The 114,435-nt window shown below is 36.4% G+C and overlaps 10 protein-coding genes and 1 pseudogene across 22 annotated transcripts; 6 read left to right on the forward strand and 5 right to left on the reverse strand.

The window, feature by feature from the left end:
* On the forward strand, window positions 878-6,479 carry LOC18782250 (nuclear transcription factor Y subunit A-3). 7 transcript variants are annotated; one of them, XM_020560641.1, is made up of 7 exons: window positions 878-1,698; window positions 3,037-3,098; window positions 3,178-3,481; window positions 3,903-4,012; window positions 4,085-4,159; window positions 5,329-5,499; window positions 5,626-6,479. In XM_020560641.1, the coding sequence occupies exons 3-7, from the start codon at window positions 3,181-3,183 to the stop codon at window positions 5,998-6,000; spliced, it is 1,032 nt and encodes a 343-aa protein (XP_020416230.1). In that variant the 5' UTR covers window positions 878-1,698; window positions 3,037-3,098; window positions 3,178-3,180; the 3' UTR covers window positions 6,001-6,479. The 7 variants fall into 7 exon arrangements, with proteins under 7 accessions (XP_020416230.1, XP_020416232.1, XP_020416233.1 ...); XM_020560643.1 differs by having other exon boundaries at window positions 911-1,698; window positions 2,989-3,098; XM_020560644.1 differs by having other exon boundaries at window positions 911-1,698; window positions 3,040-3,098.
* LOC18783522 (PHD finger protein ALFIN-LIKE 4) lies at window positions 7,628-11,608 on the forward strand. Of its 2 annotated transcripts, none has more exons than XM_007217688.2 (5): window positions 7,628-7,806; window positions 9,271-9,303; window positions 10,307-10,535; window positions 10,680-10,812; window positions 11,121-11,608. In XM_007217688.2, exons 1-5 carry the CDS (start codon window positions 7,704-7,706, stop codon window positions 11,391-11,393), a joined length of 771 nt encoding a protein of 256 aa, XP_007217750.1. In that variant the 5' UTR covers window positions 7,628-7,703; the 3' UTR covers window positions 11,394-11,608. The 2 variants fall into 2 exon arrangements, with proteins under 2 accessions (XP_007217750.1, XP_007217751.1); XM_007217689.2 differs by having other exon boundaries at window positions 7,642-7,806; window positions 11,118-11,608.
* Window positions 14,042-16,265, reverse strand: LOC18784381 (solute carrier family 25 member 44). The gene has a single exon (XM_007215566.2). The coding sequence runs from the start codon at window positions 15,381-15,383 to the stop codon at window positions 14,337-14,339; it is 1,047 nt and encodes a 348-aa protein (XP_007215628.1). The 5' UTR covers window positions 15,384-16,265; the 3' UTR covers window positions 14,042-14,336.
* On the reverse strand, window positions 17,116-55,245 carry LOC18782305 (midasin). Of its 3 annotated transcripts, XM_020559105.1 has the most exons (72): window positions 53,491-55,245; window positions 52,934-53,253; window positions 52,077-52,161; window positions 50,949-51,226; window positions 50,678-50,848; window positions 50,259-50,428; window positions 48,941-49,050; window positions 48,744-48,863; window positions 47,700-47,778; window positions 47,189-47,311; window positions 47,007-47,106; window positions 46,834-46,930; window positions 46,602-46,736; window positions 46,454-46,510; window positions 46,187-46,375; window positions 45,947-46,072; window positions 44,095-45,861; window positions 43,566-43,618; window positions 43,284-43,473; window positions 43,029-43,133; window positions 41,181-41,960; window positions 40,816-40,963; window positions 40,524-40,622; window positions 40,311-40,411; window positions 40,088-40,177; window positions 39,928-39,993; window positions 39,622-39,786; window positions 39,306-39,513; window positions 38,310-39,205; window positions 36,691-38,173; window positions 36,553-36,606; window positions 36,371-36,459; window positions 36,026-36,274; window positions 34,500-34,635; window positions 34,340-34,425; window positions 34,158-34,243; window positions 33,562-33,703; window positions 33,415-33,480; window positions 32,924-33,044; window positions 32,513-32,667; window positions 31,333-31,446; window positions 30,028-30,231; window positions 29,721-29,903; window positions 29,445-29,630; window positions 29,208-29,309; window positions 28,888-29,112; window positions 28,614-28,736; window positions 27,743-27,824; window positions 27,529-27,659; window positions 27,280-27,444; window positions 26,983-27,058; window positions 26,785-26,897; window positions 25,440-25,519; window positions 25,245-25,333; window positions 25,019-25,043; window positions 24,682-24,750; window positions 24,415-24,565; window positions 23,744-23,907; window positions 23,306-23,651; window positions 22,941-23,135; window positions 22,625-22,837; window positions 22,375-22,533; window positions 22,061-22,285; window positions 21,628-21,897; window positions 21,399-21,545; window positions 20,501-20,704; window positions 18,685-20,394; window positions 18,317-18,598; window positions 18,015-18,194; window positions 17,822-17,920; window positions 17,463-17,588; window positions 17,116-17,344 (listed from the first exon to the last, which is right to left on the reverse strand). In XM_020559105.1, the coding sequence occupies exons 1-72, from the start codon at window positions 53,593-53,595 to the stop codon at window positions 17,306-17,308; spliced, it is 16,077 nt and encodes a 5,358-aa protein (XP_020414694.1). In that variant the 5' UTR covers window positions 53,596-55,245; the 3' UTR covers window positions 17,116-17,305. The 3 variants fall into 3 exon arrangements, with proteins under 3 accessions (XP_020414694.1, XP_020414695.1, XP_020414693.1); XM_020559106.1 differs by lacking the exon at window positions 25,019-25,043 and having other exon boundaries at window positions 25,220-25,333; window positions 47,189-47,308; XM_020559104.1 differs by lacking the exon at window positions 25,019-25,043 and having other exon boundaries at window positions 25,220-25,333.
* On the forward strand, window positions 64,767-66,953 carry LOC18783736 (threonine synthase 2, chloroplastic). Its single transcript, XM_007215618.2, has one exon. It carries the CDS (start codon window positions 65,141-65,143, stop codon window positions 66,740-66,742), a length of 1,602 nt encoding a protein of 533 aa, XP_007215680.1. The 5' UTR covers window positions 64,767-65,140; the 3' UTR covers window positions 66,743-66,953.
* On the forward strand, window positions 67,053-70,990 carry LOC109948328 (annotated as a pseudogene).
* On the forward strand, window positions 73,962-80,289 carry LOC18782354 (aminopeptidase M1). 3 transcript variants are annotated; one of them, XM_007214862.2, is made up of 19 exons: window positions 73,966-74,339; window positions 74,427-74,572; window positions 74,958-75,060; window positions 75,271-75,457; window positions 75,534-75,627; window positions 76,074-76,227; window positions 76,393-76,497; window positions 76,598-76,714; window positions 76,935-77,048; window positions 77,559-77,741; window positions 77,805-78,084; window positions 78,268-78,389; window positions 78,480-78,577; window positions 78,810-78,987; window positions 79,080-79,194; window positions 79,308-79,375; window positions 79,467-79,544; window positions 79,712-79,789; window positions 79,908-80,289. In XM_007214862.2, exons 1-19 carry the CDS (start codon window positions 74,115-74,117, stop codon window positions 80,088-80,090), a joined length of 2,628 nt encoding a protein of 875 aa, XP_007214924.1. In that variant the 5' UTR covers window positions 73,966-74,114; the 3' UTR covers window positions 80,091-80,289. The 3 variants fall into 3 exon arrangements, with proteins under 3 accessions (XP_020416638.1, XP_007214924.1, XP_020416637.1); XM_020561048.1 differs by having other exon boundaries at window positions 74,430-74,572; XM_020561049.1 differs by lacking the exons at window positions 79,712-79,789; window positions 79,908-80,289 and having other exon boundaries at window positions 73,962-74,339; window positions 79,080-79,196; window positions 79,309-79,375; window positions 79,467-79,537.
* LOC18781650 (probable LIM domain-containing serine/threonine-protein kinase DDB_G0286997) lies at window positions 81,495-84,164 on the reverse strand. The gene has a single exon (XM_020560906.1). It carries the CDS (start codon window positions 83,895-83,897, stop codon window positions 81,843-81,845), a length of 2,055 nt encoding a protein of 684 aa, XP_020416495.1. The 5' UTR covers window positions 83,898-84,164; the 3' UTR covers window positions 81,495-81,842.
* LOC18781733 (60S ribosomal protein L18a-like protein) lies at window positions 85,930-89,712 on the reverse strand. The gene is made up of 5 exons (XM_020558764.1): window positions 89,479-89,712; window positions 87,721-87,793; window positions 86,855-86,963; window positions 86,658-86,775; window positions 85,930-86,316 (listed from the first exon to the last, which is right to left on the reverse strand). Exons 2-5 carry the CDS (start codon window positions 87,728-87,730, stop codon window positions 86,248-86,250), a joined length of 306 nt encoding a protein of 101 aa, XP_020414353.1. The 5' UTR covers window positions 87,731-87,793; window positions 89,479-89,712; the 3' UTR covers window positions 85,930-86,247.
* On the forward strand, window positions 106,042-109,552 carry LOC18783495 (DNA-directed RNA polymerase I subunit rpa49). Its single transcript, XM_007215364.2, has 4 exons — window positions 106,042-106,847; window positions 107,245-107,394; window positions 108,011-108,325; window positions 108,891-109,552. Exons 1-4 carry the CDS (start codon window positions 106,443-106,445, stop codon window positions 109,302-109,304), a joined length of 1,284 nt encoding a protein of 427 aa, XP_007215426.1. The 5' UTR covers window positions 106,042-106,442; the 3' UTR covers window positions 109,305-109,552.
* On the reverse strand, window positions 109,791-113,185 carry LOC18782125 (protein phosphatase 2C 16). Of its 2 annotated transcripts, XM_020560215.1 has the most exons (5): window positions 113,057-113,185; window positions 111,365-112,683; window positions 110,766-111,125; window positions 110,540-110,645; window positions 109,791-110,394 (listed from the first exon to the last, which is right to left on the reverse strand). In XM_020560215.1, exons 2-5 carry the CDS (start codon window positions 112,229-112,231, stop codon window positions 110,060-110,062), a joined length of 1,668 nt encoding a protein of 555 aa, XP_020415804.1. In that variant the 5' UTR covers window positions 112,232-112,683; window positions 113,057-113,185; the 3' UTR covers window positions 109,791-110,059. The 2 variants fall into 2 exon arrangements, with proteins under 2 accessions (XP_020415804.1, XP_020415803.1); XM_020560214.1 differs by having other exon boundaries at window positions 111,365-113,185.

Consider the following 114,435-nt stretch of genomic DNA (forward strand, 5'->3'; position numbering starts at 1 on the left):
GAACACACATAAGAAGAGAAAAACTTCTCTCTCTCTCCATCTAAATTCTCTCTCAATTTCCTCTCCAAATTCTCTAGTTTATAACACTTCCATAGCAAGTAGGGAATTATGGCAGAATATTCCTCAAATGATACTAATACTGGTGATACTTGTTTGGCAACTTTTCTTGGGGACCATTTTGATGTTAATTTTGAGGTTAGATACGGAAAGTCTCTTGAAATTCATTTGTCCCTATGGTAGAGGTATATTACATACTCTTGTAGATATATTATCCTATGGTGTATGTATATTGTTCTATTGCCTATTGCATAGGTATATGTGTTTTTCATATTTTTGACAATGCATAATAGTATTTTGTGTACATTTATTTATTTATAGATAACATATAATTTTTATTTGTCTATTTTTGTATCTAACTTATAGGTAGTCTTCTAATTTATGTTCCTAATTTGTAGTCTTTTAATTTATGTTCCTGACTTATAGGTAACACGATTTATCACTAAATTTTTTCTATTGCTAATAATAACCTGAATAATTGGTATAATATGTGGATCTTTATTTTTCATTGATTAAATTATATCCATATATAGGAAAATATTATCAAGGAAAGAATTCAAAATTTAAATTCTAAAATTCAATTACAAGAAAATAATGTATTAAATTTAGATTTTCAATGTGTTTTTCTTATTTACCTCGAAGGTAAAATCGACAGCAAAAAAAGTAATAAAGGTCAAAGGACCTACATCAAAAACTAAAAATATGTGAATTAAATTCAATAACAGCTAATCATTTTGGACCTAGATCTAAAAAACCCTAACTATTAAGCAACTGTTCCCAGCACGGTAACACTAGGAATGGTAGGAAACATGTTACCAGAAGGACGGCGATGGGATTCTCCAACGCATGAGAATTATGAGGAAGAGATGACCGTTGGATGGTGGGGACAGCAGGCGTTACGTGATCCAACGGTTCCTCGATAGCCGGAGCATTTGGACATGCGAAGAAGTCCCGTCGTTGACTAAGAATACGGTCTACCTTCCAAGCGCACCAGGATCGCGTGGTTCAGAACCAGCTGAAGATCCAAGGGCGGCTAGTCGTCTACCTGGCCAAGTAGTGAATGCGTACGTATTTATGTATTTTATTTATTTATTTGGTTTTATTTTTAATTTAATTTTTGTTTTTCTGGGTGTAAATGAATTTTCTTTTTGTATGAAAATGAAAATTCAGAGTATTTATTTATTTTTTGAGGAGCAGAAGACGACAAAAAGCGAACTGCGAAGGAAAGAGACGAAGTACCAAACGAGAAAAATTTATCCAAAGAAAATGTTGGCAATAAATAATCACAAGTTAAATTAAATGACACGTAGAACAATATTAGTTTATATGAGAGGGAGAGAGAGAGAGATGGGAAGGTGGTGAAAGGAGGGAGGTGAGGTGGTGGGGTGAGGAGATTGAATTGTGACTTTGTGAGTGCGTTTAATGCAAGGAAATCTGTCGTTTAAGGAAATGAAAGATGGAGCCCTTGCACCAAATAAGCCAAACCAAATGAGAGTAAGTTTTTGAGAGAGAGAGAGAGAGAGAGAGAGAGAGAGAGAGAGTCTGCTTTGTGGGTTTAAGGAAGAAGAAGACATGCACAATTCAGAGCTTACAACAAAACCCATTTCTTAATTCCAATCACTTTACCATATTATCCCAAAGGTGTCCCTTCTCTCACTACTCACTCACTCTTTTTGCTTAAATTTCATGCCTTTTTTCTTGACCTGGGTTTGTTTTGTTTTTCTTTCTTTCCTTTTAGTTTGTCTGAACTTCACTGGTAAATATATATTTTTTCTTTAAAAAAAGTGAATTCTGTTATTCAAATTTTTCTGCTTGGTAGCGAGCCTGTGGTTTGTTTGCATGTGGAGCTTAAGATGGTGAGGTTGGTTTTCTACTGTTTTTTTTGGTTTGAGATGATGGGTTTCTTATTTTGGGTATGACTTTTGTTTTGTTTTTGGTTTTGATAATTATTTTGGGTAAGACTTCAGAGTCATATGTTTTCCTGATTTGGGAGGAGTTATTGTTGTTGGGCGCAATTGTCATTATTTTGTCCTTGTTTGGGATTTTAATTCTTGGTATTGCATGTTTAAAATGGTTTCCAATTTGAGAATGGGCTTTCTGATAAAGTATGGAGTTTTGTTGTGTGAGAGTTTTTCAACATTTTCAGCCCTGCCTTTTCCTTCTTTTGTGTTTTTTTCATTTCGTAATTGAAGTATATGTTTAAAAAAAAAAAAAAACTAAATTAATATTCATTTGCTTTACACATTCTGATATTTAACAAAATTCATAGTTGATTACCTAATTTGGTATTTTTGTTGTGGAGCATAATATATGCTTGTCTTTTCCCCCTTGATATAGAAAACAGTAGCGCTGTGTATATCTAGTGATTTGATTGGAGCTGTCTTCCATGCCTTTTAAGTACTTCAATGTTTTGTTGATATTAGGATTGAGGGAAAGAAGGGTGTTTGCATGTGTTTTGGGTTTCTGCATTTTATCAATATCCAAATTAGTACTATATATGGTTTAGAAATCATCACTACACCCAGTGACCGAGATTATAGCTTGGTACTTGTATCGAATTCTAACAGATGGAAGAGATGGAGGTCTGCCTTGCTGATATGCAATGCGGAGGATAAGTTGATCTGAATCCTATTTGGTCCCAGATATGTTTGAATATCTTTTTATCATCCCCTAGATAGTTTTCCCTCCACCTATGGTTCTTACTGGAGTTTTATATCCACCACTTAGGATCCTGTGTATGTGGCATGCCGTATAGTATACTAGTATATCTGCTGCATCAACTCTTGTTGGTGTGCCCTTTTGGGTACAGTGGATGTGATATATCTTCTGTTATGCATTATGTTTACTATCAGTACCGTAGTTCACTCAAGCAATGTTATATTGTTCTTTCCTCTTAAATTGATTTATTAATTTCGGTATTGCAATTTGCAGTGCATATGAAAAGTTAATTTACCAACGTTCTTTATGACTTGAATGTAGTAGCATTGTCGCAGTTTGCATTCCTGGTTGCTGATGAGTGGACAATTGAAGTAAAAGTTCAGGTTTTTCTCTTTTAACATATTTGAAGATCTATAAATTTTCAACGCCACAATTTGTAGACAACCTGAATCATTGTTTTAGACAATGCAGAATTTGTATAAGCAAAACTCTGATATTGGTTCTGCACATTCGACATTTCCATTCATTGTTGGATCATCATCATGGGAGTATTCTACTGATACACATGTCCAACAGTCTACCTCCAAAAGTTTAATCTTCAGGATGGGCGCACCTCTACAAAATTGTCATAACAGAAAGCAATCTGGAATTCACTTTCAAGATCAAGATTCGTCGTCAACTCAATCAACTGGTCAATCTCATTCTGAAGTGGATAGTATGAAAGAAGGCAACCCATGTGGGGAAGGCATAGTTTCAGCACAATCAGGTTCGTTAATCTCTATGTTTTCGTTCCCTTATTTTTCCTTTTACCTCCCTTCAAACCTATGCTTGTGGAAACTGGCTTCTCATTGATGCTTCTACGGATTTTTTGTTCCTTATATGTAGATATGTTCTGTATATATGGGGTTATTAGTGCTTTTTTTGTTTGTTTGACAAGAAACAGAATAATTGTGAAAGAGATAATCGATTCTACATTTATGTACCACTTGGAGTAATGTTCAGCAACAATGATCTGGAGATTAATGCTCCTTATTCCATTTGCCAAAACTTGTATCAATGTGGTCTGAGTTGGCTTACCACTGTACTTATCAGAGAACTTCCCCCAATAAAGTAATGGGATCTTCACATTGATTTCCTTTGTTACGACGCATGAACAATATCTAATTTGGTTAGTCTTGGTCATGCAGGATATAATGAAAGACAAGGGAAGCCTGTTGGTGGTCACCTGAAATCACTCTCGTCAATGGCAAGTCAGGGCTTTGTCTTCCCGTCACAACTTGATTTTAGCCACCCAATGGTAAGTTGAGATCTGCTTGTGTTTTGTCTTGCCGAAAGCTGGGAATCTTATACTTTTTCTGATTACATTCAGGGTCACATTCCATTCCACTATGCTGAACCATACTTTGGTAGCTTACTTGCTGCTGCTTGTGGGCCACAAGCTACGGTGAGTGCTTGAAAGTGAATACTAATAGAACCTCTTTTCTAATTTGTGTTAGCTTGCTTTCAATAGTATGTTGGGAACCTAAAAATTATGCTTTTCAATATTTTCCACATCAAATTATATCAATAGAGTTCAAATTATATTAGAACTTGAAAATTCTGAGTAGTAAAATGAGGCTTTGTCATTCCCTTCAATGTGATTGCGCAAAATCTTGAACAATATATGGTGCCTTTGGCATTAAACTATGTTTCTATGTTGTTAATAGAAGTAATCATGAAGGGCATGCCTTCACCCAGAGAGCACATAATAGATTCTTTCAATTTGCAGGATTTTCAAAACATGAAAATCAATCTTGGAGGAAGTTTTAAATGGCTGTTTTTTCCAATTATTCTGCAGATGCTACAACATTAGGTCCAGCTTTGAGGATGCATTAATTAAATTTTCTTCATTATGACAATTGCAACCTCAATACTGTCAAAATGAGCATAAAAGGAAATTTTGGAATCTTGTGTAGGACAGTGTTCATGCATGTTGCACTTCAAACTGTTCATTCTCTTTTTACAGTGCCAAGGCTATATGCCTGTCTTCATTATCAACTCATCATAAGAATTTTCAAGGTTTAGACCCTAAATATTTTTAGCCATGTAGCACCTTCCTAGGCATCTTTTCTTGCAAATTGTTTAAAGTCAATGTACAACAGAGAGTTTGATATTCTTAAAGTAGGTTTGCTAATGTGTTTTCTTGCTATCTTATAAATTTTGATTCTATTTTGCTTTGCATCTCCTTTGCTCTTATTCTTTTCTGTTCTCCTTTATTAATAATTATTTATAGTAATAAAGTTTCTTCTTGCGTATTTATTAACCCTAGACCAGTTCTTTATGAAGTTCAACCATCAAGGCATAGATGCAAAATGAGTGAGGAATCTTGAAGACCTATTATTGTTGGGATCAAAATACTAAAGTTTTATAAGATATTATATTATATCTCTTCTGTGGTTCTACCTTGTGGATTCTACAATTTAGTGGTTTTGATATAGATTCTGATTCTTTTGCCCTTTAATCGAACCATGACCTGAAGATTTATAAAAATAGACCACATCTGGTGGTTTTTGCATAAGAATGTGCCTCTTCTGTTTCCATTTTATGAGATATTCATCATTTAAATGTCTCCAGATTCATCATCCCCAGGTGATGGGGATTACTCCTGCTAGGGTTCCCTTGCCTCTTGATCTTACAGAAGATGAACCCATTTATGTAAATGCAAAACAGTATCGTGCAATCCTAAGGAGGAGACAATATCGTGCCAAGCTTGAAGCTCAGAACAAACTCGTCAAAATTCGTAAGGTATGTGAAGTGTTTTTTTATTGATTTGTAAATGTCTCTGTGCAGGGCTTTATGTTAAGGAGACTTGTACTGTTTTGACTGACAAAAGCATTTTCTCTAAGAAAGGCCATTCTGAAATATGTGCAGCCCTATCTTCACGAATCTCGGCATGTTCATGCATTAAAGAGGGCTAGAGGATCTGGTGGCCGCTTTCTCAACATGAAGAAGGTCCAAGATTCCAAGCCTAATACAACAAACAGAGTGGATGTTTCAGGCTCAGCTCAGCTACATTTGACCAGAAATATGTCCGAATCCGAAGTTCTTGAGCCTGACAACTATAGAGATGGTGCTTCCACTACTTCTTGCTCTGAAGTCACAAGCACTTCCAACAGTGATAATATCTTTCCACGGCAAGATTTCAGGTTCTCTGGCTACCCCTCTCACATTGGTGGGACCATGCAAGTTCCCTTTGTTGATGTGCGTGGTGGTGGGAACCAGCACCATATTTCCCTCCTCCGGTGAACAATCACCATAGCAGTCAGTGTTCAGTGTTCTGTTGGAGAATACGACTGCTATGTTCCCTCGGGAAGTCATCCTTGGCTCTGTTAAAGTTCCTTTCTATTGTTCCTTCGGGAAGTCATCCTTGGCTCTGTTGAAGTTTCCTTTCGAATTCCCACGGGAAGTCATCCTCGGCTCAGTTACGTTTCAAATTCCCTCGGGAAGTCATTCTCGGCTCAGTTACGTTTCGAATTCCTTTTGGAAGTCATCCTCCGCTCTGTTGAAGTTTCCTTTTTCTAGTTAACCTTTATATTTAGTTTTTGGGCAAACACAAGCATTCCTGATGAACTATGGTTAACTGATAGATGGTGACAAGAACATAATTACTCTTGGGTGTGATAAATAATCTGCGTATTTGTGCAGACAATTGACCATGGATTTAAAAGTTTTTGTAAGTGATGAAAAATTATGTTTGTGCAGAAAACTAACCTTGGTTTTGAAAATTCTATTGATTGCTCAAAGTAAAAGTGCTAGTTCCGGATTTCCAAGCAAATAATGCCAAAAAAGAAATTAAAAATAATAATTGATCTGATTAATTATTTAAGGTTCCTTCATGGCTTTAAAATGAACCTTGATGATGCGCTCTACCAGAACACAGTTCATACATGCAACTACATCCTGCCTGCAAGCCTGCAAGGCTGCAAGTTGCAATATCATATAACTGCTAGATGGTCAATCACATTCTTTCCATATGAACTATCAATTGCCTTCATTTATTAAGCGAATGACAAATGTTAGTCCTTTTAGTAAATTTAGGCTTTAGTCACAAAAAAACTTTCATTTTTGGAAAAAGTCAAAGCTTTTTCAAAAAAGACAGAAAAACTTCTTAACTTTCAAATCAAAGATATGCAAATGTAAATGATTCCTTAGAAAATCCAAAAATAAATAAGGGCAATTTTGTCCATTTTGGCTTCTTTTAAAAAATTTCTCTCTCCTTTGGTCTTTTCCAAAGTCTCCATAGTCTTTTTCTTTAATTAAATTATTTCCACTCCCATTTTCTCCTACTCTTATTTTTAAATTTTAATATTGTTATTACAGAACTTTAACTTATAGAAAGTTACTTTTAAAAAAAAAATCTCTGTTTGCCATGGAAAACCATGTCACGGTGTTCATGGATTAACCCCATAAACTAATTGCCAGGTAGGGATAGATAATGGGTACTCATCAATAATATTATTTATACTATATTTGTTGAACTTGTTCACCACCACTCTAATAGAGGTGGGCCTTATTAGCGTATATTTGATAGAGAGAGGTGATTAGCAATATGATCGGTAAATGGAGAAATTATAGAATACTACGATAGTATAGCCACTCGGATACTCATTAGTAGTTGTTAATGGATCAGATTTTGATCCGAATCCGATTAAGGGAGAGTTTTATTTTGTTAAGTGATAATTGGTCATTAGCTGGTTCGGTAGTGTCTCAATTTTGTTAGGAGATTCAAATTTCAGCATGAGTTGTCGAAAAAAAAGATAAAAGGTAAATATAGAACTATATAAGGATCTAACCGCAAATATCAAGAGGGAACAAAAATTAAAATTAAAACAAACCCCAGGACCAAAATTGTAATTCCCCTTTTAACACCTTCGTATACTCTCCCCCTCTCATTTTAGTTTTTGACTTGGTTTTCTCTGACACAGAGAAAGAGAGAGAGAGAGAGAGCAATGAAGGGAGCTGATGCCGCACTCTACAATCCTCGCACAGTCGAGGAGGTTTTCAGAGATTTTAAGGGCCGCAGAGCTGGCATGATCAAGGCTCTCACTTCTGGTCTTTTTCTCTGTCTTTTTCTTTTTTGCTTTTTTTCTTCATTTGTTACGAATTTAGGTTTACTTTGGTTTTTGAGGAAGCCCAGAAAGGAATTTGGTGTTTTTTCACTGATTAATGGGCTTATATTGATTTGATATTTGGAAATTGGTCTTGTGTTTTGGTCGTCGCTTTGTTTCTTTGTTGAATTGGATATTTTTGTACTTACTGGTTTTAGCTTCTGGGTTTGGTTTCAGAGAAAATCTAGAAAGAAAAAGGACAGGAAATTATGAATATTAGCGGTTAATGTTGTTTTGGGTTCGGAATAATTTCCCAGTAGGAAATGGTAGGGAATTCACCCTTGTTTCCCTTCGGAATAGGGTTCGGCTCATTTCTCTTTTCTGTTTGGATTCTGAGAAAGGAAATGGTAGAAGACTGGTAAATTGTGTGCTTAAAGTTCATTTATGAATGGAATTATGCCCTTTGCTTTCATATTTATTCTGCCCTTTTTGGTTTTTGAGCACGTTGAGGATTGTATAAAAAATTCTTTTGATTTTGGAATTCTAAGTTGTTTTATAGCTTTGGTGTTTGGTTTTCAGATAAATTACATGAGAAGAGAAGCTAAAATGATACTTCATGTAGGGTTGTTATATTCGTTTGTGATTTGGAAGAAAATTTCTGACGAGTTCGTTTTACGTTTTGTTTTCTCACAAATTTAGTTTCACTACCATGTATTTAGCGTTGAATTCCATTATTACGTTGAAAATTCTTTCATGTCTTTGTTTTGGGAGTAAATAAAGGTATACCGAAGAAAATGTTTCTCAATTAGATGTTTTTCTTTGTTTTGGAATGGGGAAAAGTGGTTTTATTTGATTAATCTTTAGCTTCTGCAAGAAAGCCGAAAAGGGGGCCTGTCTATAATTGTTTTGTTGTTCATGCAATCTCTGTTTAGAGCAGATTGAGGAGCAGAAGGGAAATGATTTTATTTTTGTAGTGCTTTGGCCCCAATTTTTGTAAACTGAGAAAAGTCAATTACAGTGCTTTTTAGTTAGTGTGAAAATGGAAGGTTTCTAAACTGGGGTAGATATTTGTTCCTTAATTATTTGGAGGATAATTTGCCATTAGCTGTTTTAAAAAAGAAAAACTTAATATTGGGAATTTTGAGTTTGATTATATGTTGCTCGTTTTCTCATGAATCAAGGAATGAATGAATATGTCCACTTATACTCTTTTTATTTTTGATTTAAAGAACCTCTATTTTGATGTGAAGAAAACTTAGGGATACAAAATAGATAAATTTAAAGACCTAGATTTGAATACTGTTGTACTAGATTAACATATTGAGATCAGTTGAATGGAGAGCCATGACATAAGTAAATTGTATGTGTTTTAGTTTTTTGTTGTGCCACTTTAGTTTTATTTTTGAGATGATTTTGAAAAGTTTGTTGGAGCTTTAGTTGTTGCTGATGTTTTAGATTTTTGTTGCAGATGTTGAAAAGTTCTTTCAGATGTGCGATCCTGGTAAGTCCTGTATGCTTTATAAGTTTATTTCATAAATGTGGCTTCCACTTTTAGAATAGCTTGTGTGCTATGTATAAATTATTCCTTTGGGGCTGTAAATGAGAGGTCTGTAACAAATTTGGAACTTAACTAGGTTGTCATTACATTCTTTCAGGAATCTAATATATTGGTCATCGACAATGGCTGTTTGCACTCTTATGTTATGAGAATGTTTAAGGTTCTATATAGGAGCCTCTGGTCAAATAAGTTAATGGAGATGCTTGTGATGTCACTTATCGACAAAAGACAAAAAGAACAGAAAAAAAGAAGCTAAAAATGACCATAGCTTAGTAAGAATTTCTTTGGTCAATTATTTGTTTTTGAAAATTGTGATTAAATCATGGTGTTATTGAGTTCATTCTAAATGATGAAATAATCTATTCTGGGAAACGGCTAAGTAATATGATTTTGAGAATTAAGAAGAAAAGCTAAATTGTCTTTTGTGCATGCTGTGTGTCCCAGGTTTGTCTAAATACAATGTTGCATGTATGCTTGTGTTGTGTTATGAATTATATAATTTTCTTTAGAGCTGTAGTCAAAGGAGAATAATCTATTTTTTGTTTAGCAATGTTGCCTCCTGGACAAGGTTGTTATGAAGTCAAGATGACAATGATGATCATTGTTGTTATTAAGATATAATGTTTGTGCATTATTGTTTTAATGAATTTAATGATTTCTCAGAGTCAATGATAATTATTTTCTTTGAATGGTTGAACCTTCATATAAATTCAAGGCCTCATAAAATCTTTTCAAAGCTTGATCTGTGATACTTTGATGTTCAGAGCTGTTTGACAATTAAAGCTGTATCTAATAGGGGTTTTCCCAGTCCTGGCAAAAAAAAAAAAAAAAAAAAAAAAAAAAAGGGTTTCCAGTCAGTTTTCATTTTTTGGTGTTACTTCCTATTTGTGGCTATGTTTTTGCTGTCTGTTTCAAGCAGTCTTTATGAGCTATTTTCTTCTTACAGAGAAGGAGAATCTTTCCTTATATGGATATCCTAGTGAGCAATGGGAAGTCAACCTACCTGCTGAAGAAGTGCCTCCAGAACTGCCAGAGCCTGCACTTGGTATCAACTTTGCAAGAGATGGTATGCAAGAAAAAGACTGGCTATCTTTGGTTGCTGTTCATAGCGATGCATGGCTAGTTTCTGTTGCCTTCTACTTTGGTGCCAGATTTGGGTTCGATAAGGCTGATAGGTAAGTTGCAACCAATCTGTAGAGTTTATCTTGATCAGACGCTGCATGGTTGCCAGTAAAGTTCATTTTTTGTGTTCTCATTGGTAGATAAACATGAGGTTGTGGGCTTCTGTTAAATATTTTGTTGTTTTTCTTTTGTTGCAGGAAGCGACTTTTTAACATGATTAATGAACTTCCAACAATATTTGAAGTTGTGACTGGTACTGCTAAAAAACAAGTAAAAGAGAAGTCATCTTCAAATCATGGTAGCAACAAATCCAAGTCGAACTCCAAAGCGGTAAAATTACTTTCCATGCGTACTTTTGTTTCAAGAAAATTACATAAAATGGGTAAATCTTGGCAATGCAAAAGATTACATGGAATTTGCAAATAATGGGTTCTATTGATATGTCACCTCAAATGAAAGAGGCATTGTCCCGCTATTGAAACGTGAAGATTCAATTTTTGGTGGTATTTTTTCATCATTAAAGTCTGAATCTGTTTGTGGCTCAGTGGAGTTACCAGGCACCCTGGATTTTAAATGAGTTCAATTCTAATATTTGATGGCAACAATTTGAGTTACTTATTTTTGTCACAAAAAAGCAGCGAGGATCAGAATCTCAGGGAAGACATTCAGAAGTGGTGCAGCCAAAGGACGAAGACGAGGGCTTGGACGAAGAGGAGGAAGATGAACGTGAAGAGACATGCGGGGCATGTGGTGGAGGCGGCCCATCCTCATTAGATGAACCCTGGATTTTTTGTGACTTCTGTGAGACATGGTTCCATATGAAGTGCGTGAAGATAACCCCCGCAAGAGCAAAACAGATTAAGCAGTACAAATGCCCTTCATGCAACAACAAGAGAGCTAGGCCTGATTAAAATTAAATACCCAATAGCTTGATAAATACTCTTATAAGTTTATTCTCTAAAATCTGATCTGTTTAAGACTATTTGTAACCTGCTTTTATAATTTGCTTCTAGTGGTTCTCTTCCAAGCGACGTTTAGTGACAGATTTTCTTCTTTTCTTTTTAGTCCTACGAAACATTTGCGACTTTTTTCATATATCTATCCAAGTAATTCTTAGTATTAAACATCCTCCATTTTTTTTAAGTGTCAATTAAAACTCCTTCATGAAAGGTGGACAATCTTCTTGTCACATGGAATTTTAATTGAATAGTTATTTATTATCTACAGTAAAAGGAACGAGGCATTATGTTACGATTGTTTCTTTTCTTGAAGCAAGTGATTCGGTAATGGCCTTGGATGCGGTTATTAATTCCTAGGGTCTTTTCCACCATGGCACTACTGATTCATGGTTATCCTGTTTAACTCAATTCATGCTTATCTCGATTTCTCGTTACTCTGATTCATGTTTTACTCCGATTTCTAATTAGTAAACATGCCCCAAGTGAATTGGCATATGACCTTAGATGTGGTTAATAGTTATCAGAAAAACCAAACCAACGGGGTCTTAAAAATTCTTGCATACAACGGATGTATTTAATCTAATTCTTGGAGATGCAAAATTATAGGGAGACTTTGGAAAAGCCCAAAGGAGAGAGAAAATTTTTAAAAGAAGCCGAAATGGACAAAATTGCCCTTATTTATTTTTTGATTTCCTAAGGAATCTTTTACATTTGCATGTCTTTGGTTTGAAAGTTGAGAGGTTTTTCTGTCTTTTTTGAAAAAGCTTTGGCTTTTTCCAAAAGTGAAAGTTTTTTTATGGGTAAAACCTAAATTTACTAAAATTTATATGCACATGTGTATTTTTTTTAATATCCTTTGCAAGTAGAACCCACAAGAAAAAAAAGGAAAGAGAAGGTTGGAATCACTCTTCAGAACCCATACAAAATTATGTTGAGAGCCCCACTTGACGTTAGCACACCACTTGGTGTGCTGCAATCCCCAACAGCTTTATGATGAATGACAGAGATGGATTGGAATTCAAAATGGAAGGCCCAGATTTCATGCAATTTGCGTTGCACTTCTAATTGTCTGAAATATTAAAAAAAATGCCTTAAAATGTTTAAAATAAATTATAATTTTTTACATAGATATTTTTATGGTAGTTAGTAGGTAAAATCATATATTCTTCAAATTCAACGCACAAAATTAATTTTAAAAAGTTTAAAAAAAAAGAAGAAGAGTTATAACAAACAAATCAAATATGTATCTTTGTATTTACATAGTTTTTCATTGGAGCAAAAAACACATCTACACCATAGACGTAAAAGGAATGTAAAAATGACTTTACACCCCTAAAAATACACCTCCCACACCCCTAAAAATACACCTCCCACTAGTGATGCTTTTATATAAGATGCCATAATTTTTTTTTAATATTACTATTTTTTCTTCCAAAGACTAGTGTTAAATGAATTTTTTTTCCCATTTTTTGTTTTGACCGAAACAATAAGATATTTATCTTTTGAAAAATGATTTGGCTCATTCAACAGTGTACAACAATGCATGAGCAAGTGTGTTGTGTCTCTTTTGTGCAATTCATGTGTGCTTTTTCATGCTGAGTTGTCGTTTCATGATTTGATTTTTACCTTGCAAAAAGATTATGACAGAAGATGGACCATATCACATGTTGCTTTTGGGCATCAACCTTAAATTCATGCTTAACGTGTCGTGTAAACAATGCATGATACGACTTGTCATCAAAATTCATACGACGTATCATTAAAATTTTACAACCAAATATCATTTTCTCATGTACTGTCATTTTGCATATTTCTAAAAATAAAAGCATTTATGAGCGTGCCCACAAAGTCAGAAACAGATCATCATCAGCATTCTAACTACAAATGATGGATGGATTGTGATATAAAACAACCACTTGCAGAAGTATATATCTCCAAAAAGATTATAAGAGCTTCACAAACCTCAGCAACTACTACAAAGTCCAGCACATGCGTTACATAATCATCCAAATCCGGATGCGCATACAAATATATTAATAATACAAGTTTTTAAAAAAAAACACAAGAACCAAGTTTGTCCCATTGGAAAAAGATTCGTCAAATAAATTATGAATCACAACTATAGAATCGAGAATATAAAAATCTATAAATTTTTGGATGAAAAGACGTGTTGGGTATAGTGTTTGTTTTTTCGAGCCAAAACTAGAAAAGGGAGGGGGAAAAGTCACACACTGGATATTATGAGAGCTTAAACCAATGACCACTTAAAAACACACCAAAGACCTAGGCCAATCTAACACACCCCAATTGATTACACATTAGGGTGTTAACCCCACCATTTTACATTATCCAAAACATATCACATCCAAACCAAATGCAATTGTTTGAGCTTTCCTCCACTAACTAGCATGTGCTCTTTAATTACAAATATTATGAAAAAGAAAAAAAGGAAGAGAGTGGGTATGTGTCACACTATCACTAGTGGATGTGGTTGAGATTTAAAACCAATCCAATTAACATATCAAAAGCAGAGGACTTAGGGTAGAGTCTAAGTTACACTAGAGTCCAGAATTTTCAATCCAAGCAATCTTTGAAAAATCTAAAGCTTCTACAGTAAATCTCATATATGTTACGTTACTGTATGTACAGTACTGCATAAACCAGAAGTTCAACTTCTGCATAAGATCTATATTGAAAACAACATATTTACGCCTGCATTGTATTACATTTGATCAACCAAGTGTGTGCAGGTTAATAAAAAGAAAGAACAAAAACAGAAACAACTTCTTGGTTGCAAATTGCAATGTAAGAAGAGAAAACAACAGAGACAACTTAACAGACAATAACACAGGAATAGACAAAGATCATACATCTGTTTTCTCTACTGTTTGTTTATCATGTCAAAACCTCTTGGTTCTTTGTGGAGAGCCGTTTGAGAAACTCATAGGTGGTGATCATTGTGGTTGCAGAAATCGACATTGAAGCCCACCGCGGCCCCAATCCTCTGTAACAAGCTGTCCATCCACCTTCCCTAACCAGATTCCGAACAGTCTGTCCGATTGTTGGTCCACGCCGGCCATTGTCCTCCCCATCCAAAACTTGCAACCTTGTCTTAACTGTATCGAGGGGCATTGTGATTAGGGCTGACATGCCGCCAGCCATGGCTGCACTGACTCCCTGAACTGCCATTATTGTTTTCGAATCTGGTGTATATGTGGTAACCCCATCCTCATTGCTTTCATCACTTTTCTTACAAAAATGATACCCAACTCCACCCCAAACCATTCTTTGAGCAACAGAGTAAGATGCCCACCAAACTGCATTGGATGGTGCATATGTCAAAATAGATATCCCAAACCCTCTATACAATCCTCTTGGTCCATCCGTCTTAATAATTTTCCTGAATGCATCGATCCCATTAACATATTTACAATCAGCTGCATTAGGATATTTGGAACTTGATTTCACACCACCTTGCACCATGAGTCTCTGACTCACAACATCAACTGGAGTCCACACAATCTGTGCAGCCATTGCCGCACTCAACCCTGCAGCTGCATTGGCAATGGCGGCTGCTGTGGACTCTGAAAACCCTAACCTAATCGTGGCAGTTCCGACTTTACTCTTAGTGACCTCAAGCGCTGCCATGTACAGCGCCCGGGCAGGTATTGTACCCATCAAAGAAGTCCCAAATCCTCTGTACAATGCCCTAAAACCCTCGTGCCTAACCATTGAAATCGCAGTTTTGAGGCAAGAAACTTGGGATTGAGCTACTTGTTGGCGGGTTTTCAACACCACAACAGGGTAAAGAGTCGCCGATACACCCGAAAAAAGAGCTGCTCCGAGGAAGAAGAACTTGGATTTATCAAGCATTTGCCAATCAATTTCAGCGGGAATATGGATTTCTTGCGCCGATTCTTCCTCGGCAGTGCTCAAATTCATCTTAGCCACCTTCTCAACGACTCAAATTTCCCAACTTTGACACAATTCGATTGAACCCAGACCCCAATTACCTCCAAATAACCTTTTAACCCCTCAAAACTTCACAAATTCCAACGTTCAAATCCAGAATCTCCTCCAGTCTCGCCCCAGTTCTATCTACAAACCCTATCTGTACAAAATTTACAAATCGAAAAATAAAAACTACTTGCGCGGGCTGTACAGTATTGAAGCCTTCAAATATGATACAGATTTGATAAGTTCCATAATTAAAAGGGGTCGATATCAACGAATCAGCGTCTTTTTCCTCCTGTGGAACCAGGTCTTGGATCGGACAAGAACCGCACCGAATGCATCTAACATTTTTAGATACAAGAACGAAGCGTATCGAAGAATCTTACCCGGAAAGAGATCATCGGTAGCCGGAGAAGCTCGCCGGGGCAAGCTAGGGTTCCGATGGACATCAAACAGAGAGAGAGAGAGAATTAGAGAGGAGAGAGAGGGGGAGGGAAATGGTGGGTAATATGGCGTGTCTTATTTTAGGCGGAGGCTAAACAAGGAGGAGGAACTGACACATGTCGGTTATGGATTAGGGTGGTGGCGATTTATAGCTGTTTGCTTTGTTTTGTTTTTGTTCGGTTGCAAACTTGCAGGTGGAGGCGGGTTGCCCGAGCGACAGTGGATGACGTGTCTGATCCTATCCATTTTGGAGAAAGAAAATAACTATTTAATGTACGTGGGTCCCTCGCTCCCTACAAATTTCTTTGCTAATTGCACTTTAGCAATTTGCTTCTAAATAAATCGTGTAATTATTCAACAAGCCAAATTCCTTTATTAAAAAAAAAATTAATAATAAAAAAATCAAATGTATCCAACAAGAGAAACCATGGCCCAGACAAATCCTCTAGATTTTGTTGCCAATAATAAAAAATCTAGTTTATCTTATCTTTTTATTTATTTTGTTTCATAATTTCACATGATAAGAAAGGTGAAGATATTTATCAAAGACCAAAAAAAGAGAGATTTATTTTGTCTCATAATTTCACATGATAAGAAAGATAATTTCACATGATAAGAAATGTGAAGATATTTATCAAAGACCAAAAAAAGAGAGATTTATTTTGTCTCATAATTTCGCATGATAAGAAAGGTGAAGATATTTATTGAAGACCGAAAAAAGAGAGATGGAGATGAAGAGAGTGTACATACGGATTAATCACGTAACTCATCAAGTGGTGAGAGAGATAAACTGTGCACTACTGAATTAGACACTTCAGCTGATTGGGGTTGTTTTGGCAAAAAGGGCTGCGGTTAAATCAAGATAGCCAGGCAAAACTTTATGAGTCATTGAAACAACAGTAACCTTCCTTTTATATTTCTGGGATTTAATGGCCTTTGATCCTGCCTTATATTCAATTCAGGGAGAAACCGTGCCGAAGTCAGTGGGGGTATAGCTCAGTTTTTAGGGAATTATAACCAGGTGCTTGACTGTTGAAAACAGCTGGTCACTTTGCCCATTATGAGACCAAGATAAGCATGAAATAATTCTATGGTCACTTACATTTGGTCAATTAGCATCCTCTGCTACAAATTCGACAAGTTATCTCCTAATGCCATACTTTAGACACGGAAGAAAAAACGTCGACAAAACCTGGCTGGTGAACATATCCTCCGCACAACAAAATAATAAAGAATGATTTTTATTTATTTATGCTGCTTAGAAAAAGGCCAAGAATGCAGAACTTGTAGATCTTCATTGATGAGGATTGTAATTGTTTCCTGTACAAGTTTTTCCCTTTGTTGGGTGTTTCCCTATACAAGTTTCTATACTTGGGATAACAAATCTACCTTTTATGGTTTTGGCTACCAATAAGCATCGTCTTCATTCTCCAGTTAACCTGCTATGATTCTATGGAAAATGACCTTTAAGCCACTCCAGTGTTTTTGCATGCCTGCTCAAACCACTGCAAACAGCAAGTTAAAGATTTCAGATAATAGAAAAGCAACAAGTTTTTATTTTATTCTCAAATTTTGGGGTCAAACAGATGCGGGCATGCAAAATTTAAACCATTATGTGCTTACCTGTCTTAGTAAATCAGCAAGAGTCCTAGGAAGTGCTTCAATGTTCCTTAGTACAATGTAGAATGGGAAAGGAAAAGAGTCCATGTACTTCGAAAATTTAATATTCCCACCCTCGAAAGATGCTTCCTACAAAGATGCATTGCACGAAAGAAAATCCTGGAATTAGATATCCACTTTTCCAACGAAACCAAAAAGAGGAAATTTACAGATGTTATACTTTAAAAGAAGGGTAAGCAGCCATTTTATATAGTTCAAGTCCTTAATATACCTTAAAAAATCATAGAGGGAAATTAACAGTTGCGTGATAGGTCAGGGAGTAAAATGGCTGTTAACCCTAAAAAGAAAGTATGGAGAATTACCATGAGATCCATTATGGACTCTTGTGGATTATCAAGAAGCAAAAATGCAACCATACGTTTCCTAGCTAAGGCATCCCTGACACACTGCTTCAAGTTCTCCTGCAAAGATGAAATTTAAATACAAAGAAAATAAAACTGAAGACAAGCAGCAACAACAGCCCCTTGGCCACTTAAAAAAGAAAAAGAAAGTTACTTTCTCATGGAAACGACCATCCGCAATAATCAAAACGAGCTGTTCTAGTGGGTTCCATCCAGAGGGAAGTCGTGCTCTTGCAACTGCTTCATCTAGCTTCTTGTTTAGATACTTCAAAAGATCAACAACTGGTTCATCAGCAATAGTATTCTCCTGCTTGAATGACAAACTCGAGATCATCTGCACAACAATCAGTAAGACACTTTAGATGCTATATACCATGGGACAGAATAACTACTGAATAGAAATATGAAAATAAGGATCTATGATGTTATTTATTTACTGATATTAAGTGCACTGACCTTGATTCCAGCCTCTCCAGTAAAAGGTTGATCGAAGTCATGTAGCAACCTTATGTTACCTTTCTTTCCAAAGCTTGCAACAGCCAGGTTGCCCATTTCTAGTTGGGACATTGCACGACATACCGTTACCAAAGCTTCAATAGCAACATCACCACAGCAGCTCTCAGACATACTACGGGAATCATCAACAGCAATGACAACTTGATAATCACGTTTGTTAGGACGGGTCCGTCTCAGCCATATTTTATCTTTCCGATAATGACTGGCCATGTATGGAATCACCTAAGAAATTTTACATCAGAAGGAAAACTTATTAAAATATGTTTACAAAAATTGAAGTGGTCACACTGGATTATCTTGCATCTTACCTTCTTCATGTTAATCCGCTTGCCAGTCTTATAATCCCCTTCAAGCTTACTGGCTCGATTAGGCTCCATGACAAGACGTAATTGTTCAGCCAATTCCTGGGACAATCTTGTTGTGGTCTGCTCATATCTTCTCCAGAGAACAGTAGCATTGCCCACAACATCATCAGAAAATTCGCCAGCAACTTGTGCTTTTCCCATGTCACTGTCATTTACAGAAAGTTTACTGAGCTGATGCATGTCATCACTGAAGTAGGACGTCTTCACAGAGACTACATCCTCTACTATGCTTTCGGGATCAACATCATGACGGCTATGAATATCTTGATACTCATCGCCTGGCAATTTTTCTATACCAGAAAGATGCATCTGATCCTCTATCTTATCTTGGAGCATTGAAGCACGACTCCTGCTAGGCTGTGCTTCATATTTTTTATTCTCAATTTCCATGTCAGCAAGGCCATCTTTATGCGTTGTACGATCATCTTCACCCGCATTGGACTTATTATCATCTACATTTCTGTCAATCTGCTCAGATGTTGCAGGTCCCAAAGCCTGAGCTGTCCCCTTTTCATACTCAGAAACGTATCCAAACTCATCTGCATTTTCATTCTTGATCTCATCTTGTGGCTCCACGTCACCTTCCTGAAGATCAACAGACACTCTAACTCTTTCCTCCCACTCCTTGAGTGCATCCCCAACACTACGGTAAGGGTTTGGTTTGGTTTTCCTCTCAGATGAAGATTCTTGCCTAGGAAGTTGACTTTTTGGTTGCTCAGCAACATTTTTACCATTATCTGATGCCTCAGAAATCATCATATCCAGCTCTGAGGTATTTGTGGAAGGTAAACCTCTCATAGGAGTAAGCTCATTATGAATATCATTGCTATTTGCCCAGTTTGATTCTGGTGCTACATCTCTTGGATCTGATGCCTTCAAGTCACTCTTAGGTTGTGTCGAAGGTTCTGTGTTGGGCACATCATCACGCATTGAGTCAGACTCTCCCAGTTCGAATACATCCTTACTTAATCCTGAATTTATCTCAGGATTATCTTCATGATCCTTACTTGCATCATCCCTTTCAGGAGTTGCATCTATTTGTTCTGTCTCTGCCTCTCCCATGGTTTCATCAGTTGAAAATGCTTGTTCTTCTTCATGGTCTTCATTCTTCGCATGCTCATCATGCATTTCAGGATCATCCAACTCCATAGTTTCATCAGAATTTTGATTCAAATCATCGGGATTTAATCCTGTAGGATCTACAACTGCTTCTTGTTTGTCCAGGTTCATGTCCTCAACACTCTCGACATCATTGAGATCATCCTGGCTTCCAATCTCACCATTATCTTCATCAATTTCATTTAAATCAAGCTCTCCAGGCTCGTTGGTGGCAGCAGCAGAGTCATCCTTGGCTCTAAGCTCCCTAGAACTTGCATCCCTATCGTTAACTGAATTCCCAGATTCATACTTCTCATTTGAATTATTGAGATTTTCATCTTCATCCTTATTCCATAGTTTCTCATCAACAGTTTCACCATCAACTCCTGTTTCTCCCATTGCAGATTCTAAATGCTCATCTGCATCATCTTCATTTGCATCATCTTCAGAGTCTTCACTGACACTAAATGTATCAGCTGCAAAATCCTCCTCCATCTCTATCCCTTTATCATTTTTACTTGGGACTTCACCTGAGGCATCTTGTTCTTCGCTGGCCTGCAGATACATGCAAAAGAAAATTTAGTGACATCTTGTGACAAATTGCCACATGATATAACGCATGATAAGTTGGTTGGAAATTTCAATGTGCTCATATCAATACCTTCTCAGATATTCCAAGAAGTTGATCTTCATCGGTAATCTGATCACTGACATCATTCAGTCCAACACCCTCCCCCATACCTGTTCCTTTTTTATCTTGAGATATATCACCAGTAGCATCATCCTCTTTGTCTTCAGAAGAAATCCCAGATCCCTTTGAATATAAAGCTAAAACGTTTGCAAGCTTATGAATTATTAAAGATACCTGCACACAAATATACATCAATGAAGACATAATGTTATACAAATTTCAAGAATCACTGACAAGAATATTTAATTTCCTATACATAACCAAGTGAATGTTCAACACTCTGAATTTGAAACTGGCAACTTCAGTTCAATATTGCATAATTATAACAGCTGGAATGGCCTATAAGTTCCACCTCTGTAGCTTATACATAATGGCATGCAAGTCTTGTTGCTCAGTTAAAATGGTCAGTAATAAATTCAGCCTCCATGGCAGAGTGGAGGCAGGAAGGTGAAGATGTAAGGAAGGGCAAAAGAACCAAGAGCGGCATGGTGGATTATTTCTGTTTGGAAGTAGCACTACTGGTAGTAAAGTGATGAAAAACTCACTTGGAGAAGAATTAGATTACCACGTCCATGTCAAATCTCAGTACAGAAAGACTGGTAAATAGAAGGATCACAGAAAAAAAGAAAGGAGAATTCACAGACACACAGATATCCTTGAGACATAAGAATCACCAGAGAAAACCTTTCAAACCCAATTTTCGGATAATGAAAATAAGGTTTGATGGGAATGGGGGCAACTGGATGAAACTTTAGTTCCTCATTCCCATTCCCTGCCCCACCAACCCACGAAAAGAAAAAGGAATGAGAGATGACAAAGATGCACCTAAGGATATACCCATGATTGAAATGGAGAGAAAACGACTTACAGTTTTGCACATAGCTAACAGTTCTTTCATCAGAGCATGACCAAAGTTCAATAAGATGTCCAAACACCTACATAGATGTTTAAAATGTGCTTCAATTCTGAGTAAAAGACTCAGACAATTTCCACCGCAATGATTCACCAGTTCTCCCTGAGCACAGAACAATAGCTAATTTATTGTGTATTCATACACAAGTGAAAAATCAAAAATATATAAATATGACAAAACTCACAGCATTAAAGATTGTCCTCAGAAGCTTATCGCGTAAATCGTCCAAGCTCAGATTTTTCAAAAATGAGTCAAATACTTTTTCCCAGGACGTAATTTGCCCCAATTTGTCTGGATGAACATGGTCATTACTTGGTGAACCTAATTTTTGCATTGCCCCCACGATATGTTCAAATGTACTTCTTAGGGCTTCCCAAAATGCATTTTCGAGTTCGCCAACTGACACATTTTTCTCATCCATCACTGAATTGAACTCCACTTCCATTGACCTCCCCTGGAAAATCCAGAAAGAAAAATATTCAACTTAAGTCAACCAAAAAGCCTAAAAACATTTGCCAAGAAATCTCCATCATATTTCAATAATACACTCCACGACAGCTACAGAATCATTTGCACACTACTATACTAACAATATTAAAGTACAAAGCCAGAGATACCTTCTCAAGTATATCTACAAAATGACCGAGCAAAATATCTTCAACAGAGCTTTTATCCACATCTTTCGCATGGAAAGCAAGAAGATGCTCCTCAAACTCCTTTAAAACCTCGAAGTTTTGAGACACCAATTGTTCCATGTCTTTTGAAATAAGAACGCGTTGTGAGGAGCCAGCAAGAGTAACTATAGCTCTATCAGGACCAAGAAGGTAATTGTCCAATGATTCCTGTTATAGAGTCGGGCATAAATGTAGTGTGAGAGCTTACCTAATCCAGGGTAGAAATGTAGAACACACAAGGAACAAAAAACACAAACCTTAGATTTCTGTAGAACTGGAATAAATTTCTCGATGGAAGCAAGAAACTCATTTCCTTCATTCTTGACAGTTTGACAACCCTTTAAATGGGTATTATCAAATGTCTTTAACAACAACAATTCTTCATGCGAAGTGGCACACAAACTATCAAATAGTTGCTGCAACAACAAAAAAATCATCATTACCACTAACTGTGAGGAAAAGCCAGGTAATTCAAATAAAAAGTGAAATTCCAACGTTAAAAATTACCTTCTGCTGCCACATGTATTTGAAGGTGGCATGTTGCTTTTGACCAATAGAGCAATTGCCACTTTTATCCTCAGAATCAGTGGAATCCAAATTCTCCAAAGTAGAAATGCATTCCTTCAAGTCCCTCAACTGCTCTGCAAATTTATTGGCAGCTTTATGTTGATTTTTTTGTATTTTGATGAGCTGGTGAAGAAAAGGGTCTGGCTTGCCAATCTGCAAAGCATATAACATTAACACAAACTCTCAGTGGTCACGGCAAAATGACAAGATTCAGTTGACAAGTAAAGGTTGCTTCTGAAATCTAGCTATTATTAACCTGTTTGTGAGTAAAGAGCACAGATGCTATGCTACTGAAGTAGTATTCATTGGTTGTTTTCCATTCAGTAACAAGATCTTGATGGGGCAAAGGAAGAGCAGCATCAGAATCTCCGTAGGGAAGTCTACTCTGTGTCAGCAGAAGATGCTGAACATCATATGATGGATGAACGAACCACCAAGATTTAACTTCATCCTATTAGAAGCCATTTGGTATAAGATCAGCAATTAGCTTATATGTGATTGTAATTTGTATAGCTATAGAATAGACAATAGAACCATTGGATCTATTTGTAGCCACTCAGTTGAGCAGCTATATATGGTGATATATGAAGAATATGTTCTAAAGAAGAAGCATGTTCATACCTCAGTAAATATGTCCCTCGACAACCCACTGCTTTTTAAAAGATTTAGAAGGTAAGAAAAAGCCCGCCCTTTCTTTTGACTCTTGCTTGCATCCTTCCACAGATCACAGCAATCCACAGCACCATCAAAGATATTTTGAAGTGTGTGCCACACAGCATGCCATTCGTCTGTGTATAGAGGATAAGCTGACAGAGAAGCTGAGCATTGCCTTAATATTCCTGCAACGTCTGAGCAAAGACTGTTGGCACCTTTAGACTCTGAATATCCAAATTCAAGTGTTCTGTCACGCCGTAACTTCTTCAGAGCAGCATCTGCTTCTTTTATCCAACCAGTGTACCACATACACCTATATCAGATAGATCATGCCAAGTTTTTCATTTAGAACTCTTACAAAAGAATGAAGCAAAACGAATATTTTTAGTAGATAAAGAGACTTACCTGTCTTCATCATTAAACACTGTCAAATCAAAAGGAGCATCCATCGTCCCTATTTTTCGGTTCACATCATCCACGAAGAACTTTTGACCTTGTTGAGGTTGGGATTCAGCCCCTTTCACGATATGTTGGCCAAGGAAAACAATTACAGGTTGTTCCAGAACCACCTATATGAACAAGAACAGAGGCATATTATTACTTCCCCCAAGCAAATGTGGACTAAACACATAACTGACAACCATGCATGTTATAGTCACAACCAGGCATGCTATAGTAAAAAACTGTCTGTTTAGATACAAAGAAGACTTGAAAATGGTGGGATATTAAAATTTTAGAAACACAAATCTTGAGGAAAGCATCAGAGACAAAGGTTGTGACCTTGAACTGAAAGGTCAACCAAAAATATGATATTGGAATTTTATATCTTAAATATTCTCAAAATCAGAAGTTAGTTAACATTGTTGTGACCTTGAACTACACAAATAACCTATGTGGCATCACCTCTCAGATTCAGTGCCAAACCAATATAGGTTGACTTGCACAGAATATATTAGGATAGTTTCAATATTTGTAGCATTCAAGAACATTACCAGAATGACTAGTAGGCAGTCTGGATATTTATTTGATTGCTTTTTTTCTGATTTGTGAAGTAAAATAGATACTACATTACTTACTGTGTACTTCTTTATAATTTTCCTCAGCTTCTGCCTTGTACTTGTGAAGTTTTCAATGGCACTCTCACGATGATCCCACTGACACAGTTTGAGTACTCTTTTGAGTTCCATCTCAATATCTCTTCTAGAGGAATCCATGTGCGCCAAAATTCTAGAATGAAAGCATTACAATATCTCAATGTTCGTGAACGGAAAAAACAGAGAGAAGAGGGGGGTAAGGGGATGGGGGGAAAGAAAAACAAAGCATTATGAGCTGACTGAACTCACGCCGGTAAGAATTGCGCGTAATATCCAAACGCATTGTACAAAATCTTCACATTTTTCTTCTCACAACCACTGCATGAGTTGTTGACAGTTAGTATCCCTTGACACACACACACACACACACACACACACACACACACAATAAATAAAATATATATATTTAAATGGAAACAATTACAGCTAAGAACTACATCATGTCATCGCCGTGTGGATGAAACCATTGTGAGGATTTTATGCCAGTAAGATTGAGCAGGTAAAAGTAGGAAAGATGTGCAAACTTTCTATTAAACTTTATTAAGTGGTTGGAATGTTCAAGTATATCATGGTTTTAAGATCATACCTTGAATAAACCTGTAGGCTTATACCAGTATTTATTTGGCCAAGGAAAGCAAAAAGAAGTTGAAGGCGTTTTCTAAATTCATTGTGAGGATTTTATGCCAGTAAGATTGAGCAGGTAAAAGTAGGAAAGATGTGCAAACTTTCTATTAAACTTTATTAAGTGGTTGGAATGTTCAAGTATATCATGGTTTTAAGATCATACCTTGAATAAACCTGTAGGCTTATACCAGTATTTATTTGGCCAAGGAAAGCAAAAAGAAGTTGAAGGCGTTTTCTAAATTCACCAATGCTGGATGAATGAATGAACTCCTCCAAACTGCAAAGTTGTATTTGTGTCACACAACTTTAAACACTAATAAACCACAAAGTTCCACATAAACCAGCACTAAATTTTATTCAAGAAAAAGGGTTTTTGAACATGCCTTTCGGTAGTAGAATTTTTGTATTCAACAACATCAGAAGAAAGCCTGTGTCGTAGAACTGAATAAAGAGAAAACCATAACTGCAATAAGACAATAACAGTAAGCACCACAGTTTATCATATGAAAGAAAAGAACTAAAATATCAATGCATTAATCAATTATGCTAAGGGTGCTTTATTTGAACTCAGTTTTTTCATAAGTTAATCCATCATTCTATCTACACCCACCATTTTGTTTAGAAATACCACATTCCATAAGTAAACTGTACCATCTTTCCAAAATAACGTCCTTGAAACCGAACCCAACTGACACATATATGCTTAACCACATCATATCCCTACATTCCCAAATCTGTTTGACATCAATGTTTAAAACTCGGACCCCACATTTCCACCGCCGAAAAACACCTCACAGCCAAGATCACTCACCGCCAAAGCACCATTCAAGTAATGTTCAACACTTAACCAAATACCCATGTGTTTACTTTAAGTGCTGGGTCTTGAAAAGATGGTTAAAAAATTGAACTTTTCAGCACTGTATTAGGCACTGGTTCATTGAACTCGAAGGAAGTTAGTTCCACAGTAAGCCACCAAACTCAAAGAAAGCCTCTTGGCAAACAATGAACAAACCGAGATTATTTTGATTTATGTTGTTTGGTTATTGACTATTGAAGGTTGTATAGGGGATGCAGAACACCACGTGATTCCAGTTTCAGGAGGTACGAAAAATCTATGGTTGAACTCAAAAAAATTTATTTTATAGCCCATTTTTAGACTCCCAAACTAGGATCTGGCATCTGAGCATCCATTTGTTAATAACCGATTAATGTGTAGGGTTTTTACTGGGAGGAATGATACAAGTTGCTGGGCGGGTATAGAGAGACATGAGAGGAGTTGTGTTTAGGGTTCTTATTAGGAGGAGACGAATGACAAGTGATGTAGGTGGGTATAAAGAGTATTTGTTTTAAGTACTTATTTTTTTATTAATGTAATTAGGCTTGTAATGGGAATTTATAATTCACTCAAGGGTTGGGTTTACTTATGAGAAGGTTGGGTCCACCCTGAAGCTAAAGACATCCATCTTTCCTAACTAGAATGTGTACACTTCATAATTAAATCAAAAGGTGATATGATGAAAACAGGAATTGAATAAGCCAGGTTTCTTCAATGTAGACTTTCTTTGCCTATTCTTCAATGTTATTGTTGTTAATTAAGTTTTGTATTGTTATTTTATTGTTGCTATTTCCCAGTCCTACACATACAGTCTGAACTTTGAACACTGCCCCCAGTCAATCCAATTTGTATTGATAGTACAAATTTCACAAAGACAAATAACCTAGTTTTACCTTTTCAGCATTAATCTCATAACGATCCTGAACCTCATCAAGCAAGGCAGGCCAGGACTCCAACTCCATCCTTTGCCACAAGAGCACAAGATCGCAAATAGGCTTCACTTGATCTATAAGAAGACATAGAAAAAGTAAGCACAGAAAAATGCACCTACCCCACCACGAGAGAAAGGCTCGTTGAATGAGAACTCTTACCAGAGAAGGCGAAGCGCGAGCCATTTTCTTGTAATAAACGGAGTTTGTTAATTAGAAACTGCAATCCCGACAGAGCCTTCGCAGGGGAAATAAAATAAATAGATGAATATTGGAGTCTTCACAATAAGATAACTTTTAACAACAAAAATTGTGCATGCAAGTTTGTAGATGCATGTACTTTCGTGCCCATGCACACATACATGCACGCTGCTAGAAGCTCCATGACAAGAAGCATTTGGAGAGCAACAATAAACCCAGATAAACAGTGAATTGATTTTTTACAGACAACCAGTTTACCTTAGCTAGGGACGTGCTCATTGGAATATTCAAAAGCATTTCAACTGAATCTAAGATTCTCTGAAGTTCATGATGTTCTTCGTACTCATTTAAAAGGGAATGAATTTGCTGCTTAAGAGCAGTAAGCAAGTTCACCATTTCATACATCTTCGGAGCATTTGGGTCCTACAAAATAAGGATGGAAGTCAATTTAATAATATTATGCGATTAAAGATAAATTTTCATACTAGGGTGCGGGTGTTTCCAAACCTTGTAAATATTGTATTTACGGGCTGACGTGTCAGAAGAAACAAACTTCCACTCATGCTCCACGCAAATACGAAACAAATTCTCCGGTACAAGTATAGCATCCAAACTGGAAAGAAATGAACCCCCTAAACCTGGACATAAAAGGAATATAAACATACAAAAAGGGTATAGTAAAAAAGAATCAATCCAAAAAGAATCTTCAAAAGAAAATTACCTCTGACCATCCCTACTCCAATTGTATGCGAATCAGTGAATGAAAGAATTCTGTCAAGATCATTGACATGGAAAGCACCCGGCTGAATGAAAAAGAAACAATATCTAAGGAAATATACAAGGTCCAAATACCAAAAACAAAAAAAACAAAAAAAAAAAACAAAAGAAAAGAAGAAGAAGTAGGGATATAAAAAAAGAATAATAATAATCCACATCCTCCCCCTAACACCTTCCAAAACCCTCCTATTTCTCTCCACACAACAAACCCAAAATTTGGCAACACAGTAATGCATTGCAAGATTCTTGGACTGCTCAACAAAATCTGGACTCCTGAACAGCCTCATCCACAACGAATACACAACTGAACAATGGAGCATCCAATCATTCAAGCATTCAACTTCTCTTTAGCACATACACCAATAAAGGTTCCTCCTCTGTACTGTGTCATAGGTATCACACACCAAGTACGCGCAACTTAATTAGAAAACAAAGAATCAAATGGGTCCATATATGGCTCACCAAAAACAGGTATATCTTAGGCTTTGAATTGACGAAGTTAATATTTGGCTTCAATAGAGAATTTAACAGATAATGACGAGGCCATTACTCCAATGATAATCAATCAGTTGAAAGATTAAACATAGGGCTAACACTCCAGGAAAAATTAGGGGTGAAACAGAAGTGGCTGAGAGCTTTTGTTTTTCTCTTTTGGATTTTATTTATGGCTTAATTACGCCTATGCCCCCCAAACGACTACACAAGCCAAGAAATTGGCATCAAACAAATTTCTTTGCATAGAGCCACCCAAAAAAAGCCCTACATGTCAGCAGTAAACATACGTTGTTGACCATTAAGTTTCACAAACAACTTACAGCTAGAACAAGATTATTTGACCCAAATAACTGATTGTGAGTCTTGACCACGTCCTTCACAATGGAATCCTCCATGAACTTCAATTCCCCGTCCAAATCTTCTTGTTCCTCCGGAGCTTCCTCCTGAATGAAAAAATTTCTTTATGATGAAAGCAGGAAAAAGTACAGAAGTATAAACTACACAGGAAGCATATGCATACATGAAATTTGCAACCAGAACACAGGAAAATGTACAAATCCATAAACTTTGGGCTAATAAAAGAAAAAACAGTACCCTCTCAATATGTTGATCCACAGAAATAAATTCCTTCCAATCTAAAAAACTTTGATTTGCTAATGTCTTCCCAAGAGCCGATATATCAAGGTCAATGATACTCTCAAGTTTAAACGCACGAGGCTTAAACTTGAATTGCAAGGAAGCATAGTCCTGTTTGTTTCTAGATTGAATCTTCATACTCATCCAATGATCTGTAATCTCGCTATATGTCTTATCCAGGAGCTGATTCAGAACAAAAAAATGTATTATCAGACATCAATAACTCCAAAAATAAACTCCACTCATATGGTTTCAAAGACCATGGGAAAGAAACAGACCATAAAGGATGCATAATCCATCAGCCGTGCATTAGCAACAGAATGTGAAACACGGACAAGAATGTTTCGGTGCAGAGTAGTTTTAAGTTGTGTAACAGAGACCTGTAGCAAAACAGGTACGAGTCTTAGTCTTGATTATTATGCCAAAAACTGGAGTAAAATTTCTAGAACTAAACTGAGAAACTGCAACACTTGAGCGGGATTACCCTGCAGGGAATAAAATTTAAAAGACTATACCATTTTATTACTCAGAACGCCACTGGAAAAAGTAATCAACTTCTCGAGAAGACTTATATCCTCAGCATTGAAGATTGTAGGAATTTCTAAATTGTAGGGAAATTTGCTTGAGCCAGTGTTTAAGTTAACAGAAATGCTCTTGGAAGCAGATACTCGAGGGAATCTCATAAATGAACAAATAGACCCCTGCCACATTCTACTAGTCAGCCATTTAAAGCAACAAGACAGCACTAGAAAGCCCAAAAATAAAAGTACATTAAAAATATAAAGAAATACCATAATCATATTTGCATTGTCCAGCTCAACTTTAGTCAGGATCATTTTTTGCACGATACTTGCCAGAATCAGCCCCAAACCCAATTTTATTTCATATAATGCAACCAGAACTGGTTGAACAATATCAGTGTACTCACGGTACTCATCTGATAATAGTTGTTCAATAAAACCGGTTGCCATTTTCTAAGATATACATAAGAAGCACATAACAAACAATTAGTAAGCCAAGAACAACACAAGATCTTAAAACAAGAATGAAAAGAATGATTATTATCAGCATCACATTACAAGCCAAGTAGAAGTATACCTGCCAGTTAGAGCCTTGGTCAAGAATCTGTTGTAAGTTAACGGCATCAACACTACCAACTAAAATTTCTGAGCATGTGATGTATTTGTAAAACGTATCAGACGCAACATGTTGAAAAAACTCATCAGATGTAACACGTTCAAGAAACTCATCACATTCATGTTTTAAGCCCTTAAATTTCCGGTAGTCAGAGCGGAAGACGATCTAGGCACCAATGAGAAAAAGTTATCATCAGAAAAAAGAAAAAAAGATAGCTAAAAGGAGAAACAGCTACTTGAACGGTATCCTATTCAGTCAAGCAAGTCAATAAAAGGTAACCAATGCATTCAAAAGAAGGCTGCACAAAACAAGAATTACAGGGAGACAGCTGAAGTACAACAAGAAAGGCAACGGAGGATAGTAGCTAGAAAAAATCTTCAAAAGAAGTTATAAAAAGTTAAAAACAAACCTAAAAGTATTATGAACCATAGGAATGAACATAATATGAAACAACACGACCATCTAAACAAAGAAAGAACATAAACATGAAAGTGAGATCTTCCTCCATACAATTAAAACTAAAAAATTAAAATTCTATAGCAAGCCTGCATTACAATTCTGTATAATAAAATCACATAATTACAAGAGGAGATGGACAAGTAGTCCACCCGTACGAGATCCATTAAAACATAACACAAGTGCAGCCACATACAGTTGGGTGAATTACTCTAATGTGAACTCCTAAAATGCTTAGTTTGGAATAAAAATCATATCAACTCCCCTGTAAGCTCGAATGAGTAGAGGAACTGTGAGCAAAGTCAGATTTGAAGGGAGTTGACCTTTTTTTTTTTCTCTGATATTTGTTTAGAAGGGAGTTGTAATTTAATTTCAGGTAGGATACCCAGCATTGTGTCTTGGGGTCTTTTTTCCTTTTCAAGTTGGCAGACATTTTCACATGGACTTCCGGTTGACCCTCACCCCTCACCAATGCAAAACCCCAAAGAGTGGCAGATTTCTTGTATGCCCCACACCCAAAAAGACCTCAGCAAGCAAGAAATAGTGGTACAACAGCTAGTATGATTGGAAGGTTCGCTTTTAGACATAAAGAAAACCCATGAATCCTGAACAATAAGTTCACCATTCATCTATCTCAACAGGCAACATTCGAATTGCAGTAAACTTCACTAATTATGCACAGCATAATTTTTGCACTGGAGAACGTAACTACCAGAGTGACGCATTTCAGACAAATAGTTACTCTACCAAAGTATACGAATTATCAAAATATAATGATCTAGTAACGGAACAAAAGTAAAATTGTTAGACCTTTCTCTGCAGCCTTTTGTGCTCAGCTTCAAGCTTGTTCAATGCCTGAGCCCTTTTTTCATGAGAATATCTTGTAGAAATCTGCCCTGCCAAGTATTCGCATTTTTGCCGAACCTACCAGGAAAACAAAAATTCATTCAAGAGATATTCAGCTTTACTCTCCTTAAATCATCAAACAAAATTCATCTTGCAGTACAAAGAAGTTCAGAGTTCATTTGACATCAACCATAAATTGGCACATGCTTCATGCACGTTGATAAAGTACAGGGTAGAAAATTGAATGTTCAGGAACATATATTTATAACTAATATACAAATGTTAATAATGATTAGTACATTGCAAACCAAAGTTTCGAATGTTAAATATAATGATTTATTTAGTAGAATAGGCCCATAAATAAAACCCTCTTGTAGCATTGCGGTGGCTTCAAATATGTTCAGGAACATATATTTATAACTAATATACAAATGTTAATAATGATTAGTACATTGCAAACCAAAGTTTCGAATGTTAAATATAATGATTTATTTAGTAGAATAGGCCCATAAATAAAACCCTCTTGTAGCATTGCGGTGGCTTCAAATCACTTTGATAATAGCTTCTGAGAATTTTCACAGATTTTCCAACTACAGAGAGGGCTTATCTACATTCCATAGATTTCTCTTATTTGGGGTTTAACTGCTTCCGCCGCATTCTTTTAATAAGAAACACAACTCTTCCTTAAAAAATGAAACACAAAATGAAACAGTACCACATAAGTGAACAAGAAGTCTACTCGTACAAGAGAACTAAACACAAAATCTGAATTGCTTCCGCCACATTATATGTGCTGCTGCACACACATAAGCACTATCTACAATTTTCTTCACAAGTGACAAACTTTCATTGGAATAATACAAAAGATTAAAAAACACAAATATCTAGATGTGCATGCCAACCAATATGTGCTTGCACATACAAAGCAATTTGTAAGAAACAAAACAATTAGGTCCATGAACACACATATCTAGATGTATATGCCAACCAATATGTCAGCAAAGATAGCAACAATAGCAGTACATCTTCACATAAATTTTTGTAACGACAACAATGCGCGATATTGAGATTATTGAGAAGCATTACAAAAACTTGAATACTTTGAAACTAGTCATCAATAGAAGAATATATTCAAGGAAGAAACCTGAATTTCAAGTTTTAGCAAAGATATCTTCTCTGCTAACAGTGAATTCTTGCAATGGTATTTCATGGCGGGATCCATATCATCACCGCAGAGCAATAGTTTAAGACGTAATATCCCAAGCCGCAGCCAAGCACACCCATGATTAAATCCAGGCTCTGAAATGTCCAGTCAACATTTAAATAGTAAATAAAAAATTGGAAATAATTTATAAACCAATATATAGTCCTACAAGGAAATAGAGAATTCTCATATTGAAAATGAATAAAATCAAAACCATAATCTGGATATGAGTGGATACATTCAGTATGAATTTTTTTTAAAAAAAGTATTAGATTAGATTCCAACAGCATGAAACAGATAGGGTCACACGCCCCAAAAATGTATGCACAAAATAATTCATAAAGAAATTACCTTTAGATGAGCAATGAGGATAGAGGTTTTGAAGCAGTGGTTTGATAAACAAATCCACCGAGTCTTTCAGCCCATGATGACTTGACTTCGAAATATGAGATACCACAAGACCGCTTCCTTGCTGTCACAATAGCAAGGTACAATAGTGCATCAATATCTTATTATTTTTGGAAAATCATTGTGATCAGAAAACGTAGAAGAAATGGTATGATTAGACTATTATGTCTTCAGCACATATTGAGTAGCCATGCCAAGTAATCTGTCATCATCTCATGGTATACCACTTACAAACCACAATGTTTTATGACCCATTTCCAAGTAATGGCATTCTGAAAAGTAAATCATAACCTTACAGGAGAGGACCGACTATCAACAATATTCTGAATCTGACAAGTAACCCAATGTTATAATAGAGTGCCATGACCAATTTCCAAGAAGCACACAATAGTTCAGCATATTATTCACTACTTAGACAACTTAAAACAACATACCTCTAAAACTGACTTGATTTTAGCGAATTGATCAGCATCAAAAGATTTCTCATGTGCATATATGATCTGCAAGCAGAGTATCATGTGAATAAATTTGTATTATACTTACCAAAAAACTTAGTCAACAACGCACATAAGTTACTCTACCTGCTGGAACAGAGAGCGAGCAGCGGAAAGTAGAAAAAAAGGTAAATTTGCTCCTGGCAGAGAGCCGCGCCAAAGATTACTTGATGCAACTCTAAGCTTCAGAGAGCTCACAAAATAATCCTTGATGGCAGGTGTGCTTTGCCTAATTTGATGGAAAGAGAAAGAAGGAGGAACATCATACATGAAAGACACATCTATGGGGACAGGAAACATAGCAATCGACACAAAAAACAAACATAAATGTAAAACCCTATACAACAATAACATTCAATTGCACCAAATTCAAACTTTACACTATTTCATTTATATTTTTTTTCTTTTCATAAGAAGAAATACCTTACGCCTATAAATGTTGCAGTTACTCTTTAGTAATCAAACTGACAAAACCTACAAGTTCTATGGAATGATGACCAAACTTATGAACCAACATTAAGACCATAAATATAGATGATCGTCAAGAAGAAATTCTACCAAAGATCCATTACAACAGACCAGGTGCCAAGAAGAAAACATTCAGTACTCATCTATGTTTTTTATCTTCAACTTCTTAAATTTTTTAGAATCATTAATACTTTGAAAAGAAACCAATGTCTTACAGTATCTGGAATACGGTTGCTGTTACCACCGGCTGAATCAGAACATCAGGTACTGGAATATCATAAACAGCAGTGCTTGAGAAGCTCTGTATGCAATTAGAGTAACATGAAAAAGGAAGTTCGTCAATGAAAACGTAATTTGAAATGGCAGAAAGACCACAACACAAGATAAAAATAGATACCTTGACAGAAACAGGGCAATACATCCACAATGATTGATGCCACCTGAACCACATCTCAAGTACGAAGCTGGAAACTTTTTCATTGACTGCAACACAAGGAAAGACATAAGCATACTGATAACAGAACAGGTAGAAGAATTTAACAGAAAGTTTCATTGACCTGCATCAACTGAACTCCACACATCCAGTATCCACAGAATCTTTTGATGGGGAGAAAACATTTGAGGTGGTCTAGATGAATTGCTCAATGAGAATTTCAACGCATACTTCATATGGCTAGATACTTTGGCTAAATCCTGTCATTCAAAGAAAAGTGAAAAATATATATCAATTGTTCTTTTGGAAAGAAACATACTTTCATTAATAAGGAAAACATCAGTACAATACAGGGAAAAAGACGTCTACTAAAATACAAAACATAACAATAACAAGCACCAAACAGTAAAACAATACAGGGAAAAAGACATCTACTGAAATACAACAAATAAAATAACAAGCATCAAACAGTAAAACAACAGAAATGAATAAGGCAAAGCACAGCTAAATGTCAATCACAAAAAAAAGCCCACAACTCTGAAGATAGTGATGACCAATTACAACCCACAAGTCACTTGTGACAAGTAGAACAACCCAGCTTGGGTCTCCCCAAACAACCTCTGCCACTGTGAGAGAGTGATTCAACATTTTCACACATCAAGCAACAATGAAGTGAAAGGTACCAAAAAAATAGTCTCCTGTAAATCAAATATAAATTATTCTGTGGCCTTCCGAAAATGACCGAGAGGGTCCACAAGGAGTGAGAAGAATCGGCCATTGATTGCATATAGTAAGATTCACATGAGAAGACTCCTAATGACTCTAACTTCCATAATCTTCTAACCAACCTAGATGGAACCAACAAAAATTCTATAAGAACTGTTAAATTTCATAGAGACGGGCTAGTGCCCCACTAATAACAACACCAATATTGTCCCCAACTTAACCACCTACAAAGCCCAATAGGTGTGGGGTTCTATCACAAAAGGCCTCGGTATTATTAGTAGTAGAACCATTCATTATATTTTGTATATTATTTACTCAAGTTTCCGATGTGGGACTCATATTCTTCAACAATGACCAACAACTACTTTTAACTCCCCCACCACTTGATCGTTTAGGTTCCTTCAAAATCAAAACCCAATATCCCAACTGAAGGAAAAGAAGGATTTGCACAAAAATCCCAAAACTTTTCCCAAAACCTAAACCCTTTGATCCATTTCGAATGCCAACCCGACCTCAAGAGACATCTTTCCCAGAACATCAACTTGAACCTTCGGTCAGAATACTTGAAAATCCCACCCAATTGCATGCAACCTAAATTGGTTAGATAAGTGACACCCAACCGAGATATCAAATGTTGGAACCTTAAGTCACAAAGATGGAACTCTTAAGTCACCAAACCATTAACAAAAATTACCAAAGCAAAACATTCAGCTGAATGATGGAAAATCAGTGATTTGTAAGCAAATTCCTCTTAAGCTCAGAATTATATCATATATAGTTGATGTATATAGAATTCAGCAGATGTCAACTGTTTAGATGATCTTACCAGCTGTAATCTTTTACTAAAGACCAGAATGAAAGATGTCATACATATAGTTTATGGTTATAGATTTCAGCAGAGTACAACAATTTAGATGGTCTTACCAGACGTAATCTTTTGTTATTGACCAGAATGACAGATGATAGTTCCTGAAGTAGCTTCATATCCAGGGCAAAGCTTGTACTATCCATCAAGGGAAATACGTCCTGCCAACAGCCGTACCCATATGCCTGACCTAATGCCACAATGCACAAAGAACAACAAAAAGATCCATTCGCTCCGCAAAAAATCTTGTTCGACCATGAAGTCTCCTCAATTTTGATTCTTTCCTTTACAAACAATTGCAAAAGCTTCTGCAGAAAATTTATATAACATATATATATGTATTTCATCAACATGTGATAGGAAGATTCAAAATAATGATTCTGAAAAACATAAAGGCCTCCCACCTGATAAATGCGATCCAACTGTTGAACAACATGGTCCTCATCCTCGCAAGAATCCGATTTCCCAGTGATACATGATGACATGGAAACACCTACGTCAATTATAAATACCATAAGAATTTGTAACGACACGTCCTCAAACCATTTCAAATTATAGAAATCAAAGAAGTATTTTAATATTCTACCTTCCAAGACAAAGGAGCGAAGATCAGAAACTACTCCAATCAGAGGATCATTCACTGTAACAGCCACCAAACGAAGACAGTGTTATATCAGCTTTAAAATCAAAGAAACGGAAGAAACAGATAACGACAATATCATACCATGGACAAATAATCCTGTTCTAGTTGGCCAAACCGACTCACAAAGTTCCAAAATCTGAAGCTGCTTTTCAAACAGTTTAGAAGAAGATGGCAAAATTGGGTGACCACCATGAACCCACAGCAAGGACTTTCCTGAGTGGAAGCGCGAAGAACTGTCCAGATTATTGCTCTCTTTCCGCAAACATTTTAAGACTTCTTCAAAGTAACAAGCTTCCTTTGACGCATAGCTGTCCTCATTATTCCACTCTTGATAAGTGAGCCTCAGTTGCTTGACATACTTCACAGCACTGTGGAGAAACTCACTGGATATTTTGAACTTCTCATTTGATTCAATCACATCAACCAACCCTAATGAGAGCAGTGGTATCAGCTGCTTTTCAAATTCTACTTTGTGAAGAGATGCAAGGTCATGGCATCGAATGGATGTATATTCCCAAACAGGATGATCCATACTTAGTGCAACTGACTTTACAAAAGAATCAAAGAACTGACAGAAAGGCTGTAATCGAGAATGAAACCAGCTGAACCACAGAAGGTACAGCTTGAGATCACTTTCAGTAGCTTGTTCAATGGCCCATTTGGCAGCAAACAATAGCTTTTTCTCAACCTTGGCCAATACCTTATCAACTTCAGTATTCTCAATGGAGATTAAAGTCAAAAAAGTGGAAGCCCTGTGAACCATAGTTTCATTTAACACCCCCATACCCCTCAAGTAAGTCACTACATAGCGACAAGCAGTTGAATCCAGGGACATATTGCACCTGCTCCTCGCGTGTTGAAATTTGTATGACGCATACTTAGCCCCCAGAAACTCAAGGTACATGCAATTAGTCTTCACAAGAGCTTGTTTCGAGTGCCACACGAGTTCCCTCAGCTTCAATGGTGTCGGCCATCCTCCAGGCAAACACAAAGATGGACGCAGTGACGAGTCAGATTCACACAATTCAGTTCCCGATAAATATGTGCATTTCACATGACTAATAACATTTCCTCCGACAGCCTCACCGAACGTACTAAGGTATATATGCTTCCAACTTGTTTGAAGGCTCCACAAAGGCTGGCTTCCGTTCATGAGAAATTGTTTGAACAACTGAACCCAGCGAGCAAGCTCAAGATACGTGATGGAAACACCAAAACGTAATCCTTCTCCTCTAGCATATATATGTGATTTGGCCATAGAATGCACCAATTTAGCAAAGGGAACACCTGAGAGAACAAGAAATCTTTTCACATCATTTAGCTCAGTCTCCTCACAAGTGTATCTGCTGCTCTCATCTAGTAGCCAATTTGGCTGCATCATAAATATTTCAACTCCTCTGTTCCTCATTGCTCGGGATACTTCACCATAACTTGGGTTAACAGTGAGGAACATCCGAAAATCAGGATGCGGTTGGATGACAACTGGTTTTCCGTCAACAACCCCACGCTCATTAATTGTAATTGATCCAGACGGCTCCACTAAAGAGTTGATCCTATCAAGTACCTAGATTCAACAATCAAATTAGAAACTAGGTGACAAGATAAATAAACATGGGGCATATTAACTTCACTGGAAAGCAGCATGAGAACATGAATGTTAGAGGATAATAAAGGTCATGAGCATAGCAAAGTTTACATACCGTGGGATTACAACAATTCGCATTCTCTAGAACAATCCATTCTCCACGTTCTACAGCCTTTATCAATACTCCCGTAACCCATTCAAACTTTACTGAAAATGGTCCTTTCTCATAACCTTCTTGCAACTTGATAATTGTCCTCATAACGCTATCAAGTTCTTTGCTTGACCAAGATATGGATGGAACATTTTTTTCCACGACCAACTTTAGATGTTCAACAATCTCCATTAACAAAGTAAGAGAATTGGAAAATCTCACTCTATCTTCCAAAAAATTAGAACTAAAACAAGAAATAGAATCACAATTTACGTTTGATACAAAAGAAAACCATCTTGTAATAAGAACCTTGCTATCATGTAAAAATGCCTCCTTCGAAAATTCCAATCGCAAACTGCAACACTCCTTCACATAGGAGTCAACCTCAGCAACAACTGAGCGGAAGTTTCGGAAGGCATTATATTGCTCAAAGCATCCAAGTATTTCAGATATATCAGTCCCAGATGAAAGATGTAATTCATTTAGCACGTTTCCAGTGAGCTGAGCCAGTAACCTGACCAATGAAGTCTTACCACAGGATGCTGGACCAATCAGGATACACATCCATTGATGCTCTACACATTGTGTGGTAGCTTCCAAGCTTTGACGAATTCCAGGCAAAATTTTAAGTGTGCTGCAAGGAAGTCTAGATGACTGGACACAATTCCTTCTTACGGCAGTATTTCCAACCATTAAGTATTCAGAATTGAGGTGAACTCGTGGATAAGGATTTATATATGGCTTTATCTCAAAAACCTGCTCATATAGCTGTAGGACTTTTCTTCGGTCTGATTCAGTACGCATCCGTTGAACATAGACGATGTCCAGGAAGCAATAATCTTTGGACTCAGAGGGTGCATCTAAATTGAAAACAAAATATTAGAAACCGGCATTATCCAACAATACATTGTTCACAAGAATTAACAATGGAAAGGAAAAAAAAAAAAAAGTGGTTCAAACCTTGTATGATTTGACATGATCGAATCACATCTCGTAGATTAAACTCCCAAGGAGAACCTTCCAGAGCAAATTTGTGATACACCATAGTGTCTTCATACAACCGTTTATTAAACAAAATCAGTTTTGAAAGAAGAGGTATAGGAATCGATGGAAAAAGTGAACTACAGATAAAATGATAGTCATCCTCAACCAACTCATCCACATACACCTGAAACAAAGAGAGAGATCAGATTTATACTGTCACCTGGTGTGACCATTTCATAATAAACATCAGTTTCACACAAGTCTAAAATTCCTACGACAATTGGACAAATACCTTAGTGAAACGGTTGAGAAAAGATTTTGGAAGGCCTTTTCTGCCACCACCTTGATAGGAAGGGTTTTGACAAGCAAATATTCTGAAGGATGAGGGACACTTAAAAGTATAACCCAGCTCTGGAATGAACACTTCAGCTCGATGATCCAGAATAGCATTCAAACCCTAAAATGATTCAATTCTCCATTAATCATAATTGACATAAAAATAAAATAACTTACTAAAAAGTGCAGGAGCACCATTTTATAAACAAGAAACTGTCCGAATATAATTGCATAAAATAACAAACAGGGATCATGGAAATGCCTCCAATACAGACTGTGGAGCAAGATTAAGTTCATCAAGCAAAACCCAAGAGCCTTCTTTCAAAGCCTGCAAGAGTTAATACATAAGACAAGAAAATGAGTGGAAGGTAAATTCAAGCCACAGGTAAAGACATTAAACTTTCAAGATATGGTATTTTAACCTGCAAAAAGATCCCATCGGACCAGGCAAACTTCATTCCTTCATCACTTTCAACCGGTAAGTCAGAACCCAACAAGTCCATCATATCAGTCTGCAGCAGAATCATATGAACCATCCCCAGATGCATAGAGATTTTTTTTAAAAAAAAAGTGAGGAAACGTTGCATATCTATATATATATATATATGTTATATGAGAATAGGATAGCCCAAAAAAATTACTGACCTGCTCAGACAAGTTTATCCTGACAACATTGTGACCAGAAAACTTGCCCAATGCAACAATCAAACTAGTTTTCCCAACACCTGGACTACCTTCTAATAGAACTGGAATGCATAAAATCAATTAAGAATGTTAGAGAAGTAATTAGGATATAAAAACAAAAACTCCGGACAAAGAAAACATTTGGAAGAATCGCTTGTACTGAAAGGGGCATACCAGGTTTGGGAAGCTGCATAGCTCGAAGTACCCGCAATACATTTCTCCTGGTGGTTGGTGCCAAAATCTCAAACCCTTCAGCATCAAAACTTACAGAACCTATAGCACACCATAGAAGAAGACAAAATCTAAATTGAATACTAAACATCAAGAAATTTAAGGACAAACATTTAAGATTCAGTGCCATGAAACAGAGAGAGGGGAGAGAGAAGGAAAGAGTTCATACAGTGCCTAAGAAAAACCTCTTCAAAACAATTAAGCAGAGGGAAAGCATGATGCATAATGTAGTTACCTTTTTCTATATAGAACGGATCCACACCAAAAATATTGTCACACTGCATGCTATCACTGCATGAATCACCTTCAGTTGTATCAGGATCGCCCCAACCATAGTTTTGAATTCTTGCAAGTTTTGAGTACTCCAATTCAGTAACGTTTCCCTGTGTTACCAAATGTACGCAAGAATGGCTTTAGATTGACAACCAAACCACTCGAACTCATGTTTCACACTCAAAGCCAATATATGTACAGGTGAAGCAAAAGATAACAGAATTGAAAGCATATGCACTTGTGCGAGGAATCCAAGAAGATTACAAATAAGATAACAAATTCAAGTACTCAACAAACAAGGAATGGTATAAAGGAAACCAAACAGACCTTCAGTTGCTTTAAAAGGATTTTGAAGCATTCATTCCTCAGATCTATGACGTTCCCTTTTGAAATTTCACTCCCTAAACTCAGTCCATCAAGCAAAACAAGGAATGCCCCATGAAGGAATGCAGACTCAGATCCTAAGTTGTTTTCAGTCACATTAATAAAATCAATCCAAGACAGCAGATCCCTCACAGTAAGTGTTCTCCCTGGTTTTAGATTGTTGAACTGCTCCCAAAAATTCAGCAAAGGATCCAAAATGGATGAGAGCTTCGGGGAGGTCATCCTTGCAAGACCAATACTTTCAAGCTCACCTCTATCACCAATAGTGGGAACCCATATCTCTGTGAACCGATTACGAAGAGCGGGAGACAGTTCTTTCTTACCAAAATCACCACCAGGATTCATTGTCGCAAGCAAAAAGAATCTCTCGTGAGCCACAACTTTCTCCAGATCAGGACCTCCTTTCTCAGCTAAAGACAGTGTTCTTTCTGGCTCCAAGACACTGTTCAACCTCTCAAGTACACTATCATCAGCCAAGGAAATTTCATCCACCAGAAAGAGATCACCACTCCTCATTGCCTGAACAAGGGGCCCATCCAGCCATACAAACATTTTCTGCCACTCTTGGTGCATCTCAGAAAGTTTCAGCATTATCCCTTCCAAAGTCATCAGATTGTGCTTGGTGACATCAGGATTTAAAATCTGACCTTGTTTGTAATCTTTTATCATTTTGTTCAGATTGCACAATGTTGTAGAGGCTTGACCAATGTCCGAAGAGACAGTCTACAAAGAAAGAGATGCATGAGAAAGTTACAAATATAATACAAATAAAGCAACCCATATCTCCTCTTGACCTAAGTCATGAAGCATTGCCAACTATTGTTCAAAAATAAATAAATTGTTTTGTAGGAAAACAATACATTGAACATTTGCAAATAAATGCAGAGGAGTTTTTAACAAGAAACATTAAAGTTCATAAAAACGTGAAAGCGCCTTAGAATTGCTCAATTTTTATCTTCAAAAATACACTACTCTTCAAATTGACTTTTGCTAAAACATATTTTACTTCAAAATAAATATATAGATACAATGGGAGCTTCTTAAGAGGGATCCCTTTCAAGGGAAAAGTAAGGGATAGCATCTGCAGACTTTAGATGTGATCCAAGAATCTGAACTACCTACTTTAAAGATCTACGCATTCTCCATACAAAACATCAGCCAAATTCGAAATCATTTAGCCATTTGATTATCATCATTTTTTTAAGTGTGTCAGAAAAATTTGTGTTCGTCTATTTGTTTATAACCAACTTGTTTCTGATTTAGGTATTTTTTTTGCAAGGATGATCCTCATTTTTTTCTTGGGAATCCCTTGTGGGGCCAACTTTGCATTCTAGTTCAATGAACCAAACCGTCTATTTTTAAAGTCTTTATTCAAAGATCATCCATGCAAAAAGTTAGCTAAACTAGAAATCATTGACATAAAATACATAGATGAACAACTTCAATAACCACTGAAATTTCATGATGATAATCAAATGGATAAACAACTTCCAATTTGATTGATCTTTCGCAAGATAATCCTTGCAGTAAAATCAAAGAAATATACGGTTCGGATCATTTAACTAGAATGTGGAGTAGGCCCAACAAGGGATAACCCACTTCTAGCAGAAAAAAATAGGGACCCCATACCTGAAGCTGCTATTTTATATGTATCTAAGCATCCTACACTCCAGAGTAAATCCCACAAAAATAAGAAAAGTAATCTCACATGTGCTTGAGCCCATGAGTGGTAGTATTTCAAAACGGAATAAGGAACACAATTGAAAATATAGACAAATAAAATATTCTTACATAGTCCAGATGAAACTGGTTAAAGGCCTCTGTCATCAACAATTCTTCAATTGTTCTTTTAAAATCTGATGTTAATCTCGATCTCTCCCGAATAGGATAAAACCCCTGTAATGCATTTCATTAACTATCATTCCAATCTTGAATGGTATCAAAATAAAACTAACATTCCAAAAACATTAAGCATCCGCAGAGTACCTAGTAGTAGGAATTAAAAGCACAACTACAAATGCAATAAATAAATAAAACATAACCAACCCCAAGAAAATCAGAGGTTTCGGTGTACTGATGACAGTTCAGGATGTGCAATTTTGAACCCAAAAGAATACTCAGCAACTGACAGACAGTTGTCTTCCCAACCCCTGTTTCACCAACAAGAAGTACAGGTTCCCGCACTTTATAGCAACGCTCCACTAGGAAGTACAATCTTCGCATACTTTTAGTCCAACTACCACCGAATTGAACAGAAATTAGTTTCAGTATTTAGAAAAATAATGAAAACTTACTAGCACCCAACCAAAACTACAGTCTAACCCATACTTTTGAAGACTCTTCGGAACTTCAGCACCATCAGGCAAGTTGGGAACAGGTTCCTATTAAAAGTACAAAAAAGAAGTCAGAACACATTCACTATAAAACCAATTTGGTTGCTCATTTTCATGCACTGTAGAGAGTATTGGAAAGCAATCAGGTTCCCCCTGGCGTAATTGATAATTTTTTCCCCCAATTTCTGAATGAACACCACCAATACAAAAGGAGACAAATCTATAAAGTTTACAGGACACAATTGACTAACTACATAGGAAATGAGTACAACACATGTGGTATTCAAATAATCCTTCTACTAACAGATGACGACAACAAATCCAATAATTATAAGTATTCTTTTTTTTACTGAATCCATGTTGGCAAAATTTTATTAAGCAGAAGAAATTTCCAGGCCATGCAACTTCAAAAGAAATCACAAATGCAACCCTAGCCCAACCAGAACACATGAGGAACCAAGAAAGCAAAAAAGCAGGATGTTCCAGACACCCCAACGCAGGGAGGGGGAGGAGAGAGAGAGAACCTGAAAGTACAAGTTGTCTTCATCAAGTTTAACATGGAAATTTTTTTCCAAAACTTCTCGAACAACACATTTCTCGCCTTCATCCCGAAGCCTCTCTGCCAAAAGATAATAACCATCTCGGGCCAAATCCACATCAGAACCACCCCCAAGTTCTATGAAACGATCAGCCCACCGGAACAAGTCTCGCGGAGTAATGAACCCATGTTTCCCAGCAAAAACTTTGCTCATCTGCCTTTTCAATTGCAATTCCTTCATCACAGTAATCATTTGCTTAGCCATCTTTTTAGAAATTCCAGGGCGCCGCTCTAATAAGATTGTACTCAACTCAGTTTCAGGAATTTCATCAACATGAATTTCTACAAAACGATTGCGGAAAGCTCGAGAAAGCATTTTACGCCCACCATAAAAACCAGGAGGATTCTGAGTGGCAAAAAGCATAAAATTTTCATCTGCATGAATAGTCTCCTGCAACTCAGGCACAAAAAGCTCCCTATTATCATCTAGTAATCGGTTTAATGCTTCCAACACATCAGATGGAGCTAAGTTAAGCTCATCCAGAACTATCCAATACCCATTTCGTACAGCCTTCACCAGTACACCTTCATGGAAGACGAGCTTCCCAGAAGCATCCGTTATATAGGAACCAAGATATTCTTGCAAATCGGTATGTTCATGATTATTTATTCTTACAAATTCATGACCTGTTATTGCAGCAAGATGCTGAACAAGGCTAGTTTTGCCACTGGATGTAGGTCCCTGCAATAGAACAGGGTATTTCTTTATCCAAATAGCACGAGCCAAATTCCTAAGACGTTCCTCAACACTTTCAGTTACAGTATACTTTATAATGTTATCAGAGCTCCCGTTAATAGTTGAGTCACTTAAGTACTTAAAATAAGGTACTTCCTTAGGAACTTTTCCACCTAACAAATACTTCAAGATTGTTTCTTCCATAACCAAAGCACTGCTTTTATCCAATAAAGTGAGAAAAAACATACAGAACCCATCATATATTGCTTTTGGAAATCCAAATTCCAACTCTCTTTCAGCCTTTGTTGTATATTCTAGTGCACGGTAGAGAGACCTCAAACTATATTGTGGTTTTTGATTAGCTCCATCCTGCAGCTTTTCTTCAGATAGTTTCTTGGCAATTTTATAAAAGGACACAATGTTATATACTAATTGCAAATCTGATTTTCGGTCGCCCAAAAATTGACCAACAAATAGTGTTAGATCTTCAGCATCCAACACATCATCAACAAAATACTCTGTAAATCTGCTCCTCAAAGAGAAGGGCAAATCTCGCTTGCCAGCATCAGTTGCAGGATTCATACAAGCAAATAAACGGAAGCTGGGATGCCTATCTATATAATGAATATCCCCCCTTTCCGCTAAACAAAGTGATCCATGCTCCCCTTCAAGCACACTGATTACCCTCTGCAACGTCTCGGGAGGGGCCAAATTCACCTCATCAAGCAAAATCCACTCTCCATTTCTCAGTGCAGTTACAAAAGCTCCTTCCACAAACGAAAATATCATTCCATGTGCACTGGCATTCTCTACTTTCAGTGTGAAATTTTCCCAGGCTTTGATTTGTTCCTCAACTGGAGCTTTCTTGCGCTTTTTTCCAGACTCTTCAACTAACGATCTCGCCTCTTCAACTTTCTGGAAAAACTTTTTAACACCAACCTCAAATCCCTTTAGTAACCTTTCCCAATCCTCCTTCTTAAGAGCATCTTCTAATTTCCCAATAAATTTAGGATTAAGCTGCATATGAGCATATAACAGAACAGGTTATTGCCACAATTTATAAATCCACAATCAAGCAAATAACATTTGATATAAACCATACCTGCACATGAAATGATTTAGAGAATAGATCACAAAACTCATTATACAGCGGAAGGTAAATAAACTTTGCGTCCATGGGCTTATATCCCCCTAACAAGTCAGCAACATCACTTTGCTGACTTAAGTTCTGGAACAAAACAGAAATTAACATTAGATCAACCTTTAAAAGAGACACCCGTAAATTAGTTAGAACCCAGACAGTGAGAGTAAGAAAGAGAATAAGAGGCATAAGCAGTATTACCAATACTGTTAGCTTATGACCAAGCCTCATTGCCAGATCCTGTACAAGTGTAGTCTTTCCAGTCCCAGTTTCACCAACCAAAAGAACAGGCTCATTCCACTTAACAGATGAAGCAATTCTTTCAAGCAAGTGAATCGAACTGCGAATCTCAACAAAAGGTTTCTTCTTGTAATGTTTCTTTCCACGCTTCTGCAAGGGTAATGAATATCACTAAGTCTGTATTGAAGATATCTTACATTAAGACAATGTTAGAAGCCTTGAGCTCACAGTGGTATGAGTGCGAGGGAGGGAAACTCGTCCAACTCTTAAATCTGAGAGTAAATCCTGCAATATAGCTCCAATTATGAGAAATTCTTTATTCTACCTAACCAAGCACATAGTTTGTTGCAATCTGAATTCTGAAATTAACTTAGACCTGGACTACAGGCTTATTAGGAGGATACAAGGTATCTGAAACAGTTGATGGCACATCCCACAACCTGGCGATGTATTGCATTAAAGTTAACCGGTTCTTCGTAGACGTTGAGAAGGCTGCAAATATGTCAACCGCCTACGTTGCAACACAATGTTCCAAAATTTTAATACAGAAACCTAGTCATTCAAAACAAAACAAACGATACGATAAAAGGAAGGCCATTGATTAAGACCTCCTGATAGATACAATCACGTGCATAAGGTGACAAATCATCTCCCTCAAAGCTAAAACCCAGGCCTGTTATACGCTTGCACCATTTGAGGAGATCCCTGCCATCAAATGGAATAGAACAAATATTGAAATCCAAACAAACCAATAGGAAATCCAGTAACTAACTTTACTTACCTTAAGGAGAATCTACTTGGGTAACTAACAGAAGCAGAATTTCCAGCTTGAAATCCACCAGTTTGATGTAATGTGGCAGAGTTAATGCTTTCAAATGTTTCTGGAAGCAGTCACTAGTTAGCATTCTGTAAAAATAATCAATTATGAACCATTCTTAATATGCTGTATGAGTCATGACACACCTGTGAGTTTCACAGCAAGAGGCTCTAAACTTGGATACCACGCTTTCACTATGCTTTGCAAGTCCTCATTAGTTGAGGGTGAAACATACACTTTAAAAAAAATGGAAAGTGAATTCCCACCTGCTGCAAATAAATTCATTTGTAATATGTCCTGGAATTTATATAAAATAGCACATTTGTTCCAATTTACAGATGAACTATCGACACTATTCCATCTATGACAACAATGGTTAACAGCATAAAAAAACTTGTATAAATCAATTCAATACGTTTTTATTGGCTCCTACAATGATAGAATTGAAAATCTGCAGAATCCCAACCAATCCCCTAAGAAGCCAGAAATCTCTCCTGAAACAGGATATACTCTAGTTTCAAAGAAATTAACCAATGGCAATTGAGCAACCAAAGAAATAATGAACAGACAAACGAATGACATTATACAGTGCTATGTACCATCATTATGCCTAAGGACAAAGAGAAACCAGGAATGGCTCAATGGGGGGTCACAAACCTTCTGCAATGCAAGACGGATCAAGCTTAGAGGTTGAAATTGTGGAAAAAATTCGAAAACTTTCTGGCACCCTAATTTCCTGCACATATCCCAAAATGATTCAAGCACGTTTAAAAACTACAATAGAAATGCAAGTACACCAAAGATACACAAAGAAAGCCCATACATGGCAGAGCAACAAAAATAATCATCAAAATTCAAAACAAAACAGGAAGGACACGCCAGACACAATACAAATTGGAATTGAAAATCATGAATAGCTAGTTAACAAATAAGAAAAGGAACATACCTTGCTGAAAAGCAAATAATAAAAGTAACTGTTTCCTTTGGTTTTTTTTCTTTTTTTTTTGGTGGGGGAATCAAGAATTTCTAGGTTAAATCCGGCCCATATAGATCTTAAAAAATAAGAAACTTCCAAACACAAAAAGATAGGAACTCGTAATGTTAAAGGTTTTCTTCAAATCAAGATTCAAATTCAACCTCAACAATATGGAGGGAAATGGTACCTATTTACAATTTAGTCCAGTAAATTCCACAAACTACAGAGAACACAAGGGGGAAAGGTAATGGGCAGAAACTATTACCAACGTCCAAAAAAATCAAAAGGAAAGCTAGTCCATGCAATATGCCTGATGGTTTGTAACATTCTTGGGAGCTTTCTTAGCCAACCTGGGGTAGGTGTTTAAACCTTATTATTGTGTTTCGTGGCAGCTAGAAAAGATTGGTTAACGTTAAATCGAGTCCTCAAAAGTGCTTATGGGTTATAAAAGCACTTTGTAGTGCTTCCTGAAGAAGCAGCTCTTCCATGTGCTTTTCAGAGCACTTCCTCCCAAATTCCCAATCATTGTTTGAAAACAACAGTAGATTTTTCCTTTTTTAAGTGGAGTCAACAACAGTAGCAAAAAAGCTCTTGAAAAAAAAGGGTAGCAAAAAAGCATATCAGAGTACTCAAGTAGAAGTAAGATTGACAGATCAAAAAGTAAGCAGGAAAGCATATTTAAATGTCTATTTGTAGGGTAAGGAGAATAACTAAGAACCGGTTACCTGTCCATGCCCAGTTGCAAATAGGTTTACACCCTCCAGTAAAGGTAATATAACAGAACGCACATCAGAGGGTGCTTTGTCAATATCCTCGAAAACAACCCAATAGCCATTAGAAACAGCCTGCCACAAGGAGAAATTGGGGTTAAAGAGCAAACGATAGTACATGTACATTTTCATTTGACAAAATGATTGCAAACCTGCGTAAGTGACCCTGGCTGCCATTTAAATTCACCAGGCTTTTCCGTACATACATAACTCCCAATTAATGTTCTACCATCAATTTGATCATCCATGTGAATTGATAGAACTGTGAAATAGAGAGAGAGGAGATATTAGTTGTATGAAAGACCCAATGGAACAGCTAGGTAAAGTACTCAGAAAGCAGAGGATATGTAAATACTTAGATAATTCACTAAACTATTAGTAAAGCATGTTCACCACTCCCCCCAGGACGTATAAGGCCTATATAAGAATTTCTCTAGAAGAGAAGACCAGTTTTCCCATAATGCTCTTGCACTACAAATACCTAACATTTGCAAATGTTAAACGTTTTTACATAAAGCATTTATTTTCAGACCAAACATCGGCGTACAATCTATCTGAATATGATGCCTAATGTTATTTTAATTGTGTAACAGTTAATCAAAATACAAAATTTCTTCATGGACTGTGTTTTCATTTTCTGCTTCATCCAGCACCTGTATTGTGCGATAGCAAGCCCAAGTCGTCATGCATGTACCCAAATTCTCAATTATCTCTATTCACTAAGAAAAAGTTCAAACAATAAGAAGAACCCAATCTTGTTCCCTAAGCCAATAATTTTCTATCATGTAAGTGGGAATATTAGGAAACAGAAACTTGAGGGGTATTATATTTCCAAAATGTAGCTGCACAGAAGAGTTAAGTTACTCTTTTTGATGGTTCTGTAAGGTGCAAGTCTCATGCATTAATCAATGGCAACCAGAATTTAAAGGGTTTCCCATGTCAATGAACTGAACAAGTTATAAAATAAAAAAACTAAAAATTCTGGATTCATCTAGTAATATGGACTACATTGGAAACCACCATAATATGGAAGTGCTCACACCTAAGGAAATACTCCTAAGATGAGAATTTCAAAGAAACCATGCATAAGCATTAAAACTGCCGCTCATGTAAGGCACCACAGCATGCACATTAGGTATGCATAATCAGTACATTTTAAAAAATAAAAAATCAACACTACGTCCTACATGAATCTAAAGTTACGTCATATTGTTTGAACACACTGTCGATTTAATTATTTTTCTGCAAGACTATGTCAATCTATTTTTTTGGCAAGACTATGTCGATTTATTTTGAATCCAATATCAAATTGCATATGCCTCAAATGCAGGTAGTAAGAAACACTGTTTGCCAATCCTATATCCCACCCTATATTTAAAAGGTTAACAGTTTGTTGCAAGTATAAAGCACCAGAAACAAAAGACCACATGAGAGGAGAGATTTTCAACTAGTATGAAGAACAATATATACCTTGATTTCCACTGTCCTGGGACAATTTGCTAATGAGAGCAGATTTCCCACAGCCAGTGGGACCATACAGAAGAACAGGCCACTTTTCCTTCACAGCTGAGAGCATCATCTTAAAACTTTCCTTCACTGCTGAAGTTACAACAAATGGATCGCCAGCTGATCTCTCATCCCTAAAGATATCAACAAAGTTAAGTGGCAACGTAAGAAAACAAAAGAATAGTTGCTAATGCAGACAGGCAGAAGAGAAAAGAGGTTGCTCCATAGGAAGACACAGATTTCATCATGGAGAGAGAGAGAGAGATATATATATATATATATATAGAGAGAGAGAGAGAGAGAGAGGATAGTTCATAAATTTGCATAGTGATAATATACCATGTTCTTATCAAAAACAAAAGATAATATACCACGTAGCGCACCTTTGACGCTTAGTTTGTGGCTCCATGTCATAACATTGTGATGAAGACTGCAAACAGCTTTTCTGACAATAAACATTCCTTCCATCCAGGGACACCAAGCCCTTTAGTCTGGAAGATTCAACATACCAGCCACCGCTCTCAAATGATACGTCCTGACAGAACTCCTCCCATCTGAAATAACAATATCAACATAAATATTGCCATAACTACCTTAGAAACTTTATATTTGTAATCCAGAAATAACTTTCTAAAAGGAGCAAACAAGACCAACCGTAATAAACATGAAAATGCGTCTTCATCTGTGATGCCCAAGTTTTCGGTTGCTTTACAACTTAACTTAAGAATGAGGGAAATTATCTGTAGCCCACACCATCTTATGTCTGCAATGACCTCCACAGTATCCGAAGTACTATTGTGCATGTCAAAATTTGCAGACTGCTCGACAAGGTCCAAGAAACATGACCAATTCTGAAGTTTAGAGAAAAAATCATATTTCACTAAGAGGAGGCGGTAGGACACCCCTACCACAAGCAATACACGCGTTCCAATCTACAAAAGCAAAAATATGACATAAAGCCAATTATCAATAAGGGAAACCAATAGAAAAATGTGGAACTCTAAACTCACAAATGCAAGGGGTCAACAAGAATCGAAATTCATTTTGATTTCACATAAGAACTCACAGCACTACCACTTCATTGACAACCATTTGAAGTTCAAGAGTAAACACTCACAAAACAAAATTCCAGCTCATGAGAAAGCACAAGGCAAGGCTAGCAATTGCAGATAAAAAACACAGATTGCATATTGCATATCCAAATGGAAAGTGACCAAAGTGTGTTGGGGTATGTTTTGAACCATTTGTTCGCAACATTACATCAAGTTTCAAGTTTCAACCACTAACTTTATTATGTGCTTTGTTTATTACCAATGAGAATATGCTTCCGCTATTTCCTGCTTTCATTTAAACCTAAAGCAAATACTAAACACAAAAATAAAATAGTGGCCGAAAAATAGCAAAACCAAAAAGGTAATGTGAGACTGTTAGTGTTTGTTAGATTTCAGTGAAAAAACATCGATTCTTGGGACAAGGAATGGTAAAACTACACCATTGGCCAATATATGAAGAAACTGTAAATCTAAATGAAGGCAAATCACTTTCTTTCTACTTGTTCAACTCCGTTAACAACAATCATTAAAAAAAGAAGTAACAAAAAAAAAAACATATATGATTGATGCAAATAAGTATTCTAAATAAATGCTGAATCTTTTTTTTTCTTTTTTTTTTGTGGGGGGTGGGGGGGGGGCGGCGAAAAAAAGGGCCGCTGGGGAGGGGAGAGGATGGGGAGGAGAGAGATTTTCCATATTTACACAGATATGTGCTACAAAACTTACAAACCTCAACACCGAGATTAGACACTTTTGGTCCCATCAAAATGCGTTCAAATGGAGGTGGAGCAAATTCAAAGTAACCTACTATAGACCTGCCAAAAGGGGAAAAGGAAAGTCAAAAACGAACAATGATACAGCTTCTACAATTAAATTTCCAATTATCAACCACATAGCGCATCTAACAGTATCTCAACTAGGTGAATCCTTACAGAGGAAAAATGAATTTTTTTTTAATCACACAGGAAGGGAGAGTGTTTTGGAGAACAGGGTCGACTTTTTATATTATCACTATCATCAGCTTCATCTTAGACTGCTGACAGAGGGCATATTGCCAAATGAACAATCAGAACTTTTTATATTGCCAACTGCTGCGTGCTTCATTTATAAAGCTTGAGTATCAAAGAAAATAACTAGTGAAATAATCTCACTTCACTTGATCCTAGGATTCATTTGATATTTATAATATCTGAGTTAGTATACTTTAGTTGTCTTCCATGACTAAAACAAAAAACTGCAAACAAATTACTTACGAAACAGAAAAGATAAGAACGCAAAAACCTCAAAAGCAAGTAAACACGATAACAAAACTACTCTGGAATGCAAAGTCTCCAAAATACCCTCAACTTTGTCTGTCTCTAGTAAGTCACCAGAACACTCATAAAGGGAGAAACAAAATTAATGAGGAAAATAAAGTAATACAAATACACATTTAAACATTGGTTCATTAGGCTCTCTCATACACAATTACACACAACTCGAATATATAATACATATATATATGAATACATACAAGACATATACATACACATATTATATACATGGAAATTTATATATCACCCTATTCACATAAAGAAATTAACCTACCCCCAAAAAAAAGGTGCCAACTCAAGGGCGCGACAGAAGGCTAAACAAACAAGCTCGTGAAGATCCAGACCCCTCCCAGTTCCACTATAGAACTCAATCACATTTTCAACTTCATTTAAATCTCTATCTTTCCCAACTTCTACAACTCCCCTGTCAGAATTAGACCGCAAATTGGGCACAAGCCGAAGCAATTTGACAGCTTTGTCCACGATTTTTTGAGCTATTGGACGAAAACATCCCATCAAGGGAATAGTATAATTTGGATGCACAAACAACTCAACTAGAGCTTTCACCACTTCATCTTGAGTCAATGCATTTCCCTGCACAAACCCAAATGACCCAAGAAAAAATAAAGTAAATTTAATAGGAACATTATTAAACCCTTCAATATCAATTTGTGGAAAAGATATTCCCAATTTTTTATTAAAAAGAACTAAATCAATGCAAATCCTTAGTTTCATGTCTTCTAATTTTGTAACACCTTAAAAACGAATATCTCTTATTGAATTTTTTCAACAACCAAATAAAGCTGGACAAAATGAGGGTGAACACGGTACCTTTTTCGTCAGCAAAACAAACTTTGGAGAAGATTGGAGCTTTGGACAACGGGCAAGAAACCTCTCCAGTGCAGATTCCAGGCTGAAGCTACCATCCATAGCCATTTGAAAACTCAAATATAACGATTAAAAACCTGTACTAGTAATATATATTATATACGTTTGAAAATATATATTTTAGGTAATTTTAGTAACAAAAATTCACAACACAGAAGCAATTCAACTTAGACGGACTGGTCCAACCTCTGTATATGTAACGCAAACCAAAATTTTATATATATATATATCGTTCAAAAATGAATTGCCAAAATTCTTTTCAAAACTCTAGGCTTTCAGGGCCCTTTTTGTTTTCAGTAGAAAATTGAATTTGACGAAAGGGATTCCCCAGAATTTGAAAATGCAAAACACTACACCAATTTTCCAGGAAACAGATAGAAATTAGGGTTTGACAAAGGATGTGCCCTAAAGCTCGAAGTTGGGGTTTTTTCGTTTACTGGTTTATCAGCCTCGGAGGTTTTAGCTCTGGTTCAGGGTTTAGGGTTTTAAGGCGTAAAGGTTATATATATAACCAAATTCAGGGTTTTGAACTTTTGGAGGGCGCCGCGACACCGCCTTGGCAGGTGACCTTTTTACTGTGTGTCATTTGAATTTGGGTTAATTACATAAAAGTACCCAACCTTTGTGTGTCATTTCAAATTAGTATCCAACCTTTTAAATATTTTACAATATACCCGACCACATGGAAAATATACAAATCAGTGCCTATGTTAGTCATACGGTTAATAAGTCTGTTAAATGATGATGTGGCTGCTCCGACGTGGATTTTTTTGCTTAAATAAATGGCTACAACATGGACTTAAAATTTAATAAAAACTCTTTATTTTTAAAATCAAATACTAAAAGAATAAAATAACAAAAATTAACCCCCAAAAAAAACCCAGCCCACCCCCCGTCTCATCCTCCCCGACCCCTATCCCAACATCACCGTCCCCATCCCCCATCCCGATCGTCACCCCAAACAAAACTGAATCGACCACCACCACCAAACCCAGCCCACCGTACATCGATCCCATCCTCAGCCAACCTCTCTCTCTCTCTCTTTCTCTCTCTCTCTCTCTCAAAACTTGTCAAGAATCAAGATACCCATTCCCTAGTCGCAGCACCACCCTCGTCGCCAAACCCAGTCGCATGACCACCCCAGATCTGACAACTTCTGTGTTGGCGTTGCAGCGGCCGAAGAATTTGGCGACGAAGACGGTGGCGTGGCCTCGGGCTTCGGGGGTTGGATCTGGTTTAATCAATTGTTCAAATGAGTTGCTGGTTCGGCTTTCTAAGGTTGGAATGGTAGAAAATGCAGCTATGGCTTTTGTTTAAATTAGTGGAGATGGGATTCAATCCACATCCTAATCGTGGGGTGTTTTGGTGTAATCAATCTGCAGAGAAAGAAAGCTGTTGTCTGCATTTGAACATGATTAAGCCCATAGATGGACTTCAGATGCAACAGAAACTCTAGGTTCTTGGCTTGAAAACTCAACGGATGAAGATGCTATTCATATTTGTTGATATTATTCAAGATAAATGAAAAAATAAATAAATTGTATTCATGTTGTATCCACCTCATTTTTTTTTAAGCCACGTTGGAAGGAGCCATGTCATCATTTAACGTCTTAATTGACAATCTGATTAATAAAGAGACTAATTTGTATGTTTTTCATGAGTTTGGTATCTACGTCTAAAATTTAAAAGGTTAGACAGTAATTTAAAAGGACCCAAAAATATGGATACTTTTATGTAGTTTAACCCTTTTAATTTCTATGAAGACAAATGAAATTTTTACATATTGTTGAATAAAAATTAAATATTTTGTCCAAAAAGAATTTATGTATGTAAATGATCAAGAATATTATTTAATGGCCAAATGTTTCATTGTTTATATACAAGTTTGTGGAATAATCTAGTTTTTTTGAAAATTAGCGATAAATAATATACATAGTTAAGACCAGTTTGGTATTACTATGTAAATAATCGTTGTCAGATTTAATGTAAGAGAAATCAGCTGTGAAAAAATGCAATTTGATGTTTAATAAACTTTTTTTGTCAAAAGTGGTGTTGGTACAATAATCAGTTTTGAGTGTTTAGTACATTTTTGTGTCAAAGTGCTGTGACCCATGTATAATGACTATAAATGATATTATGTTTAAATGATTTTTATGTTCAAGTTTTTGGTAAAAGAAAAACACTTTCATGTTCACTTTATATATTTTTTTAAATATGTTTTCATCATACACTAATATTATTAAATAAAGTATCAAGTAGTACATAACTCATTTTTCTAATTTCAATATAGAACCAGTTGACCAACAATTTAGAAAGCAAAACGGAATTCAAGCTGCTAAAATTTATTTTATAGTTTAGTTCAGTTTGAGTTGTAAGATAAACTCAAATCAATCAGAAGCTTTATCAACCCTAATTGAGAAGAATGAAATTGACAATAAAAATTAACATAATATGTCTATTACCTGATTCTTGTGGCGTCTAGAGAGTGCTTCAACGATCCAATAAGGAAAATTGAAGGAAGAACATGAGAAGAGTAGATATGGCCTAAGGAAGATGGAAGAGAATGAGTGAAGATGAACTATGGGAAGTAGAAGAACGAGGATAAATAGACACGATCATGAAAACATATGGAGTTATTTTTGGAATTATGAAATTTTCATTAAATTATAGCGCCTCTCAAACCTGATTGCCGCATAATCAAAAAATGAAAACATTTATATACCAGTTTTCCCTAATTGCTTTCCCTCACACCAATTATTCACAATAAGTGATTTTTTTTTCTTACCAAATATGATAGGCTTTCAAATTTTTTTTTAAAATCACTTATGACGCCAAATAAGTAATGCCAAACTGGCATTTAGTAACGACCCAAGATGATTTTTCTTTTTAATAATTGAAGTTTGAAATTCCCCTACTCAAAATAAGCAATTACATCATTTTCTAACAATGATGAGAGTGAAGATGGTTCCTCATCAATATAAACTTGAAAAATAACATGAATTTGCTACTTAGCAATGGACTGTGTACTTATGGATTTGTGCTTTGTGATATTTAGCTCATTATTAGGGCCTCTTAAAACTAGTCTTCAACGAAAATATTATTAAAAAAAATAATCCACATAATGATAAATTTACAACGAAAACTGATCACCAATGTTTTTTTGGGTAACAAGGGGGCTAACGCCCACCCCCCAAGATCACAATTTTGTCTGTAACAAAAACAAAGATCACAATTTTTTTAATACTATTAAACAAATAATTCAACGGGAACATGAAACCAAAATAATTTGATCATCGTATTACTAATTATCCTTATATAAATATATTATTATATTATTATATTAAATCATAGGTGGCTGGTGGCCCTTATTCACTATGAAAAGAATTAAAGTATTTAAAAATATAATATATATATATATAGCAAAAGACAGAAAATGGTGAAATATTTAAAATACCAGAAAATGTAATTGGTTAATACAAATATAAATAATTGAAATTATTAATTAAATGAGGATAATATGGTAAATTCATACCTTTTTTATATTACAAAAATTAAAATTAAAAGAAAAATCCGATAATATATCCTATTTTTATGGAACACAACTACCGATTGTCTTTTTTAATTCTAAAATAAATTTTAAATTTTTTTATAAATATAATTATTAATTAAAATAATTAAAGTATTTAAAAATATATTTATTAATTAAAATAATTAAATAAAGCTAAGATGTTACTTAATTGTAAATATAAAACTAAATAAACTAATTAGTACTCGTTTGACATTGCTTATTTTGAGTTATAATCACTTTCTTTCAAGGTCTAAAATATCGAGAGTTTCGTAAATATCAATGGTCCAAAAACACGGATATATTGATGGAAATATCAAGAAAATATCGATATTGATGGAAATATCAAGAAAATATCAATATCAATAAAAAATTGAATAAAAATCACAGAATTTGTGAGAAAAACTTGGAAATTTTTATTGAAACTTTAGAGGATGTTTATTTAGTCAATTGTCTATTATTTTATCACAAAAAATTAGAATAAAATGCATGGCATGGTGGGTTAGAGTGATTTAAGTTGATTATGCAGCGACCTAATGAACACCGTGTCTTTAGAAAATATGTAGTAATTAGTGAAAGAAAATTAAACGCCCCATAATTTTTTAGTTATAATAATTTACTACAATATATTGCATATGATAAGATATATGAGCTTGACCAAAATATATATATATATATATGAGTAACTTAGTACACATAAAAAAATTTCCTATTAAAGTTAAAACTTAGTATCACATATAATGAACAATATTAAAACTCAATAGTGAATAATAATACAACTCCATAATATATAACCAAAAAATTAAAAAACTCCATAATAAAATAATAAATAAAATTAAACATATGCCTAAATTTATCATTAAATATTTTTTTTTAAATAGAAATTTATCCTACATAATATTAGCTTGCATAAATTTTTAAGACCATATAAATATTACACGTTGTAACATTATTAACAAACTCATTCGGAGCGTGTTGGATAAGGCTCAATAGATGGATGGGAAAGAGAGTGGTTTGCGGATCCCCTTGTTGGCAAAAGCGTCATTTCTTAACAAATTTCATTTATTTTTCTGTTTCTAATTTGGATAACACTTATCCTGTGTTTGGTGTATGCTTGGACTAAGACTAGATTTTTGTATTTTTTTCAAAAATATATATATGTATATATGTATTTTATAATATATATACATAATATATATGCATATATACATACACAGAGAGCTTCCATTGAGGGATCCCTCAAATAAGCTTATTTGAGGGACACCCCTTGTAGGCCCCACTCCGGATTGTATTTCACTAATCCAAACTTTCTATTTTGTAGATACTCATTCAAAGATCATCTCTACAAAAACTCACTTGAATCCGATATCATTTGACCACTCAATTAAGTTATTGAAATTTTAGCATTTTCTTGAAGCACCGTGTTCATTGATTTTGTAAGACACAATTGGATGTCGAAATGGTTTCCGATTTGTCTAATTTTTTGTAAGGATGATCTATGAATGAATACCTAAAAAATAAATAGTTTGGATCATTGGGAAAAAAATTGTAGGGTACCCTAAAAGGCGTCCCTCAAATAAAATTATTTGAGGGATCCCTCAATAGAAGGGGACTGTATACATACATAATATATATATGTGTGTGTGTGTCTAGGTGTATATATATATATATATATTATAATATAATATAATATATATATACATATATAATGTATACATAGGTGTATCTATATATTATAATATATACATGGGTATAATACATATACATATATATATATATGTATATTATTATAAATAATACTAGCCTCTTAGCACATGCTCACGCATGTGCCAATTGGTTTTATTTTTATTTATTTATTTTATTTTTAGAATTAAGAAAAGATAACATGGATAGTTATGTTCCATACAAGTAGGACCTATTATTTGATTTTGTTTTTAATATGAAAAAAATGTAAATTTACCATATTATCATCATTTAATTAATAATTTCAATTCTTAATAATTTCATTAACCAAGGGCATTTTCTGGCATTTTGAATGTTTCACCATTCTCTGCCTTTTGCTTTATATATATAGATATATATATATATATATGAGTTTGTTATAATAATAATATACGTGTATATATGTGTATATATGTATATTATAATATATATACATATATTATACATATATAATGTATTTGTGTATATAAGTATATTATAATACATACATGGGTATATATACATATATATGTATATATATGTATAGATATGTGTATTATAATATATATATATTACATACATACATGTATGCTATTTTTATAATATTAATATGTATATGTGTATATGGATATATTATAATAATAATATACGTGTATATATCTATATGTATATTATATATATATATATTATATATGTATATATGTGTTTATATATACATATATATACGTGCATATATGTACATTATAATATATGTGTACATAAGTATAATATAATATAATAATAATATTGTTAGTATTACAATACAATATATACATCTTATACATTGGTGAACATTGGACTAGTTAATCCTCTATTTCTATATGAGCTTAGTAGCCCCCTCATAAAGAGATGTTTTTGGTGGGCCCGGTATTAGCAATTCCATCTAAGACTAGAATTAAATGAAATAAACATGGTACTAAATTTAGTTCAAGCCAGATCAAGACAAGCCTGTGTATCAAACGGAAATCGGATGTGGAATTGGTGTGGGTTAATGAATATACATATACCATCCTTATGTCTTTTTACAATTACTTAAGAAATAGTAACTAATTATTTGAAATTATTTTGTGAACTTTTTTATATAAAAATTAATTTGTTTAGTTTAATATTTATAATTAAATAATATCTTATCTTTATTTAATTATTTTAATTAGTAATTATATTTTAAATAGTAATTTATTTAGTAAATAATTAATGTTTTAATTAATTTCATAAGTTTTATTTAGAACTCTTATTAGTCGAAAATAAAAAATAGGGCTAAATTGTTGCAATGGTCTTGGACTAAGACCAAATTTTACTTTTCGTCTCTCGTATTGCTAAATTGTTACAATGGTACTTTAATTATACCTCAACTTTCAGAAATCGTCCTTTTTGTCAGCTCAGTCAATTTTTTCATTAAAAATAATGACATGGTATGAGCAAAAATGTCTTTTCACACAAAAATTTAAAAAATAAATCTCATCTCTCATCTCTCTCTCCATCCCAATTTTTTCTTCCCCCCCTCCCATTTTTTCTTCCCCCCGACCCCACCAATTTCTTCTCCCACCCAAAAACCCACATCAGACCCTAAGAGCAACTCCACCCCTTAGGGCAAAATCTAAGGCAAGGGCAAACAAGGGCTGACACTATTCATGTGAATAGTGTCAGCCTTGCCATTTGTGGTTCCACCCACAAGGGCAAAGTCTAGGGCAAGTCTAGGGCAATTACTATTCATTGTACTTTATTTCCTATTTTTTTAATACTTTAAATCATTAATTTTGATAATTTTTTGTAATTAAATTTTCGGATAAGATTTTCGGATGTGAATCTCGGTTGCCACGTGTCTTATTCCAGATAAAATTTTCGGATATTCATTAATAAAAATTATAATCTCAGATTTCCGATAAAATTTTCACCCTCTAAAATTGTGCCGCGTGTCCCATGTCAGATAAGATTTTCAGATAATTTTAAAAAATTATAATGTCATATTTCAGATAAGATTTTCACCCTCTAAAATTGTGCCACGTGTCCCATGTCTGATAAGATTTTCAGATATTTTTTTACAAATAGTGATCTCAGATTTCAGATAAGATTTTCACCCTCTAAAATTGTGCCACGTGTCATCTCTATCTTCTAAATCCCTCTATATAACTACATCATCAACACCACTCCTCTCACACCATCTCTGATATATTCCTTCATTTCTCAGATTTTACAATTTTCCATTATACTCTCAATGTCAAACTTCAGGAGGGTGTTGGAGAGGCAACATAAAGAATGGGAAGAAATCCGGCGTAGACGTGAGGAAGAAGATCGGGACGCCGATGAAGAAGAGGAAGAAATGCTTGAAGTAGCGGCGGTGTGTATGATGAATCAATCAAGCCAACACCATCGTCGTCGTGCCCCGAATGTGGACAGACGCAGAGAGTCTCGGGGTAAGAATTTCTTGGAGGATTACTTTATCCCAAATTCGTTATATCCTGCTCATAAGTTTCGAGAGAGATATAGAATGCAGCCACATTTGTTCCAAAAAATCATGCATGATATTTGTAATTACGACACATACTTCATTCAAAAGCATGATGCTGTTGGAGTTTTAGGTCTTATCCCGGAGCAAAAACTTACAGCTGCTTTGCGGATGCTTGCTTATGGGGCATCTGCAGAGCAGGTGGATGAGATTGCAAGGATGGGAAAATCTACTATCCTAGAGTGCTTGGTGAGATTCTGTGATGCAGTGGAAAATTTGTACACGAGGGAGTACCTTCGCAAACCCACTCCGAGGGACCTGCAAAGGCTTCTACAAAAAGGCGAGGCTCGAGGTTTCCCAGGAATGATCGGAAGCATTGATTGCATGCATTGGCAGTGGAAGAATTGTCCTACTGCGTGGCAAGGAGAGTATGGGAATCGGAAGGGCCAAAAAAGTATCATTTTGGAGGCCGTAGCTTCATTCGACACTTGGGTTTGGCATGCCTTTTTTGGGGTTGCCGGATCTCAGAATGACCTCAATGTCCTTGGTCAATCCCCGGTGTTCGATGAGGTATTGCGAGGTCATTCCCCTCAGGTCACATACCAAATCAACAATACCATATACTCTGGGGCCTACTACCTTGCCGACGGAATTTATCCTAGGTGGACGACATTCGTGAAAACAATTCCGAATCCCCAATCCGAGAAGGAAAGAAGCTTTGCTTCCTTTCAAGAAGGTTACAGGAAAGACGTGGAAAGGTGTTTCGGTATCTTGCAAGCTCGTTGGGCAATTATCAGGGGTGCTGCTCGGATGCTAGACGAGGAGGTGCTGAGGAGTATTATGATGACTTGCATCATCCTCCACAACATGATTGTGGAGGATGAGTATGACTACGATGCTCCAGAGGTGTTTGAACCCGATCCTATGAACACGACGTTGACAAGAATATATGAAAGGCCGATAGGACCAAATGGACTACCATTGGAGCCCGAACCGTTACTTCAGGATGGTCGATTCAACAACCCCATGATTGATCGTTATCAAGAAATGCAATCTTCATATGTTCACGAAAGACGTCAAGTTGACTTGATCGAGCACTTGTGGCAGATGAAAGGCAATCACAATGGATGAAGGCTAGATTTGTGCTTTGTTTGGATTTATGCTTTTTTTTTTAATCATGCTTTGTTTTTGTGTGTTGTGTTTTGTGGAATTATTGCGAGGTCTTTTTTATTATTATGCTTTTATGTATGGTTTGTTTTGTGTGTTGTTTGCAATAAATGAAGGTTTGTTTTTAATTAATCTTTGTGAGGAATGCTCAAATGTTTTTAATAAGTAGTCCAATTATAGAATGCTTTTTTGATTGAATAAAAAAGAAACAATACAACAAATTAAAGGATAATACAACAATTTAAAAAAAATACAACAATTATAAAAAAATACAACAATACAATCTAATGGTTTTCATCATTTAGCCAATCCGTATTGCTAGGTCCGTCGTCATGGAAAAGTTTTCTTCTCATCACATCCCTTCGTTTATGCTTCCAATAGGCCTTTGTTTCAGGAGACATATGGCTCGTATCCATGGCCATGATTTTCATCTCTTTTTCATCGTCGTCTTTTTCTTTTGCATGTTGCTTTTCAATTGCAAAGGCTTCCAATCGTGCCTTGTCCGCTTCATCTCTCCTCAAGTCTTTTTCCAATCTTAGAGAGTTGTTCTTAGCTATTTGCTCGAATATTTGAACACAATCAATGTTCGAAGTGCCCCCTCTCTTGGCCTTTGCCGCCTTTCTCCCAATAGGTCTCGGCGGACGTGGGAGTGGTGACTCCGTTTCCATTGGGGAGTCCAATGGTGAATCGGTTAATGGCGATTCGTGGAGCGGCGTCTCATGCAACACAACCGGGGGTGCGGTAAGAATAATTTTGAATCTGGAACAATCCTTGACAATTTCCCAACATTGGGAATGCACAAAACTTTTTTTCCCTTGTCCCATGGCACCGAACCACATTTGTGCTTGTATGATCTATTCAAAATAAATAATTGGAAGTGCATTAAAAAAATATACAATGCAAGAAATTATAAACTATTTTGAAATGCAAGAATAAAATTGATTATGTAAATAAATATAGACAAATTGAAAATGCAAAAACAAAAAATAAAGATTATGCATGAAATTATAAACATATTTGAAATGCAAGAATAAAATTGATTATGTAAATAAATAAAGCCAATTAGGAAATGCAAAAATAAAATAAACATTGTGCAACAAAAAGAAATAGAATATGCAATAAAAAAAAGTTACATTAAATTGATTAAAATGACAATTAAAAATATTTTACCTCATCGGAAAGATTCGCACCGCTCCGAATGTTGTCCTTTGCTTTTGTCAAGGCATTTCTCCATTTCCCTAACTCTTTGTTTAGAAGTTTCCATCTACTAGACAAAGCCATTTCGGTCCGAATGGAACCCGATCTTTGACAAAATTCTCCATGAATTTTGCTCCACATATGATGGAACTTCATCTCATTGCCCGTGATAGGGTCATGACTAACGTTCACCCAAGACTCGCACAACGCAATATCTTCCTGGGTTGACCACGAGCCTCCGATTTCGACAGAAGATGCCATTTGTTTATTTTCTACAAATGGAAAGTAGTACAAAAATGTGAGTGGATAGTAAAAAATATTGGAAGGAGAAAAGTTTGTATGGAATTGGTGTGGAAAGTGGAAAATATGAGTAGAGAGTAAAAAATATTGGAAGGAGATGAGTTTGTATGGAGAATTGGTGTGGAAAATGAATAATGTGAGTGGAGAGTAGAAAATATTGTATGGAGAAGAAATTGTATGAAGATTTGGTGTTGAAAGTAGATAAAATGGTTAGGTATTTATAGGGAAAAAATACATACTTTTTTGGTATTTTTTTTAAAAAAATTTCAGAATTTTTTCGGATTTTTTAGGATTTTTTTAAAATTTTTTTGGCCAAAAAAATGAGAACCGTAGGATTTCTGGAAAAAAAACCAATCGGAGCCACCCAGTGTTGACACGTGGCAGGTTACCGTTGGACACTGAGTTGGATGACGTCATCGTGACGTCAGCGATGACGTCATCCAACTCGGGCTCAAGCCCAGTCTGATTTCGCTCTTGGGCCTGCCCGGGCTGGTGGGACCCACGCCTTGCCCGGGCTTCTCCTTCCGCGCTAGAGCTGGTCTTCCTTCTCTCGGGCTGCCTTTGGCCCGGTTTGTTGGGTGCGCTGGGCTTGCTCTAACAACTGCTCTTTTAGATGTGGAATCTTGGCTCCAAGTCTCTCTCCCCTACACCCATCTATTTGATGAGATAACACACATCAGACCCAAATCCTCCAACAAAACCATAAGAAAAGAAATATAAATTAAAAGAAGCCTTAGTGGATGAATTTTTTTCTCTTTCCTGTAGTTGTTGTGGTTCTGGGTTCATGGGGGCAGATGGTGGTCATGGGGAACGGGGGAGAAGAAATCAGTGGAAGAGTTTTTATTTATTTATTTTTATTTTTAACATTTTGATTTAAAATTAATAAAAAAATAAATATACCCTCATTTTAAACAGAAAAGTGACTATAATAACAGAAAAAACGATTTCTAAAAATGAAGACATAATTAAAGTACCATTATAACAATCTAGCAATATAAGAAACAAAAAAATAAAATTTGGTCTTAGTCAGAAACCATTCCTACAATTTGGTCTTCCTCCCAGATCTGCCCATTCAGTCCCTCACCCAGGTATATAAAAACAAACCGCCCACCAAGCTAGTCTCTCTCTCTCTCTCTCTCTCTCTCTCTCTCTCTTTCTCTCTCTCTCCAAGCTCCACCATGGCGTCTACCTCTCTCTTCCAATCTCCCCATCTCTTCCTCAAACCCCAAAACCCCAACCCCCCAACCAAACCCCATTTCCCCACCACCACCATCAAATGCTCCTCCTCCTCCTCCTCCTCCCCACCACCACAACCACTCGTCCCAAAGCCTCCTTCTCCTCCTCCTCCCTCCCACCACCCCCACCACAACATTCGCGACGAAGCTCGCCGCCACAACACAACCCACAACCACCATTTCTCCGCCCACTACGTCCCCTTCAACGCCGACCCTTCCTCTGCTGCAGCCGCCGACTCCGAGTCCTACTCCCTCGATGAGATCGTCTACCGATCCAACTCCGGCGGCCTCCTCGACGTCCAGCACGACATGGCCGCCCTCAAGAACTACGACGGCAAGTACTGGCGCGACCTCTTCGACTCCCGCGTCGGCAAGACCACCTGGCCCTACGGCTCCGGCGTCTGGAGCAAGAAGGAGTGGGTCTTACCCGAGATCGACAGCGACGATATCGTCTCCGCCTTTGAAGGTAACTCCAATCTATTCTGGGCTGAGCGTTATGGCAAACAGTTTCTCGGCATGAACGATTTGTGGGTCAAGCACTGTGGGATTAGCCACACCGGCAGTTTTAAGGACTTGGGCATGACTGTTTTGGTCAGCCAGGTGAACCGGCTGAGGAAAATGAACCGCCCTGTGGTCGGCGTCGGCTGTGCCTCCACCGGAGACACATCTGCTGCCCTATCGGCCTATTGCGCCGCCGCTGGGATCCCCTCGATTGTGTTTTTGCCGGCCAATCGGATTTCGCTGGCTCAGCTGGTTCAGCCGATTGCCAATGGGGCGTTTGTGTTGAGCATTGATACTGATTTTGATGGGTGTATGCAGTTGATTCGGGAAGTCACGTCGGAGCTGCCGATTTATTTGGCCAACTCTTTGAACAGTTTGAGATTAGAGGGTCAGAAAACCGCCGCTATAGAGATTTTGCAGCAGTTTGATTGGGAAGTGCCTGACTGGGTTATAGTTCCTGGGGGCAATTTGGGAAATATATATGCCTTCTATAAAGGGTTTCATATGTGCAAAGAGTTGGGGCTAGTTGATAGGATCCCTAGGCTTGTTTGTGCCCAAGCTGCAAATGCAAACCCATTGTACTTGCATTACAAGTCAGGGTGGGATCAAGAGTTCAAGCCTGTGAAGGCCAACACTACTTTTGCATCCGCCATCCAAATTGGTGACCCCGTTTCGATTGATAGAGCCGTGTATGCACTGAAGAACTCGAATGGGATTGTGGAGGAAGCCACTGAGGAGGAGCTGATGGATGCCATGGCTCAAGCTGACTCCACTGGCATGTTCATATGTCCTCACACTGGTGTGGCATTGACTGCATTGATTAAACTTCGGAAAAATGGGATCATAGGAGTTAACGACCGGACCGTGGTGGTGAGCACGGCTCATGGGTTGAAATTTACGCAGTCGAAGATCGAATATCATTCGAATGATATTAAGGATTTGGCTTGCCGGTTTGCTAACCCCCCGGTGCAAGTGAGGGCGGATTTCGGTTCTGTGATGGATGTTCTGAAGACGTATTTGTTGAGCAAGGCCCCGAAAAATTAGTTAGTTTTGTAAGGGGGCATTGTGTGTGTGTTCTGCTCAGGTGCTGCTTATGTGTACGGTTATGTTCTTGTTATTTGGTTTAAAATTAGGCATCTTCTATGTGCTTTTTGAGCAACTGTTTTAGTTTATAGCACTCAGGAATCAATTCGAATTTCATCAGTTTTCTTTATGGCGAGTTTCTTTAGCTCCCAAGTTTTTACCTTCATTCTCACTTGTTTCATTGTTGCATCACTTGCTTTGCTTGGTTAATTGTTTGTAAGTAGGTGGAAGTTTCTGGTTTTCTTTTGTCCTATTTGCTTTCTGGGTTTTAATTTAATATGATATGATATCTTATGGTTTGTAGTTAATAATGTAATATTCCTTCGATGCTTTTGCAATCTTTAATTCGTTCCCTTAAAGTCGTGGGGGCCCAAGTATTGCTCTTTTAATCGAGACCCTTGAAGAGATTCATCCATCTGTTGTCTCAATGAAGATATGGTCAAGTTTCTTGCCTTGTTTGCTCTCGAACTTGATGTTCATGAAGTTTGCTTCACCAACTCTCATGGACAAGTAACTGATTCTGATCACTGACTTGATCTGATTTGATTTTGTTTATAGGGTTTTCTTTTAACTGACAGTTTTATATTCTTTACTTGTAGCAGTACCACCCAAGTGATGTTGTTTTGGATGGTAATGAAGAATTTCTTGTTTTGGTGTTTGATCAAGCAGTTGGTGTTGGTGAAGGAGTTTTGGGGATTGGGTTTTCTGCAGTCCTTAATGCGCACTTGAAAGGCTTCTATAAATGGTAAGAAATATTGTATCATTTTGTAGGTAAATCATAAGTTGCAGTTGTGAAAAATTATTTTTCCAAAGGCAATGAAGTACTTTCAGGCGGGCTTTCTGTGGAAGAAGAAATCTGTAGGCTGTCAAGTTACACAAATTCTTCATCCTTACCTGTCTGTTTGGTTGCTAAGATAGAGACAAAATAAAAGAAAAACCTGAATTTAGAATTACCACTTGGCTAAACTTAAAACAAGTACAAGCTCCTGTAGTTTGGAAGGAAATAGAGGGAAAAAATTTCATTTACCAAAAAAAGTGGGCATTTAATTGTGTTTTATTTGCTTTTGCCCCTTGTAGTTTCTTTGCTACCAAATAAGGTTTTTAATGAAAGCATATGACAATTTGCACAGCACTTACTTGGATGGAGGAGGGAAAAATAATATGGCCGTCACTCAATTTGAACCTGTAGATGCAAGGCGATGCTTCCTATGTTGGGATGAACCTGCGCTCAAGGTATGTGTATTCGAGAAGTTCCCGTAATTGTTGAAACTCTTTTCGATGCAATCTCCGTGTTCATTTGCTAAAAAGCCCTGGGAAAGTTAAATCTTTTCTCCACCACATTGGTCAAACGGTTGTATAAATGTGTTTTTGGTTGTTCTAGATTTGCTTGAATCTGAGAGTTGCTCATTTCTGCTTTGACATTACTAGTACATTCTTGACAGGCCACCTTCAAGATTGCAGTCGATGTACCATCAGAGCTGACAGCTTTGTCCAATATGCCAATTATCAGTGAAAAGCTTGATGCAAATGTTAAGACTGTTTATTTTGAGGAATCTCCTATTATGTCAACTTATTTAGTAGCTGGTGTTGTTGGCCTATTTGAACATATTGAAGATACAACATCTGATGGTATGTACATAGGTGGGAGACTGTTCGATTATTTAACCGATTCGTCTTTAGAGACTACTGAAAAATTTGTTTGCAGGGGTAAAGGTTCGTGCATATTGCCCTGTTGGGAAGAGTGACAAAGGGGAGTTTGCTTTAAATCTTGCTGTTAAGACGCTTGATCTTTTCTCTAAGTAATCTACTTCATTCCTTAGATGGGGGAATTTTAAAGTTTATGTATTTCGATTCTTTGTTTATACAGAATGACATTAGATCCAGGACTCTGTAGTCTAACAAACATTCCCATGATTTTTGGCCTTCCCTTTTGTTCAAGGGGAGGTAAACTTTTAACTAATTTTCCCCCATATATCTTCCAAACTATACCACTGAACCCTAGCTAAATATCAATGCAAAATGCCGGAACAGCTTGAATTTCTTCCCTCCACCCTTTGCGGTTTCCAGTTTCCACCTCCAATCATTTCCCAAATAATTGAAGGATCTCTGGAGAACCTGGAGTCATTACCCATGGGGCATGGCTACCTCTGAAAATAAACAACGTAAATTTACAATCCAAATTATACATAATTTTCTTTCTGTTCTCTGTTGTGCTAATTCTAACCTGGTTATGGTTTCAACCAGATACTTCTCAACGCCTTACCCACTTCCCAAACTTGATATGGTTGCGGTTCCTGAATTTTCTGGTGGGGCCATGGAGAATTATGGTTTGATCCCATACCGTGAAAATGAAATGCTTTATGATCATTTGCATTCCACAACAGCAAGGAAGCAAAGAGTATATTTTCAGCTTTGTTACACTTTTGCAGTCATACGATACTCTACATAAATCAGAACTTTTGAAGGGGAAGCTTTCTTTAGTTTCTCTTGTATAGTTTCTACTCTTAAAAGTCCGGTGATGTATGTTCTATACTATATCCTTTTTCCTGAATGGAAAATATGGTCTCAATTTCTTCACCAAACTACTGGTGGCCTAGTCAAGGATGCACTGGAACAATCACATCCAATTGAGGTAAAGAACAACAAATACTATTGCTCATTGTGAAAACTGCTGAAAACAATAGTGTCTATGTATGTATATGGAGCAGTAAGAAGTCAAGGAGCAATGGAATATGATAGTTTCACTTGAATGATCAAAGTGCCCATATTTATCTTAACATTGATCCTGAAAAAAGAAAGAAAGGGGAAACTGCTCCATGCAGCATACTTACTGCTGTTTCGCATAACTTCAGGTGGAGATGCACCATGCTCGTTCAATTCTCGAAGTTTTCGGTGATATCAGCTACAAAAAGGGATCTGCTGTTATTCGAATGCTGCAGAGTTATCTCGGGGATGACATATACCCGGTACAAAATTGATGTCCATAAGTACCAATGAGTTTAATTTTTCATGCATCACCAAGAACTTCAAGTTTTCATAGTGAATATTGTATGTGGAAATACTCTTCTTATCACCAAATGCACTGCTTGAAATTAGCCCCGGCACTTAGGAAATTTTCTGAAATGCCAGGTGCAATCTAATGCCCAGCACTGAGCAATTCTCTCTCTCAAAATATAAACATAAACCCATGAAAACTGCAATTAATGGTTCTTTTATCTCATAAAGTGCCAATGTACATAGAGTTCTGAACAAAAAGGTCTGAATGGCAAAGACAAGTTATATTGTTCATTCTGAAGTCATTCTAGTTTGCAGTTCATTATCAGTTTACTCTGTAATGAGTGAAAAATTATTAACATAGTTCAATTTATCTCTTTTAACTGTGATGCTTCATATTAAATCAGAAATCGTTAAGTTCCTACATAAAATGATATTCTGGATAAATTTCTGTTGGTGATCATCAATTACACCAACTATTTTTGGTAGCATCACCTTTTGTGTTATATATGCAACAGGTTTGTTATAATGTCGTCAAAATATCAAGTGAGGCCATCCCAGATTCAGCAAATGATTTGAAACAATTTTTCATCAATCTCCTTCTGTTTCCAGCAGAGTAAGAACAACTCTAATACAGTTTCGATATCGTAATACCTTCCATGTTAAACTTATTGGGTTATATACGTGCCTATATACGTGCTAAAATGAACAGTGTTTGTCCTTATGATGTATTCCAGTCTCTTTGAGCTCATGCTTGCAGTAATGTTCCGGTTTATGTGGCTGATACTTCATTTAGGATCACCAGAAAAAACTTTGATGCTACCGTACTTAGATGTCATATCTGAAATTTTTTCATGCAGAAAACTAGGTTGGGAATCAAGGCCTGGAGAGGATCATTTCAGTGCACTTCTGAGAGCAGAAATCTTGCAGGCCTTGGTTATCTTTGGCCCTGATCAAACTCAGAAAGAAGCATTACACCGTTTTCAGACATTATTGAATGATGGAAACACTCCACTTCTTTCAGCTGATACAAAAGGGGTAATTAAATCTTGGGTTTATTACAGTTTTGGTCACTGAGGGTGGGCTTGCACGTGATAAATGTGTGCAGGGCAAAATTGTATTTCCGCCATTTAAACAATTATTAGTCATGACCGTTGGAGGTCAGACCATTAAAACCCATCCTTCAAAATAATAAAAAAAAATTACATGTGGTCACCTTTTTAAATGTTTTCAAGTATTGTTTAAAAAATATTATAATTAAATTAAATAATATATAGTTGTGGAATGTATGAGTATTGTATTATAATTTTTTTCAAAATAATAAAATATGAAGGATCTTAAAATATAGTCATGCATGGCTAGAGATGGAAAAATTTAGTCATGCACTATTCTTTAAAAAATTAATATTTTGAAGGGCTAAATTTTTAGTCATAGACTACATTTAGCCCTGTGATTGGAGATGGCTTAACAATTTGATCACTAATTGATACTAGCATAGTATCTTATTTTATTTTTCTTATTATTAACAAGAAATTGTCACATCAGTTGGTAATCAAAATTTGATTGAGGAAAAAGAATTTATATGAGAATGTTCTTGCCAAGTGGTAATGAATATTGTGAAAAGAATCCAGTTTAAAGATGAGGGATTCGAATTGTCGTTGTAATATGCATTGGAAAAAAATTATAAAGTGCTTACTTTTGTTTTTCTATTAAAAACAAAATTACATTTGTTTGCGCTAGTGGGCTATAACTCAAGGACTCCGAGCCTTTGTATTTAGAAATAGTGTATTTACTCACATTTCATAAAATCTGGACCATTCAACTAATTTAATGCTTGTCAATATACCACATCACCTACGGTAAGTTTGTTTCTTTAAAAAAAAAACAAGCGTTGTTTGTGTAAATCATGAGGCTCGAAATTTTCATACACCCAATGAATATTTGTGTAAACCACCCTCCCTCAGTCGTTTGTATTAAAAAAAATTACACTAATTTGCTTGAGGTTTTGTGTATTTTTTTTCATTGGATTCCACTTGAAATGGGCAACTGATCTCAATACAAATATGTTAGCGTCCAATTTGAATTAGTAATGAATTTAGCGTCCAATTTGAATTAGAAATGAATTGACTCATTTGGGATTGTTTTTCTAGAAATCATTGTTGCTCATAAGTGCTTCTAGAAAAAAACATTTTTGTTATGAAGATGTTGAAATTTTCATAAGAAATTGAAATGCTTTTAGGAAAAGCACTTGAGAGTGCTTCTGGTCTCCTTTGGGACTACTTCTTTAGAAAGTACTTCTGCTCATAATTGCTTATAACAAAGGCGCTTAAGTATAAAAATGTTGAAATTTTTATAAAAATCAAAGTGCCAGGAAAAGCACTTGGGAGTGCTTTTTTATTTTTTGGTTATAAAAAGTTTAAGGGGAGGGGAGGCTACCCCATCCCAAGGTCAGGGCTTACCAAAGCCTTTTTGAGGACTTACGGAGGGGGTCTTAGCCTATTTTTTAGTTTTTACAGATTACCCACCAATATGGATTGTCGACAGTGGGATTTGAACCTATGCATGGATGACAAATAGAACGATCCTTATCAACTCAATCAACCATTGTTGGTAGCACGTGGGAGTGCTTCATGAAGAAGCATATAGCAGGTTCTTATCAAGAAAACGCTTTTATGACCCATAAGTATTTCTAAATTTTTCTGTAAAACACTATCAGAAACACTTTTGGTTGTCAGAAAGCGCTTTTAGCCCTTTTAAAAGCGCTTATATGACCTAGAAGCATTTCTACCTGTCAAATGATGTCAAAAGTGCTTTTCGTTATTAAAAAAAATTATTTTCAATCCTTCCAAAAGCACTCCCAAACATGCATTATTACATTTGCATACTTTTATTCTATTCCAATGATCCAAACAGGAAAAACCCCTCCCCACAAAAGGATCAATATTTATATCTGTCACGTGCCAACAGAGACCAATTACATCCATGCACGTACATGACAAAACCACACAATTAGTATGGCAAACAACCAATTAATCCAAATAAATAAATAAAAATAATAAAAATTGGTACCAAATCTTGAATTCCATTCCCATACAAATTATGACAATCATGAACTCCCCAATTCCAGCACTCAACACAGACCCTCATTAGATGCATAATGCATTCCCATGATTAGTTAGTTTTGTAAGGGGGCCTTGTGAGTGTGTTGTGCTCAAGTGCTGCTCTTGTGTACTCTTATGTTCTTGTTATTTGATTTAAGATTAGGCATCTTCTATGTGCTTTTTGAGCAACTGTTTTTGTTTATATTACTCGGGGATCAATTCTGAAGCAGAATTTGCCAAATTTTGTACGGGGTAATTATCATTCGAATTTCATCAGTTTTCTTTATGGTGAGTTTCTTTAGCTCCCAAGTGGCACCCAATTTTTTTACTTTCATTCTCACTTATCACTTGCTTTGTTAATTGTTTGTAAGTAGGTGGAAATTTCTGGTTTTCTTTTATCCTATTTGCTTTCTGGGTTTTTAATTTAATGCGCACCCACATATGATATGATATCTTATGGTTTGGGGTTATTCCTTCGATGCTTTTGCAATCTTTAATTCGTTCCCTTGAAGAGATTCATGCTACTGTCGAAATTGACAGATACAATGGTCCAATTTTCCCACTCTTGAAAATGACAGATATCTATTCTATACTAAAGAAATAAAAGGATAATATATAAACCGTCTCGCATGTGGATGCATCTAATCATAGATTAAATATATTTTTTTTAGTAGAAGTGATAGTTTAAACAGTTAAAAGAAATTTACCTAATTAATAATAAAATGAAATGTGGAAAAATTATCTTATGTGTCATTGTGCTATTGGTTGGAATAACAAAAAGTGATATCCTGTTGCATGAGAGTTTCTCTCCTAAACTACAGGGGAATGAGGTTTCTCTCACACACAAACTAAGATGTTATGGAATTTCGAACCTGAGATCTATGGTCTACAAGTCAATATCCCTTTTCACTAGGATATTTTGGCAAATAGATTAAATACTTGATTAAATCTAAAAACGTTTTCGCCCAACCAAAAGCTCTTTTCTAATTTTCACTCTGTGCATGAAATGATTCTTAACGTCACTTCTTTCCACCATTTATGTCAATGAACGACTTGACTTGACAATCCCACAAACGGAAGTCTAAAAGACACAAACAAGATAGGATACATGGGCATGTTGACTTTTTGAGCAAAAGCACAAGGCTGAAGCATCAGCAGCTAACTGCCATTGCCGCCTGGTCACGATATAAGCAAAGAAGCTTAGGTTACAAACGTGTGGTCTGAAGTTTTTCTCCGAAATGGAGCAGAAACAAAGCATAGAGCAATTCAAAGGCCGAGCTCGGCTACCAAACTTTGCAATCCCAAGGCGCTATGATCTTCATCTCAGGCTTGATCTCTCAGCATGCACGTACTCCGGCACCGTGCAGATTAACGTTAGCATCGTTGAAGAGACCAAGTTTCTTGTCTTGAATGCTCTTGAACTTGATGTTCATGAAGTTTGCTTCACCAACTCTCATGGACAAGTAACTGATTCTGATCACTGACTTGATCCGATTCGATTTTGTTTATTGGGTTTTCTTTTAACTGACAGTTTTATTCTTTACTTGTAGCAGTACCGCCCAAGTGATGTTGTTTTGGATGGTGATGAAGAATTTCTTGTTTTGGTGTTTGATCAAGCACTTGGTGTTGGTGAAGGAGTTTTGGGAATTGGGTTTTCTGCGGTCCTTGATGCGCACTTGAAAGGCTTCTATAAATGGTAAGAAAATTTGTATCATTTTGTAGGTAAATCATAAGTTGCAGTTGTGAAAAATTATTTTTCCAAAGGCAATGAAGTACTTTCAGGCGGGCTTTTTGTGGAAGATGAAATCTGTAGGCTGTCAAGTTACACAAATTCTTCATCCTTACCTGTCTGTTTGGTTGCTAAGATAGAGACAGAATACAAGAAAAAACTGAATTTAGAATTACCACTTAGCTAAGCTTAAAACAAATACAAGCGCCTGTAGTTTGGAAGGAAATAGAGGGAAAAAATTTCATTTATCAAAGAAAGTGGGCCTTTAATTGTGTTTTATTTGCTTTTGTCCCTTGTAGTTTCTTTGCTACCAAATAAGGTTTTTAATGAAAGCATTTGACAATTTGCACAGCACTTACTTGGATGGAGGAGAGAAAAAGAATATGGCCGTCACTCAATTTGAACCTGTGGATGCAAGGCGATGCTTCCCATGTTGGGATGAACCTGCGCTCAAGGTATGTGTATTCGAGAAGTTCCCGTAATTGTTGAAACTCTTTTCGATGCAATCTCTGTGTTCATTTGCTAAAAAGCCCCTGGGAAAGTTGAATCTTTTCTCCACCACATTGGTCAAACGGTTGTATAAATGTGTTTTTGGTTGTTCTAGATTTGCTTGAATCTGAGAGTTGCTCATTTCTGCTTTGACATTACTAGTACATTCTTGACAGGCCACCTTCAAGATTGCAGTAGATGTACCATCAGAGCTGACAGCTTTGTCCAATATGCCAATTATCAGTGAAAAGCTTGATGCAAATGTTAAGACTGTTTATTTTGAGGAATCTCCTATTATGTCAACTTATTTAGTAGCTGTTGTTGTTGGCCTATTTGAACATATTGAAGATACAACATCTGATGGTATGTATATAGGTGGGAGACTGTTCGATTATTTAACCGATTTGTCTTTAGAGACTACTGAAAAATTTGTTTGCAGGGGTAAAGGTTCGTGCATATTGCCCTGTTGGGAAGAGTGACAAAGGAGAGTTTGCTTTAAATCTTGCTGTTAAGACGCTTGATCTTTTCTCCAAGTAATCTACTTCATTCTTAGATGGAGGAATTTTTAAGTTTACGTATTTCGATTCTTTGTTTATACAGAATGACATTAGATCCAGCACTCTGTAATCTAACAAACATTCCCATGATTTTTGGCCTTCCCTTTTGTTCAAGGGGAGGTAAACTTTTAACTAATTTTCCCCCATATATCTTCCTAACTATACCACTGAACCCAAGCTAAATATCAATGCAAAATACAGGAACAGCTTGAATTTCTTCCCTCCACCCTTTGCGGTTTCCAGTTTCCACCTCCAATCATTTTCCAAATAATTGGAAGTAATCTCTGGAGAACCTGGAGTCATTACCCATGGGCCATGGCTACCCCTGAAAAGAAACAACATAAATTTACAATCCAAATTATACATAACTTTCTTTCTGTTATCTGTTGTGCTAATTCTAACATGGTTATGGTTTCATCCAGATACTTCTCAACGCCTTACTCACTTCCCAAACTTGATATGGTTGCGGTTCCTGAATTTTCTGGTGGGGCCATGGAGAATTATGGTTTGATCACATACCGTGAAAATGAAATGCTTTATGATCATTTGCATTCCACAACAGCAAGGAAGCAAAGAGTATATTTTCAGCTTTGTTACACTTTTGCAGTCATACAATACTCTACATAAATCACAACATTTGAAGGGGAACTAGAGCTTTCTTTAGTTTCTCTTGTATAGTTTCTACTCTGAAAAGTCCAGTGATGTATGTTCTATTCTATACCCTTTTTCTTGTTTTTTCAGATGGCAATTGTTGTAGCACATGAAGTAGCACATCAGTGGTTCGGCAATCTGGTAACAATGGAATGGTGGACTGATTTATGGCTTAATGAGGGTTTTGCGACTTGGGTAATTTTGAGTCTTTCATTGCTCTACCTTCCAACATAATAGCGTTGCACTAAATATAACTATTTGATTTTTGTGTGCCATCTTGATATTATATTGGCAGGTAAGTTACATGGCCACTGATATTTTATTTCCTGAGTGGAAAATATGGTCTCAATTTCTTCAACAAACTACTGGTGGCCTAGTCAAGGATGCATTGGAACAATCGCATCCAATTGAGGTAAAGAACAACAAATACTATTGCTCATTGTGAAAACTGCTGAAAACAGTAGTGTCTATGTATGTATATGGAACAGTACGAAGTCAAGGAGCAATGTAATATAATAGTTTCACTTGAATGACCAAAGTGCCAATATTTATCTTAACATTGATCCTGAAAAAAGAAAGAAAGGGGAAACTGCTCCACGCAGCATACTTACTGCTGTCTCACATAATTTCAGGTGGAGATACACCAAGCTCGTTCAATTCTTGAAGTTTTTGATGATATCAGCTATAAAAAGGGATCTGCTGTTATTCGAATGCTGCAGAGTTATCTTGGGGATGACATATTCCAGGTACAAAACCAGGTTAAACTATCCAGTCGAACTGTGTAATCAAATAATCCATGGCAGACAGGGTTGATCGAATTTTGTACCCCTATTGATGTCCATAAGTACCAATTAGTTTAATTTTTCATGCATCACCAGTAACTTCAAGTTTTCATAGCAAATATTGTACGTGGAAATACTTTCTTGTCACCAAATGCACCGCTTGAAATTAGCCCCGAAACCTGGGAAATTTTCTGAAATGCCAAGTGCAATCTAATGCTCAGTACTGAGCAATTTTTTCTCTTAAATTATAAACATAAACCCATGAAAACTGCAATTAATGGTTTTTTTAATCTCATAAAGTGCCAATGGACGTAGTGTTCTGAACAAAAAGGTCTGAATGGCAAAGACAAGTTATATTGTACTCTGAAGTCATTCTAGTTTGCAGTTCATCATCAGTTCACTCTGTAATGAGTGAAAAATTATTAACATTGTTCAATGTATCTCTTTTAACTGTGCTGCTTGATATTAAATCAGAAATCGTTAAGTTCCTACATAAAAAGATTTTCTGGAAAAAATGCGAAGACAGAAGATTTATGGAGTGTTCTTTCGGAGGAATCTGGTGTCAAAGTCAGCGAAATGATGGATGCTTGGACAAAGAAAAAAGGATATCCTGTTATATCTGTAAAAGCCAAGGAGCATATTTTGGAATTTGAGCAGGTACTACTGATCAATACCAAAATCTTATTATCTGCAGAAATCTAATAAAGTTTTGTTTTGCAGACACAATTCCTGTCATCCGGTTTGCAAGGTGATGGGAATTGGATTGTTCCAATAAATTTTTCACTTGCTTCGTACGACAGACACAAGAGTTTCCTTTTGGAAACAAAGTCCAGAGAAGTGGACATTTCAGATCTTGTTGATTCCTTTGATAATGAACAACTCTGGGTGAAGATTAATATCTACCAGAGTGGTTTCTATAGGGTCAATTATGAAGATAAGCTTGCAGCTCGACTTAGGAAGGCTATTGAGCATAATAGCTTGGAAGCAACCGACAAGTTTGGTATGTGCTATGTGCCACTTACTATTTTAACTAGAAATGATTTCGCATTGTCTTATGCATCTTGTATTCATTGACAACCGGTTAGTTTATTCTGTGGATTCACTTCTTAGATTGTTTACTTGGTTTTGTGGCACTATAAACCACTCATGACCAACTGATGTATAACTCCACATCTCATTTCAGGCATTCTGGATGATGCATATGCTCTCTGTGAAGCTTGTGAACAATCACTTTCCTCTTTGCTTTCCTTGATGGATGTCTACAGAAAAGAAGTTGATTATATTGTCTTAACAAATTTGATCAACGTAAGGATAAATTTCTGTATTTATGTTGGTGATTATCAATTACACCAACTATTTATGGTAGCATCACCTTTTGTGTTATATATCCAATAGGTTTGTTATAATGTCGTCAAAATCTCAAGTGAGGCCATCCCAGATTCAGCAAATGATTTGAAACAATTTTTCATCAATCTCCTTCTGTTTCCAGCGGAGTAAGAACAACTCTAACACAGTTTTAATATGGCAATACCTTCTTTGTTAAACTTATTGGGTTATATACATGCTACAATGAACAGTGTTTGTCCTTACGATGTATTCCAGTCTCTTTGAGGTCATGCTTGCAGTAATGTTCCGGTTTATGTGGCTGATACTTCATTTAGGATCACCAAAACAAAACTTTGATGCTACCATACTTAGATGTCATATCTGAATTTTTTCATGCAGAAGACTAGGTTGGGATTCAATACCTGGAGAGGATCATTTCAGTGCACTTCTGAGAGCAGAAATCTTGCAGGCCTTGGTTATCTTTGGCCACGATCAAACTCAGAAAGAAGCATTAGACCGTTTTCAGACATTATTGAATGATAGAAACACTCCACTTCTTTCAGCTGACACAAAAGGGGTAATTAAATCTTTATATGTATATTACATTCTCATCCTTATAGTAGGCACCTTCAAAGATAATATGTAGAAGTTCCAAACCTTGTCCTGCAGGCTGCATACATTGCCGTGATGAGGAATGCTAGCATCTCAAATAGGAAAGATTTTGAGTCTCTTTTAAATGTTTACAGAGAAGCCAATACAGTGCAAGAGAAGGAAAGGATTCTACGTAAGATTTTGTAATGGTGAATTGAAATGCCTTCTTTGACATTCCCTTTCCCTGTGTCTCTTGTCAGGGTGATAGTAACTTGGATTTCTGCATTATGTTTTGACCTTGTGCAGGTTTTTTTGCATCTTCTCCGGACCCGGATACAGTTCTTGAGGTTCTGAACTTTTTCTTATCGGATGAGGTATTTATTTGCAGTACTAAATTGTTGCTTGAAACACCTACACTTTCTTTGCCAGGTTTACAGATGTTTCATCTCAATATATTATTTTCAGGTTCGAGATCAGGATATTATATATGGACTTATTGGTATAAGCTTAGAATGCCGTGAAATAGCATGGATATGGTTGAAGGTATGGATTTCATTCATTCTTGGAAAGTGGAAACATGTTTTAGATGAATATCACATCAGTCAATACCATATTTGGAAATAACTGGCATTGTGAACTGGAATTAGGAAGCCCCTTCTACTTCTGAAGTTCACAATTTGAAGAGTTCAAATTTTTGGTTATGAATGCAGGAGAACTGGGACCTGATTTTGAGCAAATATGGTGCTGGACTGCTACTCACCCATTTTGTACGAGACATTGTGACACCGGTAAGCAAATGTATTTCTGTCCTGGCACTGTTAGGCAACTGGACTGGACCTTGTAAAACAAGGTACATTTCTTCCTCCGTCGTCCATTTTGCATTACTGATAAAGTCTTCACTGACAGTTATGTAGCAATGAAAAGGCTGATGAGGTTGAAGAATTTTTCGCGAGCCGTGTGCATCCTGTGATTTCTATGACTTTGAAGCAAAGCATTGCGCAGGTCCGAATCAAGGCGAGGTGGGTTGAACACATAAGGCAACAACAATCTGTGCAAGAGCTAGTCAAAGAATTAGCAGGCAAGAAATGATTATTGCCTGTCACTTGTACAAGTTGAAACTTAAAATATGTCAATTAATAGAACTTGTATAAGTTGAAACTTAAAATATGTCAATTAATAGAATCTGTACTGCTTGAGGCTTGAGAGTTTGCTTGCCTCCAAAGGTGCCAACTTGATATAAAGCAGTTAATTTGTTGGTCAAACACAAACAAATCAGAGATTTTCTTAATTGATTTCTAACAAGTTTCTTTCACTTCTAGCTTACTACTTCTATCCTACATTTATTTGCAACTTGATCGGATTCGGATCAAAATCCAATCCATTGACAGCTCTAATTGCATGCCCTAGTTGACCAATGTTCCAAAGAAAAATGTGTCTAATAAGAATTAATTATAAGCCGCCTTGTTACATCGTAATCAAATACATCATTAGCATTAGCATATGCTTAATTTAATTTTTTTAAAAATAAAAATTTACTTGAATAATTTTATGCCCCAAAGCCAAGTCAACTCTTGAAACACACTGTCTGCGGTGCAATATCTTTAATGAGTTAGGTCAAGTTATATGCCTTGAATTAGGGAGCGTTTAGTCCTCGTTCTAAAAGCAACTGACCATAATTCAGTTTTGTCATCCAGCTGTCTAATGCCAATGATGTAGACCAACAATTATTTTATATTTTTACACTTCTGGAAGGAAGGTTCACTTTTTTTTTTCTTTTCCCGTTGAGGTTCGCTCTAGATTTTACTATTAACCGCAAGCGAGAAATTGCAACATCAGTTTGATGTATTAAGTTGATGTCTCTAGTATAATTCATATAAGAAACTCAAGGAAAAATAATTTACATGACAATGTTCTTGCCAAGTGGTAATGAAGATTGTAATTGCAATTCAGTTTAAAGATGAAATGTAATTGCAATAGTAAATTTAGACTTGAATTCTCATTGTAATAGGTGACCACATTGCAAAAAAAATAAAAATTAAAGTGCTTACTCCTTTTTCTTCTATTGACAACAAAATTACATTGATTTGCTTCAGGTTTTGTTATAAAGATGTTGAAATTTTAATAAAAAAATTGAAATACTTATTGGAAAAGCATGTGGTATTGCTTTTTGAGAAAGCACATAATATAAGCTTCTCCAGAAAATACTTTCAAAATTCAAAAATGTTTATGAACGTTTTTGTCAAATACTGTTAAAAACGCTTTTGATATCAAAAGGCGTTTTTAGCCATTCACGAAGGATTCCAAACATGCATAATTGTTACATTTACATACTTATTCCAATGATCAACAGGAAACTCGCCTCCACACACAAACACAAGGGTGCAATATTTATATCTGTCACATGCCAACAGAGAACCATTACATCCATGCACGTACATGACAAAACCACACAAAATTGTATGGCAAACAACCAATTAATCCAATTAATCCAAATAAACAAATAAAAATTGGTACCAAATCTTGAATTCCATTCCCATACAAATTATGACAATCATGAAATCCCCAATTCCAACACTCAACACAGACCCTCATTAAATGCAAAATGCATTGACCATAAGAATTTTAGAAAACTAAATAAAATAAAAGAATTGTACTAACCACCAAACATTATAACATACATTAAAAATTCCTATGTAAATGTACCTCTCTATTCTCCAATGTATATGTCAGAAAACAACTCAAATCCACAAATTATCTATCTACCTTCCTCAACCTCAATATCCATACCCATATAAAATTAAAATAAATAAATAAAAATTAATTAGGAAAAAAATAACATATTTAGTAACTTGGGCCTTCTCCTTCTCTTGTATCTGGGCCAAGATTGGACCTCCCCCTCACAGAGTTCATCTTCTCCAACCTCAATCCAGCTCTGAACCTTGCAATGAAAGTATCAGCTTTGGTGTTAACATCTGGGCTGGGGCAGAACATGGCTTTTGGTGACTCTCCACTCTCCAATGGCGTTCTGTTAGTTTCCGTGGTTGGTGATGAAACTGCTGAATCCGGATCATCCCCATCGTCCAAATCAGGGGAGCCACTGCGTGAGCTGTTGTTGCTTTTGATTCTCACAAAGTCTCCGTGCACCACAAATTTCATCTCCGGCATTCTAAACGGCGGCAATGGCGGCGGTGGCGGTATCCGAGCCAATGGCGACTCGCCGCCACTGTTAGTATTCTCATCATCTCCGTTGATGAAGGTGCTCATCTTAACCGGCAATGGCGGCTTTTGGGTCGTCATCATGGGCCTCATTTGGGCCTTGGTTTTCGATAACTGTGCCGTTGAAGTGGTTGCCGCCACTGGAGGCGGCGGCGGCGGTTGTGGAATTGACTGCATTGTCTTCCTGGGTTTGTTGGATTTCTTTGTGGAAAACAAGTTGTGAAAGACCGAAGGTGGCGGCGGCAGGGGTGGAGGCGGAGGCGGCGGTGACGGCGGCGGAAGTAAAGAGTAAGGAGCTGAAGAAGCAGACGCGAGGAGACTCTCGAAATTTTCAACACTCTTTTGTCTTTGCTTCTTCTTCTTCCTCCTCAATGACGTGATCAAGAATTCTTTTGTAGTAGCCACCCCTCTCTTCTTCACATCTTTCCCAGCCGATTTCGATATCCGCGGTGGCGGCGACGGCGGTGAGGGCGGCGGTCGGGCAGGCGGAGGCGGGAGATTTTTCTTAGCTTCGAAATTGTCATTTCTCTCAAGGCTTTGAGTAGAACCCGAGTTTTCTTTCTCTCCAATAGCTTGGTATGTTCTCTTGGACTTGCGGATCGTTGGCGGCGGTGGTTGTGACGAAGATGGTGACCTCCGCGGCGGCGACGGCTGCAGTGGCGGATCAGATTGAGCAGTTGGAATTTGTGTGTGTGGTGAATTAACTTGTTCCGTACGGATTGCAAAAGTGTCAACTTCTATAGTCTTGGTTTGGACTTGTTCTGCTTCTTCTTCTACTGGTAGTTGTACGGATTCTTCATGCCATGACCGATGACGACGATGATGGAGCGGATCCGAACCCGAAACCCGATAATTGACCACATGGGTATCGTCGTAAAACCGCCACCGATCATCTCTGGCGACCCACGAAGCTTCCTGTTGCCGCAGATCCGGGTACGAACTGCTGGTCCTCACTCCTCTGTTCATGGCAGCACTGGTGCTGCTACTGCTCTGATTGTAGCCCGTCCGATCTGAATACTGATCGAACCACTGACGCGGGGTTGATGGATTTGACTTGGGAGCTTGTGGTGAAGAAGAATTGAAAACAGTTTGATTATGAACTTGATCATAAGAACTGGGGCTGCTGAGGTTGCCGTCATTGTTGGTATTTCTGCTGAGAAACCCACAGACAATTGCAAAGAGAACGAGGACCAAATTGAGAGAGTCCCAGCTTTTTTTGACCGAATGGGGTCTAAAAATTTGTGAAGTGAAAGACAAAACTGATGGGATTATAAAGAAAATAAATACAAGAGCTATGGCTAGCAAGGCCAGGATAAAGGCGCCGGAGCTGAAGAAAACAGAGGAGGAGGAGCGGCGGAGGCGGCGGTTGGCTTGCCGGAAAGAATCGGAGGGTTGGAGCCAGAATGGTGGAAGCATGTCTTCCTTTTCTTCCATTGTTTTTGGGTTCTGTTTGGTTTGGTTTTCAACTTTTGGTGTTTTGAGTAGAGAGAGATGAAAGGCTGAAGTTGGAGAGAAATGAGTGAACTTCTTTTTGCACACACTTTGCTTTTGTTGTTGTGGCTTTTGGGTTTGGTTTTCGTTTTGGTTTTGGCTTTTGCTTTTGGGTGAGGTGAGCTTTTGCTTATATAAAGGCAGAAGCCAAAGCAAGCAAAGCATATTTGTTTGTGTGTTGCCTGTCATTGCTAGAATGACAGCTAAATGAATTGCCAGATAATTGATTTTCTTGATAGTAAACCATGTGCTTTTTTTAGGCCATTTTTTCTTTTTTTCAAATTGGTGTCATGGTCATACATACACTCGTACGTTTCCGCGTATGACAATCGTATTCACATATAAAATTATATTTTAATTAAACCCTTAATTTTAAAAAATAAATGTTGTATTAGCTTATAGATATAAAGTGACTAGTGGTTGAGGCTCATCTATTTTGTTGTGTTTTTTTTGGATATTTTTAGCTATACCAAAAAAAAAAAAAAGAAAAAAAAAAGACTCTTTGCTCACCCTTTTAACCAAAGGCATACAATCAAGACTCTTCTCAATACTTGACACGTGTTTATGAGCATAACTATAGTTCTACAAATACAAAATAAAGAGTTAATTATGAGTAGGCTAATGAACAAATATCGAGTGTTGAGAAGGATAATGATGAAATCTTAAATTAAAATTATGAGCAAAAATATTTCTATTTAATATTGGATATAGCTACTATACTGTACCCGTGCTTTGGCTGCAAGAAAATTGACCTTTTTGGTCTCCAAAATGGTTTAGTGCCATAAAAGATGAGCAATCAAGTCATCTACATCACCGATTTCTTTTTTAGCTTTACATGCAATTTGGACTTTTTTTGTCTTTTTCAATTTGTTGGTTTTTGGCAATTAGTTTTTTTTTTTCTAGTCTAATGGATTTTGGTAATTAATTTATATATATATATATATATATATATAGTTTTCATACTTGTAAATTGATTTTGAATAATTTAGTCTTATGGGCAGGTGTGTGCCACCGCAACTCAGTCTTCGCAAGAAATACAGCTTGCACGTTGTGAACTTGTGCTTTAAGACACTGTCAGGAATCAGGATTTTGCCGGGGGTGATGTATGGATATCTAAACTAGGAGAAGAGAAAAATAAATAAATAAAGGTCTTATTTCACAATATCTTTGTTTTTCTCTTTTAAAAAAAATAATTTATAGTTACCCTCTTTTTTTTACTCTTTACTAAAATACAAAGTTAAATATTATGGAGACGAACATAGAAGAATGTTATGATCAGTCGCTCACGTGACGGTGAAATGCTTGAAGTTTGATGCATTGTGTGTGAACCGTTGCAAAATTCTTGAAAATAAGGACCTTGGTTTGACTAAGGTAGGGAAGGCACTCAATACACGACACCGTGTAGGAGTCCGTCCAAAAGAAAGCTTCTCGTGTCCGTATAACAGGTTTGATTACCAGAGGGTGGGATGGGATCCCAAGCTCACGTGAGAAATCAGGCTAAAAGGGAATTTGATCAATACACGATTGGTAAAACAGCACACAGAGAAAAGTTCCGTGGCTGAAAAACTGAAACCAGCAGAGTTTGGATTTTGCATGAAAACAAATTCCAAACGTTTTTAACTTTATTTTTATACAACTTTTTGGTACATAAAGTGATATGAAACTAGTTGATTGGTTTAGAAATTTATGGTGAAAGCGGCCCCCCTGCTGCCTTTATCCAAAAAAGAAAAAAGGGTGTTTAGAGCGACCAACAAACATATTTAATGTATCAATGGGAATGGTGAAGTTGGTGGTGAAGGAAAAGGGGTTAGGTATAATGACAGATTAGGTTTCTTAATTGTGGCTTCCCAAAGAAGTTCCTATCACTTGCTTGGATAAAGGATTTTTAGTAGGAGTTTGGAAGTGGCAATAGCAAGAGAAAAGCATTGGTTTTAAATCATTAGAAGGGATCGAACTCTTGACCTAACCAATTTCCCTAGCATTCGGCACCATTTGGATCAACCCGAATGACGGACAAAAGCATCATTTGCACAGCAGATTCTTATCCTAATTTGCAATCTAAGAACATGCCAAGGCGCAGAAGGATGGGATATTAAAAGTGTATACCAAGGGGCAGACCTCTATGCATACAAAGTTTGAGGCGAAAACTCATCATACCTTCTTCTCCCCTCCAATGGAATGTGCTTTAACTAGCTAATTCTTAAACATGGACCAAACCTGATTTGCAGCCTCTAGCACTTGAGTTGATTTGCAGATGTGTGCTTGCTTGAGATGATAATATCATGTGTACTTGTAAATGTGCTACCTATCTACAATATTTTCTGAATTCCCACTATTCCCACTATATGGGAGCTAAGCAGTAGCGTATATACACAGTTTTTGTCTTGCGCACTATTACAGAGAAGCCAAACTGCTTCAGGTATCAGTAGCCGGACATACCATGATGCCAACATTTTCCTGGCTTGCGCCTGATACGATAACAGGAAGGACGATTGAGCTAAACATCATCATAGAGAATTTTCTATGACGCCGACATAGGTTATGGGAGAAAGGATTTGAAAACAAAGACAGCTACCACTATGAACACAGCAGTTGTACATATCAAAGCCTGCAACAGTCACAACATTTGTGATTAGTGAAAGATGATAAAGGCTACAAGTTGCATCCTTTTTATTCATTACAACCACCCCACGCACCCCCACCGCCCCCCCAAAAAAAAGTTCAGAACTTTCCCATTTCAATCTCACGTATTTTTAAACTTTATAAAAAGAACTAAGAAAAGAAAAAAAAAAGGATCAAAGAGGGGTAGAGGGCAGGGGGGGAGGGGAATAGGAAAAATTAAACTCCTTCTTATAGAAAAAGATAACTGGATAAATAAGGGGAAAGTATTACCATATCTGGTGGTGTAGTGAGAAGAAAAAGGTGTGCAAACAGAAGCATAAAACTTACAGCTATTGCTGAAGCTTGGAGCCCAGTTCGCTCCCTTGGGTCTCTATGGTAATACTTCCCAAAGTAGAGAAATGCAGCGTAGTACCACATCACTGGAAATACAAATCCAAGCAAAAGACTGAAAAAAGAAGGATCATCCATTAGTGAGAAAAGATGGGGCGGGGGGAGGGCAAGAGAGAGAAGGCAGGAATACTCACGAAAACCATCCAATTCCACAACCAAAGCAAGGAAGCGGTTTGTCAAATATTCCCAATATCGGGTCCTCTTGATCCCTGATAGGAGAATAGTTGCCATTTCTATGGTTCACTACATTCACCAAATCACTTTCAGAACGTAATCCCATAACATCTTGCCATAAACTTTAACAGAAACGATCAACTATTACATTAAGCACATAGCTTTTGTATAAGCTTAGTCACCAATGATAAATTATAATGAGAAAAACAGGAAAATGAATTCTACATTTTCAGAACACATTTGAAACCTGCCCTAGGTGTTAAGGACTCCTAGGTGTTAAGGACTCCTATAGTCCTCTAAAAATCATTTTCACTCAATGGTCTGACATTTGACACTGTAAATGTAGGCTTGACAGCTCCAGAAGACTAAACAACTGGTATGGAGACCATTGATTTAATATAAAATTTAGGCTTATTTACTGTTTCATCCCCTGGAACTCGAGCTCGCTCACCCGGAACTCAAATTTCCTCACTTTACCCCCTGAATCTCTAAAAATTGCTGAAATTTAGTTCTAGGGGGGAGAAACAGTAAATAAGCCTAAAATTTAATCTTTAACAATTGATTTCAAATCTAAAAAATTAACCATTAAGCTGCCAGCAGCATCCCACATGAGCATGACAAACAAAAGTGAGAGCCAGATACTAATTTTTTTAATAAAAGCATGAAAAATAACAGTAACAATAATACATGCAGGTATATGTGTGAACAAAACTGTTTATCATAGCATGACAACTTCATCCAATTCACCACATTTTACTACTACAAACATTTGTCCCATTTTATATGGAAAAATAAATTGCACTAGCATGCAGAAGGAGTTGCATACTCTGATCCATCTGTCCCAAACACAATCACCCTCAGTTTTTCTCTCCACCTTGAAAGTAACTGTAGTATTTTTTCTGAAAAGAAAAGAAATTGTTATATGAAAAGTATTTGCTGTTAAACAAGTGAATATAGGTTGAAGTACGACAAAGGAAGATGTTGGAAGGAACCAATCCAAGACAATTTAACTGCTGCATTTAGGTAACAATGTGACAGTATTGGTTGAGATAAAAAGATGCAAACAACAGACACTCAGAAGAAACATAAAAAGTAAAGGGAGACAAAAGCAAATAGGTCATTATATTGCGCAAATTGATATTCCTGCAAAGAGAAGGCAGTTATTAACAGGTCCAGACTTGAAAGACTTATTAGTCATACAGCAATATGGTTGCATTTAGGTTAATGATCTGCACCTCATGAGAAACATCATTACGAGATAATCTTAACTACTCAAGGATGGACGCAATTTTTGATATAGAAATCATAGTCTATTACAATTCAAGCAGCATTTACTCAGAACTGTTACCCATTCAAAAGAAAGGGAAATGGCCTCCAAATGAAAATCATGTATAAAGGGCCTTCCCAAATTCTTGGTAGTGCATCCTACAAGGAAAGAATAATCACTCTGGCTAGCTAACTAAAGAGATCACAATGGCAGAAGGGAAGTGATCATCCTGCATAAATTCTGCATCATTTCGTCTCAAGGCCTAGCCATATTCCACTGGTAGATTAAATTTATCAACATCTTTGACTTACGAAGAATTGATAATTCCGTATCAAATTTCCACTCTAAGATGATCCCCATCACAATTCACCAACAATGATAAAGGCCTAAGATTGTAACTCTAGATTCTTATCGTTAATTGCATTTCCACCATGTAAAAGAATAACAGGATAAAGAGACTTAATATGGTTGTTGGGTTACAAATAGATTACTCTTCAAAATAAAAGAATCAAGAGATCATATTTGCATAAGAAATCTCCTTGTGCTGTCATATGCAGCAAATATCACTAATGATCTGCAGAATCAATTGCGATGATAACTCTTTTCCTTTTAGTTGAGTCTAATGCCACATGCCAAAAAGAATTCACAAGCTAGTTTTATTCTATTGTGCCTTCTCCAGAAGTGCCAGAGGAGTGGTGATTTAAGATGGCAACTAGCAAACCTCATGAGAGATTTGTTCTTTCTTCTTCTTTTAATTTTCTTGAAGTAGAAGACAAGAAAACCTCAATCAAGTGGGTTTTAGCAACACCCAAAAAGGAAGGCGAAAACGGTTCTTTTGTATATAGAAAGGCGTACGCACAATGGGAGGAAACTACCAGCAAGCAAACACAAACAGTTTTTCTATTTTATTCTTTGGGGTGGAAACAGCATTTCTGGTTACAAATCCACAAAAACCTTCCTCTATTTTTTCAGATAGCAAACTTTGAATTACATTACATTGCAAATCCCAATATATGATAACCAAAATAACAGCAAAAACTTTAGTGAAGTGTTCTAGGAAAATTAAGACAAAAAGCATTCAAGAATTACAAAAAATAAGAAAACCCATGTTTGAGCAAAGGATTTCCCATAATCAAAACAAAGAATTCATGTGGAAAGATCACTCTAAAAATTGAAACAAGTCAAACATGCAGTGATAGAAATCAACCCAACTCGGAATTTCCAATTCTTTCCCAGAAAAAAAAAAGAAAAAGAAAAAAAGAGCCGAAGACTGAAAGAGAGACGGATTTTGAAAAGAGCAAACGAGGAAACTTTTACCTCTGAAGAAACAGTCAAACGGAGAGCTGAAATTAGCAGAAGCGGCTTTCTGTGAAGGAGTGCTTTTGATGATTGCAAAAGCAGCTGCTGATGACGAGGAATGAAGAAATGGCTTTTTGGTACGAAGTGCCTTTCTCTCTAATCAAGTACGAACGTTTTTATCTCCATTGATAATCAACTTGAGAGTACAAAGGGGAGGACAGAGACAGGCTCTGTTGCTTTACGTTTTACAGTTTTAAATATAAAGAAACGAGAAAATTGCAAAATAAAATGATTGTGTGTGCGCGAGAACCAAGCAAGAATCTGCTGCAGCGAAAGATCCGCCATTAAACGGCATGTCGTACCTCATAACGGAAAAAAATATAGAAAGAAAGATCGAAGGTGTAATTAACAGGATATGGATTTCCACATTTAACCTGATAATTCCTTCATTAACTTAACATCTGTATTAAATTTTTATATATACAAAACTTTGCTACTTCCTAAATTAAATTAAATTTCAACTTATTGGTTTTTGGGTGGATTAACTTAATTTGAATCGGGTTGTTGGATCAAATTTACTTAATAAATCCCTAAATCAAAAATGAACTTATTTGTTAATAATCTATCAAAGGATTAATGACTAAAATGGTATCCTAATTATTGCTCCAGTATCATTTTGGTCCATCAATTAAAATTTTCATTTCAATGGTACTTCAATTCTTCATTTGGTATCAAAACGGTCATTCTGTAACATTTTTCATTAAACTGGATCACGTGGACGGCACATGCTCCAAATTTAGGAATAAATTAGACTTTTTACCAAAAAAATAAAAACCCCTAATTCCCTCATCACCCCCCCTATCTGTCCCACCCTCATTAACAGCCCTCATAAAAAACCCCAGCCACCACACACGCCGATTTGCCTAACCTGCAGCCGCACCCTCTCTCTCTCTCTCTCTCTCTCTCTCTCTCTCTCTCTCTCTCTCTCTCTCTGTGTATGTAGAATGGAAACAAGATGAAGGGCAGGATAAGTAATGGCAGCCCACAAATTGCACAGCACTTGAGGTGAATAAAATTTGAAGGCTAATTAGCATTACCTTTTGCAAATACATTAACTCTCCATCAATAAATAAATAACGAAAACAAATGTAAGCTTGCCACTGTATTGTGCCAAATTCCAGCACAATAAATTCGAAGAGCAGCAAAGCAAGACAATAGTTGCAAGTCTGTCAAATATTCTATTAAATGAAATTTCAACTTATTGGTTTTCGGGTGGATTAACTTAATTTGATTCGGGTTGTTGGATCAAATTTACTTAATAAATCCCTAAATCAAATATGAACTTATTTGTTAATAATCTATCAAAGTATTAGTGACCAAACTATTGCTCCACCAATTCTTCATTTGGCATCAAAACGGTCATTCTGTAACATTTTTCGTTAAATTAGATCACATGAACGGCACATGCTCCAAATTTAAAGATAAATTAGACTTTTTACCAAAAAATAAAAACCCCTAATTCCCTCATCCACCTCCCCCACCCAATCTGTCCCACCCTCATTAACAGCCCTCACAAAAAACCCCAGCCACCACACACGCCGATTTGCCTAACCTACAGCCGCATCTCTCTCTCTCTCTCTCTCTCTCTATGTAATGGCAGCCCACAAATTGCACATCACTTGAGGTGAATAAAATTTGAAGGCTAATTAGCATTACCTTATGCAAATACATTAACTCTCCATCAATAAATAAATAATGAAAACAAATGTAAGCTTGCCACTGTATTGTGCCAAATTCCAGCACAATAAATTCGAAGAGCAGCAAAGCAAGACAATGGTTGCAAGTCTGTCAAATATTCCATTTAATATTCCATTAAATGAAGAGTTGAAGGACTATTGAAATAAAAAATTTAGTTGATGGATCAAAATGATATTGGAGCAATAGTTACGGGACCATTTTGGTTATTAACCCATCTATCAAATTATCAGATCCAATTGAATCATATGATTTTCTTTATTAGACCAGATCTTAGTCAAGTGCAAAGTAGAGAGCATATCTGCTCTAACCAACTTTTAGTTAAGCTTATATATGCGTTCCATTTCCTTGTTCAAGTATCGTTTGTATCAAAAAATACAATCACATTAATTTCACATTTGATTTATCGATAATTGTCTTCATTTTATTGAAGAATGCCTCAGGTTCGACTTATATGTGAACAGTGGCGGATCTACAGTAGGACAAGGATGGTCAATTGACCCCTACAAGCAGAAACCAACGCCTGGGCAAAAAAACTTGACCCCTTAGGCCACCTTCACCGTAGCCCAATTTGCCAGGGCAAGAGGCCCCCCCAATAGGGTTTGGACCTCCAGAGCAGGAAAGAAAGCCCGGGCAAGCCCTGTGTCCCACCAACTCAGGCAAGCCCAAGGGCAGATCTTGCCTGGGCTTCAGCCCGAAGGCGCTGAAATCACGTTGACCTCAACAAGAGCAAATTCAAATTTTTTTAACCGTTGGCGCGTGAGCAAAAAAATTTGACTTCCACTCGATGACATCACCGCTGATGTCATCCCTGACAGAACCCAACGGGAAGACGCCACGTGGCGCTTCTCGGATGCTCCGATTGTTTTTTTTTCAAAAATTCGACGGTCCTCCTTTTTTTGGCTTAAAAAGTTGCCAAAAAATTCTGAATTTTTTCCCTATAAATACCTAACAATTTTATTCACTTTCCACACCAAATCTTCATACAAACTCTTCTCATTCTTCCAATATTTTTTACTTTCCACTCACATTATTCACTTTCCACACCAAATCTTCATACAAACTCTTCTCCTTCCAATATTTTTTACTTCCCACTCATATTTTTATACTACTTTCCATTTTTATCAAAAAACAAATGGCATTTTCTGTCGAAGTCGGAGGCGCGTGGACAACTCAGATATTGCGTTGTGTCAGTCTTGGTGTGAGAGGTATGAGTTGATGGTGTAGTTTTATAGAGGGATTCAGAAGATAGAGATGACACGTTGCACAATTTTAGAGGTTGAAAATCTTATCTGAAATATGAGATTATATATATATATAAATATCTGAAAATCTTATCTGACATGAAAGGTGGCGCAATTTTAGAGGATGAAAATCTTATTTGAAATATGAAATTATAATTTTTTTTAATAATGAATATCCAAAAAATTTATCTGAAATAAGACACGTGGCAACCGAGATTCTCATCTGAAAATCTTTTCTGAAAAATGATGGACACGTGGCAACCGAAAATCTTATCCGAAAATTTAATTAGTGTTGTAAAGAAGAATAAGTAAAGAAGAATAGGTGAAGCCCACATAGCCAACTAACACCCACTAAACCTAACCACACACCCACCAAACCAAACCACTACCCAATTGATTGAAGAATATTAATGATGTTGTTGATTGAAGAATATTAATGATGTTGTTGATTGAAGAATATTAATGATGTTGTCTACCAATTATATTGTGAGATGAACAACCTATGTCTTAGGCCTATAAATAGATACCTCCATCAAGAGAAGTTCACACATATAGAAGAGGAAGAAAAGGAAGAATGAGGGTGAGTGAGTTGAGAGGAAAGAGAGCAAGAGAGAAATTCTCCAAGAGAGAAAATTGAGTGAGCCATACATATTGTAAACACAAAGTTGTAGCCCTATTATTTTACATAGTGGAAAAGTTACTGCTGCTGCTCTCCGGGGATGTAGCCATAGCCGAACCTCGTTAAATACTGTGTCTCATCTACTTTACGTGTAGCTCAATATTCGCACATATACCAGTTCATTTTATAACACGTTATCAGCACGAGAAGCTCTCAGGTATAATTTTTGTGTTGCACTATTATCTATACTACTAACCCTTATGTTGATGTAAGGAAGAAAAGTAGTGGAGGAGCTGTGGTCTGCAAGAGAGATATACGAGCAAACCAACTGTGTGCAGATTACAGGTGGAAAGCATTTGATTTAAGAGACAAGCATGATGCCTTCCACAAACGATAATAATATTATCTGCTATACTATTTGATCGTGGTGTTGATGAGAACCCACCAATAATTGCCTTTACTTTACCGCAAATTTACTTTTACTTAAAGTAATATAATATATTATATTTACTGTATGGTGTAGGTTTATTACCCATACAACAGTATTTATTTAAAAGGGTGGTGCGGGTTTATCGTCCACGCCTCTACTTCTATTTAAATGTATGGAGCAGAATTAGTGCCCATACAAGCACCATTTACTTTACCGCACATTTAATTTTATTTAAAGTATGGTGCGGGATTAACGTCCATACAGCAAACAATTTAATTTATGAATTTAATTTACCGCACATTTACATTTATTTAAAAGGGTGGTGCGGGTTTATTGTCCACGCCTTTACTTTTATTTAAATGTATGGAGCAGAATTAGTGCCCATACAAGCACCATTTACTTTACCGCACATTTAATTTTATTTAAAGTATGGTGTGGGATTAACGTCCATACAGCAAACAATTTAATTTATGAATTTAATTTACCGCACATTTACATTTATTTAAAAGGGTGGTGCGGGTTTATCGTCCACGCCTTTACTTTTATTTAAATGTATGGAGCAGAATTAGTGCCCATACAAGCACCATTTACTTTACCGCACATTTAATTTTATTTAAAGTATGGTGCGGGATTAACGTCCATACAGCAAACAATTTAATTTATGAATTTAATTTACCGCACATTTACATTTATTTAAAAGGGTGGTGCGGGTTTATCGTCCACGCCTTTACTTTTATTTAAATGTATGGAGCAGAATTAATGCCCATACAAGCACCTTAACTTTATGAATTTAATTTACCGCACATTTACATTTATTTAAAGTGTGATGCGGGTTTATCGTCCATACCAGTAATTTATTTACCAGCAATTTATTTTATGGATTAAATGTGCTGTATGATGAGTTTTTACAGTATGCAGATCAGGACCAGAAGTTCCTTGATCCTCATCATACAATTACATCAGGACTTGAAGATCCTTGATGATGATGTTAATATGAGAGCTGGCAGTCTCTCCGGTACTATATTTGTAAACAGGTGATTAGACTTGAGGGTCCTTGATCCCTGACATGTAAATAAGGACCTGGGGTTTCTTAATGATGTAACAGTACCGTATTGGTTCATAATGCCGTACACATGGATGATAACTGTACTAGCAAATGTACTGTACATATGAATAGTGCCGTATACATGAATAGTGATGTATGCATAAATATTTACCATTTTGGGTAAACTATCACCATTCAAAAGGGAACCTACAGTTCCTTAAACTCATGGATGAGCAATTAAATGAGATGCCAGAAGTTCCTCAAGATATGGACAATTATGTAAGGACTTGAAGTCCAGAAATATGTACAGAAAATTGTAAAAATGTCCATACCATGAAAATATGTGATTTTGGCCCGAAGTTCAAAATCTAAGGGGATTGAATGTCCATACCATGAGAATATGTGATTTTGGCTTGAAGTTCAAAATCTAACAGTGTTGAGAACCTAAAGTTCCAACAGTTAAATGGACAATCCTTGAGGTATTGTTGCAAATTGTGGTACGCCACATATTTCTTTGGCATAAGAAAATAATGAATTGAGCCTCCTCACATATTTTGTTATATTTGGGCTGGAAGCCCATGGATCTAAATATATGAGAGATCCTGAACTTGAAGTTGTGGGTATATAGTAGTTAATGCTCTTCACTACTATATTGTGATATTAGCGTGGCTTTTACCCAATCCATATTTCATGTCCATTTGAAAAAGGGCAAATAAATTCTGAGTTTGTGTTTAGCCCAGGCCAAAAGTTCCGGGCTCCCATACGTTGAAATATGAAATTTGGGAAAGTCGATGTGGTTATTTGAACCTATAAGGCACAAGGTTCTAAACCGTCATTTTGAAAAGACGTAAAAACCACAGGTGCAAATTTTAAGAATGTGCGCAATTATTATAACAGGAAAGGAGCAAGTTGAATCGCAGTTGCTCCAATCAAGTTTTGCAAAGGCCATATCTATAGGAGGAAATATGGCTACAGTTTCCAAGATCCCAATATTACCTCAGATCCCCATATTATCTTTTTCTTTCCCAGATTCCAAAACTTCACGTGGCCTCCATTAATGTCTGTCGGCACTTTCGGCGTTTTCAAAGTATTATTTTCGTCAAAAGCCGATCTTGCTTTGCGGATTTCACGGAGCTACTTTTTCAAAAATACCCCAAGAATCTCGCAATTTTCCTATGGTTAATTTGAAATTCACCGGTTCTACCTATTCCTCTTATTTGTGTATAAATGTGTTACTAACGAAATTTTCTTTGCAGAAGACATCCAGTTTTCTCCATACCTAGTGATGCGATATCTACTTATTTTTCTTATCAGTGAGCACTCAATATGCCCGAGAAGCAAGACTATCTCTGATCATCCATTCAGGAAGCGAGACTATCCCTGATCACGTTTCCGCTGCATTAGGGAACTGTGAAGGCGACCTTATGCTCCAATCTCCTGAGGTCCTTCTAGACTAGGAGAAATGAGAGCTTGTTGTTTGCTCCCACCAGCTTCCTTCCTTGATTGCTTACCTTACCTTGCAATCAATATCACAATCTTTGTATCTTTTCTTTCTTTTTATAACTCTCTGTTCATAAGGGATTCTATTTCTTTAGAACGAACATCCGAAGAAAGAATCCATACGGTGATCCTAACTCTAAGGGTTATTTATTTATTTTTGACAGAGAGAAGAATTGTGACTTTTTGCTCTTGCAGGATATAACTAGATCATCAAGCGTTACTGGACCGATACGAGCTTGAATGATACTTGAGAAAAGTTTCTCCCACCTAAGGATGTAAGCAATACTTGTGTTATTTTATGCTTATTTGATATTTTATCTTGAAAGGTAACCAAATGGGAAGATAAGTCCGTTCCAAAAGAATGGCTTGTATGTATCCATGAATTATTAATGCAAATTTTACAGATTGTAAGTTGGATACATTGATAATACATTGCACAGATTAAAGTCCCATAAGAACAGAATATGGGTATAGCAGTGATCAATATGATGCACGCCTGTTGCGTAGCAAATGATGTGGATTGAAGTCCCGAAAGGACAATCCTTTGACATGTCAATATTGATATTATGCACGCCTAATGCGTAGCAAATTATATGGGTTAAAGTCCCAGAAATTAATTGACATGTATGTATTAATCTGTGGCATGCCTGCAGCATGACAGATATATGTATCCATGAATTATTAATGCAAATTTTACAGATTGTAAGTTGGATACATTGATAATACACTGCACAGATTAAAGTCTCATAAGAACAGAATATGAATATAGCAGTGATCAATATGATGCACGCCTGTTGCGTAGCAAATGATGTGGATTGAAGTCCCGAAAGGACAATCCTTTGACATGTCAATATTGATATTATGCACGCCTAATGCGTAGCAAATTATATGGGTTAAAGTCCCATAATATGGGTTAAAGTCCCAGAAATTAATTGACATGTATGCATTAATCTGTGGCATGCCTGCAGCATGACAGATATATGAGTTCTAAATATTCCAACTCTCTAAATAGAGATTATCCACGCCCTACTGTAAAATAACGCTCCATTGGAGGTTATAATCCACATTCTCACATAATAAAAGCCCCATGAAGTGGCTTGGGTACCCAAAAGCAAAGAAATGCTTATAATTGATGCATGCGCATGCAAATGAGAATGATGGGATCATGAATTGATGAATGACAATTTTTGATCATGAATTGATGAATGACAATTTTTGGTTTTAGAATAGATACTCAAATCATCAATGGGCTGTTTTGATTGGAACCACGTTCAATTATTAAATGTCGACAATATTATTGGCCAAAATGAAACGAGGTAATTCCATTATAAATGAGAATGAACGTGAAAGAACAAACCCACAGTACGAACCCCAAAAGATGTTAATACAGAAATTTATACTTGGGTGTTCGGAATAAAAGGGAATATACCTACTTTGTATGACACACTGTTTCTGGCAGAAACAAGGAATGTTGGATTTTCTCCATATTTACAGATTCAATTGTGCCCCCTCTTATTACACAATTACGGAGACCAACATATTATCTTTAAGGGTTATTAAATGCACGGAGCATATCGCCAGAAGCGATTTCCTAAAGATATATAAATAGCTGGGTAAATGCTATATAATGTGTCATAAAGTTTAAACCCTTTTTTTTAGAAAAAATCCGTTGAGAGGATTGACATTGCATAAAGCAAGTCCCTAAAGGACATGTGCTTGAAGCACAAAATTTGTACTCAATATTAATATGCATAAATTACCTCAGTGAGTACATTGATTATAATGTGATTGCAACACATTAAAGCTTCTGCAGAATTCATGAAATATTTGTCTCGACTTAAGGATCGAGCATTATACCAACGAGATTCTTGCTTATACTAATAAAGTATTGAAGCATTTTTATGAGGATTATCCGTTGGACACTTTAATGATTTTCCGGAAGTATATTGGACCGGACATCATATTTTCCAGATAGGGCTCAACTCCATCACCATCATTTTGGGATGATGTGAGGTATATTTGATGCTATCTCCGCATAACACCATGTACGGGCATATTCTTTCAAGTGAACTTACAAATAGCCCAAGTTTTGTTAGAAACGCGGACTCTGAAAATTTCTATGATTTACATAGAGATAGCTCACTGGAAATATATTTCCTTACTCAACTACGAGAGTTATTAATGGCTATATCCTCCACTCACTCCGAAAGATTCTCACTCCATAAGATAGTCATGAAGACATCAAGGGGAGATATTAATCAGGGGGAGCATCCAGAAGTATGCTATACAAATTGTTGTACTCTTTTTTCTTCCTTCCATCAGTTTTCTACCTCACTGGGTTTTTTCTCCAAGCAAGGTTTTAATGAGGCAACCAATCTAGGGACATGTGGTCTCCAAGGGGGAGTGTTGTAAAGAAGAATAAGTAAAGAAGAATAGGTGAAGCCCACATAGCCAACTAACACCCACTAAACCTAACCACACACCCACCAAACCAAACCACTACCCAATTGATTGAAGAATATTAATGATGTTGTTGATTGAAGAATATTAATGATGTTGTTGATTGAAGAATATTAATGATGTTGTTGATTGAAGAATATTAATGATGTTGTCTACCAATTATATTGTGAGGTGAACAACCAATGTCTTAGGCCTATAAATAGATACCTCCATCAAGAGAAGTTCACACATATAGAAGAGGAAGAGAAGGAAGAATGAGGGTGAGTGAGTTGAGAGGAAAGAGAGCAAGAGAGAAATTCTCCAAAAGAGAAAATTGAGTGAGCCATACATATTGTAAACACAAAGTTGTAGCCCTATTATTTTACATAGTGGAAAAGTTACTGCTGCTGCTCTCCGGGGATGTAGCCATAGCCGAACCTCGTTAAATACTGTGTCTCATCTACTTTACGTGTAGCTCAATATTCGCACATATACCAGTTCATTTTATAACAATTAGAAAATTTTATCCAAAAATGTTATCTGAAATTTTAGGTGATAATTTTATAATAAATAGTGACCCGTGACAACCGAAAATATTATCTGAAAAGCTTATCAAAATTAATGGTGTAAAGTATAAAAATAATAGAAAATAAAGTACAATGAATAGTAATTGTCTTCGCCCTAGCCTTTTTGGGTGGAACTAAAAAAGGCAAGGCTGCCACTATTCACATGAATAATAGCAGCCCTTGCCTTAGCCTTTTAGGGTGGACATGCTGTTAAATACTGCATGTTCATGATTCATGGCACCCACGACTGTTTGATGTTTTGCTCCAAAGAAGCAGCAGGAGCAGCGCATGCCTTTCTTTCCTAGGTGTGTAGCTTATGTCTGGTTTTCTTTTAATGACCTGGCCAAAATGTGGTCATTTTGGACTAGGTTAGTTTATTATTATTATTTTGTTTTTTTTACTTCATTAATTGTTGCCCATGTGAATTAAGTAAAATAATACTAAAACAAAGAGGGTTAAGCTCCCCAAATTTGTTTCAAATATAATTTCACCCAAATAAACCTATTCTTATAAACTCCTCCTAAGCCTAACCCTCCACACCAAAACCACCACACACCAACCACCGGCGACCATCGAATTCAGTGGCGGTAGTAACTTTTCCAAATTATTTTGGAATTTTGATGTCTCTCTCAAATTTCAAAATAATGTTGATTTTTTCATTAATTATAAATTATAATTTTATTTTTATGAAATTCTTTTGTCCAAAGTTCTTTTTCGATATTTTACACGTTGGCCCCTTAAAGAAAAACTTATAAATCCGCCACTAAGGAGAATTTGTTGTGAAGTAAGAGATGGAGTCCACATGAAGGATGTATTAGTCAAAAGCTTAATGATGATGTTGGGTAATGAAGCCATCCAATTTGCCTATAAATAGGCTTGCTCATTTAATTGTAGAACACACCAAAAGAGAAGATAGGAAAGAAAGGAAGATAAGAAATGAAGAGTGAGAGGAAACAAAAGAGAGTGAGTTTCTATCTGAGAGGAAATTCTGTCAGTATAAACATCACAAGAGCAAATACAATTCTACTCCCAATATTCAGTGGTATTTTTCATACTCTGTTATTTTATTTGTATAACACGTTATCAGCAGATAGTCTCTCCCCTTTACTTCTAAATTTTCTCAGCTCAACACAATGTGGTTATTTCTTTTTCCTCTCTGTCATATATCTCCTCTCTGTCATATATTATATTTATTTGCTCTTGTATTACTAACCATTAATAAAAATGGACCCTTGGTAATACTAAACATATTATCAGTGGAAGGCCATTGATAATACTAACACTTTTCTTATTTTATTCGGTGGTGGTTTTATCCCCACATTTACTTTATTTACTGTATGGTGTAGGTTTATTACCTATACAATTTATTTACTGCATGATGTAGGTTTATTACTCATACAATTTATTTACTGTATGGTGTAGTTTTATTACCCATACAACAGTATTTATTTAAAAGTATGGTGCGTGTTTATTGTCCGCACTACTGCCTTCATTCTTATTTAAAAGTATGGAGTAGAATTAGTGCTCATACAAGCACATTTACTTTATCACACATTTACTTTTAGTAAAGTATGATGTGAAATTAACCCTCATAACACATTTACTTTTAGTAAAGTATGATGTGGAATTAACCCTCATACTTTATGAATTTACTTTATCGCACATTTACTTTCATTTAAAGTATAATGCGGGATTAACGTCCATATAGCAAGCAATTTACTTTATGAATTTACTTTACGGCATATTTACATTTATTTAAAGAATGGTGCAGGATTATCGTCCATACTAGCAATTTATTTACAAACAATTTAATTTATGAATCTATTTTACCGCACATTTAAATTTATTTAAAATATAGTGCGGGTTTATCGTCTATGCCAACAATTTATTTACAAGCAATTTATTTTATGGATTAATTGTGCGGTATGATGAGTTTTTACAGTATACAGACCTGAAGATCCTTGATTCTTATCATACAACTACATCAGGACCTGAAGATCCTTGATGATGATATTGATATGAGAGCTGGTAGTCTCTTCAGTACTATATTTGTAAACAAGTAATCGAACTTGAAGATCCTTGATCCTTGACATGTAAATAAGGACCTGAAGTTCTTTGATGATGTAATAGTACCATATTGGTTAATAGTGCCGTACACATAAATAGTAACTGTACTGGCAAATGTACTGTATGCATGAATAGACACAAATTTCATGACTTGATGAATAGTACTGTATACATGAATAGTGATGTATGCATAAATATTAACCATTTTGGGTAAACCGTCACTATATACAAAAGGGAACATGCAATTCCTTAAACTCATGGATGAGCAATTAAATGAGATGCTAGAAGTTCCTTAAAACATGGACAATTATGTAAGGGCCTGAAGTTTCGAAATATATACAAGAAATTATAAAAATGTTCATACCATGAGAATATCTGATTTTGGCCCGAAGTTCAAAATCTGACAATATTGAGAACATGAAAGTTCCAACAGTTAAATGGACAACCCTTGAGGTATTATTGCAAATTGTGGTACACCACATATTTCTTTGGCATAAGAAAATGATGAATTTAATAAAGTTCGATTTTGTTACAATCGACACCTCAAGAAAGAAATATATTTTGTGAATTCTGGTTGTTAAGAATATACCGTGAAATGGATAATATCAGAATAAACCTCAAATGATGAATTGAGGCTCCCCATATATTTTGTTATATTATATGATTTGGGCTGGAATCCCATGGATCCAAATATATGAGAGATCCCGAACCTAAAGTTTTGGGTATATAGTAGTTAATTCTCTTTACTACTATATTGCAATATTATCATGGCTTTTACTTAATTTATATGTCATGCTCATTTGAAAAGGGCAAATAAATTATGAGGTCGTGTTTAGCCTAGGCCAGAAGTTCTGGACTCACATGCATTGAAATATGTAATTTTGAGAGATTTGATGTGGTTATTTGAACCTATAAGGCATAAGATTCCAAACCGTCATTTTGAAAAAACGTAAAAATCACATGTGCAAATTTAAGAATTTGCGCAATTATTATAACATGAAAGAAGACATACAACAGATAGATTTTTCCACCTGCAAGGAAAGGCAGGCTCTGCAAAATCTATAAAATTACATTATGTTCTGAAAGCCTCTGAAGGAAGATGACGGCGCCTCTTAAGCTTAGCCATGAGCCTCTCGTGGTTTCCTAGAATTCTTTCATTGGAAACCTGTAGCATGTCTAGTCTTCTCAACGTATCAACGGAGTACGAACTCACTAGTTTCAACAAGGCATTATTTTCCTTTTTAAGTTTCTCAACCTCCTGTTGAGATTCATGAAGCATTCTCTAGAGAGACGAATTTTCAGTGGTCAGCTCCTGAACCTCGTTTGCTCTAGCACGCAAACAATCAGCCATGTTAGAAACATAAGCAGCACTCTGAATGCTAAAAGCCATTGAGTCATCAATAGCCTCTTCATTAGACCTCACTGATAACAACATTTCATTCATTGGAATAAGGACATTCCTAGCTACTATGACAGCAGTCGCATCATTCATCATCACAGAATCATTAACCGTGAGATGACGATTTTGGAATACAAAGAATGGACGCCAGACTTTGGCGTCACGAGTTGTGTTGGGAGCAACATTTAAATCAAGATGGTTTGGACAAGAAGAAGAGGAAGCCATTTTAAGAAGGTTTCGAAGAAAGTCTTAGAAAAACTGAAGTTTCAGAAAATGAAGGAAGTTGAGTTGAAACACAGTTGCTCCAATCAAGTTTTGCAGAGGCAATATCTATAGGCGGAAATATAGCTACAGTTTTCAGGATCCCAATATTATCTCGGATCCCCATATTCTCTTTTTCTTTCCCAGATTCCAAAACTTCACGCGGCCTCCGTTAATATTTGTCGGCACTTTTAGAGTTTTCAAGTATTATTTTCGTCGAAACTGATCTTGCTTTGCAGATTTCACTGAGCTACTTTTTCAAAGGCACCCCGAGAACCTTGCAAATTTTTATGGTTAATTTGAAATTCACCGGTTCTACCTATTCCTCTTATTTGTGTATAAATATGTTACTGACGAAATTTTCTTTGCAAAAGACATCCAGTTTTCTCCATACCTAGATATGCGATATCCACTTGTGTTTCCTGTCAGTGAGCACTTTATGTGCTTGAGAAGCGAGATTATCTCTGATCATCCATTCAGGAAGCGAGACTATCCCTGATCACGTTTCTGCTACATCAGGGAACTGTAATGACGACCACATGCTCTGATCTCCTGGAGTTCTTCTAGACTAGGAGAAATGAGAGTTTGTTGTCTGCTTTCATCAGCTTCCTCCCCTGATTGCTTACCTTACCTTGCAATCAATATCACAATTTTTGTATCTTTTCTTTCTTTTTATAACTCCCTGTTCATAAAGGATTTTATTTCTTTAGAATGAACATCCGAAGAAAGAATCCATGAAGTGATCCTAACTTTGAGGGTTATTTGTTCTGACAGAGACAAAAGAGTTGTGATTTTTGCTTTTGCAGGATATAACTAGATCATCAAACATTACATTGTATTTGCTGAGTCGATATGAGCTTGGAAGATATTTGAGCAAAGTCTCTCCCACTTAAGGATGTAAGCGATACTTATGTTATTTCATACTTGTACTTTTATTTTGATTTTTTGTACATCATCCTTGAAGGTAACGAAATGGGGAGATAATGCCGTTCCAGAAGAACGTCATGCAAAGGACCATTCTAGAAGAATAACTTGCATTATAGATCGTTCCAGAAGAACGACTTGTATTATGACCATTCCAGATGAATGGCTTGTATCATTCTAATATGTATTCATGAATTATTAAAGCAAATTTCACAGATTGCAAGTTGAATACATTGATAATACACAGCATAAATTAAAGTCTCATATGAACAGAACATGGGTATAGCAGTGATCAATATGATGCACGCCTGTTGCGTAGCGAATGATATAGATTGAAGTCCCGGAAGGACAATCCTTTAACATGTCAACATTAATACGGTGCACGCCTAATGCATAGTAAATTATATGGTTTAAAGTCATAGAAGGATAATTAATTGACATGTATGTGCTAATTTGTGGCATGCCTACAACATGACAGATATATGGGTTCTAAATGTTCCAACTTCCTAAATGAAGATTATCCACGCACTATTGTAAAATAATGCTCCATTGGAGGTTATGATCCACATTCTCACATAATTCATCTTATAAGAGATGTTTGTCTGGAAAGAGACAATAAAAATCACCTGAAGTGGCTTGGGTACTCAAAAACAAAGAAATGCTTATAATTGATGCATGCACATGCACATGAGAATAATGTGATCACGAATTGATGAATGACAATTTTTGATTTTAGAGTAGCTACTCAAATCATCAATGGGTTGTGTTGATTGGAACCACGTTCTATTATTAAATATCGACAAGATCATTGGCCAAAATGGAAAGAGGCAATTCCATTATAGATCAGAATGAACGTGAAAGATCAAACCCACAGTACAAACCCCAAAAGATGTTAATACTGAAAGTTATACTTGGGTGTTCGGAATAAAAGGGAATATGCCCACTTTGTATGACACAATGTTTATGGCAGAAACAAGAAATATTGGGTTTTCTCCATATTTACAGATTCAATTGTGCCACCTTATTGCACATTTACGGAGAAAAATATGTTATCTTTAAGGGTTATTAAATGCACGGAGCATATCGCCAGAAGCAATTCCCTAAAGATGTATAAATAACTGGGTTAAAGCTATATAATGTGTTATAAAGTTTAATCCCTTAAACAAAATTCCTGAAAGAATTGCAATTGTATGAAACAAGTCCCTGAATGACTTGTGCTTGAAGCACAAAACCTGTACTCAATACTAATGTGCATAAATTGCCTCAGTGAGTACATTGATTATAATATGTTTGCAACACATTAAAACTCCTGAAGAGTTCAAGAAATATTTGTCTCGGCCTGAAGATCGAGCATTATGCCAATGAGATTCTTGCTTATACTAAGAAGATATTGAAGTATTTTTATATGGATTATCCATTGGGCACTTAAATAATTTTCCAGAATGGACCGGATATTATATTTTCCATATAGAGCTCAGCTCCATCACCACCACTTTGGAATGATGTGAGACATATTTGATGCTATCTCAGCAAAATACCATATATGGGCATATTCTTTTCAAGTGAACTTACAAATAGCCCAGATTTTGTTAAATACGAGGACTCTGGAAATTTCTATGGTCGCTTACTGGAAAAAGTTAGTCATAAAGATTTTAGGGGAGCATCCAACAATATTACAAGATTGACTTACAGAAGCAGTGTCAACAGATGATCAACAGTATGGTTTAAGGATATTTTGCCAAGCATCAAGGGGAGCGTGCTGTCAATAAAGACCTTCACACATTGTACTCTTTTTCCTTCGTCCAGATTTTTATCCCACTGAGTTTTTCCTAGTAAGGTTTTAACGAGGCAGTGTCGCATGCGTGTCAATATACACAGAATTTTATGTTACACATGGTTATGTACTCTTTTTCTTTCAACTAGGGTTTTTCCCACTGAATTTTTCCCAGCAAGGTTTTAACGAGGCAACATGAGCGCATTTAACATTATTCTTATGTCCCAAATAAAGTTGTATTCTTTTTCCTTTGCATAAGTTTTTTCCCACTGGATTTTTCCAAGCAAAGTTTTAGTGAGGCAACCAATCTAGGGACATGTGATCTCCAAGGGGGAGTGTTAAAGTAAGAGATGAAGCCCACATGAAAGATGTATTAGTCAAAAGCTTAATGATGATGTTGGAAGCTTAGTCAAAAGCTTAATGATGATGTTGGAAGCTTAATGATAATGTTGGGTAATGAAGCCATCTAATTTGTCTATAAATAGGCTTGCTCATTCAATTGTAGAACACACCAAAGGAGAAGAGAGGAAAGAAAGGAAGAGTGAGAGGAAACAAAAGAGAGTGAGTTTCTATCTTAGAGGAAATTCTGTCAGTGTAAACATCATAAGAGCAAATACAATTCTACTCTTAACATCCAGTGGTATTTTTATACCCTATTATTTTATTTTTTAACATAATTGAATGCGAGAAGAATAGTTGGTTGGTCGGAGATTAAAATCAATTTCCCTAACCGGTGTATCATTCGATTTTGTAAAGTTGAAAAAGTAAACCCGAAAATAAAAACAAAAAAAGAGCCTACCAAAACCCTCACTTATAAACCCATGCGGCCCCAACCCCTCCTCAAATCTCTCACAAGAGTCTCTTAACCGTGCAAGAAACTTGCGCAACCCACCGCCACCACCACCATCAGTGAACCTCCAAAGCTCACAGCTTTTTCTCTTTCTTTTTTTCTTGTACCGATGGAATCAGACGCAGAAGACACCAAGTCCCAAATGACCCAAAACCCATCAACGCCACAAACCCACAGGCACAAGAAGAAGAAGAAGAAAATCCCAACAGTCCAAGCCACAATCCAAGTCGTCCCAGACATCCCAGAGAAAACCCCTCCTTTGGTAGGCTATTTCCCATGTAGCTTCGACCCCACCAAGAGCCCATACTCCAATTCAACCGATGTTGGGTTGTTTAGGGACAGCAAAAAACCTAGAAGACTTCAGATTGTGGTGACCCCAAATGGGACCAATGTTGATTTTGTTGGCACTAACTATACTGGTGAGGCCACGACTGGGCAGAGCTGCAATTTTGCACTTGGGGTTCTTGATAAGGCCACCCAGACTTTGAAGATTTTGCCCGTTGCTTCTAACAAGGTAAGTTGGGACTATAAGTTTTTGTTGGGTTGGTTTAGAAGTTGTTAAAGTGATGCAGTGAGTATAAAGGACATGTAAAGTTTACATTTTTTGTTTTGTTTGGGGTTTCATTGCTGAGAACAGAAACTATAATATTTTAGTGACTTGTGAACTTTTTCTTCAGTGGTGTTGGTTTTGTTGTCATTGTGATTTGGATTTAGACTTGGAGAACTAAGTTAGGAGCCTTCTAAAAATGTTATGTACACCAAGTATATCCTTATTCTATATGCTTATATGAATGTATGTGTTATCTCACAGTACACTTTGGTACAAGGAATTTAAGGTGAGTCTGTGTGTTCATCATTGCTTCTGCTTTGCAAGGAATGCTTATAAGCTTACTTGGGACGTGAATTTTCAGATATTTAGATTACAACCAATGGTTAGAGGCTATAACTACTCTGCTAAGGAGCCTGAAAGTTCAGTGAAGGAACAACTTACTGGAGAAGAGAAGGCCGAGAAGCAAATGGAGCTCCAGAGTCGCTATGGAACGAAGAAGGCAATTAGGGAGGTAAGAACCTACTTTTTTTCTTCTTTTTTTTGAGTTTTTAAGTAAGGTTCACAAGCATTTTCCACAATCACAGCCACCTTGTTTGAGTGTCTCTGTTCGTAATTTATATAAATTTAGCCAGGTAAAGGGGAAAAATTATACAGTGAGTCAGCGACCAATCTACTTGTTTTGAAGAACATATGAAAATTTTAGAATAAGTATGGGTTTTGCTGCATATGTCCGAGCACTTTTCTTTTTGTACTAAATCCCCACATCACTGGTTGTTTTCTCTATAGCTTCTTTGAAATGTTATATGCCAGTATTGAGTTTTAAACACAAAAATATCAAGGGTTGAAGAAAATTGAAAAAGAAGTTCACATAATGACTAGAAACCATTTTGTCGCTATAATGTTGGTGATGGGACCTTTCTCAATAATCCATTCCTTTTATCAAAAATTGAAACTCTTGATGCATAAATTTTATTAAAGGACAGCTAGGGCTATGTGTGGTTAAAGATACTTGCAATTTACTACTGAGACTATATGGGAATTTCTGTACAATACTATATCAAGCTGAACGCAATTGAGATTTTTGAGAAGCATTAGCGTGTTAATCTGAATTTTCTATGACAATGCAGAGCAAAAAACTGCGCTCCTTGAAGCAAGAAGACGGTCCTGAATCTCAAAAGGATTTGGATGCCAAAATCAAACTCATTGTGCCAAACAAGGAGGCTCTAGAAAGTACTGAAAGCCAAATCTCTCGCCATATCCCACCATTTAATGAATCTGCCACCACTCCCCAAGAAGCATATTCACTGGACAAGATCATCCTCACAGGAGAGTGGGATCTACTTGGAGATATTTATGAGCATTTTCAAGGTGGAGCAGAAGTTTCATGGGATGCTTTCCCAAGATTTGTTTGCCACAGAATCCATAAATTGCAGGATATTGAGGTAAGAATGCAGAAATGCCTTCTTTTGTCTGAAACATATTAGTGAAAATCTCATCTGATGGCCATTAAACTACTATAGAATACTTCTAAATATTTTGATGTGGTTGTGCATATATGCATATAAGGCCGATCCTCTTTTCTGTTTCTATAAGAGCATGCTGAATTAAAAAGCCAACCTTTTCCAGTTGATTGCAGTTTTCAGGGAAAACAAAAAGGAAAGGATAAAATGGAAACTGTTATATTGCACAAACTGTTAATTTTCAACTTTAGAGTTTCTTCCTTTAACTCCAAAATGGCTGGTACTACTTTTCTGCATTATAAACACTAACACAGACATATGCTATGTTTCTTGGGCTGCTTTAATGTTGTGGCTAAGGGTTAATACTGCAGACTTTAGTTTTTGTATTTCATCCTTTGATGTTTTCCTGTACATATCGTTATCTAACAACTGCATTTGTGGAACCTTCTAGTTCAATCTAGTATGCTTTTGCTCCCCCTTTTATCTATTCAATTTCATGGTGAAGAAAACAGAATAATCGACATTCTTATGTTGTCCATCTTTTTAGGTTGACGAGGAGAAGTTTAAGCTTTCTTGCATATTCTCATACATTACGCATCTTATAAAGTTCAAAGATCAGCATTCCATGGATGGTATTTCCTCGTCCAGGACCCACAGGATCCCAAACCTTCTATTCCATAAGTTTTCAACTATGTTTCCTACGGAGTCAAAGGGCCTATCAAATGAGAAAACTAATCTCCTCATTAGTTATGTCTTGGTGCTTACTCTTTTCGTGGATGAATTCGAGACAGATTTAACAGATATAGCAAAGGATCTGAGAATGAGCGCAATAGCTTTGAGAAAGCATTATGAGAACCTTGGTTGCAAGCTCGTACGCAAAAGAAACGTAATGTTTGCTACCCTTCCAGTCCCTCTACAATTTCCACAATTGCGGCAGAGGCGGCAGAAGCGCAATAGATGAATGCTTTGTTTATTCTTTGGATTGTTTGACAGCATATGGAAAGAATTTGGGCTCTTTCTACAGGCATATAAAGTGAGATTTAGATGCAGATTCACAAAAGTGCCTTAAGTTTTTTGTTTTGTTTCTATTGCACGATTTTTAATTTTACTGTGCTTGTGTGGCAGAGTAATGTTATAAAGTTTGACCAATTTTTAAATTTTATCATGACGACCTTTTTATCACATTTTTATAGATGAATTTGTAGACCACATCTCTGTACAGATGAATTCACTTCAACAAAAATTGATGCGCTTAAAAAAACCGACATTCATAAATCGCTCCTCGTTTCTTTACGTCTCATGGAGTAACTGACTCAACGAGTTGGCGTCATCATTCAGAAAAAGGGTGAGGATGCGTAAACCTGCAAAACTGTTGCACATTTTCTCTAGATGTTATATAAAAAGAGGGTAAGTTCTCTATCCATCTAAACCAGAAGAAAGCACATTTTCATGTAAGCAGTAGCTAGAACATTAAGCATACCCAAAAAAATAGAAAAAGCACATAGGGCATTGCATTACAGTTTCTACAGTAGTAGAGATAGTACATACAGGTTTCTATACTTGTACACAAATTGAGCCCACAAGAAAATCGAATGGGCCGTGCTCTCTATATTTATCAGCATATGCCAGAAAAATAGGCGGAAAACCGAAAAATGAGTCGGATAATAAGGACATAGCCGAAACCACAGAATGCGGGTGAGAACATTCCTCCTCATTTTAGGATTTACTCTTGAACTTTCTTTGAGCTTTCAAGTCCACCACAATCACAGATATGTTGTCCCTGCTTCCCTTTTGGAGGGCAAGCGTTGAAAGGTAGGCAGCCGCTTCCTGAGCTGCTGGATCAACTCCTGCACCCCTCTCTGCAAGAGCTGTAACTCCGTTCTTTTTGTGCCAGAGCAGAATGCGCCGTCGAGCCACTTCACAAACTTCCTCGTTTGTCATGACATCCCATAGACCATCACTAGCCAAAATAAGGCATTCATCATCTCTAGCTCGAGGGACATTCATCACTTCTGGTTCTGGAATTATCCACGGTTTCAGATACCTATCCCCTGCGGGATGAGAAAAAAGAGTAAAGGATGTTCAATTCGTTATGGGAAATACAATCATAATGTTCTTTTATGTCTCTTTTCGTTTGAAAAAAATACACAAGAAAAGTCTAGAGTATCAGGGTAAGTCTAGAGTCTCTGGACGTACCAATGGACCTCGACATTGCAAGAACTCCAAAAACACGATGTCCATTCCACTGTATCACCTTGCCACCAGCTGCCTCAATCCTTGCATATTCATCTTCTCTGTTTGGCTGGGAACAATAACAAAAGAATAAAAAATAAAAAGATGAAAGAGAGACTGGTTTCTGCAACTGCAAAGACAGAACTTTTTCTCTTAACATGTAAAAAGTAAACCAAAAACACATGCTTACTTTATGGTCAACTGATAACGCTATGGCTTGTTTGCCACGACATAGAACTGCTCTTGAATCACCACAGTTTGCAACTATAATATGGGATGAACAGACTAATGCAACCACAGCAGTAGACCCAACAGTTTCTGGAGCAATAGGTTCAAAGCTAGCCTCGGAAGCATTTCCATCACTTTTGATGATGTTTCCGCTAACTTTTCCTTCAATCTCATCATCAACCCTCTGAAAACAATTAGTGAATGCTTTCTCCCACTGCACCTGCTGACTTTCTCCCAAAGTTCCATCACTCAAATCGTCTTTAATGACTCCAAGCTCTTCAGCCAAAGCCAAATGGAGCCGCTCACTACAATAGTTAGCAACCTGCAAGAGGAGACTCCTTCCAATCAGGTTCACAAATTCAGAACTCTGAAATCGTTTTACAAGTGTAAAAAGATCAAACAGATTAAGGTAAAGAAGCATGTGTTGCACCACAATGTTGTTTAGTATAGCTTACAGTTTGATTAATTACCAATATGCCTCGCAATAATAAATTTGAAATTGTTGTATCAGAATGACCTTAACTTGAATGAAAAAAATAAATGTATGAAGAAGGCGTGTACCTGAGGGCCCCCATGGCCATCATAAATGCCAAAAAAGTGACTGGTTAGGTGGGTCAAACTTTGGCTCATTCCATTATACAATTGATTCCCAATGAGCATTTTAATTGGAATATTAATAAACCGAGGAACAGCAGCAATTGCATCCTCCATTTCTGGTCTTCTTCCACAAATTGATACAGAACCCCAGAGGGGAATACAGTCCAGCTCAAAAACACTCCGGATACTCGCTTTACTGACATTCTTCTCCCCATTTGACTGGATAAGTACTGTAGAGGTTGTTAATTCAGACTTATCTGATAACTCAGAAGCTGAGCTAACTGCTGCAACAATGACTTCACCCGAAGGCATTTTCCCAAGAGCTGATTCTACCAAGACAATGGCTTTTGCAACAATCTTACTTTCGACAGCATTTCCTATCCCCACAACATCTGGCAAGCTTATTGCAGACCCCACCTCTAACTTAAGCAATTCCTCACTATCAACTCCATTAGTATCATATCTAAAGGATAAGATTTCACCTCCCTCACTTTCTTGAACCATGGCATCATTACTAACAAAAGTGTTTCCATTCTCTGGTAGCATCTTTGACAAACCCTCTCCACCATTATCTTCTTGTGATGACATGGCCACCACAGTAGCGTGACTTTGTATATCATTGCAACTTCCATTGCTGCACGAAACTGACTCTAAAGGCACTGCCTTAATGGAATCTGATGACAAACTTCCAGGATCTGTTACTAGCTTTAGCCATGTGAACTCCACATTGGCTGCAATTCCAGAATTATCACATATAGAATTACCTAAACTAAGTGTCACTGCAACTGCTGGAGACATGTCTTCCATCAATTTCCTTTGTCTTTGTACCATTTAACAGTTACCTTCAATCTCTACTCAGTAAAGTAAATTTACAATTTGTAATTCCCTCCAACACCTTCCAGCAATGAACTAGGGTAAAATTCTTAAGGATAGACAATATCTCCTCTTTTGCAGATTATATCACTGATCCCCCAATCCTCTCACAGTTATAGTAACACAAACGACAATTACACCACTAAGATCAAATAAGAGATGGGTATGGGCTAAACATGAGCAGAATGAAATGGGGTCAGCAGATCTGGTGGGCAACAATGGATCTAATCTCCCAGTGATAGAAATTTCAAGACTTCACAGGTAAATTGGGCTTCTTATGTAGTGCTTAGCTTACCAAACTCTTCTCCTCCTGGCAGAGAATCAGCCACATAATACCAAAATCCTATCCTCACCACCAACCCTCAAATATACACATAAGCACATGAAAATAACTGCAATCTGACGTTTATCTATAAATCCAAGAAGAGAAAGCAAAGGGTTCATGAGAAAGAACCTAGGAAAAAGGAAACTAATACTAGTAATCACAAGAAAACCAGACAAAGGTGAAAACTTTTTGACATAGAAATTGGGTTTTCCTGGATCTAAGGCAACCCAACTCAGTCAGCCTATCTAAAAAGTATCTTTTATATATCTTCTTCTCCTTCTCCTTCTTCTTCTTCCAAGGAACACAGGCAACCCCAAATCATCAACAACCATCACAATAAATTACACAAAGACAGAACATCTGGATATGCTAATTAATACACGATCCTGATCACTTCCTAAACACAAAAAGGAAAGAAAAATCACACAAAATATAAGAAAATTGTAGTGGGTTCTTACCAGCTGAAGCTGAAGAGACTTGAATTCAGAAAAACATGGTCAATGGGTGAAGAACTCTGTTTCTTGGGGCATGGAGGGAGGCTCACAGAGAGAGAGAGAGAGAGAGAGAGAGAGAGAGAGATTCTTGTGTTGTGTGGAAATGCATTTCCTTTTCACTATGTACTCCATTTGGGGACACGTATACATGATGATATGTAATAATGTTACATCACTTGATGTTCTCTGTGCGACAGAAAATGCTGAGGAGAGGACACTGCTGACACGAAGACAACTACCCCCATGGACTTTCATGAGACAAACTTTGAGGAAAGACACGTGTCCGTGGACTGAAAACGACACTTAATTAGGACCAATAATGTCTGTCTACCTGCACAGTACTCTTGTTTTTATTAGCTCGTGCTACTTGTCACACGATCTCGATGTTGCTCGGTCGCCGTTTGGTGATTACAATTTACAGTTTACAATTTCCAATTTACTGCGAGGTCAAATCAAAAACTTAAAAACCAATGGAAAATTATGAAAACTAACTCAAATTTGGGGCTATGAAGAGATTTAATCTGCCATTGATTATTTAGTTTAGTGGCATTCGGATGAAAGTCTCTCTTGGGGTTGTGTAGCTTGACCCAAGCCAGTAATGCGAACCAACAAGTATGATCTCACATCGAAGAATACCATAATAATTTATAATATAAAAATAAATAATTTTGTAGAAATTAATTGCATTGCGACTTTTTTTAAGATAAAATCCCATATCTAAATCGGTTATATCTAACTATTGAACCTATATAATTGATTTATTTATTTTTTTGATCGAATTATATTTTAAGCGGTTAAATTACGACAATACAAGTGATAGATCGAATTTGGTAATAGGACTCATGTTTGTTTGTTTGTTGCTTCTTTCTTTGGGCTTCCGGCCCGACACACCAAAAGCCAAAAAAACCCCAGAAAATAGCATAGGAAACAATGTAACGATTTCAACTTGCAAATGCATATATATAAATTAAATAAAATAAAAATACATTTCTCATGAACGGCACACTACACCTAATTGGGATGATGGCCAGTATCAATAGGCAAGGAGATGCACAGGCTGAAATTTACTATTTTTTTTTTTGTTTGGGTAATAATTAATACATAATTTCAACGTCATTTTTCACTAAGATTTGAAGTCAAATTTCCCAACACAAATTCGATTGTCGCATATCTTATGAGTTCTTTCAAGCCAAAAAGATGGATGTATATTGAAAGCATTTTAAGAAAATATGTTTGTTAAAAACGCGTTCGAAGAGATTTACCACACAATTTTCATACTTGTGCCTAAAATGCGAGAGCTAAACGTTCAATACTACCTTATATTCTAAAATTATAATTTTTTT

This window comes from Prunus persica, chromosome G3 (genome assembly GCF_000346465.2).
Source record: "Prunus persica cultivar Lovell chromosome G3, Prunus_persica_NCBIv2, whole genome shotgun sequence".
Lineage (NCBI taxonomy): Eukaryota > Viridiplantae > Streptophyta > Magnoliopsida > Rosales > Rosaceae > Prunus > Prunus persica.

Coding starts and splice junctions, on each gene's coding strand:
- LOC18783736 (XM_007215618.2), top strand. CDS start 65,141: ATGGCGTCTACCTCTCTCTTCCAATCTCCCCATCTCTTCCTCAAACCC.
- LOC18782305 (XM_020559105.1), bottom strand. CDS start 53,595: ATGGCTATGGATGGTAGCTTCAGCCTGGAATCTGCACTGGAGAGGTTT. Junction 52,162..52,933: donor TTGGCACCTTTTTTTTGGGG/GTAGGTTAATTT, acceptor CCCTTTTGGCAG/GTCTATAGTAGGTTACTTTG. Junction 50,429..50,677: donor CCACAAACTAAGCGTCAAAG/GTGCGCTACGTG, acceptor TGATATCTTTAG/GGATGAGAGATCAGCTGGCG.
- LOC18782250 (XM_020560641.1), top strand. CDS start 3,181: ATGCAGAATTTGTATAAGCAAAACTCTGATATTGGTTCTGCACATTCG. Junction 4,013..4,084: donor TTGATTTTAGCCACCCAATG/GTAAGTTGAGAT, acceptor GATTACATTCAG/GGTCACATTCCATTCCACTA. Junction 5,500..5,625: donor AACTCGTCAAAATTCGTAAG/GTATGTGAAGTG, acceptor AAATATGTGCAG/CCCTATCTTCACGAATCTCG.
- LOC18782125 (XM_020560215.1), bottom strand. CDS start 112,231: ATGGTACAAAGACAAAGGAAATTGATGGAAGACATGTCTCCAGCAGTT. Junction 111,126..111,364: donor ATGGCCATGGGGGCCCTCAG/GTACACGCCTTC, acceptor CTCCTCTTGCAG/GTTGCTAACTATTGTAGTGA. Junction 110,395..110,539: donor TGCAATGTCGAGGTCCATTG/GTACGTCCAGAG, acceptor CTCATCCCGCAG/GGGATAGGTATCTGAAACCG.
- LOC18783495 (XM_007215364.2), top strand. CDS start 106,443: ATGGAATCAGACGCAGAAGACACCAAGTCCCAAATGACCCAAAACCCA. Junction 107,395..108,010: donor CGAAGAAGGCAATTAGGGAG/GTAAGAACCTAC, acceptor ATGACAATGCAG/AGCAAAAAACTGCGCTCCTT. Junction 108,326..108,890: donor ATAAATTGCAGGATATTGAG/GTAAGAATGCAG, acceptor CCATCTTTTTAG/GTTGACGAGGAGAAGTTTAA.
- LOC18781650 (XM_020560906.1), bottom strand. CDS start 83,897: ATGACAGGCAACACACAAACAAATATGCTTTGCTTGCTTTGGCTTCTG.
- LOC18783522 (XM_007217689.2), top strand. CDS start 7,704: ATGAAGGGAGCTGATGCCGCACTCTACAATCCTCGCACAGTCGAGGAG. Junction 9,304..10,306: donor CTTTCAGATGTGCGATCCTG/GTAAGTCCTGTA, acceptor TTCTTCTTACAG/AGAAGGAGAATCTTTCCTTA. Junction 10,813..11,117: donor CCAAGTCGAACTCCAAAGCG/GTAAAATTACTT, acceptor GTCACAAAAAAG/CAGCGAGGATCAGAATCTCA.
- LOC18781733 (XM_020558764.1), bottom strand. Junction 86,776..86,854: donor TGTGGAATTGGATGGTTTTC/GTGAGTATTCCT, acceptor TTCTTTTTTCAG/TCTTTTGCTTGGATTTGTAT. Junction 86,317..86,657: donor TCCAAGCTTCAGCAATAGCT/GTAAGTTTTATG, acceptor TGACTGTTGCAG/GCTTTGATATGTACAACTGC.
- LOC18782354 (XM_007214862.2), top strand. CDS start 74,115: ATGGAGCAGAAACAAAGCATAGAGCAATTCAAAGGCCGAGCTCGGCTA. Junction 74,573..74,957: donor TTGAAAGGCTTCTATAAATG/GTAAGAAAATTT, acceptor CAATTTGCACAG/CACTTACTTGGATGGAGGAG. Junction 78,988..79,079: donor TTTCAGCTGACACAAAAGGG/GTAATTAAATCT, acceptor CTTGTCCTGCAG/GCTGCATACATTGCCGTGAT.
- LOC18784381 (XM_007215566.2), bottom strand. CDS start 15,383: ATGAATTTGAGCACTGCCGAGGAAGAATCGGCGCAAGAAATCCATATT.